Source organism: Hemitrygon akajei, chromosome 4 (assembly GCF_048418815.1).
Source record: "Hemitrygon akajei chromosome 4, sHemAka1.3, whole genome shotgun sequence".
NCBI lineage: Eukaryota > Metazoa > Chordata > Chondrichthyes > Myliobatiformes > Dasyatidae > Hemitrygon > Hemitrygon akajei.
In genome coordinates, this window is record NC_133127.1 from 145,276,921 (window position 1) to 145,393,032 (window position 116,112).

Genomic DNA, 116,112 nt, shown 5'->3' on the forward strand with positions numbered 1-116,112 from the left:
TTGGTTTGATCTCCCAAAGTGCAGCACCTCACACCTGTCTGCATTAAATTCCGTCTGCCATTTTTCAGGCCAGTTTTCCAGATGGTCCAGATCCCACTGCTGTCATTCTTCACTCTCTATGATGCTCGCAATCTTAATTTTCAGTAGTTCAAAACAGAATGCCCCACTCTCGGTGGCTTCATTGCCCTTAAAGTATTCAATCTCATTTACTGCATTCAGTGCTCACAATATCACTGTCTCTATGTTGGCAACACCAGGCACAGAGGAGCTGACCAATCTGCAGATCACCTGGGCTTTGTCCACAGTGGCATTGTTCACTTTCAGTTGCATACCAATTCAATTCCGCTTCCTATTCCTACATCAACCTGCCCATCCTTCGTCGTCTCCACTGCCAGCTAACCTTGGCCTCTGGTGTTTTTCTTTACCCATTCTCTCTCTGTTTGGTTCTCACATTTTTGTCCATATTGCCCCTTTAACTCCCGTCACCCATCTTTGTAACCCTCCCCATCCTGATTCCATTCATTTACCACCTGCAGATTCAAGCCTCCAGTTCCTTCTCCTCCATCTCATTATCTGTTATCCACCTAATTGTTCTATTGGGAACCATTATTGACTTCATTATTTTCCAGGTTCCAGCACTAGTACTCTTTATGTTCCTTCTTACCACACACTGTCACTCAGAGTCTCTCCACCTTCCCTCTCCTCTCCTCCCCCCATCTAGCTCCATCTATCCTTTTTGTCTGTCTTGATCCATTAATCGTCTGCCTCTTGTCCCCACCTGGCTCCATTTGACTATCATCCTTCACCCACTGATCCACCAATTAACGAAGGTCCCTGTCTTACTCTACTCTCCCACTCCTATTCATATTCTCTATTCCCCCACCTCCATTCCTGATGCAAGACATTGATGGATTTTACATTGTGATTTTACATTGTTCTCATTTGTATTAAAGGCTCCTGCCTATTTACATCTTGAAAGATGCCCCATGACTAACAATCCCTAGCAATAGTTTACACATTAGTTGCCTTGCCCTAAGTTTAAAGAACTGGCTGAATTCATGGGAAATAGCTGCCCATTACTGTAGTTCGAGACACTCAGGCCTAATCTTCATTGAGAATTGGCGGCAGAGGTTTGAGGTCTACATGATGTTAGACTTGGACCACGTGCCCTCCAAAGATAGATGAACCAACAACAGGCAAGGTGTTGTCGATTGAATCTCAAAGCAACAGCACCCAAGGTGCAGCAAAATCCAAGCTGGGGGAAGGTGTATGAAGCAAGCCATTGAGTCACAGGAAAATGCACAGCAGTTCACTTGCTCTGGGATATTTTAACCAATATTAGGCTTAATTCTGCTTCTGTATCTTCTGGTCTTACTTAGAATCAGAATCAGGTTTAATATCACTGGCATATAGTATGTCGTGGAATTTGTTAACTTTGCGGCAGTATTAGCATGCAATATATGATAAATATAGAAAAAAATGAATTACAGTAATTATATGTATATATACATGTCTATTAAATAATTAAGTTAAAATAGGTAGCGCAAAAACAGAAATTGTAAAAAAGTGAGGTAGTGTTCATGGGTTCAATGTCGATATAGGAATCAGATGGCAGAGGGGAAGAAGCTGTTTCTGAATTGCGGAGTGTGTGCCTTCAGGTTCCTGTGCCTCCTTCCTGATGGTAACAATGAGAAGAGAACATGACCTGGGGGTGGAAGTTGATTAGTCAGAGCATGATGGGATACAGGAATAAGGCGGGAGACTAGGGCTGAGAAGGGAAATGGATCAGCCATGATGAAATGGCAGAGCAAACTCCATAGGCCAACTGGCTAGTTCTGCTCTTGTATCTCATGGGTTTATTATTATTGCCATTTCTACATTTATTCAATGATTAATTATAATCCACAGTGAACCTTCCTCAAACTTTCACTCATCTGTTTGGGAAAGCTGGGATACAGTGCCAAGCTGCCTTCAAATACAATTAATAGAGAAAAAAAAATGCCATTTAAGGAGAGTCATCTGTATACCCTATAATGTTTTATGTTACAATTACAGAGTCCTCTACCTTTCAAATAAAAGTGATAACCATATCTACATCACTAATATTTGTGGTGATTGTTTCTGGATTTGTTGGAGTATATAAATTCTGGTTGGAAATTGTTCTACTTTACCGGCATTATTTCTCAAAGGATGAAACCATTGGAGGTGAGGTTCATTATAATAGATTTTTAAGTACTAATATGAATTCTATTCCATTAATTCTAATTAACAATAGAATGTTGTCATTATCATGTTTACAGTTGCTTATTTAAATTATAAAGCATACTATACATTTAAAAAATCATGAATCTAATTTAAAAAATAGACTCCAAGCACTTTGTAATTTTGTCACTATTAACTTTATTTTGCTCTATTCCATATAAATAGAACATGGCACAGTGGTACTGCCAGTGATGTCTCTATAGACTTTACACATTCTCCCCATGCTCCAGTTCCCTTCCACAAACCAGATATGAGGGTTTGTAGGTGAATTCAACATGGTGAATTGTCCCTAATATGTTGGTACTGTTGTTATCTAGGGGGAATCACTAGGCAGGTGGAGAAGATAAAAATGGATTAGTGTAGGTAGATGCTCAATGGTTGGCATGATCTCAAAGCGACTTAGGGCCTGGTTCCGTGCTCGATGACTGAAAGCTTACAGTTTTACATTTTTTCAGTGGAGTTTTGAAATATTTGTGTAATTAAGCAATTTTTAATTAAAATTAAAGTGACCGTGACTGGGAGCTCAGGATTACTGAGTTTATCAGGATTGGAATAAGTTATCAGTTTAAAAAGATTTTATGATGAAGTGAAAGGACTATAACTAAAGTCCATGATACAGTGTGCAACAGGAAAGTGAAGTGATATGAGGGTGCAGGTGAAAGGGAATGGAGCTGGTAAAGATAAACTATTGTTGCACCTGCAAACAGGCAAGAGGGAAGAGCAAAAGTATTGCAATAAAAACAGAATGCTGGAGGTACTCAAAAAGTTACAGCTTCTGTGGACAAAGAAGCAGGTCCTTAAACTTTCAATTCCAATGAAAAGTCATTGACATAAAATGCTAATTTTGTTTCTCACAGCATAGATTTTGCCTACCCTGCAAAACATTTCCAGAACTTTCTTATTTCAGATTTCCAGAATCTGCAACTTCATATCTTTCAAATGAAATTGTTGGGTGTGGGTGAGACAGGACAGTTGGGAAGTGTTTTGGCATTGGCTATTGCTCTATAAGTACACATCTGATATTTAGTAAACAATGTTAAAACAATCATCCCTCTAGTCACATATGGTTAGTGGTAGGATATTCCAAATTGACTATTATTTTTCCTATCTTCCAAAAGCAGATGTACTTCAAAAGTAGTTTATTGCATTTAAGTGTTTTTTGAATTCTGGAAATTATGAAAATGTGCAATATAAGTTTTTAAGGTTTCATGTTTCATTTCTGTGGAAGTCAGTAACTGAATGCTGTGCTGAGATTGTAATAGATGACTGATCTACCTAATTAGTATTGTCCTCCATGTTTAATCGCTTGCCTAATGTGATAAAGTTTAAATGAATTTCATTGAAATATACATTCTTTTCTGCTTGTAAGATGTTGTTCAAAATGGTCAAATTGATGTTGGTTTCTTTCTCTTGGCTCCATCATCTTTTAACAAGATGGGAAAGAATTTGATGCCTTTGTTTCATACGCAAGTTCCTGTTCATCTGGGGAGGACGTTGAGAGTGATGACTATTCCATTACAGAGGAGAGGTTTGCCCTAGAGCTGCTTCCCAGCATCTTGGAGAAGCAGTACGGGTATAAGTTGTGCCTCTTTGAGCGAGATATTCTTCCTGGAGGTGGTAAGTGCTCTTGGTAATTTTCTAATTAATTTTAATTTAATATGGCCTGGAAGTAACAATGCAGTCAAGACTCTAACCCTAACCTGCAATGGTCATAGCTGTGATGACAAACAGCCGTTTCTTTTGGGGGTTGCAGTTATCTAGAGGTTCATTTGTTGTTCAGACCAAACATCAAAATGGGCAATAAATGAGATCTAAGGGACTTTGACCATGGAATGATTGTTGGTGCCAGAAGGGGTGGTTTGAGTATCTAAGAAATTACGGATCTTCTGGAATTTTCATGCACAAAAACCTCTAGTGTTTACAGAGAATGGTGCAAATAACTAAAAACATCCAGTGAGCAACAGACCTGTGGATGAAAACATCTTGTTAATGAAAGAGGCAGAGGAGAATGGCCAGACCAATCCAAATTGACAGGAAGGTGACAGTAACTCAAATAACTACATGAGGTCTGTAGGAGACATCTCTGATTACACAACATGTCAAAGCTTGAAGTGGATGTGCTACAGCAGCAGAAGACCACACCAGGTTCCATTGCTGTCCTAATAAAGTGGCCACTGAGTGTATTTGGATCATGACAGTTGAGACAATTGAAGACTTGCTGCTCAGAGAAGGATTTAGCTGGAGATCTGCACTCCAGAATTGGAACTACATATGAGGGGTGATTAATAAGTTTGTGGCCTAAGGTAGAAGAAGTCAATTTTAGAAAATCTAGCTCATTTATTTTTTAACATAGTCCCCTCCTACATTTACACACTTAGTCCAGCGGTCGTGGAGCATACGGATCTTGGACCTCCAGAAAGTGTCCACAGCGGGGTGATTGATAAGTTTGTGGCCTAAGGTAGAAGGAGATGAGTTATACAGCTCTTGTTACATGCACATGCAGGCCAACTCTTTGATTGATTATGCAGAAAGTTTGAAGTTAATAACATAGAAAAAAAACATAGAAAATAGGTGCAGGAGTAGGCCATTAACTCATCAGTTAATAACTCATTGAAGTGATTAATAAGTTTCGTGGCCTAAGGTAGAAGGAAATGAATTATTAACTTCAAACTTTTTGCATAATCACTCAAAGTGTTGAACTGCATGTGTATATAACGAGAACTGTATAACTCATCTCCTTCTACCTTAGGCCACGAACTTATCAGTCACCCATCTGTGGAGACTTTCTGGATGTCCAAGATCCATATGCTCCACGACCGCTGGACTAAGTGTGTAAATGTAGGAGGGGACTATGTTGAAAAATAAATGTGCTAGGTTTTCTAAAACTGATTCCGTCTACCTTAGGCCACGGACTTATCAATCACCCCTCGTATATTGCTAAATAATAATTTTAAAATGTTGCATCAGTAAATAGATTTGAATGTACAATATAAATGGGAAGGATGGTGCCATTGTTCTTGGGGCAAATGCACTAATTGGGAAGATTAAATCCTGTCCTCAAAGTGACCCAATGCTCTACAATTTCAGTGTGTGCAAGTTTCTGCCTTTGCTTCAATCTTTCCTCTTCATTTTTGTAAGTCCTTTCAGCTCCTCTGAAAATATTTAACTTTGTAATGTATTTAGTCTGTATGTTTAACTTAGAATAGTAAACCAATTTCAGAGAGACCAATCGTGCAATGCGGCATGCCATTCATTTATGTTGTAAGCTATGCCTTTAAAGGGATAATTATTAGCCCCAAGGGATTTGCATCTATTTATAGCATGCCTTAAACTGATAGTCATGGAAAAATGTTCTACAGTTCAACCGAAAAGAAACTGGGGGAAATATTTATATGGTAAATTTCTCTGGTTCTGTTGCAAATAAAATTGCATAACAGAACTTAATTGTGTGGTTATATTCTTAACATGCATGAAGACAATAAAGTGGAATATTGAGAAGACTGTACAGTATAAAGCCTGTTATCTCAATTTAGTGGATACTCCCCAGATATTAACTGAATGTCCTACATGGCAAAAATGTATAGATTTATGTCATCATAACCGCAAACTATGAAAACCTGTTACACTACTCACTAAGTCTATTATATTTATTTTTTCCAGTTTATACAGAAGACGTTATTTTATGTATAAAAAGAAGTAGGAGAGTAATAATTGTCCTGAGTCCTAATTACTTTGCTTCAGCTAAATCAAGACTCTTTGAACTGCAAACTGGCATCAACACCATGCTCGATAATTTCAAAACCAAGGTGATTTTGATCAATTTCCATGCCCTACCTCATGGAACTGATCTTCCAGACAATGTTAAAAGGGCCATTGCGGTGCTGCCGGAGATTATGTGGAAAGGGAACAAGTCTTCTCATCCATCCTCAAAGTTCTGGAAGATGCTTAGGTACTATATGCCAGTGAAGAAGAAAGAACAATGTGAGAAAAATGAGATGTCAAAAGCATTAATCTAACGGACAGAATTTGACCTACTTGTAACTACTATGTAGGTTATTTGTCTATTTAATTCAAATACGTGTTATGTATTGTTGAAAGTACTGGAAGGTCAGAGGCTGTTTTAATTGTACAATGTAAATATATATCAACACAATAAATATTGTTCTGCTTATAAAAAGAGTGAGTTTGTTGCATCAGTTTTGGATGTAGACCTTAGAATACAGATCCGTACAGCACAGTATGGGTGCTTTGGCCCATGATGTTGTGCTGACCTACAGTAAATGATTATTTGCAGATGACACACTGTTGGATGGTTGCCAGACTTGTAGCAGGTCTCCACCTCGGGACAAGTTAGGATCAGCATACCTTTACTTGCAAAATGAAACAGGGATAAGGACACTGTGCACAGAGAGTATGATCACAAATCTGTGAAGCAAAAAAAAAGTCAGGCTCAGGAAAACTAGTTGTTATGTTTTAAACTAATTGAACAAATTCAAAGGAAGACACAGGAGACAAAAATGCAGGCCTAGCTTCATGTTTACTTTAAATGAGGCGCACACGTATTGTGTGGTAGCGTGATAATGTATGCACTTAACGTATTTATACATTTCAGCAAGACATTTGATAAGGTACCCCATGTAAGGCTTATTGAGTAAGTAAGCAGGCATGGGATCCAAGGGTACATTGCTTTGTGGATCCAGAACTGGCTTGCCTACAGAAGGTAAAGAGTAGTTGTAGACGGGTCATATTCTGCATGGAGGTCAGTGACCAGTGGAGTGCCTCAGGGATCTGTTCTGGGAGCTCTACTCTTCATATAACAAAAAAGGCAATACGCCAAGAAAAAATGAGGTACGAAGGTAAACTAGCCAAGAATATAAAGGAGGATAGTAAAAGCTTCTTTAGGTATGTGAATAGCAAAAAAATAGTTAAGACCAAAATTGGGCCATTGAAGACAGAAATGGGTGAATTTATTATGGGGAACAAGGAAATGGCAGATGAGTTGAACAGGTACATTGGATCTGTCTTCACTAGGAAAGACACAAACAATCTCCCAGATGTAATAGTGGCCAAAGGAACTAGGGTAAAGGATGAACTGAAGGAAATTTATATCAGGCAAGAAACAGTGTTGGATTGACTGTTGAGTCAGAAGGCTGATAACTCCCCGGGACCTGATGGTCTGCATCCCAGGGTACTTAAAGAGGTGGCTTTAGAAATCGTGAACGCATTGGTAATCATTTTCCAATGTTCTATAGATTCAGGAACAGTTCCTGCTGATTGGAGGGTGGCTAATGTTGTCCCACTTTTCAAGAAAGGAGGGAGAGAGAAAACAGGGAATTATAGACTGGTTAGCCTGACATCAGTGGTGGGAAAGATGCTGGAGTCGATTACAAAAGAGGAAATTACGACACATTTGAATAGCAGTAGAAGAATCAGTCTAAGTCAGCATGGATTTATGAAGGGAAAATCATGCTTGACTGATCTTCTGGAATTTTTTGAGGATGTAACTATGAAAATGGACAAGGGAGAGCCAGTGGATGTAGTGTACCTGGACTTCCAGAAAGCTTTTGATAAAGTCCCACATAGGAGATTAGTGGGCAAAATTAGGGCACATGGTATTGGGGGCAGAGTACTGACATGGATTGAAAATTGGCTGGCTGACAGGAAACAAAGAGTAGTGATTAACGGGTCCCTTTCGGAATGGCAGGCTGTGACCAGTGGGGTACCGCAAGGTTCGGTGCTGGGACCGCAGCTGTTTACAATATACATTAATGATTTAGATGAAGGGATTAAAAGTAACATTAGCAAATTTGCTGATGACACAAAGCTGGGTGGCAGTGTGAAAAGACAGGAGGATGTTATGAGAATGCAGGGTGATTTGGACAGGTTGGGTGAGTGGGCAAATGTATGGCAGATGCAGTTTAATGTGGATAAATGTGAGGTTATCCACTTTGGTGGCAAGAACAGGAAGGCAGATTACTATCTAAATGGAGTCAAGTTAGGAAAAGGGGAAGTACAATGAGATCTAGGTGTTCTTGAACATCAGTCAATGAAAGCAAGCATGCAGGTACAGCAGGCAGTGAAGAAAGCTAATGGCATGCTGGCTTTTATAACAAGAGGAATTGAGTATAGGAGTAAAGAGGTCCTTCTGCAGCTGTACAGGGCCCTGGTGAGACCCCACCTGGAGTATTGTGTGCAGTTTTGGTCTCCAAATTTGAGGAAGGACATTTTTGCTATTGAGGGAGTGCAGCGTAGGTTCACAAGGTTAATTCCCGGAATGGCGGGACTGTCATATATTGAAAGATTGGAGCGACTGGGCTTGTATACACTGGAATTTAGAAGGATAAGAGGGGATCTGATTGAAACATATAAGATTATTAAGGGATTGGACACGCTAGAGGCAGGAAGCATGTTCCCGCTGATGGGTGAGTCCAGAACTAGAGGCCACAGTTTAAGAATAAGGGGTAGGCCATTTAGAACAGAGATGCGGAAAAAGATTTTCACCCAGAGAGTGGTGGATATGTGGAATGCTCTGCCCCAGAAAGCAGTGGAGGCCAAGTCTCTGGATGCATTCAAGACAGAGTTAGATAGAGCTCTTTTAGATAGCGGGGCCAAGGGATATGGGAAGAGGGCAGGAACGGGGTACTGATTGTGTATGATCAGCCATGATCACAGTGAATGGTGGTGCTGGCTAGAAGGGCCGAATGGCCTACTCCTGCACCTACTGTCTATTGTCTATTGTCTCTTTGTGATTTTTATAAATGACCTGGATGAGGAAGTGGAGGGATGGGTTAGTAAATTTGCTGATGACACAAAGGTTGGGGTGTTGTGGATAGTTTGGAGGGCTGTCGATGGTTACAGTGGGACATTGATATGATGCAAAACTGGGCTAAGAAGTGGCAGATGAAGTTCAACCCAGATAAGCTTGAAGTGGTTCATTTTGGTAGGTCAAATATGATGGCAGAATATAGTATTAATGATAAGACTCTTGGCAGTGTGGAGGATAAGAGGGATCTTGGGGTCCGAGTCCATAGGACACTCAAAACTGCTGTACAGGTTGACTCTGTGGTTAAGAAGGCATACAGTGCTTTGGCCTTCATCAATGGTGGGATTGAGTTTAGGAGCTGAGAGGTAATATTTCAGCTATGTAGGACCCTGGTCAGACCCCACTTCGAGTACTGTGCTCAGTTCTGGTTGCCTAACTACAAGAAGGATGTGGAAATAATAGAAAGAGTGCAGAGGAGATTTACAAGGATTTTGCCTGGATTGGTGAGCATGCCTTACAGACAGACAGACATACTTTATTGATCCCAAGGGAAACTGGGTTTCATTACAGCCACACCAACCAAGAATAGTGAAGAAATATAGCAATATAAAACCATAAATAATTAAATAATAGGTTAATCATGCCAAGTGGAAATAAGTCCAGGACCAGTCTATTGGCTCAGTGCGTCTGACTCTCCAAGGGAGGAGTTGTAATGTTTGATGGCCACAGGTAGGAATGACTTCCTATGATGCTCAGTGTTACATCACGGTGGAATGAGTCTCTGGCTGAATGTACTCCTGTGCCTAACCAGTACATTATGGAGTGGATGGGAGTCATTGTCCAAGATGGCATGCAATTTGGACAGCATCCTCTTTTCAGACACCACCGTCAGAGAGTCCAGTTCCACCCCCACAGCATCACTGGCCTTACAAATAAGTTTGTTGATTCTGTTGGTGTCTGCTACCCTCAGCCTGCTGCCTCAGCACACAACAGTAAACATGATAGCACTGGCCACCACAGACTCGTAGAACATCCTCAGCATTGTCCACCAGATGTTAAAAGACCTTAGTTTCCTCAGGAAATAGAGACAGCTCTGACCCTTCTTGTAGACAGCCTCAATGTTCTTTGACCAGAGAATAGGTTGAGTGAACTGGGCATTTTCTCCTTGGAGTGACAGAGGATGAGAGGTGACCTGATAGAGGTGTATAAGATGATGAGGGGCATTGATCCTGTGGATAGTCAGATCACCTCTGTAGCCCTTTGCCAGGACTGATGGTCCAGGAGTGAAACATCGAACATTTTTGTTTGAAGAGCCTTCAATTTGTCTCTGCTGTTTGTCCTGCATACTTCTTCTGAGATTGGGGTTGAGGAGATGCAATGCAAGTGCAAGGGATGACTCAGGAACAGCATTGGTGGTGAGTTGTTGGTTGTGGAATGTGTTGCATTACAATATGTAAGGAGGAAATTGGAAAGCTTCTGGTTTCCGTGTGAGTGCTGTGTTTTCTGCTGCCATTGCTTGCAATGTGTTCTTTAGGCTCCGGACAAACATTTCCTCCAAGCTGGGTGGTACAGTGCAGATGTAATATGTCTTATTCCATTCATTTTCAGGAATGACTGAAACTGTCCCCCACAAACTGTGCTCCATTGTCACTAACTAAGTGTTCTGAAACACATGTCCCTGCGAAGAGGCTTCCCAACACATCAACAGTGCACGAGGCTGTAGTAGAAGCTGTTGGGAACATCTCTGTCCACTTTGTAGCTGCATCCACTACTGCCAAGGAATTTGTGCCCATGAACCATCCAGTAAAATCCAAATGAATCCTCCGCCAGGGGAATGCAGACCATTCCAGCGATGGAGAGGCACAGCTCTTGGCATTTTCTTGCCATGTTGGCATCCTGTACAGTGCATGGCCAGCTGCTCGATCTGCTGACCTATCCCACACCACCAGGCAAAGCTTCAAGCCGACACTTTTATTTTAACTATATCAAGATAACATGCATGTGTCTCCTCCAACACTTTAGCTCTCAGCTTGGATGGTACATCAGCTCTCAATCCTCACATAAACCAACTTCTGTCAGGGCAATTTCATCTTAGCACTGGTAAAAAAAAAGGGTAACTGGAGTTTCTGCTGCACACGGAGCAATTTTGGGTGGTTGTGTAGACCTGAGAGAGTGTGGGATCTTTTCTGGTTTCCATTGAATAGTGATTTCAACTGCTCTTTAAATGTGAGGGGCACTTTAGTTAGGAGCCAGTTTTGAATGCCTTCTTGTAGGATTCCAGAAATGAAATGATCTCTTAGTGTATCATTAAGCCCATTACCAAGCTGATGATGCTTAGAAAACTTTTTTCATTCACATATATGCTGAAATGGACTTCCTTTTTGATTCTTCTTATGAAAACTAAATGAATGGCTTCAGTTCTAAATGTTCCTGTATTACTTTGACAATATCAGTAAAGTTCATTTCGTTCAAAGGTTTCGAAGATACATTTAATGTCAGAAAAATGTCTACAATATACATCCAGAAATACTTTTCTACTGGTTTAGTTGAAGCAGTTAAGCTTCAAAGCAAATTGTATGCCTTTAAACCCAAAGCACTCAGTAAAATCAGCACTTGTTTCTCATTGGATATTTCATTTGCTTCAAAATATTGTTCAATTAGCTCAGTATACATGCACCTATTATATCTTGTGGATTGAAACGTGCCAGTCTTTCTGATGTAACCAGCCATGTCTGATCTTTTTATGATTATTATCACCTAGTACTCATTCTTTACTAATCTTTGAATTCTTTCTTTTTTACTAAGCTCGATCATGTCTTCTCTTCTGAAGAACACATGCTGGGCTACGTTTTTCACTTGTTGCATTTTGATTTAGTTTGATCATCTCACTGCGCTTCAACAGGTCGATAGCCATCTCAAGTTCATTTAAAAAATACCTGGTCACCAATATTATATTTTGTAACTTCAAAACACTGAATTAATTCAAAGCAAGGCACAGGAGTCTGGGAATGTGGGTCTAATTTTCAGTTTACTTCAAGGGAAGCATGCTTGTATCATGTGGTAGTATGATGAGGTATGCAGTACATGTATTTATACAGGTGACCCGTGATGAACTATTTAAATGAATAAGAATGCCTAATAAATAAATAATTTTTTTCCCATGAAAGAACAGTGTATGGTTTATTACTATTCTTTTGAGGCGGGAAGCAGGACTGAGCTAAATATTATTTTACAATTATTCTATTAACTATTTCTATCTAATCCATTGTCACCAAACATTGAATCCAATTGTGATGCCTCAGTATGTGTAACAGTGAGCTTGTTAAAGGACACAATATTCAGATTAGAGCCAATCCTGCTGTTACACTCCCAGGCAAGATAGAGGTAGATATCAGAATATCCTGGCATAGTGGATGTAGGTTCCTTATGTTGACTGGCAGTATTGGTAAGAAAATATACAAGGAAGGTTCGAACTTATAAACCCTACAGAGATGCAATTTAAATGATATTACAATCATTAAGGCATTATTACAGTCATAAATAGAATTAAAAATGTTTTATTAACATGATCATTTTATATATTTTTATTTATTATTTATGTATTTTAAATTTATATATATTTATCATTATATATTATATTCTTCTGACTTTAATCAATCAAAACTCAAATCGCTCTGTGATTTCACTTTATGTTCAATTAATTGTCTGGTGAACACACATAGATGTTTATTCAAGAGAAAAATATCTTCACATTTTAGGCATTCAATTTTAGGAAATTAAATGACAAATTTAATTTTTTTCCCCATCTTAATCAATTGGTTGTATTATTTCCAAACAATTTCTTAAAGGTCTGGAAAGACTTTCTCAAATATAACTACATAAGAGATTTTTGATTAAGATATTGGGTGATTAAGAAATAGTTCACTAAAGTCTGGATTAAGAAGGTTGTAACTGCATCAAACTGGCTGTATTTATATTTAGATGAACAGTGAATCATAGCCAGGAGTATCCTCATTAATACATTTGAATTTGATGATCTACTGGTCTCCGTTAACCAGAAGTGGAAGGCAATAATGTCAGTAATGTTGATAATTATTCTCAAGGGAACCTATAAAATCATTTTAAAATAGAATCCTTTAAAAACATACAAAAGCACATGAAATAAACTTTTAAACACATATGTTTAGTAATTACAATGTGTTAATTAGTAATCTACTCATACAAAAACTATTGCAGAGGCTGAAATCAGATAAAGCAAAAGAAAAAGCTGTAAATACTCAGCAATTCAGGCAGCTTCTCGGGAGAAGAAAAGAGAGAGAATGTTTTAATTCAATGAACAGGACAATGTCTGAAATAAGGGGAAAAGAAATTATAAAGAACAGGAAAAGGCATAAGGGAGCAAGATATATGAGAGAAGAGATTAATTATCAAAAGAAATGAGGGTGTAAGGCAAAACGAATAACAAGAGGATCCCAGAGGAGCAGCCACAGTGAAAAGCAAAGCATTATTAGTACTGAACCCAGTGATGAGTCCAGAGGCCTGAAATAGATTTAGATGAGTAATTAAAATAACACACACAAAATGCTGGAGGAACTCAGCAGGCCAGGCAGCATCCATGGAAAAGAGTAAACAGCATTTTGTATGTGTTGCACTGCACTTCCAGTGTGTTTCAGACATAAGTGTCCTTGTTTGTAGGTGCGTCAGGCTAGGTGCATGACAGATGCTATGGCATTTGTTACAGAGCCATTCTGTCCATAAGCGTATTGGTGAATGCACGCCACTTCTCTTATTTGTTTCCAAGCTGCAGATTTTTTTGCTTTCATTTCAGGTTCCATCATCTGTATCATTTGTTGCCGTCACCTATCACCTTGCAGCCCCTGTTGCAGTCTCCACCCTTCCCTCCATTCATTGGCCCAATTTGCCTTTCAACCCCTCCTCACCTGGATCCACCTGTTGCTTTCCAGCTCTTCGACTCCCCTTCCCCCTCATCTTATTTTACCACCTATCTCCCCTCTTTCCATTCAGATGACTAGTCCCAACCAGAAACTCGGAATGTCCGTTTCCCTCCAATGACACCACCTGACCTGCTGAATCCCTCCTGCAGCTTTTTCTTTTGTCCCAGATTCCAGTGTCTCTGTCCTTCGCCTTTCTCAATGAGACTAAAGGGCTGAGGAATCACAAAAACAGGAGGGTGTCTAAATTGGGTGCAGAACAAACACAAGGAGAGACAAAATGAAGTTATAAATAGCCAAAACATTTACAGTACTTATGAAATAATCCAGCAATACTGGGCAGCAGAGTGGCACAGCTGGAAGAAGCCTTGCCTCGTGATAACCTTGACCTGGGTTCAATTCTGAGCTCAGGAGCTGTCAGTGAGGAGTTTGTATGTTCTTCCTGTGACCATGTGGCTTTCCTCTCATAACCCAAAGGCTTCTGTAACTTGCCTCCTAGTGTATAGGTGAGGAATAGAATCTAAAAGTTGGTGCACAAGTCAATAGGGGTAGTAACAGAGGTGTACAGCATGATTACATTTAATAGTCAAGGCTTTGAGTTCAATACTTAGAAAGTTATGTATCAGATTAGGCACCATGGAGAGTACTGGTATTCATTTCCAGTCACGTTCCCTACCAGAAAGGATGTGGATTCTATGGAGAGTGTGTAGAAGAGGTTTATTAGGATTCTATAGGGAATGAAGATCGTGTGGTATGAGGAAAGTTTGGTAAACTTGGGTTGTTTTCTTTAGAGCAGTAAAGGCTGGGGTGGGGGGGGGGGGGGAGACCTGATACAAGTTTACGAAGTTATAAGCGGCATAGATGGAGTAAATAGCTGGTACTGAATCTTTATCCCAGGGTTCAACTGTCTAGTTCTAAGATGGTGGGGGCGGGGGGGGGGGTGGGAGTTCAAAGAAGATGTGCTAGTCGAATTTTATTTTTGATTTTCCACAGACAGTTCCTGGAATGCGCTGGAGATGAACACGGTAGAGAATTTTAAGAGGCTCTTCTCTGGCACGTGAATGAGCCGCGAATGCCGGGATGTGGACCAGAGGCAGACGGAAGGGATTAGGTGACATTAGCTTTACTGGTTCAGCGCAACATAGTGGGCCGAACGGCCTGTTCTTATGCTGTGCCCTTCTACATTCCAATCTGAAGGAATATGGGGAGTTTAAGAAAAATGAGATTCACCTAGCATTCGCGTAAATGGGCGGTTAATGCAGATTGGGTGGGGTGAAGGGCTTGCTTCATGTTGACTCTGGGATTCGAAGAAACTGCTCTTGGAATAAACCATTTTATGTTTTGATAACAGTACAGCTTCCAGTGCTACTATAAATGTCCCTTCTACCTATAAGTACTTGACATGTCCGCATCGCAGATCTCCATTCAAAAAATCCTCGGCAGAAATACAAGGTTCACATCCACGGACATTTCCAAATCAATGCCGTCCTTCTGCTTTTAGCAATCAAGTGCTCACTGGACCGCCAAGCACAATGTGTCCGAGGACATCCGAGCAGGATCGGTGGGAGGAAAGGACGTTTCCGATCGAAGCCCTAAATCAGGACAATTCCCTCCCTCCCGCCGATGCTGCAGTCTCTTGTATATCTTTGCATATTAGACCGCCCTCCCGTAGCCTCACAGCCTTTAGTGAAAATCGCCTTCCTAAAGTTGTTTAATGTAAATTTAAGAGCGTCGGGAATGAAAATAACGTCTAATATTACAGTCGCCCTACAAAATTTGCCTACACGCCTTTCGATCTCTGTATTCTCCTGTGAGCAGGCAAACGCGTTACCTGGCCAGGTGGGACTCACTACTGCCACAGGTTGTTTGGGTATCAGTTGATGTTTCACCCAAACTGAAAACGGAATCCATACAGGGGCATTAAGGAATTGTTATGTATATCGGACTGCTGAGCAAGGGTTGTAGCTGCTCGTCAACGAGACCGAGATTGCTCTGCGTTCGTTGTTTCCGTGCACAGGACTTGATTTACCTGATACACCGAAAGGGGAAGTGCAGTCAGTATCAATGAGCTGTAAAATTAAACTACCAGCACGTTCGTCGGAGGGCGGAAGTTGTTGCACCTGTTCAACTTGTTTAGAGGACTCCTGTTGACTTATTTTACAGCCTGAGTTAGGCCAGGATGTGTTCAAACCATGTACTGACTCTAACACTGCAGAATGCGCTGTAATTAACTTGGCTGGTGCGTTTTGGCAGAGTAAAGTGCTGATTTCATTTCAGCGACTGTGACTATGGGCGGCGGATCATCCCGGATTACTGGCAAACACTGCCGCTCATTGCTCCATGTCTATTTCATTTTACTTGCTTATTTTTTAAACTCTTTTGTGGATGCTTCTGGAAACAACACGGCTTTTGATATCCAGGATACGTCAGGCAGTGGACGGCATCATGATCCTAACACATATTACGGCGCTACGACCTCCACACATCAGGAGGAGCGACTCAGTGTCTTCTCCCTGGATTACTACCATGTACAGGTTCCATTCGAGATCACCCTCTGGATACTCCTGGCTTCCTTAGCTAAAATTGGTAAGTTTGAGAAGATCAACAAACTGGCATCATGTTGAAGGAAGTTTCCACAAGTGGAAAACAGCTGTTTGATGTGATTAAACAAATCAAGTTTTTATGTTAATGGCACTTAAACAGGCGAATCTAAATGTTACAGTTTAAATCACAGCTTTAGTGAATTGGCTGTTGTGGGCTCCACATGTTCTTCAGTTTTCCCTTTCTTTCCCTTTAGTAGTAATTTGCTCATTCAGTAAATCCATAAATCAAACCTATGTGCAGCTATAGAGAAGACTTCCTTATTTACACCTTGAAATTTTTATTCTAAAGTGGCTATATTAAAAAAATACAGTTTTTGCCATAGTGATATCAAAAGGGTTTTTTAAAATAAACTTTTTTTTAGAATGGGGAGACCATTGGGCTAAATTGGGCTAAAAATACCTGCTCATTATCAAATTCATTATGTCTTTAATATGGATCCCAAGATATTTCACTGAACATGCTCAAAGACAAAAATTGACATTGAGCCAAAGCAAAATTGTTTCAGAGAGGTGACAGAAAGTCTGGGTAAAGAAGCAGACGAAGGAAGTGATGACATTGCAGAATGGGATAGCAGAAACTAGGACTGGCACTGGCGTGCTTGTGCCATGCTACAATGGGATAGCAGAAGCTAGGACTGGCACTGGCGTGCCTGTGCTTGTGCCATGCTACAATGGGATAGCAGAAGCTAGGACTGGCACTGGCGTACCTGTGCTTGTGCCATGCTACAATGGGATAGCAGAAGCTAGGACTGGCACTGGCATGCTTGTGCTTGTGCCATGCTACAATGGGATAGCAGAAGCTAGGACTGGCACTGGCATGCTTGTGCCATGCTACAATGGGATAGCAGAAGCTAGGACTGGCACTGGCATGCTTGTGCCATGCTACAATGGGATAGCAGAAGCTAGGACTGGCACTGGCGTGCTTGTGCTTGTGCCATGCTACAATGGGATAGCAGAAGCTAGGACTGGCACTGGCATGCTTGTGCCATGCTACAATGGGATAGCAGAAGCTAGGACTGGCACTGGCGTACCTGTGCTTGTGCCATGCTACAATGGGATAGCAGAAGCTAGGACTGGCACTGGCGTGCTTGTGCCATGCTACAATGGGATAGCAGAAGCTAGGACTGGCATTGGTATGCTTGTGCCATGCTACAATGGGATAGCAGAAGCTAGGACTGGCACTGGTGTGCTTGTGCCATGCTACAATGGGATAGCAGAAGCTAGGACTGGCACTGGTGTGCTTGTGCCATGCTACAATGGGATAGCAGAAGCTAGGACTGGCACTGGCGTGCTTGTGCTTGTGCCATGCTACAATGGGATAGCAGAAGCTAGGACTGGCACTGGCGTGCTTGTGCTCGTGCCATGCTACAATGGGATAGCAGAAGCTAGGACTGGTGCTGGCATGCTTGTGCCATGCTACAATGGGATAGCAGAAGCTAGGACTGGTGCTGGCATACTTGTCCTCGTGCCATGCTACAGTGAATTCACTGGGCTGCAACACTTTTGCCTGGTTTGCCACCGGATTGTACCACTTTGTGTTTTGGCCTCCACTGTTTCGATTTCTTTGTGGAACTGAATTCCCCAAAGCTTTCATCAACCTGTTGTCTATATTTAAGCGGCATATTACACACCTTCTCTTGTGTCATAGTTAATGAAGCCCTCACTTAGGATCCTGCCATTTATTGGCTGGTTGTATTTCACTCTGTAGACTGAACAGAGATGGAATTGCCTTGGTCCTTGCCTTTCTCTCTGCCAGAATGTCATCTTTGCAATGTCCACCAGCTGCAAAGGAATACTACCACTAGTCCTATCACCCACCCACCGCACTCAACAGCTCAAACTTCCCATATTTTGGACTTCAACCCCAGTTCCAATCACATACCTGGCTCATAATCTAGAACTGGTCCTGACATCCTCCAGAACCGAAGATCAACCTCTAGATTAATGAAGAAACCAAGTTCTGGATTATCATGATCTCTGAACGAAAAGATGCTGGATATTCAGAGTTTTACTTTATGCCTTTATTTTTGGAAAAAATATGTGAGGCATTTTATCAACTTGGGGTGAGGCACAGTCTCCCAGTTTCCCTGTTTCCTTTGATGAGGCTCTATTCTCAAATTGCTCTAATCTTCTTGAATTCTTTTTTTGCTAACAGATTTCTTTATCCTTACTGTCTTATACTCTTAGTGTTTCCCTTTCTGTTATCCTTCCTTTGTCTTCTATCTATTATGCATTCCCAAATGCTGTTTCATCGATAGTACTTGTATCTATAGAAGACTCTTTTTTGTGACTCTGTTTCTCTGTTTCATTACTCTGTTGGCTGTAATTTCTGTATTAGTATTTTGAACTTGTCTCTTTCCTTTAGTGAGCTCTCTCAATAACATGTCTGCAATTGTAACATCATCTTCTCGATTTCATTTACTAAGATACCACCTGCATCCCTCACCACCAATCCTTTTGTACTTTCTATTAAATTTCTGCCATTTCCATCTCTAAAAGATAAGCTGAAAACAAAACACATACACATTCCTTTCTCTGCATTCTGAAGAGGAAGTCTGTTTTTGTCATTTTGTTTCTCCAGCATATACATTTCAGCTGTTTTTCTGGCAGGTTTCTATACAGTTGTAGCAATTGCAAAGCCCATTTATCTGGGGCCTCTGGCATCTTGTGTGCTGTACTTTATCGGTTGGTGGGAGTTGCTGCAAGAGCTTAATGTGTAATCACACTTCTGTCCACTATTGAACCTGTCCAGCATGTTGGTTGTGAATTATACTTCTTTCTCCATCTCCAAACTTGTCCACCACTTCTCATATCTGTCAAAGAACAGGCTTCCAGGGGAGGATACTTAATTTCACCTGAGCATTTTGCAACCTTCTAAAATTATTGTTTTTATATGTGGCACATCTAACTTGGGTGGAGAGATTACTTTTGTCACTGTATAAGGGTAGCAGTTAGCTGGGGTATCAGCTTTTATATAAGCAAAGCATGTGAATTGTTCTGTATATTTAATTCAAAGCAACTGAATGTGGAGGTCAAGGGGGGAGAATATAGAATGTATATACAGTAATATACAGCCAATTGGAACTTGTGCTTGAAATTAGATATACTATCATTTGTGGACAGGGTGCTCAGTTTACTCTGTGATTCATTATCTTTTGATAACAAAATCAAAAGAGATTAGGTTTAAAAGAAGTGAGGATAAGGCTGAAGCCACCAAGTCCATTATCTTATTGCAGTATTACCATTATGTATGAGTGCAATGACCTTGATCAGCCCCACCTGTGGTTTCACTTGGCATCAGTCCACCTTACAGGAAAAAGGAGGTGCTCTTACTTGATGCATTCAGACATGCATCTAAAATTGACTCCCTGAGATTTTGCAATTGTCCTTAATTCATACTTGCTCTGGGTTTGAGTATGAATGTTGTGAGCCTACTCTTAAGCTTACTGTGGTCATTTCTTGACATTGCAGCCACCGATCAACAATTATTAAAGTTATTCTTTCAATCTGTTCCTGCTATCTTGCATCTTTTTGTTGTCTAATGTCATTGACCTGCACCCAACTATTATGAACAAGCTCAGATAGTGTGTTTAAAAGAACTTATCCCTACACTACAATATTGTGCATTCCACCCTGTTGATCAGCATGTCATCAATGTATTTAGTTTGGCAAGCCTGTTTATAAAGTCACAGAATGATAATAGCATACAGAGGCCATTTACCCTATCATGTGCATGATGACAAAGGTGTTCTCCACCAGAATAAAAAGTCATATGACATGAAGACAAGTCCTTTGGCTTAAGAAGTCCATTTTCATCTACCCATGTTTGGCCCATTCTCTTCATATCCATGTACCTATCCAAGTACTGTACCTTTCAAATGGTACCTGCCTCAACCACTTCCTCTGGCAACTCATTCCATTTACTGACCTCCCTCAGGATGAAAAATTGCCCCATGGATTCCTATTAGATTTTTCCTTTCTCACCTTAAATCTATGCTCTTTAATTCTTAATTTCCACAATCCTGAGAAAATATTGATCCCATCTATGCCCCTCATGATTTCAAACACTTCTATAAGATCATTTATTCTTCTGTGGTCCAGTGTAAACAGTCCCAACCTGCTCAGTCTCTCTCTATAGTTTAGTCCTGGCAACATCTCCTTTGCACTCTTTCCAGCTTGCTGACATCTTCCCTATGTCAGAGTGACTGAAACTGAACAAAATGTTCGAAGTCTGACCTGACCAATGTCATGTACAACTGCAAAATGACTTCCAACTTCTATCCTCAGGGCTCTGACCGATGAATGCCAGTGTTTCAAAAGCATTCTTTCACTGCACTGTCTACCTACAATGCAAATATTCCTAGTTCCCTCTGTTCTACAACACTCCTCTGGGCCCTGCTGTTAACTAAGAATGTCTTACCCAGCAGATCATGATCCCTCTGTAAATCCTGACTTCACTGTCAATGATACCGTCCATCTGTGAACTTATTAACCATGCCTTGTCAATTCTCATCCAAAGCATTTGTGTAGATCGTCAATAGCAAATGGCCTAGCACTGACCTCTAGGGAACACCACTAGTTCTGACTTATGGGCTATCAGTCAGAGAAGTAAACCAGCACCATTGTATATTCTCTCATTTCATCCAATAGCATTTTTCTTTTAAGCCTTGTAATTTTTTCTCCATGTCACTGTATATTTGTGAATTTTCCTCTTGAAAGCCACAATGGAACCAGTCTCTACCACTTCTGTAGGCAGTGACTACCAGGTTTCAGCCACACACTGTTGAAGAAGGGTTTTGGAGGGAAAGAAATCATCTTTCCTCATGTCATTCCTCTAAGTTCTCTTCTGTTTCATTTTGTACCTTTCATGCCTAGTCCTCAATCCCCTTTCCTATTGATTCTGATATGATCTTTTATACATGTGTATCGCCCATTTTCCAGAGGAATGGTCTCAGTGTCTCTGCCCGGCCCTTGTAACTACAAACCCTCATCTCAGGAATCATATTTATAAGTCTTTGCTGGACCCCCTCCCTATCCTTCCGTTAATGTGGTGAGCAGAATTGACAAAATACTGATCCAGCTTCACATTAAGTACTGAGGTTCAGGATGAAATGTCTGCTTTTGTGCTCTCCCTCTATTCCCAAATCACAGATCTGACTGTCTTATTAACCACTTTCTCAACCCAACCTGCTGCTTTCAATGATTTATGCAAACCTATCTCTCTGCCCCTTGACCTTTTGTATTCGTAATTCAATATTACTTTTCCTCATTTTTCATACTAGAATGCATCTTCTCACATTCATCTGTGTTCAGCTTTATCTGTTATACAATGGCTATTCTATATTCTGTTTATATACTGATGCACCCTGCCACTATCCTTCTCACAGCTCAAAATACTGCCAAACACTGAAGATTCTTAGCAGTGTAAATACTGGGAATTAGAGAATGAAGTATATTTAGGCTGTTTCTGATCTGTATTACACTTGGGTGGGTGATAGTGTAATCTATATTTGGCTTTGGTAATAAACTAGTTAGGAAAATTAGTGAGGTTGAAAATGAGGATAGGTTATTTGAGTTGGAGTGTAATATATAACATACAATATATGGAATTGTAAAATAGTCTACTTTTGAATTAGATAAAGAAGTATTAAAGTTAAAGACTTCAAATATTGGTACTTAGAGGTCCATGATTTAGAAATTAACATGCAGGCATAGAAACAATTAGGAAGACAAAGTTTGTCTTTATTTCACTTAATTTCGAATACAAGCATAATAAAGTTTTGGTCCAATTATACAGAGCTTTGTAGATTATGGAAAAGGAAATCTGTTCTTCAGGTCATCTGGTCTAATGGGTTGGTGTGCTCTGGAATTTAGAAGGATGAGAGGGGATCTCCCACCCAAAAACAAAATTGTTGCTGGCTTGTTGAAATAGAGTTTGAATGTGTTTGAATGTGTACTGAAGCGAAATATTACGTAGGTTAGGACGTGATGTTCTGTTGGCATCATTCGACAATAATGTACTTTTATGTAATTTACAATTACAATAATGTAATTTTAGGGTTCCAAAATCCATAGAGTGCTAACTTCTCTGATTTTTGCTCATTATTCCGAGGATTTGAAAACAAAACATTTAGTATTGTAAGCATGTCTCTGCTGAAGTTTAAATGACACAGAAATCTGCCCAGATAACTTTCAATCCACTTTTTTCTTGTTTGAGACTTTCCCTGAACCATATCTGTGTCCTGCACCATTTCATATAATAATCTTTATTTGTGAATACCTGCACTTCATCTCTATAGTCAAGTCAAGCCCCTTTTATTGTCATTTTGACCACAGCTGCTGGTACAGTACATAGTAAAAATGAGACAACGTTTTTTCAGGACCATGGTGTTACATGACACAGTACAAAAACTAAATTGAACTACGTAAAAAACAACACAGAAAAAAAACTACACTAGACTACAGACCTACTCAGGACTGCATAAAGTGCACAAAACAGTGCAGGCATTACAATAAATAATAAACAAGACAATAGGGCAGTAATGTGTCAGTCCAGGCTCTGGGTATTGAGGAGTCTGATAGCTTGGGAAAAGAAACTGTTACATAGTCTGGTCGTGAGAGCCCGATGCTTTGGTGCCTTTTCCCTGATGGCAGGAGGGAGAAGAGTTTGTATGAGGGGTGCGTGGGGTCCTTCATAATGCTGTTTGCTTTGCGGATGCAGCGTGTAGTGTAGATGTCCATAATGGTGGGAAGAGAGACCCCGATGATCTCAGCTGACCTCACTATCCACTGCAGGGTCTTGTGATCTGAGGTGGTGCAATTTCCGAACCAGGCAGTGATGCAGCTGCTCAGAATACTCTCAATACAACCCCTGTAGAATGTGATGAGCATGAGGGGTGGGAGATGGACTTTCCTCAGTCTTCACAGAAAGTAGAGACGCTACTGGGCTTTCTTTGCTATGGAGCTGGTGTTGAGGGACCAGGTGAGATTCTCCGCCAGGTGAACACCAAGAAATTTGGTGCTCTTAACGATCTCTACCGAGGAACCGTCAATGTTCAGTGGGGAGAGGTCGCTCTGTGCCCTCCTGAAGTCAACAACCATCTCTTTTGTTTTGTTCACATTAAGAGACAGGTTGTTGGCTCTGCACCAGTCCGTTAGCCACTGCACCTCCTCTCTGTAAGCTGACTCATCATTCTTGCTGATGAGACCCACCACGGTCGTGTCATCGGCGAACTTGACGATGTGGTTCGAGCTGTGTGTTGCAGCACTGTCATGGGTCAGCAGAGTGAACAGCAGTGGACTGAGCACTCAGCCCTGGGGAGCCCCCATGCTCAGTGTGATGGTGTTGGAGATGCTGCTCCCGATCCGGACTGACTGAGATCTCCCAGTCAGGAAGTCTAGGATCCAGTTGCAGAGGGAGGTGTTCAGGCCCAGTAGGCTCAGCTTTCCAATCAGTTTCTGAGGGATGATTGTGTTGAATGCTGAACTGAAGTCTATGAACAGCATTCGAACGTATGTTTTTTGTCCAGGTGGGTTAGGGCCAGGTGGAGGGTGATGGCAATGGCGTCGTCTGTTGAGCGGTTGGGACGGTATGCAAACTGCAGGGGGTCCAGTGAGGGGGGCAGCAGGGCCTTGATATGCCTCATGATGAGCCTCTTGAAACACTTCATGATGATGGATGTGAGTGCAACGAGACGGTAGTCATTTAGGCAGGACACTGAAGACTTCTTCGGCACGGGGATGATGGTGGGCAATTCCTCAATATTGAACTTGCCTACATAAGGAAAGCTGATCTCAGCTATGCTATGAGACTTCTGCATAATTTGAGTCTATTATCAGCTCACTACTTAATTTCTTTGTCTAAAAGTAAATATATTTTTTCTAATGACCTAAGTTTTTTGATGATTTGAATTCACTGTTCTGGTATTATCCTAGTACCTCTTGAGAAGGACAAATCCACAATGATGGCACTTAATGATTCAGAATGAGTTGGTTTGATAAGGCAGAGTGAAGTGCCGTATTGAGACTTATGGAAGCTTTAATGTCCATCCTATTTGCAATTGGCAGAAAACCAAATCAGAAATAATGTTATTATCTGAATACAGAGGGCTTGAGCATTTTATTTCTTGTTGTACCCTAAAGCCGAGAACAGGGTGCATTTTTATTTAAACCGTATTCTTGACTTGACATGTTCAGATATTTACAGTGTTGTAACTATAGCTAATATCACTTTAACTATATATATAAAATAACTATATTATTAATAACACCTTTTCTGAAGTAAAATGTGGTCAATTATCACCTCAAACAATAAAAAAGCAAGCAGAGACGAAGCTGATTTGAAGGATGGGCACAAAACCGAGGGGCACCATGTTCAAGACAGGGTCACAGGTGGAGTTCATATTGCTGTCACTGTTGGAGTGAATGATTTGGAGAGGAGTTGATGTGGAAGAGTTTCGATGCCTGTCCACCTAATCCGGGTGCAAGGTTTGACCACTCCAAGCTCTGAGCCAATTTGGCAAGATTGAGAATGGCTTTGGACTGTGCGGCCCAAGCGTGTCGCTGCGCTGGGGCCCGGGTCCTAGAGTGAGGCTCTAGGTGGTGCTTGGACAATTTAAGCGCTGGTCCAGATAGACTGGAAAGCCTGTGTGTCGTGACCAGAGGCGAGGGTCAGATTGATTTTGCTCGCTTTCCAGCGATATTCATTCCTCTCTCCAGCGGCTGTCGTCTCTGCGTGTTTTGCAGTGTTTTTCTCCCGCTAATATTATGAACTGAGATAGCTAATATGATCAAGCTTGGGTTTACTCCGGCTGCTCTGGGGAGTGGATCTAAGGACTCAGTCCCATTCGAAATGCTGTCATTTGCTTCCATTGTTTGCACGATGTGTGTTTCTTTTTCCTCTTTTATGGTCTTGGGTTCTTTGGGTTACTTGCTTTGGAGCTGCCTGTAAGCAAACAAATCTCAAGGTGTATAATTATACATTCTTTGATAATAAATGTACTTGAATCATGTTGAATCGTATGTCACTTGGTTATAAATAATTTGTTGATCTGAGGAAGTGCAAAGCAAAATTTTTCCAAGAGGTGCTTTTGGAAGTTACCTATTTGATTAGATATTTTATGGCAGCTCGTTTAGTCTTGCATGTCATCTGTTTATGGCATGCTTTGTTCAGCATAATATATTGCAGCTATACTACTTTTATGTTAATGGCGAGGAAAATTTGTATCCATATCTTGCAGAGAGAAGTCAATTTGAGAAGAAGCACTTTGACTGAAGTGAGTAATCTTATTCAAGCTAAGTTTATGAGAAACTACAATGAAAGTACAATAGCACAAACATCATTCGAGAAATGTTTACAACATTATAAATTTACATGCATCTTGTACAGGAGAAGTGAGAAGACTTGAGTAAAGAGCTGTTGCTTAGTCATAGTAGCACTACTCATATTTCCATGAAATGCTTCATGATCACATTTCACCATTATTGGCTCCTGTCCATTTGCAAAAGTATCAGTCTAAACATTCTTAAGAAACTAGAGGGGAACTCCAGGCACTTTCCAAAACTACTTCAGTTAATGTTCAAATGTAAGGCAACAGATGTGAAACATTAGCTGTTTCTCTTTCCACTGGTGTTACGGCACTTTCTACTTTTATTTCACATTTTCAGCATCAAAGGTTTTGTTTTACTTTTCCGTTTGTTTAATTCACTTTTGCTTCTCTTCTGCGAATACTCAGCTTGAAGCTTTGCTTCTCTCATTGATAAGATTTTCTCTTGTCCCTTGCTGCTCTTTTGAAAGGTAATTGGCCTGAAATGGTTAACTCTTCCTCTCTACACAGTATTCAGCAGATCAAATAGCACTTCTAGATTCTTTAGCCACACTGATTCTGCAACCCAGTATTTCACTCTCATTAAATTGGGGTACACTTTTTGCCCACCATTTAGTTGTGAAGTAAAGTTTTGCTGACTTCTAATTAAATGTAATCTGATACTATCAGCCATTTATATCAAATAAGGGCTGTCAAAGTCTGCTTCAGACCTTTTTTGAAATCCTTCTGATCTTCCTACTCCAAGATTTGGAGGCCTTAATTCATTTCACTTTTTCTTGTGATGACATTGCTTTAATTGGCACAGCACTCTCAACTGATTTTATCGCTGTACATTTGACTGTTCCAGACCCAGTGGCATTGTACATGGAAGGCTATCTGCCTTCCACATTATTCAGAGCTGCCACCCACTCTTCTATATGATCACACTCTTTTCTGGTGCTGACTCATGATTGGGCTTCTGACCCACCCAGGCACCATCTCCACTTATACCATTGACTCAGCTGGGTGTCTGTCTCCTTCCCTTGTTATGGTGTTAAACAAAGAGGCGAAGCAGCTGATTCTGGAAAGAAAGACGAGACGACTTCACTGCTTCTCTCATCCTCTTTCATTGAATGCTGAGCTTGCCCAGGATATGTTACTTCAAGCACATTAATCCTGTCCCTGCTCAGTATTTCAGGTTTCTGGGAGTAGCCTACAATAATTACCAACAGCACAGCTTCCCTATTATCTTGGACTACAGTGCACTTCAGTAACTCCGGTATTTACTTCTTTGGAGTAATACTCATTATTTATGGTACTTGTCCAAGTCTGTGGCTGTGGGCCTCTCAGCTCATTATCGAGCAGTAAACTGTGGGATCTACACTCATTATAATGTGCTGACAATTTATTTCTATTTTTTTGTTGAAATCTTTTTCCATACATAGACTACAGTTTTAAAATGAGGAAATACATACAGTAACACAATCCCTTGAGGGTTGGAGTAATCCACCAAGCTTAAGTAACAGTTTACCACCTTCATAGTACCATGTACCACCTTCATAGTTGAATATAGATGCTCATTTTTATAGAGCAATGTGATGCATGACCAAATTTTATGTCCTGATCGATCAGCTACAGAACCTCCCTCTGCAAATGGATCCTCAGCTTCCTAACCTGATGACTACAATCTGTGTAGATTGGTGATATCTCTTCCACTCTGACGATCAGCACTGGTGCACTTCAGGGGTGTGTGCTTAGCCCACTGCTCTACTCTCTCTATACCCATGACTGTGTGGCTAGACACAGCTCAAATGCAATCTATAAATCAGCTGATGATACAACCATTGTTGGTAGAATCTCAGATGGAGTTGAGAGGGCATGAAGGAGTGAGATATAACAGCTAGTTGAGTGGTGTTGCAGCAACAATCTTGTACTCAATGTCAGTAAGACAAGAGCTGACTGAGGACTTCAGGAAGGCTAAGATGAGGGAACACATACCAATCCTTATAGAAGGATCAGAAGTAGAGAGAGTGAGCAATTTCAAGTTCTTGGGTGTCAAGATCTCTGAGGATTAAACCTGGTCCCAACATATCGGTGCAGCTATAAAGAAGGCAAGACAGCAGTAATATTTCATTAAGAGTTTGAAGAGATTTGGTTTGTCACCTAAAACACTTGAAAATTTCTATAGATGTACCATGGATAGCACTCTGACAGGTTGCATCACTGTTTGGTATAGGGGGTGGGGGCTACTGGATAGGACCAAAACAAGCTACAGAAAGTTGTAAAATTAGTCAGCTCCATCTTGGGTACTAGCCAATAGTATCCAAGATGTCTTCAAGGAGCAGTGCCTCAGAAAGGTGGCATCCATTATTAGGGACCCCCATCACCCAGGAGATGCCCTCTTCTCATTGTTACCATCAGGAGAGAGGTACAGAAGCCTGAAGACACATACTCAGTGATTCAGGAACAGCTTCTTCCCCTCTGCCATATGAATACTACCTCACCTTTTTGTTATATATATTTCTATTTTGCACTATTTTAATTATTTAATATACATTTATATACTTATTGTAATTGATCTACCTAATTCTTTTTCTTTGTATATTATCATTTATTGCATTGTATTGCTGCTGTTAAGTTAATAAATTTCACGACACAGTGATAATAAACCTGATTCTGATTGGGATAACTTATTGGCTAGGGCAACATGATTTCCCTGAACTAACCTACCCAGTTTGAAGTGGTAGTTTATTTAACCTAAGCAAATACATGCAAAATTTAAATTGCCACAGTTAAGTTCTCCTGCATCCTCTAAAGTCAATTATTTATGCAAAGTTTTTTTCTGGAAACCTGCAGTAGTATTTCCTAGCACATATATCACTAAAAATGTAAAGAGGTTTGCAGTGTTTATTCTTCTGTGTTTATGTTTTTATTATGAGCAAAATTTACTTTTGAACTAATAACAAGTAATTATTTCCACCTCATATCACATTCAGTAATGGCAGTTCAAGGGGTAAGAAAGTGTAACACCTTTCAAACAGAAATCTTCAATATTTTCTTCTTATGTGTTTTAACTAACAATTTCTCTTTTGGAGTGCCATCATTCTTACTTGCATTTGAAGCAGAGAATATCATAAACCAGACTACTGTGCAAAGGAGCTTCTGCATACAGTAAGGAAATGCATGAATGAGTCATTTTCTACCCAAAGTAAATAGTATTTTGCTGCCTATATTTTTCAAAGTACATAATTACAGTAGAATTTTGTCACTGCTCTGTGTGATTTTAGAAATCTTATTTTGATTTGTTGAGATCATTACACCTTGTAAACGAACACCCCATTCGGCCCTTATTTGAAGTAACTCTAGATGATCATTGACCTAAAACATTTCTACTTGCAAAGAATCTTCTGAGCATTTCAGAATTTTCTGTCTATAGCTCAGATTTCTAACATTTCAACCCAAGAAAAATCTAAAAAAGATTCTTCTACTGAATAACCATAACTTTACTGAATTGCTCTTTTAATAGGCTAACATTTTTTATTTTGCATTTCTCACAGGATTTCACCTTTATCATAAACTCGCCACTTATGTGCCAGAGAGCTGTTTGCTGATCATCATCGGGCTATTAGTGGGAGGAATTATCTTTGGAGCTGACGAGCGATCTCCTCCTGTTATGAGCACAGATGTATTTTTCCTGTACTTACTGCCACCCATAGTTCTAGATGCAGGCTACTTTATGCCCGGCAGGCTCTTCTTTGAAAATATCGGGACCATCTTGTGGTATGCTGTGATTGGAACCGTATGGAACATAATTGGCATCAGCCTGTCACTATATGGAATATGTCAGATCCAGGCTTTTCAACTGAGTGACATCACACTCCTGCAGATCTTAGTCTTTGGAAGTTTGATCTCAGCTGTGGACCCTGTGGCAGTTTTAGCTGTCTTTGAAGAAATTCATGTAAATGAACAACTTCATATCTTGGTATTTGGGGAGTCACTGCTTAATGATGCTGTCACTGTGGTAAGTAATCCAGTCATTATCCAGTAATTTGTATATACTTACCATTGTTTCTGTCTCTGAAGATCCCTTCCCTTAACATCCCATCCTATTTTTTTGACGATTAACTTCTCCAACGAACTCTTTTCCTCAAGACCTGATTTATCTTAGATGCTCATCAAATAATAAGGAATTCATCTTCTGTTCATCCAAGGAACTGATCAAATACAACAATATTTTGTTCCTCATCCAGTAATCTTATTATTATCCTTTACTTCAGTTGTCTTTTAAAGCTGTTCACACCTCTTTTCTTCCAATCAGATGTCAATATACGATGTAACTGATATAGATGGGGGCAGGAATTTAAAAGGGGCATATGCATATAGAAGTGTCAAACCTGTGGTAGATGGACTTCAGTGTGGAGATTTGAGTCTAAAGTGAGAAGGCCTGATTATGTTGTTGAAGTGAGGAAATTGGGAACAGTGAAGGGATTGAATTGTTGGTATACATAAATCACTGAAAGATAATTTACAGGTAGAGAACGATTTATCTGGGTTTTAGTGGATTAAGCTACTGTGCCCAGACCTCTTGCCCAAGTTCAGCATTCCAGAAAATAGAGGCACATTGCAGGTAACTTGCTTTAAAGAAAAAAAGCTGATCTGGCTTGCATTCCTGTTTCTCAGAGGACTTCAGTGCTAATCTAATTGTGTTCAATAGTATTTTTCTAGGGTTAAAAAGATGTCCTATTTTTGCCAGTGGGGAATCCAAAACATTTTAAAATTAATTACAGTAAACTATTTAGGTGAGTAATTGGGAAGCACAGTGCTAAATGGAAATCTGGAACCAGAGGCTTCAAAAGTCACTGGTTTTGAATCAACTTAAGCTTTAAAATTGATAGATTTTAGTTGCTGAAAGCTGAGGCATAAAGAAAATGTAGATGAATTAAGTTTAAGCACCAATCAAACATGATTTGAAGGTGTGAAATAGGCTTGCCATGAATGGTCTCTTCTTTACACCTATGTATATTTTCATTCCTTCTTAACCCACCTCCACCTGCTTAAAAATCTCATGATTAAACATCGCTCAGCACATTTGTATTAATACTTAATGTAAATGTAAAACCTTAAGGTTGTTATCGCTGGGGGTGGTAAATGGGGACAAGTTTCCACTACCTACTAAATGCTCCCAATGACGTGTGCTTCAAATAGCTTTTAATAACAAAGCCCAACTCCTGGCCTTCACATGTAGCTTAGCTACTAAGGTCAGTGGAACCATTTCTACTGACAGGAGAGGGGCAAAGGTAGGTTACTGGCACCTTAAAACCAGTCGCTTCGGGCAGATGGGGTTATCTCATCTAGGAGAAGGGAAACTGATCTCAAACCTCCACTGCCTTGTGGCTATACCCACTCATAGGGAAGGCTTCAAGAATAAACTCTTGAGCTAAAAAATCCAGAGCAGGAGTCCCTAAGGTAGTCCTACATTGAGTTTAATGTTGACTCTTAAGTCCTGCGATGCTTCTAATAACGAACTATATCAGTCTCTGCCATTCCTTTGGGTTCAGCAGAGGGAGCTTGCTCTCCATATCGTACTGCCCAGGCTTGCATATCTAGACAGCTAGGATGCAACATCCATGGTCAACTGTGACTCACAAATGTAAACCTGTGGCGACCCACTTCCCAGCGCACTCGAACCGGCTCACACCGGCATTGAGGCAGGTCCCAAAGAGGGCGCCAAGCCTGCTTCACCAGCAAGGGGAAAAGCCCGCGCGCGGGACGGGACTGTGAATACACGGGGAGGGCAGGATCAGGAAGGCTTTAAAGCGAGGCCGCGAAGTTGGAATAAAGCTTTTTTGTAACTGCAGCTCACCGACTCCGTGTCGTTATTGCAGCGCTGCGTGTAGCACACCGCTACAAACCCATGTATTTAATAACTCATGATCTATTAGTGGATGAACTATTTTAAAGCTTGCATAGCAATTGCTCTCACAACATCTTTTAATGCAATCCAAATGATGGAAGATTAAACTGGGTTTTTTTCTGGGCCATGGCTAATTTTATTTTGTTTCCTTTGATGTTTATGGAACAGAAATGAACACCACTTTGTTACCTATACATTGACACTTGAAATTGTTTATTACTGACTGATTTTATAAATGATTTTAGTTCCATAATAAAGTATTGTTACTTGGGTAGCTGGTGGGAATACCCACTACAAAGGAGGTGTAAGGTGCTCCTTCCCTCTGCTAGCCTGCAGGTCACCCTTTGGAAAGGTGTAGCACCTTCTTAGTCCCCTGATCAGGGTCATGTGAAGCCATAGGAGCAGGTGGTGGATGGTTGTTTGAGCAGCTGGTGCTTATCACAAATCCTGGTTATGCGACCCATGATCGTCCATGTCATACGATATGGCACATAATGATGATGATAAATAAGGTATGGTGAAATATTTCTAATAATTTCTGTTATTGACTGACGTAACGTAAAGGATATCCAATATAGGAACCTTCTTCAGAAAGTTCCATTTGTGTCAGATAGCAGAAAGCCTACTGCAGTTAACTAAAACCACCAATTCTTTTCATTCTTCATTTCCTGAGAAAAGCTTGATTAGTTTTGAACGTGGTTAAACAAGGTGAGCCTGAATACGAATGTAAGTGCAGTTGCTAGGTGACCGTTCACAATGAGCTAGGCCTTCAGTAATTTTATTAAAGGGTAACCTCATGTTTTGGCATACACCTCTATTAATATTCTGACCTACTGCTTTGAATGCAAAATTAATTTTAAATAAAACCAAATTTGTGGTCTTATTTACATTACCTTGAGAAAGTATTCAGACTCAACAACTATTTTCACATTTTACTGCCACAATATATTTTCTAAACTTAAAATATATTAAAGTAGGATTTTTTGAGGAAATCTACGAAATATTGTGCATCACGTCAATTCAAAATAAAAATTCCAAAGCCTGTAAGCATTTTACAAATTTAAAAACCAAAATTGTGAGGCTGCAAAGGTATTCATTCTCTTTTTAATTCCTGTGCTAACTTTCCTCAGTAGCAATATATTACCTTACCAACTCACCCAATTCGATGATAAGGAAAATTGGAGGACCTCCTGTTTTCAATGAATTCACAGGAATACTGTAAGTACCCCCTCTCTCTGTAAGGTCCAACAAACAGTATGGTAGATTTTCTACAGACCAAAATGAAGACAAAAGAGCATTCAAGACAAGTCAGGGAAATTAGAACAGGGAAGCACAAATCTGGGGAAGGGTACAAGACCATCTCAAAGCCACTGAACATACCTCTGAACTCAGTGCTGTCCATTGTGGAAAAAATAGAAAAAATGTGAAATCATAGCCACACTGCCTAGGACAGGCTACCCATCTAAACTTAGTTGCTGGAAAAGAATAGCACTTGTAAGGGAGCCAAATTTGTAAGTAAACTGCAAAAGTTAGTGGCTGCACCTGGAGATGAAGTTTATGGCTCCACAAACTCTAAGGCCTTGAACAAAAAGGGTATTCATGGAAGAATGGCAAGGAAGAATCCCTTGGCTAAAAAAAAGCACATCCTTGCCCAGAAAGACTTTGTAAAACATCACTTAGAAGATGCTGTAAAGATACTAAGATTGAGTGTTTGACAGCTCTGGGCCTGTATTCACTGGAATTCAGAAGAATGAGGGGTGACATTGAAACCTATTGAATGGTGAAATGCCTTTACCGAGTGGATGTGGAGAGGATGTTTCCTATGGTGGGAAATACTAGAGGCCAGAGGACACAGCCTCAGAATAGAGGGGCATCCTTTTAGAATGGAGATGAGGAGATATTTCTTCAGCCAGAGAGTGGTAAATCTGCGGAATTCTTTGCCACAGGCAGCTATGGGGGCCAAGTGTTTATGTATATTTACGGCAGAGGTTGATAAGTTCTCGATTCATCAGGGCATGAAAGGATACGGGGAGAAGGCAAGAGATTGGAGCTGAGAGGAAAATGAATCAGCCATGATGAAATGGTGGAGCAGACTCAATGGGCCAAATGGCCTAATTCTGTTCCTATATCTCACGGTCTTATGTGCCAGAAGCTCTTGTGGTCAGATGAGACTAAAGTGGAATTGTTTGGCCTTGACTCTAAATGGTACGTGTGGTGTAAATCTAATACTGCACAACAGCCAAGTACCACCGGCCCATGGGGATGCGTTTTAGCAGCAGAAACTGGAAATTTGGTCAGGATTGATGCAAAGATGAATGCTGTTAAACATGGAGAGATCCTGGATAAAAAACCTGTTAGCCTCTGCCAAAAAGCTTAGACTGGGGAGGAAGCCTGTCCTTCAGCAGGACCACACCTAAAGTACTCTGCCAGAATGGAGTGGCTTCAACTGAAGAAAATTGATGTCCTTGTGTGGCCCAGTGATAGTCCTGACCTTAACCCCATCAAACATCTCCAGCAAGACCTCAAGGTTGCTGTCCACTGTTGCTCCCCAAATAACCTGACAAAGCTTGAGCAATTTTGTAAGGAGGAATGGGAAAATCTTGCACCATCACGTTATGCAAAGTTAATAGAGACTTATCCAAAAACATTACTGACTGTAATAGCTGCGAGAGTACTCAGTACTGAGCAAAAATGAATGCTTTTGGACTGCTGACGTTTCAGGTTTTGGATTTTTAGTTTTTCATGCTTTACAGATTTCTGGGTTCAACTGTGAAGAAAGGAGCATATGATTCACAAATAAAACTTCTCAGTTAAATTAATCAAAATCCCTAGTTGTAATACTCATTTTCGTGAAATGAGGCTGAATGCTTTTTTAAGGCACTGTACATTAATTCAAATTTTGGATGTGCTTTTTAAAATATCAGCTTTGGTTTTGTAATTCCTTTGTCTATTTGCCACTACCGATGCCAGTTATAGACCATTAGTTTCTACATTTCATCGGTGAACTGTATTTTCTCATCCTGTTAAAGGTGATGTGTGTAGAGCTGTAAGATCTCATTGATCAGTCTCAGCACAGCATTGTACATTTGTTTTTGAGTTTTGCAATCGCCACTTTGCATATGAAGGACATGCTTACCCAAAACTGGCATGTTGAAAGGCATCATCGGCCATTTAGACAATAGGTGTTAGTGACATTTAGTGAATTTAAATCCAATCTTTGTGTTTTTGAGGGAACAGATGCACTGAGCATACATGGTTAGTGTTAGCAGTGTACGGTCCTTTACTATACGTATATACTGAACTGTCATGTGCTGCCTGCATTTGCACTAAATGCCATTGTGGATGATGCTTCACTATTTTGAGTGTTTTAGGCTAGGCATTCAGCAGGATTTTTTTTTCTCGTCAAGAAGGCTCTGAGAACATTAAGGGAGATGCTGAAACCTGGAACAATACATGAACGCTGGAGGAACTGCTGCCAAGCTTTAGAGTTGGTGAATTTGCAGTGATCAACTTGCTGCCATTATTGAAACAAGCCATTCAGCCCACCATGTCTGTGCGGACTATCATGCCTATTTACATTAAATTCACTTGTCTGCCTTAATTCCATAACCCTCCATTCGAGTACCTGCCCAGTTGCCTCTCAAATATTATTACTGTTCCCTCCACCATCAGCTCCAGATGCTGACTACTATTAGTGTGAAAAGTATACCTCCTCCGATCCTCTTTTAAAACTCCTCCCTCATGCCCTAGTTTTAACCACACGTACGAAGGGCAAACAAACTCTGGCTATCAACCCTATTCAATTTATATTTCTTTATCATGTCGCTCTTGGCCTACTTTGCTTCAGGGTATATAAACTTAGCCTATCTGATCCCTCCTCATTATTTAAGCCCTCCAATCCAGGCAACATCCTCGTGAATTTTTTCCCTACTCTCTTTATTCTAATCATATCCTTTCTGTAGTGTGATAACCAGAACAGCTTGCAATGCTCCAATAAGTGTAGCCTAACCAATGTCATGTTGAATTTGACTTGTTATCCCAAGTCCCATACTCAATTCCTTGACCAATGAAAGCAAGCCTGCCATCGGCCTTCTTCGTTACCCAGTCCAAAAGTGTTGTCACTTTTCAACATTGCGTTATCACAACGTACTTGCACACCAAGGTTTCTTTGTTCATCAGCATTCCCAAGACCTTTCGGTTCACTGAGATTATCATGTCATGTTTTAACATTCCAATATGGATCTGTTCAAATCTGAGTTAAATTCAATCTGCCATTTCCTTGCCTGCTTTTCTTGTTGATCCAGATCCTGTTGTAACTCTAAACAGCCTTCTTCATTGTCCAAGTATACCACCAATCTGCAAACCTACCAATGATATCACCTACATCAAACTGGTTCTAGTGTTTTCCGATGGGGAATGGAAATGACACGTACCAATAACAGAGGCTCCCAGGGAAACCTTGGTGTTATACCACGGGTGCTCTGCAGCTCCTGTCAGTTGGGAATCGTCAATCCATTGAGCAAGACACGCAAAATGCTGGCGGAGCTCAGCAGGACAGGCAGCATCAATGGAAAAGAGTTTAGTTGATGTTTCAGGCTGAGACCATTCATCAGTTCTGATGAAGGTTCTCGGCCTGAAATATCGACCGTTTACTCTTCTCCATAGATGCTGCCTGGCCTGCTGAGTTCCTCCACCATTTTGTGTGTGTTGCTTGAATTTTCGCCAGCTGCTGATTTTCTCTTGTTGTCAATCCACTGAGAAAGTGCTGGTGGAGGAGAACCACCAGTTACAATCTCCTTGAGCCCGTAAACATTGATTTTCTTTTGGCAGCGTTTCTGTTAGTTATTACTTTGGGCTCAAGCTGATTGAGGAAAGAGAGTAGATTTGGTGATTTTTAGTGAAGCTACTTTGGTCCAGCTTTGATCCCAGTTACAATTCTTTTCCATCATGAAATTCATTCCATTATGTAAAACAAAATTAAGTTTGTGCTATAAGCATTATTTGTTCGATTGTACTATGATAATGGAACTCCAGCCATCTAAATGTTTTCTCATGGATGATTGCTTTCTTTTGTCTCTTTCAGGCTCTGTACCACTCATTCAAGTCGCTCTGCCAGATGCGCACCATTGAAACTGTGGATATCTTTGCCGGCATTGCTCAGTTTTTTGTGGTGGGCATTGGTGGTATTCTAGTTGGAATTATTTATGGATTTGTTGCAGCTTTCACCACTCGCTTTACAGAAAATGTTCGCATAATTGAGCCACTGTTTGTCTTCTTGTACAGCTACCTCTGCTACCTGACAGCAGAAATGTTCCACATGTCTGGAATCATGGCGTGAGTATCTGATAATCTGTATTCTGTTAATCGAAGATTACTCTATCTTCAAAGACAAGTGATTAAGTTTGAGAGTGCACAGAAAAAAAATCACATAAAACGTTGTCTGATCTGGAGAGCTTGAGTTTTAAGGAGAGATTAGATAGGCAGGAATTATTTCTCCTGGAATAGATGTGCCTGTGGGGTGTCCTTTAGTGATTTATAAAATTATGAGAGGCATAGATAGTCAGCCCAAAACATTGACTGCTCATTCTTCTCCATAGATGCTGCCTGATCTGCTGAGTTCCTCCAGAATTTTGTGTGTGTGGCATAGATAGTTGGTCTTTTTCCCAAAGCAAGGGAAGTGTAAATCTAGAGAGCTTAGGTTCTACATGAAAGGAAAGCTTTTACAGTAAAAGGGATCTGAAGGTAATCTTTTCTATACGAAGGATTATAGGTATATAAAATGAGCTGGAAGAGGAAGGTACAAATGCAACATTTGCAAGACATTTGGAAAGGTACAGAAAGTACATTAAAAAGAAAGGATTGGGGGATATAGACTAATTAGGAGCAATGGTATTAGCATAGATGAGCATTTTGTTCATTGAGGACAAGGTGAGCTCAAGACACTGTTTCAGTCCTGTGCAAGTCCAATGAATCTATTCTGCATCTTATTTTATTCATACTTATTTACTGCAGCATCCTAAAGGTCTTTAGTATTTCCATTGCTTCACTTTCATTCCACCCTTAAATAGCAAAGCCAAGCACTGAAACTTTGCCAGCCAGTTGGTTGTCTTTGGTTTAGTTGACCCCTTAACCATTAATATTCTGTGCATTTTGAAGGCAATTAGGATCCTTAGTAAAAATATTTTTGACATAGCATATTAAGAGAAAATATCACCTTTTACTATCACCTTTCACAATCTATCTCAAACTGTTATATAGACAGTTAATGAATGATTGCTGTTGACACAGAGGTCATGCAGTACAATTGTATACAGCAAGCTTCCTCCAACAGTACGATAGTTTTTCTTTATCAGGGGTGATTGAAGAGCTGATGGGTAAAACTCTTTAATGGAAAGATATGGGCTTGTGTTATGTTTTTGGGCTAGAAATTAATTTTGTTTTGTCCATAAACAGGAGCAGAAAATCTGGATCTTACAGCTGCACTGCTCCTGGTGGGCGGTGTAACTGGACCTACATTTCATCTGAATTTGAAAACTTTGTTTCATTTGTCTACAAATATATGAACAATTGTACCGCAAGGCCCAATTATATCTCTGTGAGAGCTCACGGTAATAAAATCCATGCATGGTTTCCTTTTCGGCAAGCACTGTTTGGTGAATACATTTTCACAAACACCATCTGTCTCCACAAGCAGTGAAAGTTTAAAACTGTTCATGGTGTAGTGTTACTTCTGAGGAGATGCTTTGTGTTTTGGGTTGTATGGGATCAAACAAGTAGGAGAAGGGTGTCTGGTGAAGATGCCGTTTTTCTGAAAAAGGACAATAGGCTACAGTCGAAAAATTTGCAATATTTAAAATCTGATCTTTTAAGAATAGATTGTGTCTAGTTATCGTAATCCAATAAAACGAATCTTTAGGACAAAGCAGTGACGTTGCAGTCTTTTAGCTTTTAGTTATTTTGGATTTCTGTTGCAGAGGCACAGTTCTCATTTTCATGGATTCATTGCAGCTCTGGCTTACTACTGCTGCTTTAATAGGTGGGGAAACACTTTGTTCAATTAGATGCAGGCGAAACAGGACTCCATCCATTATTTCATTCTCAAAATGACCTTCACCCTGTTATCCAAATATATAAATTCTATGGCATATGATTTCCAACTTTTCTCATCATAAACACTTGAGATTAAAAGCAAAACAGATGTAGGAGTAGGTTGTTGTCCTATCATTCACCACAGCTGATCGTCTACCTCAGCACTATCCCTGCATTTCCTTAACATCAAGAAATCCATTGATTGATCTTCGAGTAACAATACTGGAGCCTTATTAGAACTCTAGGGTAGAGAATTATGAAGACTCACCACTTCTTTTCCCTCTTCTGTCTCAGATTGTTTGCTCCTTATTCTGAAACTGCCATCAATGACCAGAGGCTCCTCAGCTGGAGGAAGCATTCACTCTGCATCCAGTATAAGAATTTTAAGTTTCCATGTGATCTCATCTTTTCCAATTTTGTTTTGAAATACGCTAAGATATAGTAAATGAAAATTTAAAAGAAAAACATACAGCTACTGGAAGTCTGAACTAAAACTAGAAAATCGGAGAAAATGCGATAGATCAGGCATCTGTTCTCAGAAAGAGACTTTACATTCTAAAACATCTGAGATAACCTCCTTCTTCAAAGAACAGGGTTTCCCTCCCTCTTCCATTGGTACTTCCCTCACCCACATCTCCTCCATTTCCCAGTCATCTGCTCTCACCCCATCTTTCTACCACCATCATAGGGAGAGAATTCCCCTTTTCCTTACCTACCACCCCACAAATCTCTGCATTCAGTATGTCATTCTCCATAGCATATGCCATCTTCTATGGGAACCAACCACTAAACATATCCTTCCCTCCCTGCCACTCTCCACTTTCCAAAGGGATTATTCTCTGTGACTCCCTTGTCCACTCATCCATCTACACTGATTACCCTCCTGGCAATTTGCCTGCAAACATTTCCCTTAAACAAACCCAAAGACCTGGCTTCCACAGGAGCCTGTGGCAACAAATTCCACAGATTCACCACCCTCTGGCTAAAGAAATTCCTCCTCATCTCCATTGTAAATGGTCATCATTCTATTCTGAGGCTGTGCTCTCTGGTGCTAGACTGGCTCACTATAGGAAACATTCTCTCCACATTCACTTTATCTAGGCCTTTCAACATTTGTTAAGTTTCAATGAGATCCCCCCTCATTCTTATAAATTCCAGTGAGTACAGGCCCAGAACAATCAAAACCTCTTCTTTTGTTAAACCTTTAATTTCCGGAATCATTCTTGTGAACCTCCTCTGAACCCTCTCCAATGTCGGCACATTCTTATTTATATAAGGGGCCCAAAACTATTCAAAATACTCCAAGTGAGGCCTCACCAGTGCTTTATAAAGCCTCAGATTTACATCCTCGTTTTTATATTCTAGTCCTCTCAAAATGAATGCTAACATTGCATTTGTCTTCCTCACCACTGACTCAACCTGCAAATTTACCTTCAGGGAATCCTGCACCTTGGATTTTCAACTTTACTTCCTGTTTTGAAATAGTCTACACTTTTATTTGTCAGGCAAGATTTCCCCTTGAGGAAACCATGCTAAATTTGGCATGTGTCTCCAAGTAGCCTTAGACCTGATCCTTAACAATTGACTCCGGCATCTTTCCAACCACTGAGGTCAGGTTAGCTGGCCTATAATTTCCTTCTTATGCTTTCCTCCCTTCCTGAAGTGTGGCGAGACAGTTGCATTCTTCCAGTCATCTGGAACTATGCTGGAATCTAGTGATTCTTGAAAAATCATTACTAATGCCTCCACAATCTCAGCTACCTCTTTTAGAACCTTGGGATGTTGTCTGTCTGGTCCATTTGACTTATCTACCTTCAGGATTTTCAGCTTCCAAAGCACCTTCTCTTTAGTAATAGCGACTACACTCACTTCTGCCTGACACTCAGCTTACTGCTTGTGTCTTCCACCATGAAGACTGATGCAAAATGCTTATTCATTTCATTCACCATTTCCTTGTCCTCCATTACTACCTCACTAGCATCATTTCCCAGTGGTCCGATATCTACTCTTGTGACTCTTTTACTTTTTATAGATGTGAAAATTCTTTTGGTATTCTTTTTGATTATATTGGCTAGCTACCTTCATATTTCCTCTTTTCCCTCCTTATGGCTTTTACTGTTGCCCCCTCATGGAGCTTCCCAATCCTCTGACTTCCCACTAATGTTTGCTCTATTATTTCCCTATTCTTCTGTTTTCATGTTGTCTTTGATTTCCCTCGTCAGTCACGGCTGTGTCATCCTGCCTTAGAATACTACTTCTTCGGTATGTATCCATCCTGTGTCTTCTGAATTGCTCCCAGAAATGCCAGCAATTGCTGTTGTCCTGCTTCCAATCTATAAACGTTTGTATTTTGGCTCATGCCTCTGTAATTCACTGTACTCCACTGACTTTAGCTTCTCTCTCTCAAGTTACAGGGTAATTTTTTTTTATCACGTTATGTTCAGTGTCTTTTAAAGGTTCCTTTACCTGAAGCTCCCTAATCAAATCTGGTTCATTACACAACACCTAATCCTGTATAGCCCTTCCCCCAGTGGGCTCAATCACAAGCTGCTTTAAGTTCTTCCAGGTGAGGCAACACTTTTTCTTTCAGTTTATCCAATGTTCCCAGTATGGCCTCCTCTACATTAGTGAGACCCAGCGCTGACTGAGGGACTGCTTCATTGAGCACCTTCCCTCCATCTGCTACAACAGGAGGGATCTCCCGGTAGCCAACTATTCTAATTGTATTTTCCATTCCCACTCTGACATGACTCCTGACATGATGAGACCACTCTCAGTCTGGGGATGCAACACCTCATATTCTGCCCTGGTAGCCTCAAACGGATGGCATGAACATCGATTGCTTTAGCTGATGGTAATTTCTCCCTCTTCCACTTCTCTCATTTTTTATTGCACCTTCTGATTCCCCTTTTATCCCTTCTTCTCTCCTCATCTGCCTATCACCACCCTCTGGTATCCCTCCTCCCTCCCTTTGTCCTATCAGATCCTTCTTCTTTATCCTTTAACCTTTTCCATTTAAACTTCTCACCATTCCCCTTCCTCCAGCACCTAAAACCTGCCAACTTGTACTCCTTCCCTTCCTCCCTCCTTCTTATTCCAGCTTCCCCCGCCCCTTTCTTTCCAGTCCTGATGGAGGGTCTCAGCCTGAAACTCAACTGTTTATGAGAGAGAGATTGCAGCCTACCAACCTGAGATCCTTCTGGACAAGTAAGATGCATTGGCACACTCTAGCAACCTACAGATGTAAAGGTTGGTAGGTTAGTTAGCAATAACTACCTTTGGTGTGTGGGTGAGTGGCAGAAACTGGCTGGTGCTGATGAGAATGTGGAGAGAATTAAGTAGGATTATTGTAAACAGGTAATTGATCAGTAGGGATCATTATCTAGAGGGTGAACAGTGTTGGATAGCATAATTGTGGATTAACTAAATGGGAACCAGTCTTCAGGAAATAAAACCTGTACACAGTTTAACTCCCAACTGATATTTTCTGGCTAATGAAGCCACTCCCTGGGCGTAGGAAATTCTCTGTCTTTATTGAAAACACAACACATGAATGTTCCTGCTATTAAGACATTGTTAAATGTGTATCTCTGCCATTTAACTCTGTTACAGTTCAGGACAGGTTTGGTTTGTAACTCAGTTTTCTGGTTAGTTGTATATTCATGGAGCCATCCTTCTGCTGTGTAACGAAAGGGATGTATTTAGGCTGACTACAGTCTTTTGGAACAGACACCAAAGGGGTTCTGCTAGTTGGGATTTCCTACCATTGTGGATACGTAATTCTGTAAATCTACCTTACTATATTTAAAATGTTAATTGTAACTTGGGGGATCACTTCATTGAGCAGCTCCATTCTAATGTGTTCTCTTCATATGCCAAGATGAGGCCACCCTCGGGATGGAGCAGCAACACCTTATACTCCATCTGGGTAGCATTCAACGGAAGCTCTGGCCATCTGGGAAGCTTCTGGAAAAAAAATCTACCCCTCCCCTCTTCTATTCCCCACTCTGGTCTTCTACCTCTTCTCACCAGCCTATCACCTCCCCCTGGGTTCCCTCCTCCTTCCCTTTCTGCTATGGTCCACTCTCCTCTTCTATCAGATTCCTTCCTCTCCAGCCTTTAATCTTCCTTCCAACTTTGCTTCACCTTCTAGCTATCCTCCTTCCACCTTTTTATTCTGACAGCTTCTCCCTTCCTTTCCAGTCCCAAAGAAGGATCTCGGCTCGAAATGTCAACTGTTTGCTCATTTCCATAGATTCTGCCCGGTCTGCTGAGTTCCTCCAGATTTTTGTGTGTGTTGCTTTGGATTTCCAGCATCTGCAGAATTTCTTGTGTTCAGAAGGTTAAGGTTAAATAGATGATCATAGCAATTGAAACTGTAGTTAATAATTTATTGTAATCTTTGTGTTGAAGAGGTATCAAACATCGTGTCAGGAGAATGAGATTCTTTCTCTATGGCACTGATTGGGACAACTCCTGAAGAATGTAATAGTGGGTCTTAACCTAGAAGTTAAGGCCTGCTTCAGCAGTCGAGGAATGTGTGTGGGTATTAGCAAAATGCACAATAGCTCTGTGAATGCTAATTTGACGCAACTGTAAATGTTTAGCAGTTTCTGTAAAGTGCTTTATCATGCAGCACAGCACAGCAATTTGCAGAATGCACAATGGACATTATTGGTCTCTGGCCCTCTCCTGTTTTGTTTCGATACTGGCAGAGGTCTGAGAAACAATATCCCTCTAACTGTTGTGACTAAAACAGGTTAATTTTCCATTTATCTCACTTGTTGTTTGTTCAACCTTGTGCTAGATTTGCCTTTTTAAAAATGGCTGAAGGCAAATTAATCCACATTAAATAGGATCTAATTTGAGTTTATGATTCACCAGAGTTTTTCCTGCTGTGACAGCTGAGCATTTAAAAGGATTGGAGAATTGCAAAATGTTTTCCACTACGTTTGGTGCAACTGAATGTGCAAAGCTCTTTTTGTGATTTCCTGCTTTGGCAAGGCACCTTCTTTAGACAAGTCTTCTGTACCTGTTGCCGGTGGACTAGCCATATAATAGGCACATGAACATGTGCCCAATATGGTTATGTTCCAGGGAGTAAGCAGCCTAGAAGCCAGGGTGGTTGGACTTGCTAAGGTGGCAACTTCTAACTATTTAGGTTTTTTTTGTGTAAAATGGAAGCAAACAAAGAATTGCTTTAAAGTTGGGATGCTTAAGTACTTATTTCAAATGATCATATTTATAAATCTGAATCTCTCATCCAGAAGCTGAATAATTTAATAGTTTCTAAGGATGATATGGGTATTTGTTTGGGCTTCTGGTGAACAGGAATGTGAGGTTGAGGCCTAGAGTCTATCAGCTGTGTTCTTTGATGGCCGAGTAGCACTGTGAGGGGTAGCACAGGTCTGATCCTAAATCTGCTTTTCTGTTCTTGTGTTTTTATTATAATTCAATTGTTTGAGGTGAATGTCCACTTTTAGAATTTGCTTTGCTTTCCCTGATACTTATTGCACAGAGGTTTGAAGTGCATCTGGGAGTGTGTCCAATCTTGGTCCAAATGCTCGGTCTGATCAGTCACTACAATGCTGCCTTGTGTCATAAAATTATCCTGTAATGAGTTGGAAGACACAATTAAAACAACCGTAGAGCTTGAAGAATTGATGATTGATGATTGGAACCTATCCTTCTTTATCTATTCTCATGTTTAATATTGGAGCAGTGTTCTAACTGACAGTATTTGATCTAAGATTTGTCTCTACATCTTGAATTAGGCAGATTAGGTTATCAGCTGGGGCAGTCTTGTATGTAGCTAGTTGGATTATGCTACCTATTTTGTGTCACATGATCTGATTTCTATTAAGAATAAAACAAATGGAATATGGAATCTGGTTTAAGATGGCGCTGGTGAAGCACTGTGGCGACTTACTGGCAGTGAATGAAGATATTAACTAGTTATTAATTATACTTTTTCTGGTAAATGATCACTGCAATCAATAGCCTGTAACTTCCCTTTTGGAGTTGAGTTTTTGAACCAGCTGTATGACCTATCATTTTTGCAATGTGAACCAAAGTCTCAAAGGAGCAGGATGGTTGCAATGTGGTGAGTACAGGCCAAATCGAGACGATGAAGCCTGGGCCCAAAAACGAGGGATGAGCCAATCCTTTGCTGGAGTGGACTTAGAGGCAATTCAAAGCAGCAGACCTGAGGCAAGACAGAGCTAATGCAGTGGGGCCTGGCCTGAGAGTGAAAAATTAACCTTTTGTTTGGATGATTTAAGCACTGGGTCAGATTATAAAGGTTCAGTACGGGCTGAATCAAGTCACGATGCCCAGGCCCAGGTCCAAGAGCAAGGATCGACCCAAGGTTTGGCAGATTTAAGCACAGGGCCAGATTGAAAATGTCAGGGTGTTGGGATCGGAGGCAGGAGATGGGCTGGTGATCAGCTAGCTGCTCACGAGCTTTACTCATTTCTGTGCTGAAATGAGGCCGAGGCATGCAACTAATAGGCTCCTGGATCAGCTGATGACTTGCTTCATGGCTTAGTTCTGAATGTTATTTGCATATGTTTATGTTTGCACGATTTGTTATTTTTCTGCACATTGGGACTGTGATGGTCTTTTTAAAATGGGGTCTATTGGATTTCTTTGTTTTCTGGCTGCCTGTAAGGAGACAAATCTCATATGCATTGATAATAAATGTACTTTGAAACTGGAACTTAATGGATGGTTTGCAAAGTGGCCAGTCTCCTTTCTGGGTTCTTCAATGTGCATGCAAAATAATGTATAAAGTGTAGTGACGTACAATGGCATTATTTTGGGTGCCATTTCTAGGCTTGTTATTTGCTTTGGGTGCCCTGTCATACTTGCAGGTCACTCCTGAAGGCAAAGGCTCCTGATGTATCTGTGAGACTTGCTTTTGCATGTCTTAAAGTTGTCCCTACCAAGCAGGTTCCAGGCCAGCACTGAGAACCCTTTTCTGCTAGGCCTCTAAGAAACTGGAATTCAATGATATTTATTTCCTTACTCTGATATTTTTCCATGTGATTAACCCAAGCACTGTGACAAGCAGGGTCTTTGCTGACTACCACACCTCTAACAGTGCCTTTTTATTTATCGGTGCTTTAAATCTCTTGTACTTTGTTTCAATATTTCTTCCCTTTCCAAGTTAAGTTGGTGCATTTCCAGCAAGGTTTCAGTTTTACCCCTTGTTCCTCTGGCCAATGAATCCATCCTTCATTACCGGAAGCTTCAGTAAATGTTCGGCCAGTGGTCTTGGATGACAGCTGATATCCAGTACTCCCGCTTTCTCAGCCTTACTACCTTGAAATTCATTCAACATCTTGACTGCTTCCATACCCCAAGACGAATTTAACCATGACCCTGGTCAATTGTCGCTGTTTCCAATTTAAAATAAACTTTTCTCATTGTGCCTCATCCCAAAACTCTACAGTCTCCGTTTCCTTTCCCAGTCATTGTCCTGGGCACGGAGCTGAACTTTCACTCCCAGGCTTTTTCCATGACTAAAACCTATTGTCAAAACTGCTTTCACAACTTTATTTTATTTCGGAAAACTCATGTAAATTCCAATATTTATTTAATTCATTCTGTGCTTTGGTTTACCTCCCACTGAATCTAATTCACTACTTGTATATGCTCTTCCAAATTAATTCTTGCAGCAAGATTGAAATCAATTAGGATAAGCAGGTGTTCAGTGTCATCTGCCTGCAACTGACCAGTCTCCTCCTCTCTCCCAGTCACTGTTGCTGAAGGAAGGTGCAGGAGTATTGGGTTCTTGGCATGGTTTAGTCAGCACAGTTTGTGGATTGGACTTCTTTTTAGAGGAATCTGTTGTTCATGCTATATGTATTTTTGGTTTCTAGTTACACCTTTTCTTTTATTGCTATTTTGCACAATTTTGATCAGGGTAGACTGGTCCTGTGGCCTGCAGTTAATGAATAACACAGCACTACATTGAAGATCACTGAACTAACTGAACATTCCTAGAGGCTGGGTGGCACTCCAACTAAAAGTCATGGGTTAAGGGTGAAAGGTGAACCATTTAAGGGGAACATGAAGAGAATCTTCTTCACTCAGAGGGTCGTGAGAGTGTGGAACGAGATGCCAGCACAAGTGGTTAATGCGAGCTCTATTTCAACACTTAAGAGAAGTTTAGATAGGTACATGGATGGGAGGGGTATGGAGGGCTGTGGTCCACCAGCAGGCAGTTTATATGGTTCAGCATGTACTAAATGAGCAAAAGGGCCTGTTTCAGTGCTGTACTTTTCTATGACTCTATCTTCCAGAACTATCTGTTTCTCTGACTTTGACATATGAGGTACTTTCTCTTGATGTTTTCCCTGTCTCTTGATTGGAGCCTGGGCTCTTATCTTGGTCTCCCACATTTCATCTTATATCTTGCTTTATCTAAAATATTTTCAAAACTATTTCTAAGTAACTCTGAGTTCAGTGTTTTTTTGGATTGTTGCCCATCTGTGAATCACCTTTAGGACTTTCCAGTATGTTAAACTTATCATGATTGACAAACATACCTGGTTACTGTATTACTTGCCTGACACTTGATGGGGGGGGAGGAATGTATTCAGATTAAATGCTTGTCAAAGAAATTTTGTTGAGAATATTTTTTTCCTTGTGGAAATCGGGCTTAAAATGGCAAAGGAGTAATGTGACTAAATAGTAAAATTGAAACAGGTGAAAGCTAGTTTACTTTTGCTTTAAAATTTGTTATTCAAGTTTTATAATTCCCACCTTGTAAACTATTGATGCCAGTTCATTGACTTGAAATGTAAATCAGATTGTGTGAAACTCTTTGTTGCTGACCGGCCTGTTGTAGTCTTAAAAGACAAAAGGTTTCTTTGTGAAATAAGCTTCTATTGTGAAGGAGCTGAGAGGCTGGAGCCTCTCTGTTAACTTCTCAGAAATTCAATTCGCTTCAAAGCCAGGTTATGTTGATTTCTGTTGAAGTAAGACTTAATCTTTTCCCGATATTCAACCACTTTTTTTCTCTCTGGTAGATATATATTTTTAAAATAAAGATAAGTTCACTGTTTAGATATGGGTATGGGTTTCCTCTTTTTGTTAAAGAGGGATCTATAACCTGCAAAACACACAAGAATTGGATCCTATATCTTGACTGCATAACAGTAATAAAGTAAGCTTAAGAAGTGTAACTTGTGTGGCAAGGAATGCTTAACAGTAAGGATGAAGTGCTGCCTGATGTATAGTCATTAAAAGATGCAGCACAGAAATGGGCCCTTTGTCCTGGCCAGTCTGCGTTGATAACCATTTACAACAATGTGATATGAAACCCATTTTTAAACTTTCTCCCTACACTCTCATTATCTTGTCTGCTCCGCCCCTTCATTTTCTCCCATTTACCTACATGCCAGTGGCATTTATAGTCTATTCCAGGTAGATGGGTGGCAAAATATTCACTTGTGGCTCAGAGAAGAACTTTGGAAACCTGGAAGTTTTTGAACGTTGCATTTGAAATCTGTATTTTGGTTTCTCACTTCTTCCTTTCCAATCCTGATGAAGGGTCTTAGCCCTAAATGTTGGCCCTTTATTCATTTTGAGTGTGTTACTCTGGATTTCTAGCATCTGCTGAATCTCTTGAGTTTTTAAAATTTAAGTGGCATGTTAAGAGTAATTAATGTTTTGCAAGATTTTTTTCATTGTAATTTTTATTGAATGGTGTTGACATTTATATGAGCATTTCCCAAGACTAATAACAATTTTCTTTCACAATATTTTCTTTCTTAAATGCCTTTGAAAGACAAAGATGCAATGAGATCCTACAGTCATACTTTGGTTTCTCCACAGCATATTAGCTTTGTAATAGGAAACATAAAGGTGTAAAACCAGACAGGTATGTGGCTGTTTGACCTGCTGATTCCACAGGTTTTATAAAGTTGGCTGATTTGTGAATTTTACACAGTGTTTAAAGTCTGAGCAATTAATTACCCATTTTAAGTTCTGCAAGATTCTAGTGGATTTGTTTTGTGTCTTCAAAGTCAAATTAAAAAGTATCAGTTTACCTTGTTAAGAATGATATTGCACAACAGTGGCCACCTTGCCAGCAGTACAGGTTCAGGTTTTATGTATTAGCTTGTGTTCCCAAAGTCAACTTGTTGATTATGTATATCAGTTTTTTTTCAATTTATATGGGAATTGGTGGAGGTTGTATGTCAATTAGCTACTGCTTTTTTAAGCTGATGGCTGTTGCCTATCACATGGTTATCTTTTGGAACATTGCTTACATAGAGGTTGCAATTCAGTTGCTAGACCAATTGCTAGAAACAAAAGTTCTGTTTAAGTTTGTGAGTGAAAGCTTGAATGTAGTATTCATCTTTGGAGGTTGGTTTGAAAGAACCTGTAATGCGAATGAAAATGAAGACATTGGATACATATGTGCAAGTCTTCGACTGAATGAGGAGTTTAGGGGAAAACTATGGCAGAATAGAGGCTACGTCATTTTGGTACATTTGTTTTTGCATGTGCTAATCAAGAATACATTGGAAATCTCAGGAAATACAATAAAGCTCAAGAGATTGTTGGTGTTGAGCTGAAGTGTTTGGACATAATCATCATGGCAAATATTATTGTTTAGACACCTAAACGATGGAAAGGATGAAGACCAATATGTGATGATTCTTGAGCAGAAATTGCCCTATTATCAGAGTCATAGAAAACCATAGTGTTGTAGAGGACTACAGTACAGAAACAGGCCATCATGCTGTTTTGTCAATCCTGAACTATCATTTTGCCTAGTTACATTGAGTTGAATCTTGGACCCTAGTCCTTCACACCCCTCCCATCTGTGGACTTATCCAAACTTCTCTTGAATGTTGAAGTCAAAGCCACATCCACCAATTTCACTAGTAGCTCATTCCACAGCTAGCAGAATCAGTAGAGTTAAGATCCAACATTTGCACAACACAGGCAGAATTTTTGGGATCACAATTCAATAAACATCCAATATGAAGAAACTGTTGCCAAGTAAAAAGTGCACCTCTATCTTCATCAGCAGGAATACTTCAGATAGAGAATCTTGGCAAGCAGAGCCAAATGAAGACGTAGCAATAGGGAATTGTATCATCCGAGAGACTTGGCGAGATGGTTCTTCAACAGAATATTAAGTGATAATTAATGTGTGGGTGTAGTAGCAAGAGTACAGACTAAACTCTTTACAGTGCAAGTACTTGCTTTTGAGAAGGCTGCAAGATTTATGCTTTGATAACAAGGACACTATGAAATATCTTAAGGTGGAGAGGTAGCAAAAGAACACGAAGATTGCTTGACTATGGATGGTCCTATAACTAAAGTCAGGGAAATCATGCAAATTTCCTTCTGCCTGTGTAAAGCAGTCTGCTGTGATAATTGTAATAATATTGGATAGCAGGCAGTGTTTTGCAGAAGCAAAGGGTTTGGATAATGCAGAATTGCATTCCACAGTTTGGTTGATGGTAGGAAAATGTGAGACTGAATACTTCCGCGAAGAATGATGACGATATTGATTATGGTGACTTCACCCATGCTATTAAAACAAATGGTCAGAATGTCGAGTGGGGATACTACAGCAGCTTTCTGAGCTTGATGTTTAGGTATCCACAGGCACAATTTTGAACAAATATAATGAAAGAAAAATAAAGTCTTAAATGCATACTTAGGAATTTCTTAGGAGAAATAAGATGAAGATAGCCCAAGGTGATTAGGAAGGACAACTACTGATTGCTCTAGCACTCTACACCCAGAAACTTGATGATGGTGGATTAGGGCACTTGGAATGACATGTTTTGTGCAAGTTCAGTGCTCCGCGGAGAAGGAAAGAAGCAGTGTCCCCTTCAGAATCATCTGTTTGTGTTTTTTGACATTGTGAAGAGGAGGGGACAGTCCCATAGTAGGTTCGATGCCCACCCATGAGTCAGTACCAGGAAAATGTGGCCATAGAATAGGTGAGCAGCAACACTGATACTGTGGGAAGTGCCCCAGAGGCAGGCAGATACAGGGCAAGCATTGGGAAATCAGTTGCAAAATTTACAAGAAAATGGTGTGTATGTGTAATAGGCTGGGTAGATCAGACCCAACATTTCGAGTGTCCAGGAGATGTAGTGATAAGCATACAAAGTCACTTAAGCTTGATTTATTATCACAAATGGAAAGCACAAATAAACTACACAAAGTATTACTTAACAGTCACAAAGATTTCAGGGCTCACAATTTTTAGTCACCACTTGATTGTAGATGTTGGGGAAACTCCAAATCTCGACTCTCTCATGAAACTACCCCGGGTCAGAGGCACCAGTGGCATTCTGGCCCTGTTTGATGTCCAAAGAAAATGCAAAGGCAGCCCAATATATGTACAAGCTGTGCAAGACAGAGGCGTACAGAAGCAGACAAAATCTTTGTTCTTACATTAACTTGGCCTGACTTCTTTCATTCAAACAACATGTGTTCATTAACATAGCGTTCAACATAGCTTCATATATCTATTAGGTACTCCCCATAGCACACAGCATTCCTTGGACTTATGAAATGGTATTAATGTCTGTACACATAAACAATTGGCTTGAATGCAAGCACTAAGAAAGAATCCATCAATTCCAGCTGTTAAAGTGGCCAACAGACATTTAGTTGTTAACAGACATCCTCATGTTAATGGTGCCTGAGACTAAGAAAAAATCCAGCTGCTATCAGCTACACAGGGCAAGCATTGAGAAATCAGTTGCAAAATTTACAATAAAATGGTGTGTATGTGTAATAGGCTGGGTTGATCAGACCCAACATTTCAAGTGTCCAGGAGATTTAGTGATAGCTATCAGCTATCATTCTACTGACATTAACAGATCTACATTGTTTATCTTGTACATGCACTCTACATGCTGCGTGCAGAAAGAGTTAAATTGTTATTCTACCCTCCAGGCATTCATCTAAAGTGTTACAAAATTTAATATTAAACCGTCAACTGCAAACAGCTATAATAACAGATGGCAATGTAGTCCCAAGAGAAATTGGAAATGAACATTCTAGCACTTGTGAAGAATCTGGACCATGAGACAGCAGGCTGGTAATTCTGGACTGAGCCTGATTGAAAGTCAACTATCAACAGATGACTAAATAGCAGTTGAAGAAGCACTCCAGTTTAATGAGCACGAAGTAATGGGACAGAGAGACAGCATAGTCAAAGCAACCAGAGAGACCAGGGAATGGAATGGTAGTGTAGCTAGTGGAGTCATTTTCTCACAGTGCTAGAGACCCAGGTTCCATACTGTATGTGCGGAATTTGTACATTCTCCCTGTCACTGCATGTCTCCACTGATGGCTCTAGACTTTTCTCACAAACTGAAGACATGAGTTGATAGGTTAGGGGGCCACTGTAAATGGCCCCTAATGTGTAGATAGTTGTTGGAATCTGGGGGTAGTTGAGGAGAATGTGTGCAGAACAAAAAATATACTTAATGTGGAATTAGTGTAAAATGGCTGGGCCCACTTCCTATGCTTTATCTTTCAATGTCTATGACAGAGTGTGAAGACGGTCAGAAGCAGGAGAGGAATTGATGTTTGCATATGTGAAGTAGGCAGTGTTCTGCTTATAGTTGGACAAATAGAAGTACTCATCTTCAATGTTACAATGGTACTTTCTCTGAAAGGGCACCTTCAAGTCAATTGTTGGGAGAGATGGGGTCACTGGGTCAAAACTAATGCAGTCGAGGCCCATTAGCAGTATGAAAAGCATGGTCAATAGCAGGTCTGCCTTCTCAAATAATCCAAAGCTTAAAGTTCATAGAGTCCCTTTTGAAATGTCTGTTCCGGACTCAGTTATTGCAAATTATGATGTTGCCGTTGAGGATTAACGTCGGTGAAGAGAATGTTGTAGCTACAGCACTGGGATGCAGCAAGGAATAAATCGTTTTAACAAGATGAAGGTTGATCACTGATATCTGTTCAAACACAGCATAGCCAGCTTTGAGGTGTTTTGGCAAAGGTAGAGGGAGCTAAAGGAAAAAGAGGTGAAAATAGGGCTTTAAAAAGGGAAGCAATGGAGAAGAGCAGCACAAGAATATAAGAGATTAAAAGCATCACTGTAAATACATATTGAAATACTGAAGCTACAGAAGTTAAGTCCAGGAGTGGGTAAGTGTAAATGGCTGAAATAGTTGTGCCACTTTCTCAAGATACAGACTGCCTCAGGGATAAGCATCGCAATGGCTCTGGAGCAAAATCTAATGGAAAATCCCAAGTGGAGTTGTAGTGCAAAAGGATGACAGATGCTTCTGGCCAAAAAAGACTGCAATATGTCTGAGAGTATAGGTATATGTTTCTTGAAATGTAATTAGGTTAAAACATTGGGTGTAACTATGCACAAAAACTTTGTTAATGAGTATACATAAACCAATAAACAACATTGCATTGGTTTTTGAAAGGGGAGGTGATATGGTGTAAAGTCTGTTAGGTACTGAGAAAATCTACCTCTATGATCAGTGAGTTGCTCCTACCTTAAAAGACCATGTTACCTCTTTGGTAACACTTTGTGAAGCCCGGCCACCACAAAGATCAATTGCTTATATTTCCACTTAAGTGATGAAAGTTGCAGCAATGTAGCATGTGAGGCCTCTGTACATTGAGAGATTGTAGCTAATGATGGGTGTGTGTGTCTTTCCTATTAGGGCTGAGTAATGCTGATGACTGTAGCATAATGGAGATTACTCATGGCCTTCTACATGATGAGATTTTGTTCCTTTTACGCACTTATCCTGGGCCCCTAACCTCAAATATACCCAAGTCTGGGATGTCATAAAATAAACTGACTGCTTAATCCAGCAAAAGAGACACTTTAATTAAGAAAGCAAGAACTCCTTTGCTTTCCCAATAGACCATTGAGAAATGGAGTTTTTCACCATTAAAATACCTGAAGGGATTCATTTAGTTTAATTGTCAACTAATCACTTCTTTTTGTCTGACCACACATTGTTTCATTCGCTGCATCTTGCAACCTTGGTGTCAACCCTCTCCCGACCCCAAGAAAATTAACACTAAACTAAATAAACTTAAGATCAGTACTTATTCTTTCTTGCAAGAAAAAAATACACTCACAATATCTGTCTAATTACATATCTAACAAGAGTTCATGTGAACATCTGATAGTTGGTGGAGATTTTTGAGGTTCTCCTTTCTAGGGTGATATTTGTCCTCTAACCCATTTTCTTTGATTGGCAGATAGTCATGGGTGACAAGCCCATTCTGATGCTGGTTTAGAAGATGCAACAAGAGCTAAATAGGGCTATATTTCTGTCAGCAACTCCTCTCCCCAACTGTATAAGTCCCCTAACTTCTGTGGCATCGATAATCAGGAACTTTAGTTGAACATTCTGAATTATTGGAGTCAGCTGCATGGCCTTCTGACTCCAATAGGGTCCGTGTTGCCAGTACTTTGGGCCCATGAGCAATTACCACACTGTAGATGCAAACTGTGCTGAATTAATGAAACTTAAAGAGTGTTTAAAAATAAAGTATTTGGTGCGTGAGGAAATGGGGGCATGTAGGATTTAAAACCCAACTGATGGGAAAAAAATTGTCAAGCACCCTCTTGCATTACCCTCAGGAGTGGTGGTGGGTTGCCTGTTTTCTTACTTGACAGTATTTATTCATGCACATTTTCAATATTGCTAAGTGTCAATATTCTCCAGGTTGGTACAATATCAAATGGTGCTTTTAACTATTCAGTTACTGGGCCTAAAATGATCTTTTAAATGGGAAGGAAAGTGACATTTTTTTCTTTTATAATGTTTGTGTACACTCAATTTCATACAGAATCAATATTTTTTCCCCTTCAGTCTGATAGCCTGTTCTATGAGCATGAAGCGCTATGTGGAAGAAAACATTTCGATGAAATCCAGCACCACCATTAAGTATTTTCTGAAGATGTGGAGCAGCGTCAGTGAGACTCTCATTTTCATTTTTCTTGGTGTATCAACAATCACAGAAAAGCATGAATGGAACTGGGCCTTTGTTTGCTTCACTTTATTATTCTGTTTGGTTTGGCGTGCTCTAGGTAAACAGTTGCTAGTATTATTACTTATCTATATAAAATTGTTTTCACTGGCTCTGCATGTACACTAAAGCTTTCGAGTACAAATGATAAGGGATATCATCAATCTGTGAAGGCAATTTTTGGATTTAAGTTAGTTCAAGTTAATAGAAGGAAAGTTGGATTATTTTTGGTATGGATGTGCATTCCAACATTTGTTGGTAATATCCCCTATTGCATTTGAGTGTAGAACCAGGAAGACCTCCCCATCAATCCATAGAAGTGTAAAAAAAAGTGCAGCTTTATTCTTATTTGAGCTTGCACTGTTTTCATCCAGTCTCCTCAGTTAAAATCACATTGTTTCAAAATGATTGGAAAGGTCCCAAGAAGTATACAGAGGCGAGACTCCCTTAGCTATTCAGTTGAAGCAACAGATGAGGCAATGATTGAATTGTGCTTCAGAATGTGTGTTAGTTATACTTCCATAAACAAATATTTAAATTAGTTGCAGTTGTTTCCTTTCAAACTTTTACAGTGCCAGCAACCCGTGTTCAGTTTCCATGCTGAGGTGTCTGTACATTCTCACTGTGGCCACATGGGATTCCCCCAGGTGCTTTGGTCTCTTCCCACATTCCAAAGGGTCAGTAGGTTAATTGGTCATGTGGGTATTACCGGATGGCCGCAAGGACCTCTTACCATGCTGTGTCTCTAAATAAATAAAAATAAAACATTGCATTTCCATCTCCACCTTGACGATCATCTATCTGTTCCAAATAAATGAACTGGAAATGCTGGTAAATGATTAGCAAAACCAGGCTTTCAAAATCAATCAACATTTCATACATATGTATCCTTTGGGGCAATCAAGCTTTGACAGAATTGTAAAATGTTGAATATAAGAACAGAGCTCATAGTTATTTGAAATAATGTAAAATCAAACGTTGATGTGGAAATGTGTAACGCCTCATTGTTTTTATAATAAAGTCCAGTTTAATGGACTTAACATTACAATCAGACTCACACTTGAATCTAAACGGTAATTTTTAAACAAAGCAGCTCACTGTTCTCATCTGGGCAGATCTGGGCTTTCAAGGAGACTGAAGAAAGCTGCCAGTGTTGACATAGGCCACATTTGGATGCTATCACTACTCGTATTTCCCAGCTTGCATTATCATATGGTTGGATGCTGGGCATAGTGAGTATGTAGATCTGCATTTGAAGAGTTGCTGGTACATTATCCCCAAAAATATCTAATGCGAGGCTCTAAAGTTTTGCCAATCTGTAATAAATCCATTCAATATCATCTCTTATTCAAGGATAAATAATTTAATTAACAAACCTTTGGGGAAGTGGGTATATCACAATGGCAGTCTGATGCACTGATTTGCCAGAAATTTAATATGTCCATTTTTAAGAAAGAAAGCTACTGCTATAATAGTTGATGTGATCCCTTCTATATATTTTGCATCTAGTTTTTAACTCAGGTTTATATCTCCTTAGGTGTTATTCTTCTGACTTGGATTATTAACAGATTTCGTAAACTATTGGTTACCCGCAAGGATCAATTTATCATCGCCTATGGAGGGCTGCGTGGGGCAATTTGCTTTTCACTCGTATTTCTACTCCCATCTCATGTCTTTCCTCGGAAGTATTTGTTCATCACAGCAACTATTGTGATTATATTCTTCACCGTCTTTATTCAGGTTAGAGATGTAATCCCAGTATTGTTTTTGTTGTTTGAAATCTTTTGCATAAGGTCTTAAAATATTATCAATACTGCCAAAATAACAACTTTTCCTTTAATGTCCTTGCATTACAACAGTTCCTATACCATTACAGCACTGGTTTTGTTTGTATTACATCCAGAGAAACAAATTAATTAAGCCTACCAAGTAGTCTGTAGTTTATATACATGAAGAAAGTAGGGCAAATATTTCAAATTCTTCAAGTTCCAGCTTAAACGTTCAGGTTTCCACTAGTCTGGGCAGTTTCTCATGAAAGTTGCGTCTTGATTTTACTTCAGAAGTTTTGGAAAGTTACCAGAACAGAAAATACTCTAAATACTCACTGTCACATTGTATCTCCTGAAGTTAACGTTTCAGTTTAATGACTTTTCTTCCAGAATTCACTTGGGTGTGCTGAATTGCTGTAATATTGTCTATTTTTTTATTTAGTTCCAGTCTTGTAATTTTGGAAAATGGAATACTTTATATTTTTAAAGGAGAAAATAATAGAACCTGAAAAGTTGTAGGTCCACATTGGCAGGAGTTAGCAGTCCTATATGATGTCAACATTTGAGCTGTCTGATTTGGATTCAGAAAGTTACAAGGAGGAGAAAGACACTAGTGGCTAAAGAGCAAAGATTAGATTTGATTTTCTGCAGATGCTGGAAATCCTGATCAATGCACTCAAAAGGTCTGCAGGTCAGGCAGCATCTACAGAGGGAAATAATAGTCAACGTTTTAGGCTAAATCTACTTGTGGCTGGGTCTGTAGACAAGACCTTTTTTTTGGCTAGCTGTAAAACAGTGGTAGTTATTGCTAACCTTGAAAACTGCCAACAAAGATGACGCAGTGGCTTTGACAAGGATTTCCACATTAGTGTTATTGATTATTATCAGGTGTCAGATTTAGTATATTCTTGATTTTTTACAACAGCAATGTCATGAAGCAGGTACAGCAATGAAACACTGAAGAATTCTCGGAGAGCAAGGCACAAATTAAAGGAAAATTTTTATTTTTTATGTGCAAAGTGAAGATTGTAACAATATGTAGAATTTGACGTGGCAGAACTTTGAGAAAGATTTGTAGGAGGAAAATGCAAACTAATTTTCTAAGGGCCAGATGAGGGCTTAGGTAGTAGTTATGGTTCAGTATGCAATTTAAAGTTTTACTTGCTTTGTGTTACAAAGTGCAATTTTTTTTACACATTAATGTCAGCCAATCAGTTATGGTGATGAGGTTTGCATTACTGAGAACAGCTTGTAGGAGCAAGGAATTTTTAAATGCAGAATTGACGACAACTTCATGGTGAAATAATGGCAAATACTTGCTATTTCACTGTTGATACAGTTGTAAAGTTCATGGAATTGCCTTCATTTTCCTATTATTTACTTAGTGCAAATTTCTGCTTTTGCAGTCCTGCATGACTTACTAGCAGGCTATCAACACAACAGATTCTGCAGATGCTGGAAATCCACAGTAACCCATACAAAGTGCTAGAGGAACTCAGGAGGTCAGGCAGTGTTGATAAAGGGTCTCAGCCCCAAATGTTGAGTCTCTATTCCTTTCAATAGTTGCTATCTGACCTGCTGAGTTTCTCCAGCATTATGTATGTGTTCAGAATTTCCAGCGTCTGCACAATCTCTTGTGTTTTACTTCTGCTTGATTTTGTTTTTGTTACAATACAATAAACCAGAATTGAAATGAACATAAATGATAAATGTCTCTAATGTCCTGAGCATTGACTTTAAAGTTCCTTCACGAGGTATATTTTATTACCCAAAGGTCAACAATGCACGGTTATTTTGGGTGTTACCCTCAAGCACTTAACCTTTTGCTAACAAAGCTAAATTTGTTGATCCATCCAGCCAGATCCAAGTTATGCATGTCAGAAACTGTAATTTGCCCATTTTATTTTAGCCATTTTGTCTTTAGTATGTGGAGGATCGGAGTATTTGCTGAGGCAACATATAAAGAGAAGACCATTTGGTGATCATGAAAAGCGTTGATGTCTGAATTGGTTTTGCTTTTTGAGACCTCTCCAAATTTCAGATCTGATGAGGGAGCAACACTGAAAAGTTGAAATGAATTGAATTTACCTCACAGTTTGAGTGGTGCAATCTGCCTTCCATCCTTTCTGTTCTGCACTTGCTATCCACATCAAGCAAAATTGAAAACACATTCTGTTGTAGGCTGCGGTTAATCATCACTGTGTGTTTTTCTTTAGTAAGAGGGATTCATGTTTATATTAAATAGCTCTCTCCTGGTGATCATTCATTGAAAAGATATGCTGATTTTAGAAAACATATCATCAGGAACCTTTTGGCTCTTAAACAGACAATATTAGCATTTGCAAGTTTGATGTCTGCATGACAAGTGAGAAGTTGTGCTGCACTGTCAATATAGTTTAATATATGTCAATATAGCAATAACTTAGCTGTGTCACTAAGTAAATAAAAACAAAATAAATAGCATAACTATTTACTAATTCTGTTATAGGTTTAAACCCCAGTAAGAAATTTCAACACCTAATCTAGTCTAACCCTGTTATGAAATATCTGTTAAAAAGTTCAGGTGGATTTTGGGAATTGTATTAAGAAAACAGGAAGTTCCTATGCTGGTGTGTTTTGTGTATCGCAAAGCAGCATTATCAGTAACTGGCTAATTTATCACATTTTGCTGTTTGAGGGATCTTGTTTTGCTCAGTGACACAGCTAAGTGCTATATGTTTACCAATGAATGTGACTAGGGTTTTACAATGATGATTAAATGTGAGCACTTTGGGGCATTCAGAGAGAAGTAAAGGTTTACTGACAACTCCATACTGGACAGAAAAGCAAACAGCCCTACAGATTTATATTTGTTCTCTGAAAAAGTTATTAAATTAATCCTAGAAGTTTGTTCTTCTATACCTTTATATCTGTTCTCCCTACTGAATCTTTGAAATATTATTGTTGAATCTGTTTCCAGCATCTTTTCCAGGCAGTGATATTTGTTTATAACATGTAGTTATTTTAATGGGGTCAGAAATGTCATCAACCTGTCCATATTCCAACAAACATCTTCAAAATTTCACTCATCCAGTCTGCTGTCCCTATATGCTTCAAACCAGCCACCATCATTTCTATACTAAAGAACTCTACTACTTCAGAACTAAACAACTACCACCAGGTGGCACTGATGCCAATTGTCATGAAACACTATGAACGGCTGATGATGGCACATAGCAAAAACTCCATTCTTACCACATTGGACACTCACCAATAAGCTAACCGACAGAACCGTTCTACAACAGATGACATATCACCTGTCATGCACCTGGCCCTGATGAACAGTCGAAGTTTCGGGCTGAAACCCTTCGGCAGGACTGGAGAAAAAAAGCTGAGGAGCAGATTTGAAAGATGGGGGAGGGGAGAGAGAAATGCCAGGTCAATAGGTGAAAATTGGAGGGGGAGGGGTGAAGCAAAGAGCTAGGAAGTTGATTGGTGAAAGAGACAGAAGGCCATGGAAGAAAGAAGAAAGGATCACCAGGGGGAGGTGATGGGCAGGCAAGGAGATAACATGAGATAGGAACAAGGGGATGGGAAATGGTGAAGGGGCATTACTGGGAGTTTGAGAAATAAAATGTTATTGTTCATCCATGGCCCCCTCCACTGTTGGGATGAGGCCACACATAGGTTGGAGGAACAACACCTTGTATTCTGTTTGGGTGGCCTCTAACCTGAAGGCATGAACATTGATTTCTCAAACTTCCAGTAATGCCTCCCCCCCCTCACCATTTCCCATCCCCTTGTTCCTCTCTTTATGTTATCTCCTTGCACCCCCCCCCATCACCACCCTCTGGTGATCCTCCCCCCCACCCCACTTTCTTTTTTCTTCCATGGCCCAAAACGTCAACTGTACTTTTTTCCATAGATGCTGCCTGGCCCGCTGGGTTCCTCCAGCATTTTGTGTGTGTTGCATCTGCTCCAGTTTGCCTACCAGCACAACAGATCCACTGCAGATGCCACTTCATTGGCTCTTTGCTCAATGCTGGAACATCTGGAAAACAAAGATGCAGACAACAGGATGCTCATTATCAACTGCAGCTTGCAATTCTCTCAAAACTAATCCAAAAGCTTCAAGACCTTGGCCTTAATACATCCTTGTGCAATTGGATTCTCAATTTCCTTACTTGTAGACCCCAGTCAGTTCAGATTGACAAGCACATCTTTTCCATGATCTCCATCAGCACAGGTGCACCACAAGATTGTGTGGTTAGTCCCTGTTCTACTTGCTTCATAGTTCTGACTATGTGGCTAAGCACAGCTCCAATGCTATATTCAAATTTTCTGACGACACCGCTGGTGTAGGCCAAATCAAAGCTGCTGATGAACCTGCACATAGAAGGGAGATTGTAAGTCTGGCTGAGTGGTGCCACAATAACAGCCTCTTACTCAGTGTCAGCAAGGCCAAGGAGCTGATTATTGACTTCAGGAGAAGGGAACCAGAGATCCGTGAACCAATCCTGATGGGGGATCAGAGGTGGAGACAGTCAGCAACTTTCAATTCCTCCATGTTATTATTTCAGAGGACCAGCTACTTTGTAAGTGCAATTACCAAAATAAGTGTGGCAATGCCTCTTCTTCCTTAGGAGTTTGCGAAGATTCAACATGACAGCTAAAACTTTGACAAACCTCTATAGATGCGTGCAGGTGAGTATATTGATTGGTTGCATCACAACTTGGTATGGATTTACCAAAGCCCTTGGTTGGAAAATCCAACAAAAGGTAGTGGATATGGCCCAGTCCATCACGTGTAAAGCCCTCCCAAGTATTGAACACATCTACATGAAGCCTTGTCACAGGAAAGTTACATCCATAATCAGGAACCACCACCCACCCAGGTCATGCTCTCTTCTCTCTGATACAATCAGGAAGAACGTATGGGAGCTTCAGGATTTACACCACCAGGTCAGGAAGAGTTATTACCTGTCAACCATCAGGCTCTTGAACCAAAGGGGATAACTTCATTCAGCTTCACTTGCCCCATCACTGAACTGTTCCCACAACCTATGGACTCACTTTCAAGGACTCTTCATCTCATGTTCTTGATATTTATTTATTATTATTATTTCTTTCTGCAAAAGGTTTGTTGTCTTTTACACACTAGTTGAACACTCAAGTTGGTGCAGTCTTTCATTGATTTATGGATTTATTGAGTATTCCCACAAGAAAATGAATTTCAGGGTTGTGTATGTGACATATATTTACTTTGATAAAAAATTTGCTTTGAACTTTGAACGTATTTGTACTCATCGGTCTAAATACACCACTGTACAACTGGGTGTTGGACTTCCAAATGAACAGACCTCAGCCAGTTAGGATGCACAGCCGCTCCTTTCTCATCATTCTCAATATGGGTGCCCCCCCCCCCCCCGGCTGTGTGCTGAGCCCATTGCTGTACACTCTGCTCACACATGACTGCATAGCTAAACACCTGAGCAATCGCATCTTCAATTTCGTCAGTGACACAACAGTGGTGGGGCTCATCACCAACAATGAGGAGAGAGCCTACAGAGAGGAGGTGGAGTTCAAGTCCTGGCACCAGGTCAATATCCCCTTCCTTAATGTCAACAAGACGAAGGAGATGGTTATCAACTTCAGGAGAATTCGCACCACTCACACCCACTTTTATATCGGCGGTATGACTGCGGAAACCGCAAACAGTTTCAAACTACTGGAAGTGCACATCGTGCACAACCTCTCATGGTCCCACATCGCATCCAACGCAGTCAAGAAAGCTCACCACTGTGCCTACTTTCTGAGGAGGCTAAAGAGAGTTGGATTTTGCACAGCCATTCTCATGTCATTCTACGGGTAAGCAGTAGAGAGCATCCTAACCAGCTGCTTCACTACACTGAATCTGTACAGCGATGGACAGGAAAACTCGGCAATGGGTAGTCAAAAATGCCCAATGCATCACTCACATCGGCCTACCTGTCATCAAGGACTTATACTGCAGAAAGGTGCCGGAAAGGGGCTGGTAATGTCATGAAGGATCCCACCCACCCTGCTCATGGACTGTTTGTCCCACTCCTGTCAGGGAGAAAGCTACATAGCATCCACACTAGGACCACCAGACTTAACAACAGTTACTCTCCTCAAGCAGTAAGGTTGATCAACCCACTAACTTCACCACTACTTTATTATTTCCTGTCAGTCACCTTATGTAGAGCCTAGTGTCATTTTATAGACATACAATCAATCTACGTAGATAAGCTATCATATATTTTGTGTGTTTTCTTTATCATTATTATTGTGACCTTATTGTCCTCTTTTGCCGTTCTTTGGTGCTGCATCATATCTGGAGTAAGTCATTCTTCTTACACTTGTGTACGAGAAATGACATTAAACAATGCTGAATCTTGAAAACATTGACTTTGAATATCAACAAATCTCATCTTGTTATTCTCTGTCTAAAGGATTTATTACTGCCTTTTCTAATAGCTTCCTGTATGCGTGACTCTATTTTGATAAATCCTTCATGTACTCTGTATTTGCAATCCCTCCTAAAATAGTAAACTATAAGACTGAATACCATGTCCCAGCAAGTTCTATGTATGATTGTCGATCTAAGCCAAATATGCATTGTATAGCTGCACGCCAATTAGGCTGAGGCTCTCTATTAAGACTCTGGGGACTGTTTGATAATTCATTACGCAGACTACATGCTCAGTTGTAACAGAGTATGTTCCTCGCTCCAGATGTTACTCTTTACTTGGCTACTCCTCTGCTTAGTTTATTTAGTCTGACACAAATGGCACTAATTTATCTTGACTTGTGTAAATTGTTGAAGTTTGTCTACTTGTACTGTTGAAGGAGTGGTGTGAGCCATTTTAGTAACTTATGTAACTAGTAATTGCTGCAAGTCAAAATTATATCGTCAAGCTGTCAGTTTTGAGGTGGGTGCAAAAGTAAGTTCTATAATTACTGACTTTTCTCCCTTTTTGGAGGATTATAATTACCGGTACTGTATTTACCTAGATAATCAGCAAAATTATGACAGGTTAAATATTAAATAATAAAATATACAGATGACAGTTAAATAATAAAGGTTTATGGGTTTGAAGACAATATTTTGGCTATAGTAGTATCTGAATCAGATTTATTGTCTCTGACATGACATGAAATTTGTTGTTTTATAGCAGCAGTACAGTGGAAGTCATAAAATTACTGCAAGTTACAATAAAAAGTGCAAAAGAGGAATAATGCAGTAGTATTCATGGGTTCATGAACTGTTCAGTTAACTGAAGGTAGAGCGAAAGAAGCTGGTCCTAAAATTTTGAGAGTGGGCCTTTAGGTTCCTGCATCTCCTCCTCGATGGCACTGGCTTGTGAAGCTGTCCTCTATGGTGGGGAGCGTTGTGTCTGAGATGGAGCTGGAGGAGCTCTGCATATTGTGTATTGGAAGCTCCATACCAGGCAGAGATGGAACAAGTCAGAATGCTCTCCACTTTCCTCTGTAGAAACTTTCTGGAGACTTTGGAGACAAACCAAATCTAAAAATCCTAATGAAGTATAGCTACTGGCATGCCACCTTTATGACTGGCCCCAGGACTTGAAACTGCTGACCCTTTTCACCATTGACTCCTCAACAAGGACTGATGTGTGTTCTCCTGACTTCCACTCTGTGAAGTGCACAATCCTTTCCTGTGTCTTGTTGACGCTGTGTGCAAGGTTGTTGTTGTGACACCATTCAGCGGCTCCTTTACGCCTCTTTGTCACCGCTGAGATTCTGCCCACAATGATAGTGTCACTGGTGAATTTAGAGATGGTGTTAGAGCTCTGCATAGCCATGTGTAGGGAAATAACTGAGCAGTGGACTAAGCACACATCCTTGAGGTACACCTGTGTTGATTGTCAGTGAGGAGATGTTATAACTGATCCACACTGACAGTGGTCTCCCAATGAGCAAGTAAAGAATCCAGTTGCAGAGGCCCATGTTTTGAAGCTTCTTCATTAGTCCTGAGGGGATGATAGTGTTGGATGCTGAGCTGTAATCAATAAACAACAGCCTAACATATGTATTGGTGTTGCTGTAGTGCTCCAAAGCCGAGTGGAGAGCTTGTGAGATCTGTTTTGGTGTAGGCAAATTACAGTTGGCCCAAGTCACTGTTCAGGCAAGAGTTAACCAAGCTCTCCCAGCACTCCATCACAGTAGATATGAGTGCTACCAGGTACTAGATATTGAGGAAGCTCACTATTATCTGCTTGAGCAGCAGTGTGATTGATAACCTTTTGAAGAAGGTGGGAAACTGCAATTGTGCCAGTGAGAGGTTGAAGATGTCTTTGAACACGCCAGCCAGATGGTTGGCACAAGTGCAAAGTTCAAAGTGAAGTCCATATATGTCACCATATACAAACCTGAGATTCATTTGCTCACAGTCTTCCATAGCAAATACAAAGAAACACAACAGAATCAATAAAAGATCACACACAAGGCAGACGAACAACCTATGTGCAAAAGACAACGAACTGTGCAAACATGGAAGGGAAAAAAAAAAACAAATTTAAATAGATAGATAGATAAATAAATAAGCAAGCAAGCAAAAGATATTGAGAACATCAATCCTTGACTGTGTCCTTGGCTTGTGGTATCAGCTCAGTGTTGGAATGAGTGAAGTTATCCCCTCTGGTTCAAGAGCCTAATGGTTCAGGGGTAATAACTGTGGGTTCTGAGGCTCCTGTACCACCTCTTTGATGGCAACAGTGAGAACTTAAGCATGGCTTGGATGGTGGGCATTGTTGATGGTGGATGCTGCTTTCTTATGATATCACTCCTTGAAGATGTGACAATGTGGGGAGTACTTTACTCATTATGGACTACACTGTGTCCATGACTTGTTGAAGGTTTTTCCATTCAAGAGCATTGGTGTTTCCATACTAAGCCATAATGCAACCAGTTAATATACCCTTCGCAACACATCTATAGAAGATTGTCATAGTTTTAGATGACATGCTGAATCTTCTCAAACTTCTTAAAAAAAAAAGTAGAGGTGCTGCCATGCATTTGTATGTAATGACACTTGCGTGCTGGAACCAGGACAGATACTCTCAAATGTTTAAAAAACCAAAGCTCAAAGTAAAATTTATTATAGTGTACACAAATGGCATCTCATACAACCCTGAGAATCTTTTTTCCTGCAGGCATACTCAGCAAATCTATAGAACAGTAACTGTAAAGAAGATCAATGAAAGAGCAAGAGCATAGAAGACAAAAGACTGTACAAATGCGGATATAAATAAATATCAATACATAACAAGAGCATGAAATATCAAGATAAAGGGTCCTTAAGTGAGATCATTGGTTGTGAGGCCACCAGATAGAGTGTATGTAGTCATCATCTTTTGTTCAAGAGCCTGAATGGTTGAGGTGTAGTAACTGTTGTTGAATCTGGTGGTGTTAGTCCAGAGGCTCATGTACCTTATTCCTGATGGTAGCAGTGAGAAAAGAGCCTGGCTTGGGTGGTGAAGATCTCTGATGATGACAGCAGTTTGTGTAGATGTGCTCAATGGTTCAGTAGGCTTTACCTGTGAGGTACTGGGCCAAATCCACTACCTTTTCTAGTGTTTTCTGTTCAAAGACATTGGTGTTTCCATACCAGTCCATGATGCAGCCAGTCAATATTCTCTGCTCCACATCGATATAAATTTGTCAAAGTTTTTGATGTCATGCTGAATATCCACAGACTCCTAAGGAAGCAAAGGCACTGCCATGCTTTCTTTGCAATTGCATTTACATGATGAGTCCAGGACAGGTCCTCTGAAATAGTAACACCCAGTAATTTAAAGTTCTCTCTCCACCTCTGATCCTCTGATGAGGAATGGCTCATGGGCCTCTGGTTTTCCCTCTCCTGAAGTCTAAAATCAGTTACTTGGTTTTGCTGACATTGAGTGAGAGGTTGTTGTTATGACACCACTCAGCCAAATTTTCAATCTCCCTGCTGTATGCTGATTCATCATCACCTTTGATACGGCCCACAACAGTGAGGCCATCAGCAAACTTGAATATGGTATTAAAGTTGCACTTAGCCACGAAGTCATAGGGTCCTTAAGTCAAAGTTCAGGAGGCTAAGCACACATCCCTGTGGTGCACCTGTACTGGTAGAGATTGTGAGGGAGATGTTTTCCCAATCCAAACTGACTGGGGCCTGCAAGTAAGGAAATCCAGGATTCAATTATATAAGGGTGTATTGACACCCAGGTCTTAGAGGGGATGATGACATTAAATGCTGAGCTGTAATTGATGTATTCATCTTTGCTGCCCAGATGTTCCAGTGATGAGCCAGTGAGATGGCAACAGCTATAGACTTGTTGCATTGGTAGGTAAATTGGAGAAGATGTAAGTCACCACTCAGACAGGAGTTTCAACAGCAGCCTCTCAAAAAACTTCATCACTGTGGATGTAAGTGCCACTGGGCAATAATCATTGAGGCAGGTTACCACACTCTTCTTGGGCACCATCTTTGAGTCAAGTTAGGTGTACATAGGAATAGTCTTTACCTACTGTATGAATGGAGCTCCAACAATAATTTCAATGGCCATCAATATTCAATAGTACTCCATCCACCATTCTCTGTGTTTACTTCACCCATCAACAGATTGCCAGATGTGTGTACCATCTTCAAGCTGCACTGCAGCAACTTATGAGAACTTCTTCAAGAGTTCTTGTCGAAGGGTTTTGGCCCAACATGTCGACTGTACTTTTTTCCATAGATGCTGCCTGGCCTGCTGAGTTCCCCCAGCATTTTGTGTGTGTTGTTTGGATTTCCAGCATCTGCAGAATTTCTCTTGTTTGTGTCAAGGGATCTCACACATCAGGAACCTCAACTATATAAAAATATTGCAAGAGAACAGGTCCACCTGCAGGCTCCTGTTAAAATCACTTGGTGCCCCTTTGTCTCTGCTGGGGCTAAAAGCTCAGAATTCCTTTCCCTAATGACACTGTGGGTGGGAAAGTCACTTTCAATGCAAGGTCCACAACAGTTCACTAGCTCATCACAACCTTCTCAAGTGCAATTGATATAGCAAAATAAATGATTTAGCAAAATTTGTAATGGATTTCACTGAGGTGATCAACACTGAGCATGAGAAATGTAAATGATAAGGTTAGGAAATGCATCTCATTCAATCCTCTCTCCCCATCTCTGTCCATATCCAATAAAACATCTTACATGCAATTTTCAAAAGTGAATGAAATGCTCTACACAGGAGATCGAACTGATCTCTGTACAAGTGTAATGCCCTGGTTCATATCTTTACTGTTCTGCTGTAGGTATTTCATTCAGCAGCCCTGTAAGAGCTGTGCATTCTGCTTTCAGCCTGTTTGAGTTATTGTTGAAGATAAGGGATGATGTGCAATGTGTACCATCCAATTAGCGGGAGGTTTTTCTTGGTTAGGGACAAAAAGGTTGGTCCTGGGCTTTTGTTCGAGAGGAGATGAAGAGAGGAGACGCTGGGGAGAATCAGTCATAGCATATGATCTGATGGGAGACCCGTTTGTTCGAGATGGATTGTGAGAGACTTTCAGAAGTTGGTGTGTGCTTTCACGTTGACTGAGGGCCCAGCGTGCGAGTGACAGAGAAGTTCAAGATGAGCTCCAACTTGCACACATTTGACTGTTTCTTCGTAATTCTTTACTAACCCTTTAGTTAAAATTCATAAATATAATTCCTTTAATCGTATGCAGTGTACTGTCTGTTGTTTCATGGCATTAATTTGTAATAGGGTAGCGAATTATGCAGCATCCACACAAACAAGGGGTTTGGGGAGGGGCTCATGCCTCCATCTCACAAGTTTGGCAGGGCCAGAGATTGTCTTCCCTGGACTTGTGTAGCCATGGAAACCAGCTCTGTTCAATCGCAGTGTGGAGAATTTCATTCACTTCTGAAAACTGCATGTAAGACGGTTTATTGGATATGGACAAAGATGAGGAGAGAGAATTGAATGAGATGGCTTTTAAAATTAGTACTGGACTACTCAGGATGATCCCTAACAAAGAGTAGCAGTAATCTGGGGATCTAAATTCAAAGCAAATGATAGATCATTTTAACATGTTTTGGGACCAAGATGGAGATAAGATGCGGTGTGGTGACCCACTTTCTGCGCAGGCGAACCAGCTCACAAATAGCGGGGAGAGACTATGGTAATACACCTCTGATGTCATTTCCGCCCGGAGAGGGTGGGCGCTAGGGATTAAAAGCCAGCGCTGCGAAGTTTGAATAAACTAGTCTCGAAATGACTTACCGACTGCGTGTCGTTGTCTCTAGCTCTGTATGTAGTACATCGCTACATTGGTGACCCTGATGGTCCAAACGGGATTTGGACCAAAGATGACCGACTCTTCATCTGTTCACACTGTTTCGCTAAAATTGCCGGCTTTCTGGACGCTGCGACCACACGTGTGGTTTAGCCAAGCAGAAGCCCAGTTCCAGATTCAGCAGATATCTTCTGATTCCACGAGTTACTATTATGTGGTGAGCTCCCTTGACCAGGAGACAGCGGCCCAGGTTGCGGATTTCATACAGTCGCCCCCGGAAGAAGGCAAATATGAAGCATTCAAGGTGCTGCTCATTGGGACCTTTGGCCTCTCACGGCATGAGCGAGGTGCCCACCTGCTGCACCTGGACGGTTTGGGAGACAGGCTGCTGTCAGCATTAAGGAACGAGATGCTGGCCCTGGCCGACGGACACAAGCCCTGCCTCATGTTTGAGCAAGCGTTCCTAGAGCAACTGCCCGAGGACATACATCTGTTGCTGGCTGACGCAGATTTCAGCGACCCCCGGAAGGTGGCAGCCCGGGCAGACGTGCTGTAGAAAGCCAAGAGGGAGAGCGTGGTGTCCGTCGGTCAGATTACGAAGCCACGCGCCCAACAGCAGACCAGACCAGGCCCGGCAGGGGGGCGCACACAACACAGAGGCAGGAGTGAGGAGGACAGTGAACAGTGGTGTTTCTACCACCAGCGGTGGGGCACAGAAGCCTGCCGTTGTCACCTGCCCTGCAAGGGCCAGCTGCCGCTAACGGCTATGGCGGCTGGTCACCAGGACAGCCTCTTGTACATCTGGGACAAACGGTCGGGACGCTGCTTCTTGGTCGACACCGGAGCAGAAATCAGCGTCTTACCCCCGATGGGGTACGACACCCGCAACAGGAAGCCAGGACCCACCCTGAGGGCCGCAAACGGCAGCACGATACGGACCTACGGCACCCGCACAGTGCAGCTGCAGTTCGGCGCCAGCCGGTTCACATGGGACTTCACACTGGCCGCGGTGGCCCAACCACTCCTGGGGGCGGACTTCTTACGAGCTCACAGCCTGCTGGTCGACTTGCAAGGGAAAAGACTGGTACATGCCGAGACTTTCCAGACGTTCTCCCCGGGTGAAGTCAAGTTGCCGGCCCCACACCTGGACTCCATCATGCTGTCGGACAACAAATTCGCCAGAACCCTGGCGGACTTTCCATCGATTCTGTCACCGCAGTTCACGGCAGCCATGCCCAGACATGGAGTACAGCACCACACCCCAACCCAGGGACCACCCCTCCACGCCCGCGCACAAAGGCTACCTCCAGAAAAGCTCTGCCTGGCGAAGGAGGAGTTCAAGAGGATGGAGGAATTGGGGATCATACGGCAGTCCGACAGCCCATGGGCCCCCCCCCTGCACATGGTGCCCAAAGCAACAGGGGGCTGGAGACCATGCGGCGACTACCGCAGACTGAACGAGGCTACAACTCCAGACCACTACCCCGTGCCGCACATACAGGACTTTGCAGCAAACCTGCACGGGGCAAGAATCTTTTCCAAAGTAGACCTCGTCCGGGGATACCATCAAATCCCGGTGCACCCTGAAGACATCCCCAAAACAGCACTCTTCACCCCGCTCGGCCTGTTCGAGTTCCTCCGAATGCCGTTCGGCCTGAAGAATGCCACACAGGCGTTCCAGCAGCTAATGGACACGGTGGGACGCGACCTGGACTTTGTGTTCATCTATTTGGACGACATCCTCATAGCCAGCAGTAGTCGTCAGGAGCATCTGTCCCACCTCCGCCAGCTCTACTCCCGCCTGAGTGATTTCGACCTCACGATCAACCCGGCCAAATGCCAGTTCGGTCTCGATACCATTGACTTCCTGGGCCACAGGATTACCAAAGACGGGGCAACACCTCTGCCCGCCAAGGTAGACGTGATCCGCCACTTTGCCCGGCCCAACACCATCAAAGGCCTGCAGGAGTTCGTTGGTATGGTGAACTTCTACCACCATTTCCTCCCCTCAGCAGCCCGTATCAAGCGCCCTTTGTACACCCTGATGTCGGGTGAAGGCAAGGACATTACTTGGGACGATGAGGCCGCAGCCGCTTTCGTTAAAGCCAAGGAAGCCTTGGCAGATGACGCGATGCTGTTGCACCCCAGAACGGATGTTCCAACCGCGCTCATAGTGGATGCATCTGACACGGCAGTCGGTGGGGTGCTGGAGCAACTCATCGAGGGGCGCTGGCAACCCCTGCCATTCTTCAGCAAGCACCTACGACCACCCGAACTCAAGTACAGTGCTTTTGACCGGGAGCTGTTGGCACTGTATCTGGCAATCCGGCATTTCAGGTACTTCTTAGAAGGCAGGTCATTCACCGCGTTCACGGACCACAAACCATTGACCTTCGCGTTCACGAAGGTGTCCGATCCCTGGTCAGCTTGCCAGTAGCAACATCTGTCCTAAATCTCCGAGTACACGACGGACATCCAGCATGTCTCAGGAAAGGACAACGTCGTGGCGGACACACTCTCCAGACCAGCTGTCCAGGCCCTGTCCCTGGGGGTGGACTATGCAGCACTGGCGGAGGCGCAGCAGGGAGATGACAGGATGCCCAGCTACAGGACCGCACTCTCAGGTTTGCAGCTGCAAGACTTCCTGGTAGGCCCAGGTGAGAGGACCCTCCTGTGCGATGTGGCTACTGGCCAACCTCGCCCCATCGTCCCGGCAGCCTGGCGGCGGCCAGTTTTCAACTCCATACATGGTTTGGTGCACCTATCTATCAGGACAACCGTCCGGCTGGTCTCCAGCAAGTTCGCATGGCACAGACTTCGCAAGCAGGTCAGTGAATGGGCCAGAACGTGCACACAGTGCCAAACAGCCAAGGTGCAGCGGCACACTAAAGCCCCACCACAGCAGTTCGAACCCACCCACCGGAGGTTAGACCACATTCACGTGGATATCGTGGACCCCCTACCAGTGTCCCGAGGAGCGCGGTACCTCCTAACTATGGTAGACTGGTTCACGAGGTGGCCAGAGGCGGTCCCACTCACCGACACATCTGCCGATTCCTGCGCCCGAGCACTGATTGCAACCTGGGTAGCACGCTTCGGGGTACCGGCCCACATTACCTCCGACAGAGGCGCCCAGTTCACCTGCAGCCTGTGGTCGGCTGTGGCCAGCTTGTTGGGAATGCAGCTGCACCACACAACTGCCTACCACCCACAGTCGAACGGACTGGTGGAACGCTTCCACCGTCACTTGAAGTCGGCTCTCATGGTCCACCTGAGAGGACCTAACTGGGTGGACGAGCTTCCCTGGGTCCTGCTTGGAATTCGCACAGCGCCCAAAGAGGATCTGCACGCCTCGTCGGCCGAGTTGGTGTACGGCGCTCCCCTGGCCGTCCCGGGAGAGTTCATACCAGCCCCAAGGGGGCAAGAGGAAGAACCCGCAGCAGTCCTGGACAGACTACGTGAAAGGCTCAGCAACCTGGCCCTCGTACCAACTTCACATCATGGACGGACCCCGGCCCATGTACCCAAAGACCTGCAGAACTGTAAGTTTGTGTTTGTACGAAGGGGCAGACACCGGGCACTGCTACAGTGGCCATATGAGGGGCCATTCAAGGTAATCAGGAACAATGGGTCCACGTTCGTTCTGGACATTGGGGGGAGAGAGGAGGTTCTCACGATGGACCGACTCAAACCAGCCCATGTGGACTTGGCGCAGCCGGTCGAGGTTCAGGCACCGCGGCGCAGAGGCAGATGGCCAAACAGAGACTGATCCAGACTGTGGACATTGGGGCGTGTATCGCCGGTTCTGGGGGGGGGGGGGGGTTATGTGGTGACCCACTTTATGTGCAGGTGAACCAGCTCACAAATAGCCCGCGTGCGGGGAGAGACTTTGGTAATACACCTCTGATGTCATTTCCGCTCGGAGAGGGCGGGAACTCGGGATTAAAAGCCAGCGCCGCGAAGTTTGAATAAACTAGTCTCGAAACAACTTACTGACTGCGTGTCATTGTCTCTAGCTCTGTATGTAGTACATCGCTACAACAGAACAATTATTTGCTGATCCAACTGAATTAAACAGAGTTGTATTTGTTTTCTTCTTCCTACCTAATGCCTGTTTTACAATTTGGAATGTAGAAATGTGAAATTATGTTACTTTGAACAGGATTATTTGATGATGGGACTCTGAAAAGTTTGGGGATTATCAGTATGATGTTTTATTGTAAGGAAGCTTTCTCTTCTGTTGATTAAATCTCTGTTGTGGTATCAATTTATCAGCTGTGGATGATGACGGTAAAAGCAGATTTTATTAAACATTCTTAACTGCCTGAGCGACACTTCTTCAGTAGGTCATGATTCACATAAGAGCCAGAGTGGGTAAAGATGCAAAAGGGAGGTGTTGAAGAGATAATTTAGGGAGCTAGGTAGAAATCTGAAAAGCCAGATCTCCAGGGTAGTAATCTCTGGATTATTGACTGTACCATGTGGCAGTGAGTGTAAGAATAGAGTGATTTTGGCAAATAAATGTGTGGCTATGAATTTGTGCTGGAGATGAGGCTTCAGATTTCAGGTTAATCGGGATCCCTTCTGGGGAAGATATGTCTCGTACAAAGGGGCTGGGTTACACCTGAACCCGAGAGGGGCCAATATCTGTGTGGGCAAGTTTGCTAGAATTTTTGAGGAGTGTCCAATCCAATTTGACTGTGTGAAAGGATTGAAGATGGGCAGTTGGTATACAAGCAGAGACAGTGAGACTGTTAGGAAGGACAGGCAGATGATAGGGTAAAATTGCAGTCAATAGGATGAGTTGCATTGTAATAGAGGGACAGAAACAAAAAAAGAGTGACAAATGCAGGACTGAAGGTGTTGTATTTGAATGTAGGCAGTGTGCAGAATAAGGTAGATGATTTTGAAGCACAGTTAGAGATTGGCAGGTATGACATTGTGGGCATCACAGAGTTGTGCCTGGAAGAGATTATAATTGGGAGCTTAATGTCCAAGGATACACATTGTATTGAAAGGACAGGCAGGTAGGCAGAGAGGGAGGTGTGGTGAAAAATGAAATCAAATCCTTAGAAAGAGGTGACCTAGGATCAGAAGATATAGAATCATGATGAAATAGTTAAGAAACTGCAAGAAAAGAAAGACCTGATGGGAATTACATTCAGGCCTCTGAATACAGGCTACAATTTACAATGTGAGATAGAAACTGATCTCTAATGTTAGGATAGTCAAAAGGGATTTCAATACGAAGGTGGATTGGGAAATCAGGTTGGTGCTGGATCCCAAGAGAGAGAATTTGTAGAATACCTACGAGATGGCTTTTTAGAACAACTCGTGGTTGAGCCCACTTGGATTGGGTGTTGTGTAATGAACTGGATTCGATTAGGAAGCTTAAGGTAAAGGGATCCCTAGGAGGCAGTGATCATAATGTGACATAATTCACCCTCTATTTTAAGAGGAAGAAACTAAAGTAAAGGGAAATATGAAAGGGGAGCTGGCCAAAGTTGATTGGAAGCGGACACCGGCGGGGATAATGGCAGAGCAGCAGCTGGAGTTTCTGGATGCAATTTGGAAAGTGCAGGATGGATACATCTCAAAGAAGAAGAAGTAATCTAAATACAAGATGGCGCAACTGCGACTGACTAGGGCAGTCTCAGCCAATGTAAAAGCAAAAAAGAGGACCTAGAATAGAACAAAAATTAGTTGTTCTTTAAAAGCTTTGCAATTAGAAAATTGGGAAGCTTTTAAAAACCAACTGATAGCAACTAAGAATTCATAAATCAAATAAAATTAAATAAAATCATTTAACTATCATTCAAACCATACATAGATACCGCTGAACAAGACATCATTCCTCTGGGACCAAAGTGAAAATCATTCAACATAGCAAGCAAATATTGACAAACAGTGAGTAACATAATTCAAAATATCAAGCAAAGAAGCATATTCACTCAAAAAAAAATATAGTCCACAACCCTGAGCGATAATGTACCGCAATCGATGGTACAGTCCCTCCCCCCGGGCAGTGTACAGACGCATGCATTACAACATGTCATTGCACCGCTCGAACAGTGAAATTGCAGTGCAGAATCAATGGGCCGACTGGCCTAATTCTGTTCCTATGTCTTATAGTTATAGTATGGTTTAGCCCAGTATTGTAATTACTTGTGATATTCCTGCTTTAGTTTACTTTATGTGGAATTAAATTCTATGGCAACATTGGTGGGATATCAGCTTGTGTTATTGGATCAATGGCCTGGCATCCAGAATACTGGGACAGGAATTTGCTGTCACATTCATAAGACTGAAACATTGAAAACCATTTTGGACAATATTTTACTAATGCAATAAAAACTTTTGGTATAAAACTTTGTCCTATTTATATGTTCAACATTTGAGATAGTACCGGGTAACTTTAATTTTTTTTTAAATTCAATTTTCAAGTTGGTTACATAGAATATAATGGAATAATAGAATAATATCAGGCCTCCCTCCTCCCCTTAACCACTCCCCCCATAACATCCCTATCTAAAAAAAAAATGGAAAAAAAAAGAAAGAAGAAAGAAAGAAAGATTGCCTGGATATCGGAAGATCCCCACGTGCTCCATGGAATTCAAAATAACTAATATATGTATTTGTGTCTTTCCCCAGAGGACCAACATCTTTATCATTGGAGCACCTATATATATCTATATATAATCCTATCTTTTGTAAATAAGGGCGCCAAATACTCAGAAATGTGTCATATTTATTCCTTAAATTATAAGTAATTTTTTCAAGTGGAATACAGCTAAAAATTTCATTATTCCAACAATCCATACTTAAGTATGAATCCGATTTCTAAGTAACTGTGATAGCCTTTTTGGCTACTGCCAATGCAATTTTTATAAATTCTTTCTGATATTTGTTCAATTTAAGTTTTGGTTTTATCCCTTCAATGTCACCTAGTAAAAATAATATTGGGTTATGCGGAAGTTGTGTTCCAATAAAACTCTTAAATTTATCCAAAAAGGTTGAATTTTAAAACAAAACCAGGTAGAATGTAAGAAAGTACCAATTTCTTGATTGCATCAAAAACATTGATCAGATAAATTTGGTTTAATCTATTTATTTTTTGTGGTGTAATATATAATTGATGTAAAAAATTGTATTGTATTAGTCTAAATCGAACATTTATTGTATTTGTCATACTATCAAGACATAGTCTTGACCAAGTTGTTTCATCAATTTTAATATTCAAATCTGTTTCCCATTTTTGGAACAGATTCCATTTCCCAGTCAATGCTGTAAAAATGAATATATTCCCTAGATTACAATATTTATTTCAAACATTACCAATACAACTGCCGCAGAAGTTTTTTCAAGAGTTAAATAAATATGTGAGGAAATTTCTTTGGAAAGATAAGATGTCGAGAATATCGTTGGAAAAACGGACATGGAAATTTGACCTAGGAGGGTTGCAACTTCTAAACTTTAAGAATTATTATAAAGTAAATCAACTTAGATTTATTGCATTTTTTTGACGAAGATAAACCGGCATGAATTAGAATAGAGTTAGATAAGATAGGAAAAAATACATCAGAAGATTTTATATATAAATGGGAATCTAAATGGATACGGGAAAAGAGAGAATCTCTTATATTAAAACATTTGACTGATCTATGGAATAAGATAAATGTTGATCATTAGATAAAGAAATCTTTATTAGCAAGGAGACCTCTGATTCAAAACAGGCTTATTCCTTTTACAATGGATAATCAACTTTTATAAAATTGGTATCAAAAAGGGATTAGATATATAGGAGATTGTTATGAAGGAGGTATATTGATGTCATTTGAACAATTAAAGAATAAATATAAAATATCAAATAACACTTTTTTGTTATTTTCAATTAAGAGCTTACTTAAGAAATAAACTGAGTCAAACAATGTTATTGCCGAAACCTAATGAAATTGAAACCTTAATTCAAAAAGGAAAAATTAAAAAAATTACTTCTTTTATGTATAATCTGATTCAAAAACAGACACTTAAACAGGAAGTCAAGATAGTAACTTGTGCATTGATTTTACTACCGAAATTCAGTTCTGTTGGTTTTTGATTTCAGAAGTCGAGTTCAAAGTGTATTTATTAATCCACGTGCTATTAACACGCAATGGATTTCTACCTCTTAACGTTTAAAGTTTTACACTCCCCAAGTAAGATTGTCAGAAGTACAATTTTGAATACCAACTTTTTTTTTTCACTTTTCAGGGAATGACTATCCGCCCATTGGTTGAGTTCTTGGAAGTTAAAAAATCAAATAAAATCCAGCCAACAGTGAGCCAAGAGATTCACATTCGAGTAAGTATCTTGTATCAGTTATTGTTGTTCATGAGTATTATAACTTTGTAAGTATGTAGTAGCAACTTGTAACAGACTTTCCAAAATACCCTACTCAAGTACAGTGGATTCTGTTTAATTGGGACTAGTACACATTGGCCCAATTAGGTGGCTGCTTTAGTTAGCCAAAGTTTCATTGAAATAGTTAAAAAGTTATTCAAAAAAAAGAAATTAAATTTCAGTGAATAACAAATTATGTATTTAAATGACACACAGAACAAATTGGAACACTACAATACTTATACAATGCTATAAAACTGTTTATTAGTTCCTAATTGTTATTAATGGAAGAATTCATCCAGCCTATGCCCTGGTACTCTGATTAATGAACAAAATCAGTGCAGAGACCTAGTGCAGATATTGGAGATCCTTCATACAATACTACTGTTTCAATTGCAACTTCCAAATCTTAATTTTCATTGTACCATTCCATTGTAGTTCCTAACTTGTTAAAGTAGTGAAATCATTTCATTTTCACTCCCAGCTGTTTCCGGCATCATCAAGCCTGAATGCTTGAAACCACAGTAAACAAAACAGTCCTGATTTACCTTAGTGCTTATTTCTTGGCAACTATTAATGATAAAAATCACTGCTTTTTGAACACAAATGCTGCAACTGCCATTATTAAAAAACTCTTCACTCTAAGCATGGCGTAGAGTCTAATGGCCATGCAAGTTCATGAAACTGACACTAGTTAGAAACTGTTTAGGAGCACTCTCCTGTCCCAATTAAGCAGCATAATGTCCCAAATAAACAAAGAGAATACTGGCTATTTTCTCGAGTAGTTTTCTTTTTCTTTAAGAGTTGTCCCAAATAAGCAGCTGGCCCGATTGATTGATGGCCCAATTAACTGGAATCCACTGTATATGGGAATACCCATGGCAATCCTGGGATGATTTAATAAATTTGATCAAAAATCCAATTGGAGATGGGCATTTTTAAAGAAACAATTGTCTGTGATCTTCAGTTACATTCTTTACACAATGCTGATCCATCATGGGTAAAGCCCTCCCCAGTATTGAGCACATCTACCTGAAGCATTGTTGCAGGAAAGTAGCATCCATCATCAGGGACCCCCACCACCCAGGTCATACTCTTCTGCTTGCTGCTGCCATCAGGAAGTAGGAACTGTACATGAGCCTCAACATTCACACCACCAAGTTCAGAAGGAATTTCCCTTCAAACATTAGGCTCATGAACCAAAGGGTATAACTGCACTCAACTTCACTTGCCCATCGCTGAACTGTTCCCACAACTTATGGATTCATTTTCAAGAACTCTTCACCTCATGTTCTTGATAATTATTGTTTATTTATTTATTATTCCTCTTTTATTTCTCTTTTTTATTTGCACAGTTTGTTGTCCACCCTTTTGGGTGCAGTCTTTCATTGATTCTATTATGATTATTGGAGTTGCTGATTATGCCCACAAGAAAATGAATCTCAGGGTTGTATATGGTGACATATAAATTTATTTTAAACTTCGAACTTTGAGCTCTTTCATCATGTGTGCTCCACCTTTCTTGCTTTGTCTCCTGGACTATATGACTTAGAAATATAGAAAATCTACAGCACTATACAGGCCCTTCAGCCCACAATGCTGTGTCGAACATGTACTTACTTTAGAAATTACCTAGGGTTGCCCATAGCTCTCTATTTTTTGAAGCTCCATGTACCTATCCAAGAGCCTCATAAAACACCCTATTGTATCCATATCCACCACAGTCACCGGCAGCCGATTCCATGCACTCACCACTCTCTATGTAAAAAAAAACCAAATGTGCCCTTGACGTCCCCTCTGTACCTACTTCCAAGCACCTTAAAACTGAGCCCTCTCAGGTTCTGACTGTGCCCTGGGAAAAAGCCTCTGACTATCCACACGATCAATGCCTCTCATTATCTTATATACCTCTATCAGGTCACCTCTCATCCTCCATTGCTCCAAGGGGAAAAGGCCAACTTCACTCAACTTATTATTGTAAGGCATACTCGCATACTCGCCAATCCAGGCAATATCCTTGTAAATCTCCTCTATACCCTTTCTATAGTTTCCATATTCTTCCTGCAGTAGGTGACCAGAACTGAGCACAGTACTCCAAGTGGGGTCTGACCAGGGTTCTATATAGCAGCAACATTACCCCTCGGCTCTTGAACTCAATCCCATGGCTGATGAAGGCACTGTATGCCTTCTTAACCAGACAATCAATCTATGCAGCAGCTTTGAATGTCCTATGGACACAGACCCCAAGATCCCTCTGATCCTCCACACTGCCAAGTGTCTTACCATTGATACTATATTCTGCCATCATATTTGACCTACCAAAATGAATCGCCTCACGCTTATCAGTGTTGAACTCCATCTGCCACTTCTCAGCCCAGTTTTGCATCCTATTCATGTCCTGTTGTAACCTCTGACAGCCCTCCACACTATCCACAACACCCCCAACCTTTGTGTCATCAGCAAATTTACTAACCCATCCCCCCACTTCCTCATCCTGGTCATTTATAAAAATCACTAAGATAAAGGGTCCCAGAACAGATCCCTGAGGCACTCCAGTGGTCACCAGCCTCTATGCAGAATATGACCCGTCTACAACCAGTCTTTGCCTTCTGTTGGAAAGACATTTCTGGATCCACAAAGCAAGGTCCCCTTGGATCCCATGCCTCCTTACTTTCTCAATCTTATCAAATGCCATGCTGAAATCCGTATACACTACATCTATTGATCTACCTTCATCAATATGTTTAGTCACATCCTCAAAAATTCAATCAGGCTCGTAAGGCACGACCTGCCTTTGACAAAGCCATCTAGACTATTCCTAATCATATTATGCCTTTCCAAATGTTCATAAATCCTGCCTCTCAGGATCTTCTCCATCAATTTACGAACCACTGAAGTAAGACTCACTGGCCTATAATTTCCTGGGCCATCTCTACTCCCTTTCTTGAATAAGGGAACAACATCTGCAACCCTTCAATCCTCCAGAACCTCTCCTGTCCCCATTGATGATGCAATGATCATTGCCAGAGGCTCGGCAATCTCCTCTCTCACCTACCTCAGTAGCCTGGGGTATATCTCGTTTGGTCCCGGAGACTTATTCAACTTGCTGCTTTCCAAAATTTCCAACACATCCTCTTTCTTAAGGTCTATATGCTCAAGCTTTTCAGTCTGCTGTAAGTCATCCCAACAATCGCCAAGTTCCTTTTCCATTGTGAATACTGAAGCAAAGTATTCATTAAGTACCTCCACTATCTCCTCCAGTTCTATACACACTTTTCCACTTCCATTGGCCCTCTCATGTCTTATCCGCTTGCTCTTTGCATACTTGTAGAATGCCTTGGGGTTTTCCGTATTCCTGTTCGCCAAGGCCTACTCATGGCCCCTTCGGGCTCTCCTAATTTCATTCTTATGCTCCTTCCTGCTAGCCATATAATTTTCTAGATCTCTATCATTACCTAGTTTTTTGAAACTTTCGTAAACTTTTCTTCTTGACTAGATTTTCAACAGCCTGTTCCTGTACCACACCACAGTTCCTGTATGCTACCATTCTTTCTCTGTCTTATTGGAATGTATCTATGCAGAACACCACGCAAATATTCCCTGAACATTTGCCACATTTCTGCCTTAGATGGCCCTGAAAACATCTGTTCCCAATTTAAGCTTCCAAGTTCCTGCCTGAGAGCTTCATATTTCCCCTTACTCCAATTAAACACTTTTCTAACTTGTCTGTTCCTATCCCTCTCCAATGCTATGGTAAAGGGGAGAGAATTGTGATCACTATCTCCAAAATGCACTCCCACTAAGAAACCTGTCGCCTGGCCGGGTTCATTTCCCAATACCAGATAAAGTCCAGCCTCTCCTCTTACAGGTTTATCTACATATTGTGTCAGGAAACCTTCCCGACACACCTAACAAACTCCACCCCATTTAAACCCCTCGCTCTAGGGAGATGCCAATCAATATTGGGGAAATTAAAATCTCCCATCACGCCAACCCTGTTATTATTGCATCTTTCCAGAATCTTTCTCCCTATCTGCTCCTCAGTGTCCTTGTTACTATTGGGTGGTCTGTTTAAAAATTTTTTTTTTAAAAAAACCAACAAAAAAAAACACCCAGTAGAGTTATTGAACCCTTGCTGTTACTGACTTCCACCCACAGAGACTCAGTAGACAAACCCCCTATGACTTCCTCCTTTTCTGCAGCCGTAAAACTATCTCTGATCAGCAGTACCACAACCCCACTTCTTTTGCCTCCCTCCCTATCCTTTCTGAAACTTATAAAGCCTGGCACTTGAAGTAGCCATTCCTAGCCCTGAGCCATCCTAGTCTCTGTAATGGCCACAATATCATAGCTCCAAGTACTGATCCATGCTCTAAGTTCACCTGCTTTGTTCATGATACTCCTTGCATTAAAATAGATACATCTCAAACCAGCAGTCTGAGCGTATCCCTTCTCTATTACCTGCTTCTCCTATCTATCTCCTTCTCACACTGTCTACAAGCTTTTTCTATTTGTGAGCCAACCGCTCCTTCCTCCATCTCTTCAGTTCGGTTTGCACCCCCCAGCAATTCTGACAGCCTTAGCAAACCTCCCTGCCAGGATATTGGTCCCCCTCTGATTCAAGTGCAACACACCCTTTTTGTACCCCAGGTCATGCCTGCCCCAAAAGAAGTCTCAATGACCCAGAAATCTGAATCCCTCCCCCTGCTCCAATCTCTTAGCCACGCACTTATCCTCCACCTCACTATTTCCAATACTCTATTCCTAGACTTGATGGGTGTTCCTTTTTGAGCTCCCATTGCTGTGATTTATCCTAATCATCATCACCTCTTCGATTTCTGTGCAGTTGTTCCCACGTGTTTCTCTGGGTCTGATTCTTAAATAGATAACCTGAAAAACTTTAGGTTTGTTCCAGATTTTTCATTGGAAAACCTGTTCTATCTCATCAACTCCATTCCCTTCTTTGACCACTGTTTTCTGTTAAATTTAATGGCTTTTCCGCAATAACATAGTTCAAGTTTATTGTCTTTCAACCATACATGTGTATACTGCTGAATGAAACCACGTTCCTCTGGGACCAAGGTGTACAACACAGTACAAATAACTCACATACAATACATAAAGATATTACCAGTAATAAATGAACAAATAATATGATGCATTTATGTTAAAGAGTAAACAATATAATGCTACTGATGCTTCGTATGTGATGAGGCCTAGTACAAGGGAGTACATGGCATGGGGGAAGAAGTTGTTTCCCATCTGAACAGTATTGTCATAGTACTTCCAGCCTATTGGTAGGGGGTCAAAGAGATTGTTGGACAGTTGGGAGGGATCAGTGACAATGCTAAGGGCCCTGTGTATGCAGTGCTCCTGGTAGATATTTCGGATGGACAGAAGAGACTCCAATAACTCATAGCAGTCCTTGCAATCCTTTGATGGGGTCTTTTAGTCATATGCCTTGCAATTCCCATACCAGACGATGATGCATCTGGTCAGGACACTTTTAATGGTGTTCTTGTAAAAATTGGTTAGAATGGAGGGGGGGGGGGTGGTGTAGTGGGGGTTGTATGTTTCACCTTACTCAGTCTCCTCAGGATGTGGAAATGCTGCAGTGCATTCTTGACTAAGGAGATGGTGTTGAGGGACCAGATGACATCATCCATTATGTGCACTCCCAGCAACTTGGTGCTCCTAACTCTTTGCATGGAGGAGCAATTTATGTGCAGTGAGGAGTGGTCAGCCTGCACCATCCTGTCCGAACTCAGCAGGAATTGGTACTCTTCCATTACTTCACTATAGCGTCATTGTTCTGTTCAGCTCAGACACGGGCCCTTCAAGTCTATGCCCTCTAATTTTAGACTCCCAACCCTAGAAAAAACACTCTGACCATCTGCCTTATGTCTGCCCCTCATAATTTTATAAATCTTTCAGTTCACCCTTCAGTCTCTCCTATGTTCTAGTGAGAATAAACACATACTATCCTCTCTCTCTCCTTACAGCTACAGCCCCATAAGCCATGAAACATCCTGGCAGAAGTGTTCTGCCCTCTTCCTAATGCTACCACATCTTTCCTGTACTGGGGTAACGGGAACTGTCTACATGCTCGCTGGAAATGCAACCTGAACAATGTTTTGTAAAGTTACAATGTGATATCCTGACTTTGTTACTCACTGTCTCAGCCTAGGAAGGGAAGCAAGCCAATTGCCTTATTCATTACCCGATCCAACTTATCTCCATACTCGATCATTCTTGGGTACTTCATATGATTTGTACTATCTTCACTATATTTCCTGATTTCCAATTCCTCAAGTACATGTTCACATGTTTAGTTCCCACTGTGGCCTCACATTTTCAGCTGTCTGAAGTCTCTTTCAACTGTATCACTTTATCTAACTGCAGCCTTGCCTGTCTTCAACCCTTCACTTCTCTCACTACTGGCAACCTTCAGCCAACTGGACTGCACATGATTGAATCCCTTCCACCTCTGACTTCCCTTCATCCAGTCAGGGTTTCCTGAAAGTCTCGTCTTTAATCAAGGTATCAATCAATTCCCCTTAATGTCCATTTGCTTCTTGGGTCAATAAGGTGGCAGTAGTTATTTTACTCTTAATGTTATAAGATGCTGGTGGTTATTAACCATACTGGAAGTGTGCAAAAACACCAATTAATTTCCTTTATCTTGAGAAAGTATAAGCTGAAACCTCAATGTCAAGTCAGCTTTTACACATCTGTGCCTCAATCAATAGAAGTGATTTCAGCAGATAAAGGAATATTCAATGTAGTTCAGGGCTCCACTATTATTTTAAGTTTGAAAATATCAATCTTCTCATTATAATCAATTCACAGTATTGCAGTAATCTTGCTCATTCTAGCACAAGACTAATCCAGTTGTTTTCTTTTAAATACCTAAGACCCGCAGGGGGAAAAAAATAGAATTTTAATTCTAAATCTCATTTCCATGTCTAGCTTTTTGACCATGTGTTGGCTGGAGTTGAGGATGTCTGTGGACAATGGAGTCACTACTACTTGAGAGACAAGTATGAACATTGCCTCATTTTTGTTACTTGTAAAAAGCTAAATGCCTCTGAATTAATTTAAAAAAAAATATTATTTTACATGTGTAACTTTTTAGTCCAATATATATGAAGTTAGCTTTCCTTGAAGAGAAATAGCAGTAAGTTAACCTGTACATGGAAAGCAAAACCAAACTACAGCTACTAAGAAATAGCAAAAATAAGTGGTGTAAAAACTCAGCAGGTCAGGTAGCATCCATGGAGAAAAATGCTTGATGTCCAGATCAATAGTCATCAGGTTATTTCAAATACTTACTTTTGCATGTGAGCATATGAGAGTGGGAGAAACAAAGTTGATGGACTTGCTCATTGTCTATCATGTGATGATGTATTATGGAATATACACGAGAAGAAGTTATGGTTTATATGCGTGTTAGAACAGTTAGATGTGTATCAAAAATCTGTGCTTCTGCTCGAAATGAGTATCCCAGTCACTGTTCTAAAGTTAGCACACCATATAAGTTTCCTCAGGAACATGTGTCCAAGTACAGATATTATCTCAGTCTATGGTTCAATTCCTGTATGTTTGCTCTCAGTAGTTACTGTTGACAATAAGTGAGACGTAAGGGGCAACAGTTCTGGATCATTACAACATAGTGGAGTAACTCAGCAGGTCTGGAGGGTAATGAGCAGTTGGTGTTTTGGCTTGAGTTCCAGAGCATTGTGTTTTGTACTGATTGCTGCAACAACAGAGCTGAGGTGCATTCACTTAGACAAAATGGTGTTAAGAGTTAATTCTGCAATTACTTAACACATAGAGTGAAGGAGAGCAAGGCATAATTCAGGAAACGATTGGGCGAAAGCTCACGTCAGTAACGAGCATTTAAATAGCCTGGACTATCCACATGATAGTCGAAGGACAAGCAGCTTTCCAGTTACGTTAAGATGTAACTACGTATGCTATTTTAAAAATACTGACTACTAGAAAGAGTTCACTTGAAATGCAAAGTAAAAGAAGTAAATAGTTAATCATAGACATGAGACTCCGCCGATGCCATAAATCCTGACCAACGCACACAAGATGCTGGAGGAGCTCAGTAGGTCAGAGAGCATCTATGGAAAGGAATAAATAATTGACATTTTGGGACAGGACCTTCATCAAGACTGAAAAGGAAGGGGGCAAAGTCAGAATAAGAAGTTGACGGAGGGGAAGGAATACAAGCTGGTGGGTGAAAGATGATGGGGTAGGTGGGGGAGCGGGGAATGAAATAACAAGCTGGGAGCAGATAGGTGGATGAGGAGAGGACTGAAGAAGAGGAATGGCATGGTGGCATAGCAGTCAGTGTAACAATTAGTGCCAGCCATCAGGGTTTAATTCTTGCCGCTGTCTGTAAGTAGTGTTTATGTTCTCCCTGTGACCATGTGGACGACCTCCCAGATTCAAAAGGCTAGTAAGTTGTGGGCATGCTAGGTTGGTGCTGGATGCTTGTGACATCTGTGGGTTGCCCAGAGCTCACCCTTGGACCATGTTGGTCATGGATACAAATGGCATATTTCACTGTATGTTTCACTATTCAGATGTTCACATGTTATTAGGAGAGGGCAGTGGATCATAGAAGGAAGGGAAGGATGAGGGGAACCCAATGAAGGTGATGGGCAGGTACACCAAAGAGAAGGGGTAACAAGAATGAGGAATGGGAGAAAAGGAATGCAAGGAAGTGTTAGAAATTACTGGAAGCTAGAGAAATGAATGTTGGAGTCTATTGAGACAGAATGTGAGGTGTTGCTCCTCCAGCCTGAGTTTGGCCTTATCATCAAAAACAAAAAGTGCAGTTGCTCAACACATTTTCAATGACGTTGGGTAATTTGAAATTGTTTTTTCATCCTGTTCTTCTCAACAGTGCGCTAAAGCATGTCTGGGTTCACAGTCCATGATGAATTAGTGTGGCAAACACTCAGAGCTCCAGGGCCTGTAATCGGTTTATTGAAAGTTCTCCCTGCACCATGTGGAGGTGTACACAATACATTTCTGATCAAATATATCATACAGAGTCATCATAGACTTACTGCACAAAAGTTTTTTCAGCAGTGATGTTGTTGAGATTTTGGTTAGTCTCATTGATTCTGGAGATTTTCCTTGCATTGTGTATGCAACATGTTCCTACAATGAATGCTGGCTCTCTCTGCTACAGGAGACCACAGACTGTTGGGTAGGGGAGGTCAATAAATCTATTTTATATGGGTTATTTTAAAAGGGTGGTTATAGTAATTAGGATACTTTTGTTCATGAACCGTTCTGCTCTAAAAACTATTACTCAAACTTTCTTCAAAACCGTTCCTTCTGGATGGAAAAGAGGGTGTGTATGTGGTATCATGAAAGAAAGGAATCCAAGATGCCCTGAACATTAGTAAAATATAAAATGCATCAGCTCATCATTGCTGGTAAACAATGTAAATCGCTGTGCCTCGTGCACTCATTAATACATTTGATCTCGGACTTTATTTTTAGAGCCAGGAAGTTTGATCGCAGTTATTTGGGAAAGCTTTTGATTCGGGGTAATGAACCAAAGAACAGTATTGTTGCTCTGTATAAGAAACTGGAATTAAAACAGGCCATTGAAATGGCTGAATCAGGTCAACTCAGCAAGGTGTCGTCATCTGCCTCCCTGTTGTAAGTAAAATATTTAATTTCACTGTTAAATCAGAAGTTAAATATACTGTTGTATTTTTAACTACAAGTCTTATATTCACTTTATGTCAACTTGTACATCTACAGAATATTTCTGATATCTGAATATGTCATTTTATGTGTTGTGTATGGTACATATGTACTATGTTTTCCACCTTGGTCCCAGAGAAACATTGCTTTGTTTAGTTATATACATGTTGAGTGACATTGAACTTGAATGTGCTTTTTTATATTAAGTGCGATGGTGAACAATAGCCAGATCAGAAATGCTGGTCAAGTCAACTAGTTCCCAAAGAGAACTCTGATAGGCCAATCAGATGGTTCACTGCTGCTCAGTGATAGAACACAAAAAAATCATACGTACAATTAAGAAACATTAAAAAATAGTAAAAATACTGGAGTTATGATGATCATGATGAATTCTGCTGGAGAGAGACATTTATACACATGCTGTCCTCCATAATTCAAAGAGATTGAAGGATAAGGTTACAGGGTGACAAAACGTGGCAGGAGCACTTGGAACTAAAAACTAATCCCTACTGGGAGAGAAACAACACCTGTTCTTTCCGCACTGTTCTTCAACAGTTTAAGGACCAAGTCTAGCCAGAACAAAACTCACAAGTGCTCTTGAAAGCCAGGTATTAACCCTACCTGCCAACAACCAAGCATTGCCATCCTGGTCCCTTTCATGATAGCTTATGAAGAAGCATGTGACTTCCCTCCCAGAGATGATTGGTGTTTGTGCACTCAACTCTTGTGCTTAGTCTAAATTTGTAACTAAACAACTAGAACTGGAATTAGTTCTGTCAAGTGTGAGCTGAAGGGTGTTCCCAAGTGCATGAACTGAGAACAGTTCTGATATTAGAGAAAGTAAGGTACAAGTAGTGCATTGTTTCAAATGAGTTTTGGTTCAATGCATCAAATTAACTAAGTCTGAATTTTAAGGGTAGGAATTTTGGAGCAGAGGAAAGAATATGATTTTTGAATCTTTTAAAATTGGGTTAGATTCATTTTATTATGAAATTGTCACTATTAATTTTCATTCAGCTTTCACCAGCACCCTTTGCTTGTCATATGCTTTCATTTACCACTCCTTACACCATGTGAAAGTGTGTACAATACACTTCTGATCAAATGTCATACAGTGATATCATACGCATACTGCACCAAAGTTTTGTCAGTGGTGATGCAGTGAAGAATAAAATTTTCTTTGAGAGTTGCTTTTTCTCTCATCAGTGAATTGCTTGATAGATTGATAAACAATATATGTTTTCAGATAAGGTTTTGAGAGGTTTTTTATTTGATTGTAAGTAAAATATCAAAACTAACTGGGTTGTGATTTTATTTTATCTGAATTTCCAGGGGTAAAAAACCTAACGAAGTTAGAAGTCTCTCATCTGAAGAACTGAAGAATATGAAAGAAATCCTAGCAAAAAATCTGTATCGGACAAGACAGAGGGTAGGTTCAATAATCTACGGTGGCTGCTGAATACCAAATAAAACTTCACATAATTTGGGCCTGTGAATGTTGAGATAATACACTACTTTTTCCCTGTAGTATTCCCAGAGTTGTTAAAAGTTGATTTTGTAATTGTTCTCGCTTTGAATTGTTTCTCACAGTGAGCCATACTCCTTGTACTGCTTCTGTGCTCTGACTTCAGGTAATTTTACTTAAAGAAATCCTCTGCAATACCAACAGATGCTCACAAGTTGTAGATCAGGCTGGCATTGCTACCGTTATTCTCTGTGATAAATTTCATAAAAGAGACATTTCTTTGTTAGTCCAGAATTCTGGGCTTATGTGGGTCACAGAACCTTTTGTCCTTTTAGAGTGGTAAAGGTTTATGAACTGGGAGTGATAACTCCTCTACTTGTTGAATTTTTTTGCATTATTTAGTTCTTTTGTTTTAAATTAGAAAACTTTGTCAATACATTTTGCAACACTTGATTAAAAACTTTTCCCTGAAAGTTTTTAGTTCACCTCATGACTTTTGGCAAAAGTTTCATTAGTGTTTTTCAATACTTTAAACCTTTTCTGTTTTGAACCCAATAACAATTCAGAGAACAGACCTAACGCAAGATCTAATAAGACTGCAGACATAAATGTGCGCAGCATCTATGCACTGGAACTACTTTTATTCCTGAAACTAGTAAAATAGAAACAAATATGTTGGATGTGCAAAAACTAAAGATGCTGGAATATGGAGCAATAAAAAATATCTGTTGGAGTAACTCTGCAGGCTGAGCAGCATTTGTGGCAGGCACGGAATTGTCTGAGTTTCAGGTCAAAACCCTGCATCAGGACTGGCAATAGTTTCGACCAGAATCGCTGACAATCCCCTTCCCTACACAGATGTTTCTGGACCCATTGATCTCCTCCAGCACACACAAAATGCTGGTGGAACACAGCAGGCCAGGCAGCATCTATAGGGAGAAGCACTGTCGACATTCGACAGGACTAACTGAAAGGGTCTCCTCCAGCAGTTTGTTTGCTGCTGTTGAAACAAGTTTGATGTTATTCAATGATGAAGTCAGTAACTCAAGCTTCATTCTGAGACTCCCAGAGCTACAGCACTAAATGTTTTCTGTTCAGAAGGTCCTGGCTGATAGTAAGTGCCCTAAGGGTGAAAAAATTACTTAAAGTGAAATAAAATCATCATGTCTGAGGTGAGCAGTTGAAAAGGCAGCACATTAGAAAATGTGGGACATTAGTCAGCGCTATGAACTAGATGAGTTGGATGCTAAGTTAAAGGGCAGGACCTCTAAGGTTGTGATCTCAGGATTGCTACCTGTGCCACGTGCTAATGAGACCAGAACTAGGAAGGATATACTGTTTAATATGTGGCTGGTAGTAGGAGAGGGGGGCATAAGATTCTTGGATCGTTAGGCTCTCTTCCAGGGAAGGTGGGACCTGTCCAGATGGGACATTTGCACCTGAACTGGAGGGGGACTAATATCCTAGCAGGAAGGTTTGTTAATGCTCTGTGAAGGGGTTTAGACTAGAGTTACAGAGGGATGGGAACCAGAGTGCCAGAATAGTTAATGGAGAGGTTATGGAGGTAGAGTTGTTGGTAAGATGTCAGACAAAATTAGGAATCAAACTTTGGGGCATGGTGCAACTAGAATCCTGAGCTGTGTGTATTTCAAAGTAAGAAGTATCGTAGTTAAGGCAGATAATAGTGCTGAAGATGAGATAGCTGGTTTACAAACAGAGGAAATTTGTAGTGAGGGGAGGCTTTTGATTGGGCAAAATTGCAGTCAACAGGATAAATTGCAGCATAAAAGGTAGACTAAATCAAAAAGGGTGAAAATAGGTCTGAAGGTGTTACATTTTGAATGCATGCAGTATACAGAACGATGTAGATGAACTTATAGCACAGTTGCAGATTGGCATGTATGATATTGTAGGCATAACAGCTGGATACACATTGTATCAAAAGGGAAGGCAGAAGGGGTGGCATTGCTCTGTTGGAAAAAAATGAATGCAAATCATTAGAAAGAGATGACATAGGGTCGAAAGTTATTGAATCATTGTGGATAGAGAGCTTAAGGTAAAAGAACCCTTGGAGGGCAGGTGATCATAATATGTTCAAACTCCCCCTGAAGTTTGAGGAGAAGCTGAAGTCAGATGGATCAGTACTATGGTGAAGTAAGGGGAATTACAGAGGCATGAGAAAGGAGTTGGTCAGAATTGATTGGAAAAGAACACTGGCAGGGATGACGGCAGAGCAGCAATGACTGGAATTTCTGGAAACAATTTGGAAGGCCCAGGATATATACCTCCAAAAAAGGAAGAAGTATTCTAGAGACAAGATAACACAACTGTGGCTAAGAACAGTTGTGAAAGCCAACATAAAAGCCAAAGAGAGGGTGCATAATAAAACGAAGATTAGTGGGAAGCTAGAGGATTGGGAAGCTTTTAAAAACCAACAGAAGGCAACTAAAAGGCCATTAAGAAGGTAAGTATGGAATATGAAAGTAAACTAGCCAGTAATATTAAAGAGGATACCAAAAGTTTCTTCAGATACATAAAGTGTAGAAGAGAGGTGAGAGTGACAGCTGAAACACGATGCTGGAGAGGTAGCAATAGGGGACAAGGAAATGGTGGGTGAACTCAATAAGTATTTTGCATCAAGTCAATGTAGATGAACTTATAGCACAGTTGCAGATTGGCATGTGTGATATTGTAGGCATAATAGCTGGGAGCTTAATGTTCAAGGATCCACATTCACAAAAATGATTACAGGATTGAATAACTTGTCGTATTAACACCGTTTGATGGCTTTGGACCTGTATTCACTAGAATTCAGCAGAATGAGTGTGTGACCTCATTGAAACCTATTGAATGGTGAAATACCTTGATTGAGTGGATGTGGAGTGATGGGAGAGTCTAAGACCAGAAAACACAGCTTCAGAATAGAGGAGTGTTCATTTAGAATGGAGATGAGGAGAAATTTCTTTAACCAGAGAGCGGTTAATCTGTGGAATTCTTTGCCACAGGCAACTGTGGAGGCCAAGTCTTCATGCATATTTAAGGCAGAGGTTGATAGATTCTTGATTGGTCAGGGCATAAAGAAATACAGGGAGCAGGCAGGAAATGGGGCTGAGGAAAACGGGATCAGCCATGGAGCAGACTTGATAGGCCAAATGGCCTATTTTTGCTCCCATATCTTATAGTATTATTTTCTTATCAATACTTTCATTTGCTTTCCTTGGAAATCTGTTCTACTCTTTTTTTGAAAGACGTTTATCTAGAAATTGTGTGCAATAAAAAGAATAGTTTATTTTGGTAATGCCAATTTAAATCCTCTGCATAAGAATAAAGAAATCTGTGAATTTGACCAAATAAACATTTGGAAAGGTGTTAAGGAGATTTAAATACAGGAAACAGGACCCGTAAGGTTCCTAACAGGACAAACATTTTAATAATGTTGGGGGAGCTCAGAAGGTTGAGCAGCACCTGTGAAGGAAAAAAAAATTGCTGATGTTTTAGGTGAAGATCGGCATAGTAAACAGTTATTCTGGGCTGAGACCCCTGAGTCCAGATGAAAGGTCTTGGCCCAAAGCATCAACTGTTTATACTTCACCATAGATGCTGCCTGACATGCTGATTTCCTCCAACATTTTGTGTGTGTTGTTCTTTTCCAGTATCTGCATGCTAATGTAATGCCTTGTGTCTATGCATAGTAGGATGTTTCACACAGGAACAGCTAATTTGATTTCACCTGGAGATTACTTACTCTAAGTAAAACCAAGTTGCCTATGATTAGTGGTCAATAAAAGAAACCATTTTCTAGGTTAATGTTTTTTCAACTCTAGTAATTCCACAACATGAACTACATCTGTGTTAGGTGTTACAGACTATAAAAATACAAAGTTGAGCATTGCACATTTTTCTGCAGCTGTCATGTATCATTTAAAAAAAAATGTATCATCATGAAGGATAAATTGCTTAGCATGGCTCTTTAGACTCTTGCAACTGAATGTGTATAAACAACATCTCAGCAACTGATTTAGCAATTTATGCCATTAATCTCAAGCATCAGTAGTCCTACCTTTTTCTGAATACATTTTAGGAAAGAGCACTGCCAAGGACATGCAGTATTCAACCTACTGCCCCATAATTGTAACAAAAATTAATACCAGATTTTGTCTGTGCACTAATTGATATTTATGTACCTTGAAATTTTTGAATTACAGACGCCATCGTACAACCGGCACAGTCTACCAAGAGAGGCCAATGAGAATCAGGTTAAGGAAATCTTAATCCGTCGACATGGAAGCCTACGGGAGAGTATGCGGAAAACAACCAGAGGCAGGCAGGTGTGTCCTTGAAAATGCTGCATTATGGTTTATTCATTCAGCACTGAATGCCAAACAGGCTATAGTGGCAAAACCTGGGTAGTTATAAATTATTTTTGAACCTGACTTTAAGTGGAATTAAATGGTACAATTTCCTAGTTGGTTCTACCATGATTATGAATCCTGATAAGTGGAAGTCCAAAATGCATGTTAATTGCACAGTGTTGAGTGTATTTTGTACAGTACTTTAGTCTTGACATTGAAAAAGCAATATTTAAAATTATCATTCTCATAAATGCAAATTAATGGGTGTTATGATAATCAGTATAAGGAACAATGAATTTACTTTTGGTTACCTACATAATCTTTCAAACATCTATTATTTAAAAAGAAACAGTGCTAGGGAGTTCTTTTAATAAATGGGATAATCTTCACAATGTTATACACACTACAATTCTGGCATGAAGTGTTAAATAGTACATTACATTTGGTAAAACATCTAAAATGAAATCTTAACAAGAAGTGACACGAGATCATAAGATTAGAATCCTAATGGATAAAGTTAAGAAACTGCAAAGATAAAAGTCCCTGATTGGAGTCATATTCAGGCCCTTGAATAGTAGACATGATGTGGGGTACAAATTACAAAAGGAGATGGAAAAGGCATGTAGGAAGAACTGTGTTACAGTGGTCAAGGGGAACTTCATTATGCAGGTAGAATTGGGAAAACTAGGCTGGTGCTGGATTTCAAGAAAAATAATTTGTAGAATGCTGAAGAGTTGGCTTTTTAGAGCAGCTAGTGATTGAGCTCACTAGGGAAAAGTCAATTATGGATTTAGTGTGGTACTGGTTCAGATTTGATTAGCAATCTTAAGGGAAAGGAACCTTTAGGAGGCAGTGATGACAATATAATAGAATTTATTCTGCAATTTGAGAGGGAGAAGTAAAATTGGATGTATTGGTATAGTAGATGAATAAAGGTAACTACAGGAGCATGAGAGAGGAGTTGACCAAATTGGAAGATGCAGGCTCATTTCATCCCAAAGAAGAAGAGGAAACATTCGAAAGCAGGGGTTCCCAAGCTGGGGTTCATGGACACCTCATTTAATGCTATTAATCCATGGCATAAAAAAGATTGGAAACCCCTGTTCTGAAGGGAGGATAAAGAAGCCGTGGTTGACAATTGAAATCAAAGACAGTATAAAAGTTAAAGAAAGCATTTAATTGAAACCCTTTTTTACCGGGTGTCTCCAGAAACACAGCTGGTTAGCTCCTCGCTAAGAAGCCAAAGGACTCAATGGAGAGAAAGCCACCTTGCTCGAACTCCGTATGTCTAGGGTTGATATGACTTGGGTCCCACCAGGTCAGGAGAACCAGGATGTCTCAACTACCCACACTCCAATCTGAGTGAATACTGTGTAAATGCTGCCCTTTTGCAATTACCTGTCAGTAAGAAATACCAGATTGTACACCATATACAATTATAAAGAAAGTATATTTGCAAATTTCAGCTTTATTAAACAGTTAGTAGGAAAAAGAAAATAAGAAAAAATAAAAAGGGCCCATTGCAGTTAACTGAGTCCAAATGTGCACATAAGTTGGAACTCATCTTGAAGTTGTCTTTAGCTCACATGCTGGATCCACAGTCTGTGTGAAAGCACTCACCACCTTCCAGACTGATGCTGAAAATCTATCTTGAACAAATGGGTTCTACCACGGGAGTATTCATCCTTCCTCCTTGAAGCCATTCATCCAGTAACTGAGATGCCTGCTCAGCCCAAGCCTCATATTCTTTTTCCCCATCAGGTGTGGGCTTGAGCCCAGAGCACACTCCCAGCCTATAACAGCTTTGGTTCTCTACAGATATACTTCTGCACGTATCAGCCAGTGAAGATTTAGTCAAAACAAACTCTGAATTTAAATTAACCATCGAAGGATTCATTAGATCTTTCACATCAGACAACTCCTTCCCCTCATTCCACAGAAACGAGAGTAACTTGTCTTTAAAGTCTCCACCCTCAGCTATGGAAACTCATATCTCAATTCTTCACCCTTGCCTACACTCCCTCCTTCCCTAAAAGTATGGACAGCCTATGGCTCTGCTTCTCCAGGTGCCCCAATCGTACTAGGCAGATCTACTCCCTTACTCATCCTTGCTAGTTTGAACTAAAACATCTTTACCAGCCAATTGATCAAAAATCCATTCAGCAAGGGTAACTTTCCCTAATACTTTATTGGTATTTAAAACTCTAATCATCGCCTGGGTTGTGGATATCCACCTTGTTCAGAATACAAGCATTTGACGTGGGCAATCTCTTTGTATCGCATTAAGGCTTAAATTCTGCAGTGTCCATAATCAAGTATCTTTATCCTTTCCCAAGCACTACTTTAAGCACAGGCTTAAGCACACAGACCGCTTCATCAATTCACACTGCAAATACACAGTAATAGCGAATCAGATCACGGACGACAGCCCTGACAATGAAATCCCTTTTTAACGGGCATCTATAGAAATATGGCTGGTTGGCCCTTCACTAACAAGCCGATGGACTCAGTGGTGAGAAAACCACCTTTCTCAAACTCCGTACATCTAGGGTCAATATGACTTGGGTCCCACCAGACCAGGAGAGCTGAGATGTTTCGATCCCCCGCACCCCAATCTGAGTGAATACTGTGTAAATGCTGCCCACTTGCAATTACCTGTCAGCAAGAAATAACAGACTGTAAGTTGTATACAATTATAAAGTAAGTATATTTACAAATTTCAGCTTTATCAAACAGTTATTTGGAAAAAGAAAAGAAAAAAAATATATAAAAAGGGCCCATTACAGTTTACCCAGTCTAATGGGCACATAAGTTGGAGCTCATCTTGAAGTTGTCTTTAACTCGCGCGCTGGACTCTCAGTCTGTGTGAAAGCACACACTATCTTCTGAATGTCACTCAAAATCCATCTCAAACAAAATGGCTCCCCCATGGGAGTATTGGTTTTTGCTCCTTGAACCATTCATCTGCACAAAGCACCTTGTGCAACAGGGATGGCATCCTCAGACATCTTCCCTCCTGTCTGCTCCGGCCAACAAAGACCTCGACCCACACCAGTGTCCGTCACAAAAACCTCTCCACCCAGTGTCCTCTAGGAGATCTTCTCCCAATTCCACCATCCTGATTGGCTGTCACAATATTCTTAAGTTGAACAACATAGCCCCTTATCCTTAGCTCAAAACCAGTCATACTAAAATCAGAACAGACTGCTCTTACAGAACTGCTAAAATAAAATACCTACTGTATGGCAGTAAAAATATTAACCAGGGTGTTTCACGATATAGCAAAAGATAGTGGAATGCTAGAAGATTGGGAAGCTTTTAAAAACTAACAGGAGGCAATTAAATAAGCAACAAGAAAGAAGAGATGAAATGTGAAGGTAAGCTAGCTGATAATATAGAAGAGGATACCAAAAGTTTTTCATATATGTAAAGAATAAAAGAGAGGGAAGCGTAGACGTTCAATCATGCAAAAATAATGTTGAGAAAATAGTAAAGGGGAACAAAGAAATGGTCGGTGAACTCAGTATGCATTTTGCATCAGTCATCACTGTAGAAGACACTAACAACATGCTTGAGATTCAAGAGAGCCAGAAGGCAAGAATAAGTGTTGTTGCTATCACTAAGAGAAGTCACTTGGAAATCTGAAAGATCTGAAGGTGGATAAGTCACCTTGGCCTGATGGACTATAGGGTAGCGGTAGCTGAGAGGATGTGAAGGCATTAGTAGTGAACTTTCAAGAATCACTAGATTCTGGAAAGTTTCTGGAAATCTGGAAATTGCAAATGTCACTCCACTCTTTAAAACGGGATGGAGGCAGAAGAAAGGAATTATAGGTCAGTTAGCCTGACTTCAGTGGTTGGGAAGTTGTCAAAGGTGATTATTAAGGATGAGGTTTCTGGGTACTTGGAGGCACATGATAAAGTAGGCCAAATTCAGCATGCTCTTCGTAAGGAGAAATCTTGTCTGACAAATCCGTTGGGATTCTTTGAGGATAGAAAAAGGAGAGTCAATGAACGTTACTTGGATTTTCAGAAGGCCTTTAACAAGATGCCAAAAGGCTGCTAAGCAAGGTAGGAACCCATGGTATCACAGGAAAGGTACTAACATGAATAAAAGATTGGCTAAATAGCCGATGGAATAAAGAGAACCTTTTCAGATTGGCTGCTGGTAACTAATGGTGTTCTGCAAGAGCTTGGTTCTGAGCCCATTTCTTTTCATGTTACACGTTAATGATCTGGATGGCAGAATTGATAGCTTTGCAGCCAAATTTGTGCATGTTACAAAAATATGTGGAGAGCAGGTTGTGTTGATGAAGCAGGGAAGGGAATCTGCAGAAGGACTTGGACAGGTTGAGAGTACAGACAAGGAAGTGGCAGATGAAATACAGCATAGGGAAATACATGATCAAACACTTTGGTAGAAGGAATAAAACCATAAACTTTTTTTAAATGAGAAAAAAAAATTAAAAACAATAAAGTTTAACTTACAAGTTGAGTAGTAGTAAAGAAGGCAAATGCAAAATGTTAGCATTCAATTCAAGAGGAGTAGAACAAAAAGGCAAAGATGTACTTTTGGGCTTTATAAGGTGTTAGTCAGAGTATTGGTTGGATTATTACAAGCAGTTTTGGACTCCATATCTAAGGAAGGATATGTTGGTATTGGACAGAGATGAGAGGGGTTTTATAAGAATGAACATAGGGTTGAAAGAGTTTAACATTTAAGGAGTATTTGATTATTCTGTACTCTCTGGAATTTAGAAGGATGAGAAGGGATCTCGTTGAAACCATTAAATATTCAAGGGCATGAATAGAACTATCGTGGAGAGGATGATTTCAGTGATAATGGAGTCTAGGTCTAGAGGGCACAGCTTCAGGATAAACGGACACCCCTCCAGAACAGAGATGAGAAGGAATTTCTTTAGCCAGGTGGTGATAAATCTGTGTAATTCATTGCCACAGACAGCTGTGGAGGCCAAGTCATTGGGTATATTTAAAAGGGAGGCTGATTGGTAACAAACACAAAACACTGGAGGAATTCAGCATGTCAGGCAGCATCAATGGAGAGGAATACAGAGCCGATGTTTTGGGCCAAGACCTTTCATCAGGGCTCGACAGGCTCTTGATAAGTAAGTAAGGCTGTCAAAGGTTACAAGGAGAAGGCAGGAGATTGGGGTTGAGAGTGTAAAATAAATCTCTAGAAACAATTGGTGAAGAAGATTCAATGGACTAAATAGCCTAATTCTGATCCTATAACTTATGTTTTATTTTAAATTTTTATTTCTTGAGATACAGCGCGGCATAGGCCTCTCGAGCCACGCCACCCAGCAAATCCCAAATTTAATCCCAGCCTAATCACAGGACAATTTACAATGACCAGTTAACCTACCGACCAGTAGGTCTTTGGACTGTGGGAGGAAACTGGAGCACCCGAAGGAAAGTCACATAGAATGTACAAATTCCATACAGGCAGCGATGGGAAATGGATCCAGATCATATAACCAAAGTACCATATAACAATGACACCACAGAAACAGGCCATCTCAGCCCTTCTAGTCCGTGCCGAATACTTACTCTCATCTAGTCCCACCGAACTGCACTCAGCCCATAACCCTCTATTCCTTTCCTGTCCATATACCTATCCAATTTTTTTAAAATGACAAAATCGAACCTGCCCCTACCACTTCACTGGAAGCGCGTTCCACACAGCTACCACTCTCTGAGTAAAGTAGTTCCCCCTCGTGTTACCCCTAAGCTTTTGCCCCTTAACTCTCAGCTCATGTCCTTTTGTTTGAATCTCCCCTACTCTCAATGGAAAAAGCCCATCCATGTCAACTCTATCTATCCTCCTCATAATTTTAAATACATCTATCAAGTCCTCCCTCAACCTTCAACGCTCCAAAGAATAAAGACCTAACTTGTTCAACCTTTCTCTGTAACTTAGGTGCTGAAACCTAGGTAACATTCTAGTAAACCTCCTCTGTACTCTCTCTATTTTGTTGACATCTTTCCTATAATTCGGTGACCAGAACTGTACACAATACTCCAAATCTGACCTCACCAATGCCTTGTACAATTTTAACATTACATTCCAACTCCTATACTCAATGCTCTGATTTATAAAGGCCAGCATACCAAAAGCTTTCTTCACCACCCTATCCACATGAGATTCCACCTTCAGGGAACTATGCACCATTATTCCTAGATCACTCTGTTCTACTGCATTCCTCAATGCCCTGCTATTTACCATGTATGTCCTATTTTGATTAGTCCTACCAAAATGTAGCACCTCACACTTATCAGCATTAAACTCCATCTGCCATCTTTTAGCCCACTCTTCTAACTGGCCAAAATCTCTCTGTAAGCTTTGAAATCCTACTTCATTTTCCACAACGCCACCTATCTTAGTATCATCTACATACTGTTACGTTCCCCGTAACTGGGTGACTTACCAGCAAAGATAGAGAGGTCCACTTAAGTCTGATGGTACAATTTTCAAACGTTTTTATTTATAAAGGGGCACAAACGTATGGTTAATACAAAACATTAAGATCATATATGTCGTCAATACTCAATCTAAAGCACAGGTATAGTAATAATCAATCCGAAATAAGCTCTATCATTGTCTAGGGGATAATACTGAGTCCACTGGAAATATAAAAGTCACTCAGAAATCTGCAGGCTTTTCCGTTTGGGAACCGCTGGCATTTCACGTGTTGGAGAGAGAGATTGGTGAGAGAAAAGGGAACACTTGTCCATTGTCTTTGCGAAGCAAATCCCTGTTGTTAGTTAAAAACGGTTTTTCCTTTGGTTTCAGCCACAGTCTCCCGATCCGGAATCTAACGCACGTGGCTTCCTTCAAAATGGCTTCCCGCTCCGACGGGAAGCGCTATCGTGTCTTCTTAGCGTGTCTCCTTGGTGCGTCTGAGGAGCCGCCTCGGCAGCCCACCTTTTATCGGGACTTGCAGGGTTGTAGCTGTCAATCAGGGTGGGGTGTGGCAATCTTTCCCCATCACCCAGCCCACGTTGCCCTGAGGGTTTGCACGTAGTCCAGTCCCCATTTCACAAAGGTGTCTCCAAGAGACGATGGCCATGTCCGTGGCTTTTGTCTGGCTGAGAGGCCAGACCACATTCCAAACCTTAAGGCTTCTCTCTTATTTTCCTAAGTCCAATTTCAGCACGTCGCTCTCTCTCTCTTGCGATTCTCACAAAGGAGGGGGCTGGGGTCATAACAATACTTACTAATCCAATTTACCACCTCATCATCCAAATCATTAATGTATATGACAAACAACATTGGACCCAGTACATATCCCTGAGGCACACCACTTGTCACCGTCCTCCAACCTGACAGTTATCCACCACTACTCTCTGACATCTCCCATTCAGCCACCGTTGAATCCATTTTACTACTTCAATATTAATACCTAACGATTGAACCTTCCTAACTAACCTTCCATGTGAAACCTTATCAAAGGCCTTACTGAAGTCCATACAGACAACATCCACCGCTTTACCCTCATCAACTTTCGTAGTAAACTCTTCGAAAAATTCAATAAGATTTGTCAAACATGACCTTCCACGCACAAATCCATGTTGACTGTTCCTAATCAGATCCTGTCTATCCAGTTAATTATATATACCATCTCTAAGAATAGTTTCCATTAATTTACCCACCACTGATGTCAAACTTACAGGCTGATAATTGCTAGGTTTACTCTTAGAACTCTTAGAACTAGGAATAACAGTGCATAGTTCCCTGAAGGTGGAGTCTCATGTAGATAGGGTGGTGAAGAAGGCTTTTGGAACGCTGGCCTTTATAAATCAGAGCATTGAGTACAGAAGTTGGGATGTAATGTTAAAATTGTACAAGGCATTGGTAAGGCCAAATTTGGAATATTGTGTACAGTTCTGGTCACCGAATTATAGGAAAGATATCAATAAATTAGAGAGAGTGCAGAGACGATTTACTAGGATGTTACCTGGGTTTCAGCACTTAAGTTACAGAGAAAGGTTGAACAAGTTAGGTCTCTATTCATTGGAGCGTAGAAGGTTGAGGGGGGATTTGATCGAGGTATTTAAAATGTTGAGAGGGATAGATAGAGTTGATGTGAATAGGCTGTTTCCATTGAGAGTAGGGGAGATTCAAACGAGAGGACATGATTTGAGAGTTAGGGGGCAAAAGTTTAAGGGAAACACGAGGGGGTATTTCTTTACTCAGAGAGTGATAGCTGTGTGGAATGAGCTTCCCGTAGAAGTAGTAGAGGCCAGTTCAGTTGTGTCATTTAAGGTAAAATTGGATAGGTATATGGACAGGAAAGGAGTGGAGGGTTATGGGCTGCGTGCGGGTAGGTGGGACTAGGTGAGATTAAGAGTTCGGCACGGACTAGGAGGGCCGGAATGGCCTGTTTCCGTGCTGTGATTGTTATATGTTATATATGGTTTTTATACAATAGAGCCACATGAGCAATACGCCAATCCTCTGGCACCATCCCTGTTTCTAATGACATTTGAAATATTTCTGTCAGGGCCCCTGCTATTTCTACACTAACTTCCCTCAAGGTGCTAGGGAATATCCTGTCAGGATCCGGAGACTTATCCACTTTTATATTCTTTAAAAGCACCAGTACTTCCTCTTCTTTAATCATCATAGTTTCCATAACTACCCTACTTGTTTTGCTTACCTTACATAATTCAATATCCTTCTCCTTAGTGAATACTGAAGAAAAGAAATTGTTCAAAATTTCCCCCATCTCTTTTGGCTCCACACATAGCTGTCCACTCTGATTCTCTAAGGGACCAATTTTATCCTTCACTATCCTTTTGCTATTAACTGTAGAAACCCTTTGGATTTATTTTCACCTTACTTGCCAAAGCAATCTCACATCTTTTAGCTTTTCTAATTTCTTTCTTAAGATTCTTTTTACATTCTTTATATCCTCGAGCACCTCATTTACTCCATGCTGCCTATATTTATTGTAGATCTCTCTCTCTTTTTCCAAACCAAGTTTCCAATATCCCTTGAAAACCATGGCTCTCTCAAACTTCTAACCTTTCCTTTCAACCTAACAGGAACATAAAGATTCTGTACCCTTCACATTTCACCTTTAAATCACCTCCATTTCTCTATTACGTCCTTCCCGTAAATCGATTTGTTCCAATCCACTCCTTCTAAATCCTTTCACATCTCCTCAAAATTAGCCTTTCTCCAATCAAAATTCTCAACCCTGGGTCCAGTCCTATCCTTCTCCATAATTATATTGAAACTAATGGCATTGTGATCACTGGACCCGAAGTGCTCCCCAACACATACCTCCGTCACCTGACCTATCTCCAACACTGCCCCTTCTTCATTTGGTACCTCTATGTATTGCTGCAAAAAACCAACCTGCACACATTTTACAAACTCCACCTCTTACTCTCTGTTTATCCCTAACGGTGCAAACAACTTTAATATCTTTTTCTTCCTTCTCCCCTACATCTTCGGTCTGAGTGCTCCTCTGTCACCTGCCTATCCTCCCTCACACACTGTCTACTAGCTTTCTCTATTTGTGAACTAACCTCCTCTCTCCTAGTTTCTTCAATTTGATTCCCACCCCTCAACCATTCTAGTTTAAAGTCTCCCCAGTAGCCTTTGTAAATCTCCCCGCCAGCATTCTGGTCCCCCTAGGATTCAAGTGCAACTTGTCCTTTTTGTACAGGTCACACCTGCCCCAAAAGAGGTCCCAATGATCCAGAAACTTGAATCCCTGTCTCCTGCTCCAATCCCTCAGCCACTCATTTATCCTCCGCCTCATTCCATTCCTACTCTCACTGTCGCTTGGCACAGGCAGTAATCCCGAGATGACTACCTTTGTGGTCCTTCTCAACTCCCTTCCTAGCTCCCTATATTCTCCTTTCAGGACCTCTTCCTTTTTCCTACCTATGTCATTGGTACCTATATGTACCACGACCTCTGGCTTCTCACCCTCCCACTTCAGGATATCCTGGATGTGATCAGAAACATCCCAGACCCTGGCACCAGGGAGGCAAACTACCTTCCATGTCTCCTGACTGCGTCCACAAAATCGCCTATCTGACCCCCTATCGAGTCCCCTATCACTACTGCCTTTCTCTTCCTTTCCCTACCCTTCTGAGCTACAGGGCCAGACTCTGCGCCGGAGGCACGGCCACTGTTACTTCCCCCAGGTAGGCTGTCCCCCCCCAACAGCACTCAAACAGGAGTACTTATTGTCAAGGGGTACAGCCACTGGGGTACTCTCTAGAACCTGACTCTTCCCCTTCCCTCTCCTAACCGTGACCCACCTGTCTGCCTCCCGTGGCCCCGGTGTGACCACCTGTCTGTAACTCCTCTGTATCAACTCCTCACTCTCCCTGACCAGCCGAAGATCATTGAGCTGCAGCTCCAGTTCCCTAACACGGTCCCTTAGGAGCTGCAGCTCAGCACACCTGGCGCAGATATGGACATCCGGGAGGCTAGGAGACTCCAGGACCTCTCACATCCGACACCGAGAACAACAAGCTGCCCTCGCACTCATACTTCCCCCTTTCCTCAAATAACAGGAAAAACTGAAAACTCAACCTACTTTGCCTCGCCCGTTTCCACCTAAGCCCGTTGAGCCAAAGCCCTTAAGCCTTCACTTTGCTCCCAGCTCACTACGCTGCTTGCAAAACGACGCTGCCCGCTATATAAGGCTATGTTCCTTTTAAATCTTCCGTGCTTTACTGCCCGACGTCACAAGCCTGCGCAGTCCTGACCCTCTTAACTCTGATGAGAAGAAGAAAAAATCAAAATGGCTCCCGCCGCACTCCTGCTCTGAATCTCGGACTTCCTTCTCCACTGGTCACTGGTATCTTAAAATATTGTGCTATCCACAATGCTGCCATGCCACTCCATATTCTTAAATTTCAAACAGTCGACCCTTCCCTTGATGTTATATGGAACTACATGAGTAAAAGAGAAATTTTGATGTCCTTTTCTACCACCCTTAACCTTCCTTGTATATCAATCTTGGTTTATTCTAACATTCCAGTTCAATCTTTTGGGCCTAATGTATAAAGCCTTTATTAATTTTATCTGAGATACAATTACTAAATATGATCATGGATTAATAATTTACATTCATGAATTTGATCATTGTCATTCATGCATGTAAGTACGGAGCCTTTTGTTGGTGAACACTGTCATGTTTTTCCTTACCTACACATCTGTAGTAATTAGCACAATTGTTGTCCACCCTGTATCAATCACGCCTCCTTCACCACTGAATAACTGTTAGTACTTAATATTTACAAACCAATTGCTGCTGCAACTGTCAAAAGGTACCACAACTTAGTGGTGTGCATTGTGGTATTTGAAAAACCTACAAGTTAACAGAAACATTTAGCTAAAAGATTATTTTCAATAAGTATAATTATTACTTACTATGTTATTTTAGGTAACTAACCTCTTGTGCGCACATTAATTTCCTTTGTGCGCTGGTTGAAAAACGTGTGTACACACGCACATGCACGTAGCTTAGAGCAAACATAAACCACAAGGCTATTGGATTGTAGTTACTTACTCTTCCCACTTTTTCTTCTTTTCTAGTTTGGTGCAATAAAAGGTCGTCCATTTTCACTGCCTCAACCTACCAGAATTTCTTCCAGATCCCCAAAGCGGAACATTGCTTTCACAGGTAATGTGGGTACCACAGCAAACTATTTCCAGAAAATTGTTTAAGAGAGACTTTTAATATCACAAAGGCAGTGAAAGGATCAAATGAGGTTTTGGAGAAAGGGAATTCAGAAAACAAAGTTGAATGTCGGAAACAGTAGGATAGGTAGCATCTGAGAAAAGAGGAATAGTTAACATTTCAGCTCTGAGAGCATTTATCTGACCTAAGAAAGAGAAAGCAGTTGGTTTAGAAGCAGAGAAGGTGGGGAGGGAAAGGGGTGAAAAAAAATGTCATCATTAAGCTTAGAAACATAGAAAACCTACAGCACAACACAGGCCCTTTGGCCCACAAAGTTGTGCCGAACATGTCCCTACCTTAGAAATTACTAGACTTCCCCATAACCCTCTATTTTTCTAAGCACCATGTACCTATCCAAAAGTCTCTTAAAAGACCCTATCATGTCTGCCTCCACCACTGTTGCCAGCAGCTCATTCCATGCACTCACCACTCTTTCCGTATTACCCCTGACATCTCCTCTGTACCTACTCCCAAGCACCTTAAACCTGTGTCCTCTTGTGGCAGCCTTTTCAGCCCTGGGAAAAAGCCTCTGACTATCCACACGATCAATGCCTCTCATCATCTTGTACACCTCTATCAGATCACTTAAGCAGTTAAGTTTCAATGTAGGAAGGCCAAATTACACAACATAAGCAGATTCATTACATAGACAAGAGTTTGAGTTTTTATGGTAGAGGAAAAGACTTTAGTTTCACTGAAAATTAAAAAAAATCAATGCGGTCGGAAATTGAAAGTGCATCTGAAAATATACACCAGTAGGTATTCACTTGTGACAGTAAGAATCTATATGTAAAGTTAGTAAGGGAACAGGGAAAATTCTTGCCACAAAAAGCCACCAAGTCCCAGGAAAATGATGTGTATTCCAGTATTTTAAGAGATGGTGATAGAGATTGTGGATGCATTTGAAGTGATTTTGTAAATATCCCTACTGGATTGAAGGAAGTGAATGTAACAGTATCAGTCAACACACACAAAACACTGGTGGAACGCAGCAGGCCAGGCAGCATCTATAGGAAGAAGTACAGTCCACATTTCAGGCTGAGACCCTTTGTCTGGGTCCTGATGAAGGGTCTTGGCCCGAAATATCGACTGTACTTCTTCCTATAGATGCTGCCTGGCCTGCTGCGTTCCACCAGCATTTTGTGTGTGTTGCTTGAATTTCCAGCAACTGCAGATTTCCTCGTGTTTGCGTAACATTATCAGTCATCAGTTGTGTGGAAAATACAAATGTTTGTGCTTAAGTTCACTAAGAAGGAAGTACCAATTGGAAGTCATGTGATGAAGTAAAATCAATGTGATCTTGTCAAAAAGAAGCTGAGCTGACAAATCTAGAAGTCTCTTTTTGGAGGATATAATCACTAGCTGTGTTACAATTGGATTTCAACACCATTTGCTAAGGTGCCATTGAAGCACTCGTGGCATTAAGAATAACATATTAGCTTGTAGATGATTAGTTTATAGGAAACTGATTAGGAAGAGAACATTATAAACAGACAAGTCAATTTTGATTTGGAAAGCTAATGTCTGGATGTCACACAAATTGATGCTGGTACCAGTTATTTGTAACCTATATTAATTAGGGAATAGGTGTGATATCTCCATTTGTACTGTTGGAGACTGTGGTGTTCATTTTAGAAAGGCACAGAACAGTCACACCTTTTGGTTGATGGGTGATGTAGCAATTACAGACATTGAGCTCTTGTTCTGAAGTTCAGTTCTGTTGACTACACTAGGCATTATGTTATGCATCCATATTCCAAAAATATTTATTAATCTGTAAGAAATCAATAAATGCTCCTGTAGATATTTGAATATCTTGCATAAAATACATACGTTTTTGGGCGGAAATAGCATGTCATCATGAAGCTCAGCAGAATGCTAGTCCTTTATTACAATGGGCTTGGAATGCAGTGAAAGGAACTCACTATAAATGAGCATGGATTTTGTGAAACCCAATCTGAAGAACTGTGTGTGATTTTAGTTTCATTATACCTCTGGAAGGATAGAATTGCCATTGAAAGTCAGTGGTATATGTTTACTAAATGACAATCCTGCAATAAGATTAGACAGGATTCTTAGAAATAGAATTTATGAGCATTTGGAAAATTGTGGCTAAAACAAGGACAGTCAGCATGGCTTTGTATGGGGCAAGCCACTGATTTATTAACTTGCTTGTGTTTGTTAAGGAGGTGGTGAGGGCAGTTGATGGAGGCAGAGCTGTAGCTGTTGTCTATGTGGATTTTAAGAAAAGCATTTGACAATGTCCCTCTTGGTAGACTCATCTAGAAGCTGCATCGGATCCACGGTGATTTGGCTGTTTGGGTACAGAACTGACTAAACCATAGAAAAAAGGGGTGATGATTGACAGGCCTGATAAGAAGCTTATAAGATTATGAGAGGCATAGATAGTGTGGACAACCAGCCTTTTTATTTGGTTGTTTGCCCTTTTAGACTTACAACCTTTCCCCCGGGGCTGAAAAGTTTAATACGGGCAGTGTCCAGGTTATGAACGAGATCCGTTCCAAATTCTGTCTTTAATTCAAATTTGTAGGTAAGTTGGAACAGGTACATACTGTTCTTATTTAGCATCAGTTAGTCAAATGTTTGTCTTAGTATATAGTAAATATTTTACCTTTCTATGCATATAAAACACTTAAGAAACACTTCCAAATACACTAAAACATCTTAAACATAATAATACAGTACATAATAGTGCAGCTTTTAAATCATTAAAAAGGCTTTGAGCCTTTTCTTGCACTAAAGTAAGGCTAATAGGCATATTACGCTGATTTTGATTGTCTAACCAAATTATCAATAGCCTTTCCATTTCAATAATTAAACCACTGCATTGCTTAGTAATAATTGTAGCTTTCATCGGGGCAGGGCCTTTCACATGCTCTATTATTCTCACTTTATCCTTTAAAATTGTTCCGATTGTTGACCGACTGTAGCCTAATGCTTTTCTAATGACCAATGGCATTTCACCTCTTTCCGATTGCTTTATTATTTCCACTTTAATTTCAATCGTGATCATTTTCCTTTTCTTTGATACATCAGCAGCACTTGCATCGGATTTATGCTTTGGAGGCATGGTTACAAGGGTAAATAAGAGAAAAATTTAAGCCAAATACAAAGTTACACACTCAACAGAGTGTTAACGGCAACGTGATCCGACTTAAAATGGCGGACAGCGTTCTCCTTCCTCTAGCCGACAAACCGCTGAAGCCGCGCAATGTTTTCATGATTGTCACAAATTTTTAATATAATAGGCTTTATAGCAGTCCGTTCGTAAGTACGAGTTGTCCGTAAATCGGACGTTCTTAACCCGGGGACTTAATGCATTGAAGGTGAGAGGGGTTAAGTTCAAAGGAGCTGTGTGGAGCAATTTTTTTTTAATATACAGTGTGGTGGGAGCCTGGAATGAGCTGCCAGGAGTGGTGATGGAGGCAAATAGGACTGAGGTATTTAAAATGCTTTTAGACAGGCACATGAATGTGCAGAGAATGGTGGAAAATGGACATTGTGTAGTCAGAACAGAAAGGGTTAGTTTAGTTAACCATCTAGTTACTAGTTTGATTAATTTGGCACAACAATTAGGGCTGAAAGGCCTGTTCCTGTACTGTATTGTTGTATATTCTAAGCTGGATTCTCCTACAAGGAGAAATTGAGTAAAGTGTTTGCATATTCACTGGGACTTTGAAATGTGAAGTACAGTATGTTGATCTTCATTAGTCAGGCGATTAAGTTCAAGAGGGCAAAGTAATGTTGCAACTCTATACAACTCTGGTTAGACCACAATTGGAATATTGTGTTTTGCTCCCTCACTAAGGAAAGATGTAGAAGCTTTAGAGAGCATGGAGAAGAGATTTACCAGGATGTTGCTAGGATTAGAGAGCACGTCTTATGAGGATAGGTTGGGTGAGCTAGAGGTTTTCTCCTTGGAGTGAAGGAGGATGGGAAGGGTTGATAGAGGTGCACAAGATGGTAAGAAGCATAGATCGAATGGATAGCTAGAGACGTTTTTCCCAAAGTGAAAATGGCTAATATGTGGTGTAATCTTAAGTTGATTGGAGGAACATATGGGGGTGGGGGGGGGGTATATCAAAAGTAAGTTTTTTTTTGCACAGAGATTGATGAATGCATGAAATACACAGCCAGGGTGGCAGTACATTAGGGGCATTTAAGAAACTCTTAGCTCTTAGATAGGCACATGAATAATAGAAAAAAATAGGAGAGTACCTTTGAGGGAAGGGTTAGAGCAGGTTATAAGCTCAGGACAGTATCGTGAGCCAAAGGGCTTTACTGTGCTGCTACGCTCTATGTGCTATGTTCTGTAATGTGACAGCATCCTTGTATTTCCTAGTGTGTAGAAATACAGGAATCTGGAAGTTGTTGCTGAGTGCTCCAGTGTATAAGAGAACAAACTTGGATTACCTTTTAGAATTTCTAGTGAATTCACTAGTGGGTCTAAGGCTATATTTTGCAGATTCTACTAAAAATGTGTTCAAGAGGCTAGGGTGCGAATTTGGTAATTTCATAACAGAAATGTTCTTATAAAAAAGCTCCAAGAACCTGTAATTAACAAAACACTAGTTTTTATGCTCTTTTTAGGATGTTTCCAGACATTTTTGAAAAACCTGAATGTTCAGTATTTAAATAAAAATACATTATTTCCAGCTAAATATGGAGGCATGTATACTTTGATTAATTATAGGACCATAAGACATTGGAGCAGAATTAGGCCACTTAGCCCATCGAGTCTGCTCTGCAATACCATTACAGTTGATTTATAATCCCTCTAAAACCCATTCTCCTGCCTTTTCCCTGTAACATTTGATGCCTGATTTATCAAGAACATATCAACCTCTGCTTTAAATATATACAATGATGTGGCCTGCACAGCCATCTGTGATGAATTCCACAGATTCACCACCCTTTGACTAAAGAATTTTTTTCCTAATTTCTGTTCCAAATGCTTATCCCTCTATTCTGAGGCTGTGCCTTCTGGGTCTAGGCTCACCACATGCTCTCCACTTCTATTCTATCAAGGGCTTTCAACATTAGATAGGTTTCAATGAGCTCCCCCTCATTCTTCTAAATTCCAGCGAGTAGAGGGCTAGAGCCATCAAATTCTCCTCATATCATAACCCTTCCATTTCCAGAATCATTCTCATGAAGCCTCTAGAATGTCAGTACGGCCTTTCTCAGATAAGGGCCCACATCTGCTAACAGTGCTCCAAGTGAGGCTTCACCAGTGCCTTGTAAAGTCTCAGCATTACATCCTTGCTTTTGTATTCCTCTCAAAATGAAGGCTTTTGCCTTCATCACCACTGACTCAACCTGCAAGTTAACCTTAAGGGAACCCTACACAATGACTCCCAAGCCCCTCTGTACCTCTCATTTTTGAATTTTCTCCCTATTTAGAAAATATTCTGTGCCTTTATTCCTTCTGTCAAAGAATTACATTTCCCTACACCGTACTCTACCTGTCACTTCTTTGCCCATTCTCCCAATACGTCCAAGTCCTTCTGCATACTCCCTGCTTCTTCAAAACTGCCTGCCCCTCCACCTATCTTTATATTGTTCATAAAAGGGCCACAAAACCAACAACTCCTTCATCCAAATCATTGATATATAACATGAAAAGAAGTAGGCCCCTGCAGAACATCACTAGTCTAGGCCTCATATGGAGCCAGTGATCATTAATGGAGAATGTGTGGAGCAGGTTAAGACCTACAAGTATCTGGGAGTACAGTTAGACGAGAAGCTAGACTGGACTGCCAACACAGATGCCTTGTGCAGGAAGGCACAGAGTCGACTGTACTTCCTAAGAAGGTTGGCGTCATTCAATGTCTGTAGTGAGATGCTGAAGATGTTCTATAGGTCAGTTGTGGAGAGCGCCCTCTTCTTTGTGGTGGCGTGTTGGGGAGGAAGCATTAAGAAGAGGGACGCCTCACGTCTTAATAAGCTGGTAAGGAAGGCGGGCTCTGTCGTGGGCAAAGTACTGGAGAGTTTAACATCGGTAGCTGAGCGAAGGGCGCTGAGTAGGCTACGGTCAATTATGGATAACTCTGAACATCCTCTACATAGCACCATCCAGAGACAGAGAAGCAGTTTCAGCGACAGGTTACTATCGATGCAATTCTCCTCAGACAGGATGAAGAGGTCAATATTCCCCAATGCCATTAGGCTTTACAATTCTACCACCAGGACTTAAGAACTTTTTAAAAGCTATTATTAATGCTTTTTGAGATAGTGATTTAGATGCATATCATATTTTTTTACTGAGTTAAGTATTGTATGTAATTAGTTTTGCTACAACAAGTGTATGGGACATTGGAAAAAAGTTGAATTTCCCCATGGGGATGAATAAAGTATCTATCTATCTATCTATCTATCTAGTCAGGGGCAGCCAACTAGAAAAAGCCCCTTTTATTCCCACTTTTTGTCTCCTGCCAGTCAGCTAATATTCTATTTATGTTAGTATTTTTTCTGTAATTCTATGGGCTTATTAAGCAGCCTCTTATGGAAAACCTTATCAAGGGCCTTCTGAAAATCCAAATAAACAACATCCACTGATTCACCTTTGTCTATCCTGCCTGTTATTTCCTCAAAGATTTCCAACAGATTTGTCAGGCGGGATTTCCCCTTTAGAAAACCTTGCTGACTTAGGCTTATTTTATCACCCGCCCTCAAATACCCTGAAACCTCACCCTTAATGATAGACTCAACATCTTCCCAACCACTGAGGTCAGGCTAACTGGCCTATAACTTGCTTTCTTCTCCCTCCATCCCTCTTTAAAAAGTGGAGCCACAGTTGCAATTTTTCCAGTCCTCTGGAACTATTCCAGAATGTAATGATTCTAGAAAGATCATTACTAATACCTCCATAATCTCTTCAGCTACCTCTTTCAGTACCCTGGACTGTAGACCTTCTGGTCTGGGTGACTTGTCTACCTTTATATGGTGTCAAATATAATTAATTTATAATGATTCTCTAGTTTATCTTCAGTGCATGAATAAACTTCCTTTTGATTTTAAAATGTTTTCATGGTGCTCTTGATCTTCAGTGGGAGACAACATCAATGCAGAAACAGAATCTTTGCAGCTAGCAAATCTATCACAGTCCAGAGCAAAACCAATCCCTCATCATAATCCAAACAACGTGGAGTGGACAAATGAAGTTCAAGGAGATGACAGGAGTCGTTGGCCTGACTCTGGTAGTCAGGACGATGGTGGAAGGCGTCGAGCACCGATGCCAAGGGTAAGATTTAGTCAACTAGATCCTCAAGATTCTGAAACTGGAAGAAGTCGGCAAGGAATTGTGGAAATTCCACCAGTTGGGTGGATGGCAGAAGATGCACATGAAGAAGATACTGAAATCAATGACCCCTTGCTAAGAAAACCAAAGTGATACCAACTAATAGTTGGACCAATATGTTGAGATTTTATTCAATGGATTAACTTTATTACTTGCATAAACTAAAGTTGGCTCTCAAATAATGTGTTGATTAACCAAATACAGATGAATAAGGAATTATTTTTTCTCTGCTTATGAATTCTAACAAACCTAACAATTGTCAAATCACCTGAATGCTTTATTTTAAATTGAAGCTTTGTTTTAACATTAAGGTATTGGGACATGGAGTGGCACATGATCTAAATTATTTATTAGTACACATTGAATACTCATTCGTCATTCCTAGGTAGTTCTATGGCTAATTCCGGCTGATCTGTGCCAAAGTGCAACTCTACATTGTGAAAAATAATTCTCATTTTAAGAACCTTCCTTGGAAAAAGTAATCTGCCCCTTCAAATCCCTTTGTTTCTATTCAACCAACCAATGTTAATGCTTTGATAGCCAAGCCATAGCTATCTTCATTTCCACTGCCTTGAGAAGTCTTGAACCTGCTTGCAAAATTGAGAGGAGATTGCTCACAATCCAAAATGCCTTTCTTTGCTATCTATCCAATCGATGGTTTTTAATTTGCTCAGATTGTTGAAATTAACTTCTACTTTTTGGTTTATTTTGCAAATGAGCTACAGTGCTTTTCTACCTGCCACCACAGCCTGGCTCATTTCCATTGTTCTTTACCCTCCCCATTCTCTCCTCTTTCCCACACTACCATCATCAATAGCTGTAACCCTTCTCTTTCTCTATTGATTGCTTCCCACTTGCTTTTCCTTTTACCATCTCCTCTCTCCCCCTCTATTAACAAATCCATAACAGGCAGTTCTTTATGACCTTGCCTGATATGAATGTCCAAGTGAATATCAAGATTTCTTAGTAGAAGACATTTTTAAATGGTATGATTGCAACATTGTTTTAAGGCAAAACAATGTAAAGGCTGAAACTGGAAAGATCCCCCTAATTGTTTCATGCTCAAATTATGCATGAAATGTAAAGAAATTGGTGATGAAAATTTATATTTACAGATGTTTATTGGAATATTTGCTTTTATTGACTGTAATTGGTTCTAATTGGAATATTTGATGATTAGATTTTAAACTTAAAACTGCTTTGTATTGAAAACTTACAGTGTCAGTGAATAGTAAATTGCTTTCATTAAATATTAGTGTGGCTAAGGTTAGTCCACATTTCAATTGTTGCTTCTCCATTCTTGGGTCCCAATTGCCAAAACAGAGGCATTTATTAATTACACTCAAGCAAGTTCAAGGCATTTTTAAAAAATCAGATTTAGTATCTTTTATTTTCTTAACATAGTACTGAACCTTTTGAGGTCTGTTTTTCATATTCTCCAAGTGCCTGAAAAATTCTGTAGTTTCATAACTTTTGGAACTTGAGACAGTGGTCTTTGAGCTGTTCAATCAAAAGTCCTTTAAAAAAAAGCAATTTTTGTTGATTAGCTGTAAAAATTCACTTATTTAGAGATACAGAGATACATTTGGCATTAGCGACTGATCAAGTGATTCGAAGCGAGAAAGAGCTTTGCACAGGTTAGGAAGAAGAATTTAAAAAAGGAGCTATTTGCAAGGCTCGACGCATTAGCAATGGACCAATCAATTCGTGATTCATTAGCAGAAGCAAATAAAAGTAAAGCAGGGTCAAAGAAGACCGGACATTCTGTGAGTGGATCAGTGTAGGACTGGGAACTTGAAGCTTTGGTTCAAGAGGCTTTGGCGAGGAGGCACAGGTAAGTAGCAAGTAGGGCTTTTGTAGTGGTTAAATAAAAAGTCACTAAATTACAGCTAATTAAATAAATAGGGATGATACAGGATCAGGTGATCTGCTGTAGCTGCATGATATGGGAGCTGGTGGACCCCATTGTGGTTCCTGGTGACCACAACTGCAGAAAGTTGCATGTATATAGGACCCTGCTCAGACCCCACTGGCAGATGGAGTTCATCCCAGATAAGTGTGAGGTGATTCATTTTGGTAGGTCAAATATAATTGCAGAATATAGTATTAATAGTAAGACTCTTGGCAGTGTAGAGGATCAGAGGGATCTTGGGGTCCGAATCCATAGGACGCTCAAAGCAGATGTGCAGGTTGACTCTGTGGTTAAGAAGGTGTATGGGGGTGTATATTGGCCTTCATCAATTGTGGAATTGAATTTAGAAGCTGAGAGGTAGTGTTACAGCTATATAGGACCCTGGTCAGACTCCACTTAGAGTACTGTGCTCAGTTCTGGTCGCCTCACTACAGGAAGGACGTGGAAACCATAGAAAGGGTGCAGAGGAGATTTACAAGGATGTTGCCTGGATTGGGGAGCATGCCTTACGAGAATAGGTTGAGTGAACTTGGCCTTTTCTCATTGGAGCTCAGAGGATGAGAGGTGGCCTGATAGAGGTATAGAAGATGATGAGAGACATTGATCGTGTGGATAGTCAGAGGCTTTTTCGCAGGGCTGAAATGGCTATCACAAGAGGGCATAGTTTTAAGGTGCTTGGAAGTAGGTACGGAGGAGATATCAGGGGCAGGTTTTTACGCAGAGAGTGGTGAGTGCGTGGAATGGGCTGCCAGCAATGGTGGTGGAGGCAGATACAATAGGGTCTTTTAAGAGATTCCTGGATAGGTACATGGAGCTTAGGAAAATAGAGGTGTGGGATAACCCTAGGTAATTTCAAAAGTACATGTTCGGCACAATATTGTGGGCCAGAGGGCCTGTATTGTGCTGTAGTCTTTCTATGTTTCTCTATTTCTAATACTTGGCTACTCGAAGAACTCAGGCTCAAAGTTGATGGCCTGTAATCTGAACTTCAAACACGACAGCATATCAAGGAGTGGGAGAGTTACCTGGATCCTCTGTTTCAGAAGGTAGTCACATCCATTAGATAAGCTGCCTCAAATTCGGTCTGTGGTCAGGGGCAAGAGGGTGTGGCTACAAGTGAGGCGGGTAGTGGGATCCAAGAGATACTGCTGGAGGAGCCTCAGCCCTTGAACTTGTCCAACAAGTCTGAAATTCTTGCTCCCTGTGTGGATGAGATCAGGGACTTTAGAAAGGATGAGCAATCTGACTGTGGCACTGTTCAAGAAGGGGGAGAGAAGAGAAATGTAGTGGTATTGTGGATAGGATAGTCAGCGGAACAGACTTCTCTGTCGCGAGGATAGACTGTCCCGAAGGCTGTTTTGCCTGTTGGTGCCTGGGTGTGGGACATCTTATCTGAGTGGCAGAAGAATTTGCAGTGGGAGGGGAAAGATCCAGTTGTTGTGGTCCATGTGGTGACCAACGACATAGGTAGAACGAGGAAAGAGGTTCTGCTAAGAGAATTTGAGCAGCTAGGGACTAAATTAAAAAGCAGAACCAAAAAGGTAGTAATCTCTAGATTACTAACTGAGCAAATCGGCATAGAGTCAAGAAGATTTAATGCATAGAGTTAATGCTAAGAGAGTTAAATGCATTGCTTAAGGATTGGTCTGGGACAAGTGGGTTTGAATTCATGGGAAAATGGCACCAGTATTGGGGAAGGAGGGAACTGTAGCAATGGGACAGGCTCCACCTGAGCCATGATGGGACCTGGATTGTAGTGAATCGCATAACTAGGGCTGTGGATAGGGCTTTAAACTAAGTATTAGGGGCAGGTGGGTTAAACAGATTAGAGAAGTATGGATAAAGTAAAAATGAAAAGTGTGAATAAATTTAAAGCAAAAGATAAAAAAAGGAAAAAAGTAAGAGTGGAGTGAAGAAAAGTTGAGTGCAAGACAGTAAAAGATTACTAGATTTTAAAAGCACAATGAGTGTAAGGGCACTTGATTTGAATGCCTGTAGTACTCGAAACAAGGCCATTGAACTTATGGCACAAATCAGTAAAAGGGGATATGATATAGTGGCCATTACAGAAACATGGTTGCAGTTTAGACAGGATTGGGAATTAGAAATCCAAGGTTATCAGGTAATACAGAAGGATAGGCAGGAAGGTAAGGGAGATGAGATCATGGCAATAGTGAGAGATGATATGAGATCTAAAGTGTAGAATGTTGAATGCATCTGGGTAGAGATTAGGAATAGTAAAGGGGAAAAATCATCGGTGG

The 116,112-nt window shown here is 40.8% G+C and overlaps 2 protein-coding genes across 2 annotated transcripts in view; both read left to right on the forward strand.

Annotated features, from left to right (window-relative positions):
• The window catches only part of LOC140726028 (interleukin-18 receptor accessory protein-like), a 59,913-nt gene extending 53,540 nt beyond the window's left edge, over positions 1 to 6,373 (forward strand). Inside the window, exons 9-11 of the mRNA XM_073041923.1 lie at positions 2,056 to 2,205; positions 3,697 to 3,879; positions 5,923 to 6,373. Of these exons, the coding sequence (XP_072898024.1) occupies positions 2,056 to 2,205; positions 3,697 to 3,879; positions 5,923 to 6,278 (689 nt within the window). The 3' untranslated portion in view covers positions 6,279 to 6,373. The remainder of the gene's footprint in view (positions 1 to 2,055; positions 2,206 to 3,696; positions 3,880 to 5,922) is intronic.
• Positions 6,374 to 15,842: 9,469 nt separating this feature from the next.
• On the forward strand, positions 15,843 to 113,222 carry slc9a2 (solute carrier family 9 member 2). Its single transcript, XM_073043518.1, has 12 exons — positions 15,843 to 16,563; positions 29,443 to 29,906; positions 36,883 to 37,133; positions 54,743 to 54,960; positions 56,437 to 56,639; positions 77,207 to 77,296; positions 84,305 to 84,375; positions 86,861 to 87,022; positions 88,403 to 88,499; positions 92,741 to 92,863; positions 104,474 to 104,561; positions 111,689 to 113,222. The coding sequence occupies exons 1-12, from the start codon at positions 16,266 to 16,268 to the stop codon at positions 112,030 to 112,032; spliced, it is 2,409 nt and encodes an 802-aa protein (XP_072899619.1). The 5' UTR covers positions 15,843 to 16,265; the 3' UTR covers positions 112,033 to 113,222.
• The last annotated feature ends 2,890 nt before the right edge of the window (positions 113,223 to 116,112 follow it).

What these genes read in the sequence shown, in the direction of transcription:
- slc9a2 (XM_073043518.1), top strand. Translation starts at nt 16,266, where the DNA reads ATGGGCGGCGGATCATCCCGGATTACTGGCAAACACTGCCGCTCATTG. An exon ending in CACTACTACTTGAGAGACAA is followed by an intron (nt 84,376 to 86,860) that starts GTATGAACATTG and finishes CTTTATTTTTAG; the next exon opens with AGCCAGGAAGTTTGATCGCA. An exon ending in TGTATCGGACAAGACAGAGG is followed by an intron (nt 88,500 to 92,740) that starts GTAGGTTCAATA and finishes TTTGAATTACAG; the next exon opens with ACGCCATCGTACAACCGGCA.